General features: G+C 42.1%; 2 protein-coding genes and 1 non-coding gene across 3 annotated transcripts; 2 read left to right on the forward strand and 1 right to left on the reverse strand.

Annotated features, from left to right (window-relative positions):
• Positions 1-17149: 17149 nt before the first annotated feature.
• On the reverse strand, positions 17150-21204 carry LOC123648191. Its single transcript, XM_045565893.1, has 3 exons — positions 20899-21204; positions 20592-20789; positions 17150-19966 (listed from the first exon to the last, which is right to left on the reverse strand). The coding sequence occupies exons 1-3, from the start codon at positions 21202-21204 to the stop codon at positions 19427-19429; spliced, it is 1044 nt and encodes a 347-aa protein (XP_045421849.1). The 3' UTR covers positions 17150-19426.
• PRDM6 (PR/SET domain 6) lies at positions 21203-117711 on the forward strand. Its single transcript, XM_045566278.1, has 7 exons — positions 21203-21797; positions 30906-31213; positions 85820-85947; positions 89440-89564; positions 101037-101379; positions 109850-110026; positions 116760-117711. Exons 1-7 carry the CDS (start codon positions 21203-21205, stop codon positions 116872-116874), a joined length of 1791 nt encoding a protein of 596 aa, XP_045422234.1. The 3' UTR covers positions 116875-117711.
• LOC123648719 lies at positions 69086-69147 on the forward strand. Its single transcript, XR_006738739.1, has one exon. It is a non-coding gene; the product is annotated as a U7 small nuclear RNA (small nuclear RNA).
• Positions 117712-144179: the final 26468 nt, after the last annotated feature.

Here is a 144179-nt window from a genome sequence, read left to right on the forward strand (position 1 = left end):
CTGTGTCTTCAAGTCCAGCCAGGCTCCCCACATTGAAGAGATCTCCAAACCAATTTTAGAATAATCAATGAAATCTTTAACAAATACTTGTGATCTTTCAACGGAAATACAGCTTTCTCTTAGGAGATGCCTGTATGTATGAAACAGGAAGCTCATGAAATATTGGAATGTCTTACGAAAAGGAGGGCTCAGCCTGGTGCCTTGCACTTAGTTGGTGCCCTGTCAATTCCTGCCAAATCAAAGGCCTCTTGTTAACCTTATCATATTTGCCACTGTTACAAGATTTATTTTCACCTTTCTCCCCCTCATCTTGAGAGCTTGCTTGGGAGCCAGCAGGTCCTTCTCCTGTGGCATGTTCCTACCACCACTTCCATAGGTCTTTAGAGCTCGTTGGTCACTGGCTTGATGTCTTCACCAACCATTAGTGCATGAGCTCTGTGAAGGCAGAGACCAAGTCTAAATCATGCACATCTCATAAGGCAAGGTTCATAGCAGGTGCTTAGAGGATGCTTGTGAGAGGAGTATTCATCAACCCTGAAATCCAGGGTTGGCACTGGTTTTCTATTCTAAACATCCAGGAGGTTTGCTTCATGTTGGGATTTAGGTTCCTCAGTTAACACGCTAAGTTGGGTTTTTAAGCCTTGGCCTCAGAGTCAAAAGGTCCTAGGTTTGAGCCCCAATTTGATGTTAGCTATGATTTACCTAAACTCTGTGAGCTTCGGTGTCTTCATCTCTCAAAAGGAGCTGAAGATAACATCTTGTTCACAAGATTTTGGTGAGAGTTCAATAAAATTTTATATTTATATATATGCCAAAATCATATACAGTGTCTAACACAGAATCTAGCACATCATAAGTATCAATAATCTTGGATCTTTTCTGTTTACAGCCCAAGCAACTGATGCATAGAATTCCTTGGATGTAGTAACAAGGGGGCTGCAAACTATTTTTAATAGTTCAAAAAGACTAATAGAATTATTATATTTACTTGTAATAATATTAACTAAAATGTAAAATTCTTTTGGGAAATGTATCAACTTATGCTCATCAGCAATCTTTCTTGGTACATACACATGTCACATTAATTAAAAATGAGAAAATGAACTATTCGTATATGTAACTTGACATATAAAAGCTCACATATGGAGTTTATGAGGTGTCCTCGGTTACTTGGAATCCAGGGAGTCCTTGGTTATTTCCAAACCACCTGTTTTGGGTCTGGCTTCCAACTTCAGAGTCATGATGGGCTTACAGAATTGGAGAGACTGAAGTGTTTGCTGCTGGACACACAGTCTGTTTAGTAATGAAACTAAACCAGCATCACAGCAGTGACAACACGTATTCTGGCTACACTGAGCTACTTACTATACTTTTGTCTGGAACTCATGTTTCATTTGTGTTAGAGGATTTTATTGCTAATTACTAAATGGTGTAAAATCAATAATTTTAACCACAGGCTTTTATTAATAGACAGTCAGACTCTCACAGTGGCATGAAAGGACTATGGCATTCTAGAGAAAAACAGAGTTATATTTAAATAGTCCAGATTATTTGTGAAATCCTATAAAACCCTCAACTCTCTTGTATTTTACCCTAAAAAATGTTTCAAGAAATTATCAACTAGCATACTTTGGGGAGATAAAGTCAGAGAAGAGTAACTACTTACCAGTCTCATAAATATGCTATAAAAATCCTAATTATTTCATCAGACTTTGTTTATTACTAAATTATTTTGGGACTACTTATGGCATTCAAGAAAGAAAGAGAAAGAGAGAGACAGAAACTTGATCTTTTGGTAGTATTTCCTAACTCTTTTAATACGTGGATAATTTTTATTTTGTATTTTTAAGTCAAATTTCCCATTATCCTGATTGAACTAGACTGAAACTAGGTTAAAATTTGGGGGAGGGCCTGTTTTATTAACAGGGCAACTAAACATTAAGCCATTGCAACCAAGAAGTAAGTCCTATTTATATTTTCTTAAACTAAAGATGTTTTTAATGTCCCCTCATATTTTTATCATTATTGTTTTGAAAATATTGTGGAAACCTGCTTTAAGGAAGATCGACACACCACAAATGCCCATGTGTCACTTGTGCCTGTTGGGCACAGAAAATGACTCAAATTTCGTTCACGTGCCCATAAAGAATTTGTGACGTGTGTTTTGCCTTCCTTCCCTAAGTCACTTCTACAACGAGACTTGATATCCAAGAGTAAATTTTCAAAATGCTACCTACTTATTTGAATAAAACATGGTCTATTGAAATCCTTCACTTACAATATATAAATGAAAAATAAAAAGTTGTGGCCGGGGGCAGTGGCTCACACCTGTAATCCTAGCACTCTGCGAGGCCGAGGTAGGAGGATTGCTTGAGGTCAGGAGTTCTGGACCAGCCTGAGCAAGAGTGAGACTCCATCTTTATAAAATATAGAAAAAATAGCCGGGCGTGGTGGCACGTGCTTGTAGTCCCAGTTACTCAGGAGGCTGAGGCAGGAGGATTGCTTGAGCCCAGGAGTTTGAAGTTACAGCGAGCTATGATGATGCCACTGCACTCTAGCCTGGGTGAGAGAATAAGACTTTATCTCAAAAAAGTAAATAAATTAAAAAAAATAAAAAGTTGTGAGTACATTTATCACAACTTGGATCTTGTAAAAGGACTGAGCGCAGTTCCACGTTCTCACCAGAAGTGGATGAGAATTCCAGTTCCTCCAGGTCCTAACCAATACTTGTTGTTGCAATGTGGTGTGTTTTTTTTGTTTTTTTTTTTTTAAGCTGTAGCTATCCTAGTGGGTGTAAAGTTGTATCTCTCTGTAGTTTCGATTTGCACTTCCCTAATTAATGTTGAGCATTTTTCATGTGCTCATTGGCCATGTGTATATCTTCTTTGGGGAAGTGTCTGTTCAAGCCCTTTGCCCATTTGTTAATTGGGTTGCTTCTGTATTTCTTTTTAAAAATTAAATGACATTTTCTCTCCTAAAATGTCACAGTTGTGCCTTTTGAAAACTTACCTTCCTGCTCCATAACTGTGTAGTTGAGTTGGGAAAATACAGTTACCACGTTCTTGAGATGCTTTGCTGGTGTAGAGCTGTGTGTACGCGGTGGGCAGTCGGCCTTGCCGGTGAGTAAGACGCAAAGCGTTCCCCGGGTGGTGGCGTTCCGCAGGTGGACTGGCGACCTGTGACGCGAAGGGCGAGCTCAGCCATCTGTCCCCGGAGGTGCAGCTTAGGCCCGGTGGGGTCAGTGGGGGGGACGGTCCTCTGAGAGAGTCGTCACACTTTTTGTCAGTTGTATTTTGGATCTGTCTTGACACCAAGTAAGTACATCTCTTCGTGAAGATGCCAGCCCGTCCCAGGTGTGCTGGGGGCACAGACAAGGGTTTGTGCGGATTCCGGGCAGGAGTGTGAAGGGGAAGCAGCGGCTACGGTGAAAATGAGGCTAAGAAGACGCGGAGGAAGGATGGGCTCAGCCGGATTTCAGGGCTGGTTTCCTCTGGGACCCCCCCACCTCCCCGACATATTTAGCCCACAGGAGCTGCCATGTTCTTTTGCACATGTGACCGGACAATTCTTTGAGATATTAATTTACAGACTTTTCTCTTGCCATATTTTCCTCCTTCGCCTCCTTCCTCGCAATCAGATGGTTGGCCCTGGCCCATAATCTCAACAAAAGAAGGGAAATGGCCAAACGGCAGAAGGAAATGGTAAGTTACTGACTTTTGTGCTCCAAAAGCCTAAATATTTAGGGGTGCTAAGTAGATGATGAGTTTGAACCAAACGTTTGAGAGGGAAGGAGCTTTACTTTCACCTCCAAATTTGAAAAAAGATTCTCCGGGCCTGGTGGGGAAGGCCAAGGAGGGCGTGTGGGCGAGGCTGCAGGGAGCAGTGGGGGTCTCAGAGCAGAGGGGCCTGTGCCCTGCTTCCAGCATAGCCTGGAGGCAGCGGCTCCAGGGAGGGGATGGATTTGTGGGATGTACAAAGTGGATGCATGGTTCCCCCCTAAATGGCCACGTTCTAATTCTCAGAACCTGCGAATGTTACTTCACATAGCAAAAGAGACTTTACAGATGTGATTGAGTGAGGGATCTTGGGGTGGGGAAAGTAGTCTGGGGTACCCAGGTGGACCCAATGTAATCCCAGGGCTCCTTGTTAGAGGGAAGTAGGAGAGTGGAGTCAGTGAGGGAGTTGTGATGCTGCCACACTGCTGGCTTTGAAGATGGAGGAAGGGGCCACGAGCCAAGGAATGCAGGCAGCCTCTAGAAGGTGGCAACAGCATGAAAACATATTCTCCTCTAGAGCTTCCAGAAGGAGCCAGCCGTACTGCCACGTTGATTTGGGCCCATAGGACTCATTTTGGACTTCTGACCTCCAGAACTGTACGATAATATGTTTGTGTTGTTTTTTGCAGCTGAGTTTGTGGTAATTTGTTAGAGCAGCAACAGAAAACTAACACAGCAGGGATGGAGGGAGGAAGGCCATGGGAGGCTGGGCAGTGCCTCTCCTGTGCCCCAAATGCAGTCCAGCAGCAGGGAGCCAGCAGGAGACCTGAAGGAACACACACAGGGACAAGGGAAGCCTTGCAGTGACATGTGTGGACTGGTGACCGAGGACCCAGTGGGCTCCACAACCACTACCCTGGTATGACAGGCACACCCCAGAATTTCCTGTCTCAACCCTAAGGAAGGCTAGAAGCTCCCTTCAAGTGAGATTAAATTTCTGTCACCCAGGCTAAATGGGCACTTAAAATATAAATACAGGAAGTGATCTTTCTTGCATACTGAGCTTGGGGGCTGAAATTCCTGCTATCTACACAATGTTTTCATTTCCATTTCCGGGGGAGGCATCCACAGTGAGCCGCATGCTTTATATGTGCTTATTCTAGTTCATTTTTGCAGTCCAGTGAGGTTAAGTGCCCCTCATTATCAATTTAATTTGTTCCTGAAAATGTGCCAGAGGATTATTGGGATGAGAAAGATTATATGCCATTATTTTAAATATAAAAAAATTATAGTGAGTTCCAGGCTTATCCAAAAACTGTAATAAATTTGCTCACATTCCACCAAACATCTTCAGCATCTATGTGGCAATCCACCAAGGATTTCTGCATCATATTAAAGCATTAAGAACACCAATCATTAATTATTAAACACATCAGTGGATATTTTGTGTTGGAAACACAAAATGTACAGTATTATATACCAACTACATTTTCCTTCTACACTGAAATGAACTGTAATGAAAATAAGCAACATGCATGTGTGTTAAAGATACACAATAAATGCAGATAACACAAAATGCAATCCCTTTAGGGAAAATGGATGAGCTGCCACTGTGATGTTCTCTGCATCCTCTAGCCTATGCTCAGCATGCAACATAAACTTTTTCTGAGTCATGTCCATGAGAATTTATCAAAATTTGGGTGACCATATGATTCACGGTCAAGTTGGAACAGGTTTTGTGAGTGAAAGGGGAGCTGTTACTATTACGCTGGGAAAATAGCTGAAACTGGAACTACCTGGGGCAAAGTGGGATACGTGGAGCAGTATCCCATTTTACTGGGAGCAGTTCTGCAATGTGGACAAGGAATTCCGAGTAAAACTCTTTGCAAATTTCATGGCAAATATTTAGATAGTGAGAGTTTAGTATTTTCTTATTCCTGTTTTCCAGACAAAAGAAACCAAGACCCAAAGAGAATAAGCATTTGCCCAAGATCACACAGTAATTTCTGCAGTAGAGTGGAATTCAAATCCAGGTCTGTGTGCTCCGTGCTGCGGTTTTTGTGAGAGATTTCAAAGACTCTGGACTTGGACCTCTTTTCTGAGACTCTAGAGAACTTGTTCCAGCCCCACAACAGGAAATGGAGAGGCCCCGGGCAACTCCTCTGTCCTGTCCCTGAACTCACAACCCCCAGTCTGATTTTAAGGGTCCTTCATTTCTTGGAGGGTGCCCAGCTCTACTTTGAGGGCTGCACCGTGGCAGGGGAGGTAGAACAACTCCAGGGCCTATTCCTGAGGCCAACAGAAGGGAAGTTGCAAGTGCCAGACCTCCCTTCAGCCTTCTGGAATTGTAAGTCACAGCTATTGACTCTTTCAGGGAGGCCACTTGTGCCACAGTGAACTCACCTGGGCAGCCAGAGCCAGGCTCCTGCACAGTTATTCACTGACGAGCAGCCGTTCATCCATCCATTCTTCCTTTCCCCTGATCTTTGTTGCTTTTGTCTGTGACCGTGATTCTTTTCAAGACTCCTGTATTAGTTTCCTCTGCCTGCTATAACAAAAGTACCACAAACTGGGTGACTTAAAACAACAGAAATTTATTCTCTCAAGTTCAGGGGGGCCAGACATCTGAAACTGAGGTGTCAGCAGGGTCATGCTCACTGCTAAGGTTCTAGGGGAGAATCCTTCCCTGTTTCTTCTAGTTTCTGGTGGCTCCTCAGCCTGTGACAGCAGAACTTCAATCTCTGCCTCCATCTTCATGTGGCTGTCTTCCCTCTGTGTCTCCACGTGGCCTTCTGGAAAGGACATCAGTCCTGGCTTGGGGCCCAGCCTGATCCAATATGACCTTATCACAACTTAAATACTTACATCAGCACAAAGACCCTATTTCCAAATAAGATCACATTCTGAAGTTCTAGTAGACATGAGTTTGGGGGAGATACTGTACAGCCCAGCACAACCCCCTTTTACTGCTCACAAAATCACCACTTCTGTGCTTTTGTCAGGGCATGATCAAGATTGAACATCACCAGAATCACCATATTAAGAGAGACTTGGGTGCCACAGTCTGGTGGTAAAACGTGGGAGGGGGACTTGGCTGAAGTTATGTTTGCATGGCGCTTTCTATGATATTGGAGAAATATCCATTTCCTTTATGATGAATAAGGGGTGGGAGGTACTGATGGACATTTGAGAGTGCTAAGTCTGTTCAGATTCCTTCTTGCCATGATGGTGGAGAGGTCTTTGGAAAGAAGAAGAAATTCCCCAAAGACACCTTAAAAAAATTGATCTTTAAACAAATAGGCTAGATGGAATAGATATGACTTGAGCAATTTTATTTCTCCAGTTAAGGACTTTGAAAGGTGAATGTTTCTTTATGTATTTTGCTCTCACTTTATTTATGTCACATCCTAAACTGTGAAGTCTTGTCTTATTCTTTTTCCTTCACTTTTTAAAATTTCACATTTTTTAAAATGTGGTATACTCTTATCATTTAGAAAAGCCACATCTTTGTTCTCACCACACACACACAAACAGATAACTATGTGAGACAATGGAGGTGTTTGTATATATATCAAATCATCCCTCCATCTAATAGCTGTTGCTACGCTGTGGACCTTATAACAAAGAGAGCGTGAGCTTCAAGTTAAACGTGGTTTGAAGTGTCTAGTTCTCAGGTGCATATTCAGATGTGGAAGCACCTCGTGAACATGGATGGAGAGGCCTTGACACGAGCCACGTGAGATCACTGCTCAGAGTTCACGCAGGACCGATGCACTGCCCTGCTGTCTTGTGAAACTGCCCTGGTTTTCATGGTAAGAAAGTAGTCTAATAAAGCTCTTGGTCCATGAAGAGAAATCGTGAGTAATTCATGACCCCAGTCTAGGACAAAATATGGATCATTAAAACCAGCATGCCTCAAGCTAAGCTTTCAACACTCACAACTTTGGAACCACAAATACTGGATTGTTATCATTTTCAAACAGGCACACTTCCAGTATTTCAAGTTCTAGTTCCTTGGGGGAATTGTTCATAGAAAACTCCCACCTAACTTTGCTAGGTGTCTAGTCTGGAGAAACTCTAATTCTCCTTCTTCAAATCTCTCTCACTTTGCCCACCATTAATTTAATTTCAATAGTAGAGGGTTACCCTGAACATTACATAACAGGTACTGCATTTCAATTAAGACAAAGAGGATGAAGGATTTCAGCCCATTTCTTTTTTTATCTGAGGCTGAAATAAGCACAAGAGAATATTGCATGAACAATTAAAGACTTTCTGTTAAGTTGCAGATGCCTGAATGGCCTCTGTACCACAAAGACCTAGGTAATTATGCAGTCTGTTTGTTGGTACTTTGAGTGGAAAAGGAGGACATTCATTCAGGATGCCTTCGTTAGGGAGCTCTGCCCCACTGCAATGTCCTTAAGAAATAACACAACTCGAGACAATGGGCCATCCTGTTGTTTCTTTAATAGTCGGCTTCTTTCTATTTTTTTGCTTCTCTACTATGCTACTGTGGGGTGACTCAGCTTTTCTCTCTCTTCTTCCAAAGAACCTGCTCTTATAGACCCAGAGACCCTATCCCAAAATCACACTACTCAAGAGAAAAAGTCATCCAGTTGCCACCACCACCCAGCACAGAGTTTGCCTCTAGGCAGAAATCTGGGACAAGGCCACCTAGTCAGGTAGAGACAGCTGTGATGGGGTCAGACCCCGCTCCTGGCCAAATGAGCTGTGGCCAGTGCACGGGTTTCACATGATGGCACCTATATGTTATGTCTGCTGGTGATGGACCCCTCATGGAAATTGCAGGCACAATGAAGTGTCCCAGCCCCTGGTATTCTGTTCCTTGAGAGAAGTGAGAGTTCTCTAATCTTCATCACCACCCTTTTCTTTCCTCATTAGACTCCCATCTGCCCTGGCCTCCCGCATTCGCCACCCCACCCTGATCCCGTAACTGCCGTCTGTGAAGGGTTTCCTTTCTGAGTGTGTACACTTGTTCACTTTTGACTCAGAAATCTGGAAACTGAGTGCATTTAATAAATGAAAGTTTCCTTTACTTTTCCAAGAGCTGACATAGCTTATGTTATGTCCAAACTCTGCATTCCATGTATTAATAGAATTCATGAAGCATGGAGTTCAAAATTAATTTGATTGTTCTCTCAGATTATTTGGGGCTCTGCTAGGACCAGCCAAGTTCCTGGTTCTTCCCTCTGTGTCGATTAGATCACATGATGTTTTATACTGAGGTTTCGCAGCCCGTGATTACACTCTGTGGAGCTCATTTAGAATGTCTCGGCGTGGCTCCCGTGTGAGATATGAGTGCATTCTGCCAGTCCACAGACGTGTGCTGGCATTTCCCATTAAAGAGAAAATGGACCACACACCTCTGGCTCATGCTTACAAGGTCTTAATGGAAATTATTAGACCGCAGGGAAGACTTGTAAGAGATAATGATAATGTGGTAATTTTATCAGGTCATTCCATTTGAGAGGAAGAATCTCTTAATTTTCCTTCCTTCATTGGAAGAACTGTTTATGAAGGTATAGTTCAACAAATCCAAAGGGCTGCATGAGGCCTACATGGGGGTCTCAGGGGCACAGACCCTCTGCTTCTGGAAGGATTCAAGAGGATAAACAGGTGAAAATGGGGAAATAATTCAGTGTGTAGCTATTTATGACTGGCATCATGACAGGGAGTGAGCCCTGTATACACAGGCAGGGAGAAAGAAATCACTCTCCCAAACAGGGAGGGCGGCATACTCAAGCCTCCAGGTTGCCAGCCTCACCCTCTACCCTGCCATGGTCTCTGAGCACCTTGAGCCACCGCTAGCTTTGACTCTGGGTTTTGTCTCTGACAATCCTCCATGTGGTAGGAATTTGGGACCAATTCATTCTTTCATTTGTACATTAATTTATGTACACTCTTGGTCATTTATTCATGCACTCACTAACACATTCATTCATTTAACAATGATTCAACAAGTATTTGATGGAGAACCTCTATGTTCCTAGTGGCATGTCAGGTACTGAGTTGTATTTGAAAATAAAGGACAGTTACAATGCCTGTCTCCAGAAATTTATGATTTTACTTGAGAGGCCAATCTAGCACATATTTTAGAGTTTAGTATGACTAAATTGTGTTCATAATGTCAGTGCCAAAAAAGTGACCCAGATTGTATGAGTTGTAGGAGTTCCCGGAAAGACCAACATGAGCAGTAGAGGCTACCTGGAGAAAGTGGGATTTGAGCAGGATCCTGAAAGATGGGGGCTGTTAGCGGGTATGGAACAGAGAGAAGGAACCTCAAAGCAGAAAGCATGGAATAAGCAAGGGCTGAAGGTCATAAATGATAACAGCATTTATAGAAGAGAGGGGGTAGACCATTCTGGCAAGAGAGAAGGAGTTATGAAAGATGAATGTCAGATTACAGCCAGACATTTTTGAAAAGAAAATATACAAACAGCCAACAAACATAGAAAAAATGCTCAACATCACTAGTCATCAGAGAAATGCAAGTTAAAACCACAACGAGATACCATCTTACTCCAATTAGAACGGCCATTATTAAAAAGTCAAAAAACAATAGATGTTGGCTCAGGATGCAGTGAAAAGGGAACACTTATACACTGTTGGTGGGAATGTAAATTAGTACAATCTCTATGGAAATCAGTATTGAGATTTCTCAAAGAGCTAAAAGTAGATCTACCATTCTATCCTGCAATCCCCTTACTGTGTATCTACCTAGAGGAAAAGAAATCATTATATTGAAAAGATACCTGCATTCATATGTTTATCACAGCCCAATTCATAATCAGAAAGATATGGTACCAACCTACATGCCCATCAACCAATGAGTGGATAAAGAAAATGTGATACACACACACACATACACACACACACACAGAGTAACACTCAGCCATAAGAAAGAATGAAATAGTGTCTTTTGCAGCAACTTGGATGGAACTGGAGACCATTATCCTAAATGAAGTAATTCAGGAACAGAAAAGTAAATGCAGCATGTTCTCACTTTTAAGTGGGAGCTTAACTATGGCTATACAAGGGCACACATAGTGGTATAATGGACAATGAAGACTCACAAATGGGGAGCGTGGGAGGGGGTGAGGGATAAAAGTTACCTATTGGGTACAATGTACACTATTTGGGTGATGGGTACACCAAAAGCCTGGAATTTACCACTATGTAATATATACGTGTAACAATTCAACCTGTATTCCCTAAATCTATTAAAAAAGCAAAAAATTAGAGCCAGAATAATAAAGGAATTTGAATAAGAGAAATGGTATATTTTGATATTATTCAATATGGGTCTTGAGAACCTCTGACACTCTTGAATAGAAATGTGATGCTGTTGCAAAGACCTTAAGATAGTTCAAGGGTTCCACCATTACCCAAATAATCAAGTGGTATTCCTGGATGTATGGGGGGAAGTGAGTCCTGACACAGGCAACCCCCTTAATAAGTAGTGGGAGGGGGGGTGGGGAAAGGGCTCAAAGAAGGGTGATGTTTTTTCCTGACCCTATGTGAAACGTTGGAGGCCACAATAAGATGTTTGCATGGGTAAACCTGAATCAGAAAGGGTTTGCCGGTGAGAGAGAGCCTTGTGTGCAGTGGCTTATTTAGAAAAGGGAATGTATTGGCTCACAAAGCTAAACTGTGGGAAAGGTTTAATGGTTAATGTAGCTCAGGGCAAAAGGGATGGTTTTATTAATATATGCAACTCCAGCAATTTTAACTAAAGTTGAAGACAATCACTTTTACTTGATCTTTATTAAGTTTCAGATAATTCACATGTCTAACAAATTATACTTTCCTTAAACATTAGCATCACTTAATTTCAAACAAGAACAAATTATATATAGATATAATAACATACATAATACTTATGTAGTACTATATGCTAGGCACTATTGTAAGCACTGTGTATATACCATTCATGTAATCCTCACAATAGCCTTATTGGATAGGTTCTGTTATTGTCAACCCCATTTTAAAAATGGGAAAACTTAGACCCAGACTCTCTTCCTTTGTTTTGTGTTGCTTTAAAGAAATACCTGTTTGGCTCACAGTTCTTCAGGCTCTTCAAGAAGCACAGCATTAGCATCTGCTCGGCTTCTGGTGAGGGCCCCAGGCTGCTTCCACTCATGGCAGAAGGCCAAGTGGAGCTGGTGTGTGCAGAGATCACATGGCAAGAAAGGAAGCAAGAGGGAGAGGGAAGAAGTGCCAGGCTCTTTTTAACAACCAGCTCTCTCGGGAACTAATAGAGTGAGAACTCTCTCACCCCCACCCAACGAAGGGCATTTATCTACTCATGAAGAGTTCACACCTATGACCCAAACACCTTCCATTAGGCCCCACTTCCAACATTGGGGCTCAAATTTCAACATGAGGTTTGGGGGGACTAATGTCCAAACTATAGCACAGAAAGTTGTATACATTTTTAGTAAGTTGTCCAAATTGGATTCAGACCCAGTCATTCAGACTTCAGAGTTCATGCTCTTAACCACTACATGTTTATCTCTCAGTCTATACAGAACTTTTTAAAAAGTATATTCCAAAACCAGCATCATGATTAATGGGGAAGCATTACTAGTGTTATTATTTAACAATACTCTGCTGTTACTGGACAATGCAACTCCATATGAAAAATAAATTAGAAACATGAAACATTGAAAAGTAGGAGATAAAATGATGATTATTTGTAGATGGCATAATTATACACCTGGAAAACAACAAGAGAATCAATAGAAAAACTCATGTAAGTAATCAATAAGAGAATTCAGTCTATCAACTCATTTTTATAATAATATAATTTATATAATATAAATCATACATAAAATTTAGTAAGCTTCATGTATAAAAACTACCTAGATAGAAGATATAATGAAAGAAGTGCCCCATTCACAACAGTAAGAATAGAGCTAAAACTCCTCAAGATAAACTAAACAAAATTTGTGAGACACACAAATGAAATGGAACATTGCCAAATGTGAATGTACTTCCAACTCATTCTTGCCAAAAAAAATAATAATAATAATTCTGAAAATGCTTGCACTCATCTTACAAAAGCATTTTGGGGGGACTAGCTCTGTAATGCAACCCATGGAAATCTGTGAGTGAATGTGACCAATAGAAAATCTTAAAGGTGACAGAATAGTAGTAGTGTCAGTCCTATGTAAGAAGTTTACTGGAATGCTTGGCCTTCTCTGCTGGCTCCAAGACAAACATTTGTTTTGAGGAAACAATTGTGAGAAATGCTTCTGTTTGAAAACATTAGCTTATGGAGCAAACATTTGATTTTGAAATCTATACTTAAACTATTAGGTTTCTGCCAAATAAAATACTTGTCCACCCAAACATATGTTTCAGTGGAAAATGTTTGCCAATGTAGACAGACAAGAAGGAAATGACCCAAATATGGTCAAACTTAGCAATATTTTTAAAAGTCAAATTGTTAATCACTGAATTTTCAAAATGTTAATTTTCTAATCAATGAGCCAGTGCCACTTGTCAATTACTATATTATATAAATGGACTAAGAATGTATTACACATCTTTTTAAATTCTATTTAAGAATCTGGCAGTCTTATCAAGGCAGAGATTTTTCTTTTCTTTGAGTTTTGGGACTCTTAAGTCATTTTTCTGCAATTCTTTTTTTCTTTTGAAAGGAAATTAGCCGTAGTTAGTCTGTAAGGATTTTTGGCAATTGTATTGGCTCATTTTAAAACATTTTCCTACATGGTGTTTTCCCTCAGAAGGATCTGGATCACTAGTCTTTTAAACTTTTTAGCTTTATTCCTTTTTAAAAAATAGTTCTTTACAGTTAAAAAAAAGTCAGAGAATCATAGCTTGTTCCATCCAGAGCCAGGAAATGGCATTTCCAAGCTCACCAAATCATAGTTCAATGCAATTTCTGCTGCACCAATGGCTTCATCCTGGGCCCTCAACTGTTTTTCAGTTGCCTTAATTGTGAATTGATTCTCAGACTTAAACTTGAGTGTATTTTAGGTCAGGGCATTCTCATAGAAGCATCTCTCTGAATCTGGGGAATATGACTTCAGGGACTCCAAAGCTATGGAGCCCTGGCCCTTAGAGAGTGCAGCCAGCTATCTAATTGTTACCCTCACTGATGGAGGAAGAAAAGTCACCTGCGCCTCCAAGATAATTTGTGCTGGGTCCAGTCTTTGGATCTTTGCTCAGGAAGTTCCCCTCTCCTAAAACATCTTCCCTCTCTACCCACCTGAACTCGGGAAATCTGCATAGCCCATCTCACTTGCAAAGCTTTGCTTGATCATCTCCTAGAGTAAAGTGATGGCTTCCTCTTTTGAACCCTCATGCCACTCACTGGCTCCAGAACCAGGGCACTGGAGGAGGAAAGCCGGTCTCTGAAAGATTTCCACAGCATAAGGATCATTGAAGGCAGGGGCACCATAATTTACATCCTTTTGGTTTTTCCTACAGCAACCTGCACAGTGTCTTTATTTTGGTCTAAAGTCATGTTTTCCAGTTTCAAAAAGGAAACTGAGGGTAGTTTCTCTTTTCCTTTAACTGCGAATCCCTCCAGAGGGAACATATATTCACTGGAAATAATCCAATAAAAAAAAGCCTTAGGCTCACCCTCTGACACCCCAGCTCAGAGGAGGACACCTGTCTAGCCAGGAGCGTGTATAATGAGAGAGGCAGACAGGCTTCCTGCAGGTATGTGTACGAGCCCCCGTGAAAGTATGTGTCCTTTTTCCTCAGGCTGCCGTGGTGGGAAAGCCCAGGGCCCCTTCATTTATGCGGTGACTGGAAGCTGTCCTGGCTCCCACAGACTGTTGCTGGGCACTGAGGAGAAGCAACCGTGCACTAGGAACTGCCAGCCCTCAGACCGTGGATCACCCATAGCATATGTTCCTAATTGCAAACAGACACCCTGTAACATGGTTGCTCATCCTTCTTACAACCAAAGGCCTACAGGCTTCGACTAATTTAGAGAAAAATCTGGGGACCAAAAGAAGACTGTGCTAGAACTGGGTAGCATTCGCTAGAAGAGCTTCAGAGGAGATTGTCCCAAAGATCTCTATCAATAGTCCCTTGCACACAGTAGGTGTCTGTTAGATATGGATAGCTGTTAAATTGCAGGTAACGTTGGCTGGGCTTGTCTATTGTTACAGACTCTTTGTAAAATGTAAGATTAAATTCCTGGGGAAAGGGTTGATGGGAAGGAGATAATGAAGGGAATATGTGAGTTTCTGAAGGGACAGTTCTCCTTGTCAAGACTTAAAAAAAGAAAAAAGAGCAGCTGTTTTTCACCCAATGGCTATTCATTAAATCTTTATGGGACTGAACTGCCGCCAATATATTTTAAACTCACAAGACCTTTGTAAATTATAATAGCTGATTTCCCTGCAAAAGGGAGGGATATATTTAGAGGCTTCTTGGGAGAATGAACTGGCCCCAGGGATTGGTAATGGACTGTACAGCCTTTCACCTCAAGGTCAGTAGGTCAAATCCAAATCAGGCCTGAGTGGCTGAGAGGCATTGTTTGAGTGGCAGCTGTTGGGTGACCAGGGTGAAACGAGCTGGAAGGTTCTGCTGCATTTCAAGTGAAGTGAACAGGTGCTGTCTGCACGGTCCTGGCAGAGGATGAAAGAGAGTGGTTAGAAATCGCCTGAGCGTGGTCTCTTGGCCCCAGAGGCCATCTTTGACCTGGCAACATGAGGAGCTGGCCTTTCAAGCACTGCTGGGAGAGGAGGGAAGCTCAGGGAAGGACATGTGTCTAAACTGCCCAGGCCTCCGAAGAGGAGGAGGGTGTGTCAGCTGAGTGGAGGCTCATGCAGCGTCATGTGAGCTGAGCTTCCCACTGCCTCCCACCTCATGGCCTCACTCCTCACACCCTTTCTTTTCAATGGTAGCAGCACTGTTTTTTGTTACTGAGTAAGGACAAACAAGTGAAGACGCAAAGGGATCAGTGGGAAGACTGCAGTGATTAACGCTGTGGGTTTTCTTGTTTTCAGTTTCTCAGTAGGTTTTATACCTGATACACATTAGACTTACAGCATCCAGGAGGTGGGGTATCAAGTGTGTAATAGAGAGGGAGGTCAGAATCTGGTAGCTGCTTCCTAAAAGCTTAGAATAGAAAGCTGCATTCGTCCCACCTCTTCGTTTGGCTGCTGAAGAAATTGAAGCCCAGGCAGTCTGAGGTGGGTCACTGTGTCAGGGTCTAAGTCACCAGCAACAGAGGCAACTCCAAGTGATGTGAATAGCGCTTGGATGTACTGAAAGGATGTGGAGTAGCTCACAGCATCTTAAGGGCAGCATGTGTGGCCAGTAGCTGAGAGGGCAGAATCCTTACCCAGGGCTTTAACAGTTCCTCAAGGGAGGCCCTTTCCATTGCTTTAGCCGCTGGTTATAGGTGAGGGCAGGGAATAACCTACTCCAGACACAAAACTGGCATATTCTTGCTTTGAAAGTCTCTATTCAAATTTCACCCTCTAAGAGAAGCCTTCCCTGACCACTATACGTAATATAGTAACGCTGTCCACCAATGTTCACTCTCTTCATTTTATCCTTTCTTTATTGTTTTCCATAGCACTTATTATCATCTTACAATTTACTCCTCTATTGATTATGTTCAGTCTCCACAGCCCTAGAATGTAAGCTGGAGGAACCAGCTGTTTGGTCTGTTTCATAATGCCCCCATGGTCCTATTTCCTAGGGGTGGAGTGTCCACCAGAAGTTGCCTGTGCCCTTAGGAGAGGAAGTTCCTTTAGATTCCAGGTCTGGGCAAGTTTCAAAGCTCTACTTTGGGACCCTCACAGGAACGGGTGTGGGGTGCTCTTTTTCCAGAGTTTTCCTTCTTTGGCTGCATTCCAAGGTCCTCAGATGCCTCTTCCCAGATCCTAAAACATTGAGGAAAGGAGCTTTCTGAAGACATGAATGACCAGGTATAGAAGCAGGGGAAAGGGCCACCAGAGGTCAGAGTCCCTGTGCTGTTCGGATGCCACATTTTCAACCAAGTTTTTGATTGCAGGCTAAAAGGACCTGTCTGCTAATACGGCTAAGCAAAGATTCCTCCTAGCTGTATCTAGCCTCTCCTCCATTTTTTTCTCCTTCCCCCTCCTTTCACCTGCAGCCTGACACCCCCTCCATCCATTTCACAGGAAAATAAATCTTTGGGAGGAGGCAGGGAGAGTGGATCTCAGAGAACCCTTCTGAATAAATGTCTATATTAATGAATTATTAACTCAGCCACCCGTGACCTTAAACCTAGAAGTGGAGCACCCAGGGCAGAGAGGAGAGCTGCTGAATCCTTTATTGGAGTCCTGTCAAAGGCAGCCTACCATTTGTTCCCCTCCCCCACCAGGAAAAAATAATTAATATGAAAGGCAAACTTTTTAATTGTATGTCAAACGAAATCAGATAGAGGGAGAATTCCCTTCTGTTTTCCTGCCCATTCCCGCCTCTCCCGCCCTACTTGGGCCTCTGGCTGCATTCTTCCCTTCCCCGTTAAGGTTACAATGGGCTTCCTAAGGATAATTTTCGGGCGAAAAAAATGTTAGAGAAAATGATGAATTTGGGCAGTTAATTTATCGATCTTTACTCCTCTTCCCACTTGTTTTATTTTAGAGGTCATTAATCAATGAAGAAAAACACCACTGTGTCCCCCCGTTTGCATTTAATACACTCACGCTCCTTATTTATTCCTCTGGAACAAATTCCCAGCAAATATTCACCCATCGATTTGGGAGCGATGGATTTTTATAAAGGTTTGATTGCTTCCTAAGTGGTCGAAGTGATTTGTTTCCGCTCTGAGTAACGAGGAGGAGGGGAGTGAATTTGAGGGGTGCATGTCTCTGAGTTCTGTGGGATCACTTTCTAAAAACCCCGGGGCGCGCGAGGGTGACCGTGACCGAGCCGACCCAGGGTCAGTTGTGTGAGGGGGAAGCAACCCCTGCAGCGCGCGTAGGGCTGGCGTCCCGCCTGTGCCCGGCTCTCGGTGGCGCTCGCTCGGTGGGAGGGCTCCGCTGCCCTCTGCCCCGCCGGCCCCGCCGTCCTCCCGCAAGCAGCGGTGGGAGCAGGGGCCCCGCCCGCGCCGCGGGCCTGCTGGTGAGGCGCAGGGGATGTCCAGACTGCGGATACATTTCCCTGGAGACGTTCTGGTTCGCTCCCGGGCTTTCTGAGCGCCGCTGCAGACTTTTCCCGGCCTCCTTCAAGCGAGGTTCCTGTGCCGTCGGGGCCCTAGAGTTCCGTTGCCTTGCGACTGACACGTGCCCGGCCCTGCGGGGCCCTGCGGGGGAGCTCGAATCAGACAGGTCAGGTATACCACTAGCAGGCACAGTGGGAGGGGGCCTTCGTTACTTACGCTTCTCCCTCTGGCCCCTACAGCAGGGGAGCCAAATCTCTCCCAAGGTACCCTCAACCCAATCTGGCCGCAGTCTGGATAGAGTGGGTAGAGGTTTGACCAGAGTGGACAGGACATGCACTTGGCAGATCACTGACCAGTGTTTGGAATCCGCCTCCATTACTCACGAATGACATGACCTTATGCAACTCACTTAACCTTTCTAAGCCTCAGTGGTCCGCATCTGTAATATGGGGGTAATAATAAAGCCTTCTCCGCACAACTGCTAGGTGGACTAAATATACATGAATCGCCTACCCGCGTTTGGCATATCATTAACGGGTCAAATCTTATTACAATGGGAATCCTCCCTCCCCTGCTTCCCAGAGTGTAGGAGACAGAGGGCTCTGAAGCAGTTGCTACAGCTAGCATCTTAAAATCTTGAGACTTTCTAGTGTGGGGAGGGTGGGAAGTAGGTAGGGATTCTTTGGGACCTGGAGTCCTGGGGACCAAGCGCTTGGGAATAGCAATCTTTGGACGGAAACAAGAAGCTGGGCGGCGGGGCTGCTGTCACAGTGTCCGGACCTCCATCCCCAGAGCTCCCAGGGCACAGAGGAGTGTCCTGTTTTCTCAGCAATGAACCCGGGAGAGTGTGAGAGCGTTTTCTTCTTTCTTAGCCCGACAGGCACTCCTCGGCATTTTTGCGAGCAGATTAATTGAAACGGGCCTGGAACTTCATTCTCTCCTCCTGATGAGGTTGTTCAAAGTCTGCGGAGACTGCCTGGTTAGCCTCTGGGTCCACAGAGCCGTGTGGGTTTTCCCTCGTGGTGTTTGCATTAAACTTGGTTGCTATCAATCTATCCAAGCATGACGGATTGCCTTGTCATAATGAGCCAGTCAAAACATTTTTGGTCCAACTCTGTTCCAACCAGCATCGAGGTATCCTGCGTGAAACTCGGACAAAGTCTTAACAGCGCGTTTCCCAGGCTCGGACAAAATGAGTGATGGGAAGACAAAAAGAAACAAGCAGAAATCAGGAAAAAATGGTTATTAATTGTTCAGAGTGACAAGTGCTAAATAAATTGGGTTGTTTGGGGAAAGATAAATGCCATTTCTTTGCGGTATGGACAGAACTCCTGCGACGGGAAAATGCCTGAGTCGGTCAGTTTTGCACACCCTGTCGGTGCCCTCTACCACCGAGTCCCACAAATGCCAGAAAGAGCTGGGGGCAAGTGCCTCATTCATGAATGAGAGACTGCCTACGAAGAGCGAGTGTGCGCCACAGCCCGGGGAGAAAGCACGGTGGAGGCAGGGCTGAGCTCCTACCCTGCACCTCAGGTTTTGGGGAGAGAAACCTATACGTGACCTCCTAGGGCAGCCCCGGGCAGCGGAAGTCAAGCAGCCTCGCCAGTGTCCAGGAGCAGTCGTGCCACCAGATGTAGCTCTGGATACTTGCCTTGGGAAGCCAACAAGGAGAGGGAGGGAGCCCTCCAGGAACACAACCCGAGAGAGGGTCGGCTGAGCGCTTGGCACTGTGGAGACTCCATTGCAGCCGCCCCCTAGCCCCTTCACCAGGCTTGAGTCCCACCAGAACCAGCTGCTCTTGAGACCCTCGTTCCCAAGTCTCCCTGCACCAAGCCCGCCTCCTTGGCTGCAGACTGAGGGTCTCTTTCCAGTGCGTAACGCCCCCCGCCCCACCCCAAACTTTTCTCCCCGGAGGATTCATCTTAGAGGTTGCGTGGCAGGCGAGGCACTCAGACACCCAGCAGCACTCCCGGAAAAACCGAGCTGGGCAAAAGCGCAAACCGGTCCTGGCGGCGCGCGCTTGCTGTGGCGCGGACACTCGAGCGCGTGCGAAGATGCGTTCCGGTTTCTGTGTTTCCACTGCTTTCAGGATCAGGGCATTGAGCTGGCACCGAGAAAAGACATATCACAGACAGAAACAGACAACAGGCGGGCAGGACACGTCACGCCAAAAACTGAGGGGTGGGAGGGTGGAGGAGGTATTTGTGCGGGAGAGGCGCGCGGGCTGTGTGGGTCGGCCCGAGTTAGAACTTCCTTCTTCCCTCTCCCCTCCCCTTCGTTCTTCTGGTCTGCCTCCCGTCCCGCTCCCTCCCCCCTTTCTCTCTCTCTCTCTCTTCTCCCCACCCTGCAACCTCACACACACACACACACACACACACACACACACACACACACAGACACACACACAGACACACACACTTGTGTTTTGTGCTGTCGTAAAACCCACGTGTCCAGCCGGGAGGCTGCCAGAGCGCGGAGCCAAGGAGCCGGGGCGCGGTGGCGACCTAGCACAGCAGCCCACAGCGGCTCGGTTCGGCGCTCAGGTCCGCCGTTGCTCCCGCGCCCTTGGCCGGGCTGCTCTCGCGCCCTCCGCGGGCCTCCACGTCCCTCGCTCGCAGGCCACGAGGGTTCCCGATCTCCAGGGTTCTCCTCCCGCGCTGCCCATAGGCATGTAGCGCACTCGGGGCGCACTCTCCCGCACGCTCGCCGAAACTCACGCACGTACTCACCAGCAGCTCCGAGTTTTCCAGTAAGGTGAGGCTCGTCTCGGGCTGAGGGTCTAGGGCAGGGTGCGTAGGGAGGCTGGAGGTCCTAGGCTGGGGGCGGGGGGCGAGACTGTCCCGCCTCCAGGCGCCTGAGGCCAACGCGGCTCGGGCGCTGCGCCACTCAGGCTCGGGTCGGCTCCCGACGCTGGCCGAGGGCGGGGGCTACGTCCTGCAGCTGAGTTCTGTGGGGAAGCGCCCTCCGGCTGGGTTCCAGCCTTGCAGGGTGGGAGCTGGGAGCCGCGGGCTGGGGTCAGAGGCGGGTGCACCTGGCCTGCGAGCGAGGGACGTGGAGGCCGGCGGAGGGAGCGAGAGCAGCCCCGCCGCGAGCGCGGGAGCGCGGGCAGACTTGGGCAGAGCCCCCTCTGCGTGGCGCCGCGGCTTCGGAGAAACTTTGTGCCCTGGAGGAGTTGGGAAGAGGGAGCTGCCGAACCAGGCTGCAGCTGGCAGAGCCACTGGCTCCGGCGCCCGCTCCAGGGTCCCAGCGGCCCTCCTCCCCGCCCTTCTCGCCCAGGCCCTGAGTCCAGCTCACGCGCACCCTCCTCCCTGCCCTCTGCCCCCAGCTCGAGGCATCAGACATGCTGAAGCCGGGAGACCCTGGTGGCTCGGCCTTCCTCAAAGTGGACCCAGCCTACCTGCAGCACTGGCAGCAACTCTTCCCGCACGGCGGCGGCGGCCCGCTTAAGGGCGGCGGCGCCGCGGGTCCCCTGGGCGCGCCGCAGCCCCTTCAGCCGCCGCCGCCGCCACCACCGCCGCCGCCACCGGAGCGCGCCGAGCCTCCACCCGACAGCCTGCGCCCGCGGCCCGCCTCTCTCTCCTCCGCCTCGTCCACCCCAGCTTCCTCCTCCACCTCGGCCTCTTCTGCCTCCTCCTGCGCTGCTGCGGCCGCTGCAGCCGCCCTGGCAGGTCTCTCGGCTCTGCCAGTGTCGCAGCTGCCGGTGTTCGCGCCTCTAGCCGCCGCTGCCGTCGCCGCCGAGCCGCTGCCCCCCAAGGAACTGTGCCTCGGCGCCTCCTCGGGCCCGGGGCCCGCCAAATGCGGCGGCGGCGGTGGCGGGGATGGCCGGGGCGCCCCGCGCTTCCGCTGCAGCGCGGAGGAGCTGGACTATTACCTGTACGGCCAGCAGCGCATGGAGATCATCCCGCTCAACCAGCACACCAGCGACCCCAACAACCGTACGTAGCCGCAGCCCGCGCGCTCACTCCCAGGGCTCTGGCGCCGGCGAGCGAGCGCGGGCGCCTGTCGGGGAGGCGGGTCGGATGAGGGTGACACCCGGGCGGGGGGAGCAACTGGTCCAGGCCGCTGGCCTGCGCCTCCCAGACCACTGTGGCAAAAGTTTTCTGGCGTTGGAGAGGAAAGGAGAACATATGGGATGGCCCGGTGGCACTTTGGGATTGCCTCCCTTTTCCTTCCCTCATCTTCTTGCTTCACAGCCCCAAGTATTTGGGACTGGAGTTGCCCGTCAACCGGGCAATACAGACTTCCGCCCTCCCGCTGGACACTGCCCGGGGCCGGGTGGGTACTGGATCGCGCGACAAGGAGTTGACAGTTTGCGGGCCTTAGCGGGGACAAGGGAGGGACTCTCGGTGTTTTGGGGAACGTGGAGACCAGGGCTTACTTATACTGTCTACTCCGACTCTGAAGTTAACTGCAACCAGGTCATTTTCGGGCCATGAGTTGTGGGGGGCCGGGCGGGAGCTGCTGCCTGTAGGGGCCTCGCTGGAGTAGTTTTGGATGACACTGAGTCTGTCTCTCCCTTAAAGCAGGCATTATTCTTAGGTCTACTCTTTATTTTAAAAAGAAGGAAAAGAAACAGCTGCCCCTACTTACTGTGAAGAAAATTTCCGACTTAGGTCAGGGTTGTTCGCTACGGATCCCGCATTCTCCGCGCACCCTTGACCAACCTGCAAACGTATGCAATCCGTGTTGGTTTATTTAGTTTTAGAAATTCGGGTGACGGTAATTTAGTAAAAGAACCTTACTTCCTTCTTCTCTCAAGTAAATAGCAAATGCCTATAAACGTCAGGACTCTCTAGCTTCGTTCCTATGTTCACAATTTCAAACGCTTATCACAAATACAGTTCCATTTTGAGGTTTTAAAGCAAAACTCTAAGTGAAGATCAAGAATGTGTATTGCTTTATATCTGCTTCTTTTTGCTAGTTTCAGAAGTTCTAATATGTTTACACCTAACGTTTGGGGTAAGTGTAAATTAGACTGTCAGAGACTTCTGGAGATAGCATCAAAACAAGTTAAGGGAGTCAGATTGAAAGCAATACAGGATTTGAAAGATTAGCATTCATTTAGCTATTTTCTTCATCTTGTTCCTTCATCTGGCTTCTGTATGAGAAAAGTTGATTGTAAACATTTCTTTTTATTCTATTTTGAATGAGTTGCTCCTGGCAGAATGTCTACCACTCCGTGAACTTCTTAATTCATTGTAAAAGCAAAATAACTTCAGTTATAGCCATTTAAAGAATTCTCAAAGTCATTGCTTTGATGAAAAAACACTGGGCATCAGCCTAGTGATTGAGGTGTTATTAATATTTTCTTAATGTTGGAGATAATTTTCATGGAGGTAATTACAAACAAAAAGCAGTTGTATTTACTTTTTTCCTTTCTAGAGTCTGAGGGTAAAGTGCTGGTTTAAAATGGGGGTTTTGATTTTTGCTGTGCAGTTAAGAAGACTATCGTATTTCAGAGTTTCAGAAAATTTCACAAAATTATATTGTCTTAATGGATTTTTAAAAAACACTTATTTCCTACTGATTTTCTTGAATGTGTAGTTTTCAAAGCAGTTCTTTTTTAAAATGTGAAATAAAAACATAGAAAAAACTTTGGAAAAGGCATTTCTTACTGCTTAGTAAACTATAGTTATTGCAGGCTGAGGGTGCTTCATTAACTTGCAGTTTCTCTTCTGAATCAAATTTGTGCTGGGAAAGACACCAGCAACACACCCCAAAGCCCTGGCTGTATGCTGAGCTCCCTAAACTCTTTACAATGCAGTATTGAGATTTAACACATTTTAACTAGAGAAAACTTAGACTAATCAGAAAAAGAATTAGGCTAGATTCCTAATTAACATATGGCTATTGAACCAGTTTATTGCCTAGGTAACTTTTTTCTCTAGTTGGAGGAAATGAATTATGAATTTATTTAAATTATTCCTATTTGTGTTAATCTCCTGGTATCTCCTTTTGAGTCAACCGGACTGCTTCAGTGTACAGGGAAGAAGACAGAGGGAAAGGAAGTTAGGTTATCCTATTAGAGTTACACTCCGCTGCTCACTAATTAAAGGGCAATTGAGAAAGAAAATAGAAAGCTGAGGTAGCTCTGTGTAATGCTGGTGGACCAGGTCTCCCATTCTTCCAGGAACTTCTCCCGGCAAGCAAGGCTTAGGCACTCCTTTGAAACCATGGGATGTGTTTTATAAAGATGAAAAATGATTACATTTACTATAACTAGGGGCTTAGAACAATTCAGAAATGCAAAGGTTGGGAAACTTTTCTCCCTTCACAGGAGAGGTTGGTACAGTGGTTAACTTGAAAGACTGAAAAACAGAAGCTTCTCCTCATTCCTGAGTTGTATGTGAGTGGGGGTGAGGTTAGAGGAAGGGTGGAGACAGAAGGGAGACTCCTATTAATCTATCACGTGTAGATTTCCCTAGTTTTCCTTTTGGTTTTTTTGGCCATCTACCTCTAAAAGAAACACTGTGAAGTGAACTCAACATTGCTTCTTTTTTGTCACTTTGTACTTAAAAGGGTATTGAGTCATTTTCTCTTTTTCTTACAAGGCAAAAAAAGCGGAGGTGGGGGGGTGGGGCTTCCTTACCTCTCCCTTCCCTTTGACAAAGTTACTTTTTGCCTAGGATCAGCAAGACATGACATCATTGCTCTGTAAGAAAAGAACTTAGTAACACTAGTTTCACCTTGAAACTTTATTGGCATCTATGGCAAATACCACAGAAGGGGCTTTAGCTCTCTTAAACACAAAAGGATTTTAAAACAGCAGAAACTGCAAGCTAGCCCCAGGGAGCGCTTCCAGTATATGTGTTATCTAAGTCTGTATCAGTTTATTCTGTGACTGAAGTACACTTTCCACTGAAGCTCTGAATGCTTAGCTGCTGCTGCTTTCTTCTCTTAAAAGTCAAGTGGTGCGAGGTGTAATATAAATGAGGGATGGGGGCCTTCCTTCCCCTTCTTGTGTTGCTGCCCATATTTGCTGCTTGGTTGCCTGAAGCCATTGATTTGGTCAGGCTCCCTGGCAGGGACCTCACCTCAGGTTTTCTGAGACCGTGTCACTACTCTTGCAAGGTAGGGAGAGGCAGTGGCTAGGCGCCCCTGGAGTTTGTATGGAGAATTCCCGGGTCTGCTCTTGGCAGAGCCAATTGGTTTTTCATACCCTTTTGTGAAGATGTTCTTCCATAGTACCTGGTAGGGAGGTGGGAGTTGAACAATTTGGGTGTCTCAGCGGAGAGTTGGGCCACCTTGTAACTTTCCCAGCTAGGAGGGTGGATCCCTGTCTCCTTTGGACTTACAGAAGCCCTCCTGCAGGGAACAGCGCGAACTGCCCTGGTGCGTATTTGGGTTTAGGAGTTGGACCTGAGGCTCCCTTATTGGTAGCGCCAAGCTTTTCAAGGGTTTGGGGAGACGGGCTGGGGAGAGAGAAGGAAATCTGGGTCCAACACTGATTTGTCTGGTTGTGGGGTACGTGCTATGGGGTTAGGGAAAGAGATAAAGGAGGGTGAGTGTTTCCTGACTGCCCTGATCTCTTCCCACCCAGTTGGAAGACACAAATCCTGTTTGGGGAGCTTCGAGTCCAGTGGCCCACCAGCGGGCTGTTTGTGCCACTGAGGCACATCCGCTGCGCCCCTGCCCCTACCGCCCAGCGTCCCAGCTGTCAGTGACCAGCCAGCGACTTAGATTTCAGGCCTGGTCCGGGGGGCAGGGAGCCTCGGCGTCGGTGTGTGGGTTTTTGTATTGTTCTGTTTCTTTTTCTCTTTTCGCTCTTTTTGTGTGCAGACCCCGCCCCATCCAGTAACACACATGATTTAGCTATTTTACATCTTTCGTTATCTAGCGCCCTGAAACTGAACATACAGCCATATATTAGATTGAGGTTAGAAGAGGTGGCGACTGTTTATTTAAGGTGATAAAATGGTCCATCAGCAGTAATCTCCATCGATATGTGCCACCAGGAGATGAAGGATGAGGGGACAAGCCACAATTAATTGCCCTATAGTTTTGTAGGAGAGAGTGGAGCCAGCCCAGACCAGCTTCGATCTCCTCTCGCGGCTCCTATTCATCATCTCCGCATTGTATATGGCGGCCTCGCAGGGGCAGGGGCCGGCGAGGTTTATCTCCGCGCAATATTCTCTCACCCTCACACACTGGCGCTCCCATTTAATTTATTAATACAGTCATCGGGAGACAAATAAAACCCACGTTTTCTCCCTCCCTCCTCGTCCTCCCCCTTTTGTCTCTCCCTCTGGGTCCCAGGGCCAAGCCGGCAGCCAGGCCGGGCAGAGAAAGCCCAGCGCTTCTGGGGCTCTCGGAGAGCTTTACACTCGGGTAGAGGGAAGGGCTCCGAGAAGATTCCCCGCGAGCTGCGCACGACCACCATCTGCTCCCCTTGCCGGCGGCCGGGCTAAACCGCCTGGCCTTTGGATCTGCCTCTAGACCAGCTCTGGGATCTGGGAAGACCTCTTCCTGGCGGGGACTGAGGAGGGCCGGGTGGGTGGCGGGGCCCAGAAGGGGCTTCGGAGTGCGGGTGGCGTCGGCGGCCACGCCTGGTGCTGGGAGAGAGCCCTTCGCGGGCGGAAGCGAGATGAGGCCTTCAAAATGCAGCCGTAGGTGCGGAGGCCGCCTGCCGGCCGGGGCCAGGGTGCCCCACACCGCGCACCACCGCTTCTGCCCGCGCTCCACCTGGCGCGGGAGGGAGCCCCTGGGGGCTTGAACTCCGGGGCAGAGGCTGCGGGCGGGTGCTCTGCCCGTCCTCTGCCCGTCAGCCCGGCCCCCTGCCCAGGGCGCTCGCCGCGCTGCCAGCAGGCGGCACTCGGGTGGCCGCAGAGCTGGGCTGGAATCGATGGGCGCCGGCCCCGCAGGGCTTGACCCGCGGGTCTGAGGGCGGCGACCTCGGCAGCGGTCGAGGAGGATTTACAGCCTGAGCGGGTCTCGCTGTCCGGCCAGGAAGGAGGCTTTTCAGCCACTCCCTGGTTCCCTTAACAGAGGCGGGCGAGGGCCGGCGAAGGCGCCGGAGAAGCCATGCGGAGTGAGGACCCGGCGTGGCGGGCACTCCCCACGCGCACACGCGCCTGTCGGCCTTTCCAGACACCAAAGCCCTGAAGCGTTTTATATTTCACCTTTCCTAGAATGACATTCCAGAAAAGGAAACCTTGGCCTGCTTTGCCCCCTGTACCTTAAAATAGATGCATTTAAAATTATAAAAGTAGCACATTACTTGTAAAGACGTTCAAACAATACAGAAGGATATGAAATAAAGAGTGAGAGTCTGCTTTTCACTTCACTTGGCCAGACCTTCTGCAGGCAGTAGGTGAGGAAGTCTGGAACCTTCTGACAGCCCTTTCCCTTACTCAGGGACCCATAGACAGGAGCACTAACAAATCTGTTCAAGTTAGGAAAGGAACCATAATCTCTTATATTCTCTAATGCTAAAATGGTATTTCGAAGTATCTTTCTTAGAAAATATGAGACTATCTCTCAGAAATATAGAAAATTCTTTATGAATAATAATTATGAACATGTACAAAAATTCTTTCCTTGATTTTAAGAGAAAGGAACATTTATTTGTTTCCTCTTTACAAATACAAATAGACTCATATATTGCTTGGCCTGGAATGCTGTGTGTATGTGTGCATGTATAAGATATGATGACGTACATTGTATATTATATGTATTTGTAGGTAGTTTGGGCATGTAGCCGGCTTCTCTCCCAAACCTTTTCATGTAGGTGTTCATATCTAGAAAATACTTTGCTTAGAACGTTTGTCTACTTGCACCATGTTTGTCAACCCCAAGAAATGTTATTTGTTTTTAATATCCTCAAGCTCCCCTTGGTCTCTGAGGCACAGGTTAGCACCCAAATGTTTTCAGTTGGGGAGATTTTGTGTATTAAAAAAATAGAATGGAATGTGTATTTTGATGGCAGTTGGTCAACTTTTCTGTCAGAATATTTTGATATAACATGAGGTGGTTCACAAATTAAGAAGATTCATGTTGGGTAGAATAATTAAAATGGATTGGCCTTCCCTACTCTGCTGTGGACCTAACATACACACAGTCTTGTAGGTAGTGGGGAAGCCTCAGTTTTTCACTCTGCCAAATGCTACCGTTAAGTTTTTGCAACACTTTGTGGAGACCAATGAAACAATAAGTTAAAAAGGGCTTTAGAGGATTTCTTGGAGAAAGAACTTGGCCATAGTTTTATTATCAGGTATGACAAATATCAGCTGTGTGCTTCTTGTCTGTGGGGTAGTGGCTGGAGTTGCTACTTTTGCTCTTTATTTTATTACTGATGTAGTTGATGTGACATTACGTGTGGTGATGTTGGAAGTTAACAGGATCTCTGATACAGGCTGTTGGGGGAATGAATACCAAACACTCTTGCTTCTCACTCTTTGCTTCATTGAGTCAACCAGAAAGGAAAAATCTTGGTTAAGCAACTTCCTGAAGTGATTTATTTTTATTTTCCTGGGCATATTGCCTTTGCTTATTGTCATTTGTTTTTAGCTATTTTTGCTAAGGTGCTGAAAGGCCATCTCTGAAGTCAGACACTAACATTCAAAATTATGGACATTATCTATTTATTTTCCTTTTCATTCTCTTACTTTAATGTCCCCAGACCCAAGAGTGTGGGAAGCAGAGAAACCCCTGTAACGCAATCCTGTTACAGCAATTTTTGTGGCCCCAAAATAGTTATTTCAGTGAAATATTTCAACTCTGTTGATTGAGTCATGAGTTTGGATATAAATGTCTCCCAGCTTTCATTAATCTTCCCAAATCTCTGGGTTTGGAGGCTTTGGAATGAGACAGACCTGATTGAATCCTTTCTCTGCCAGCCACCTTCTTGCTTCTGATCCTTGATCAAGTTAAGGGCTGCGAATCCTCAGTTGCCTCATCTGCAAAGTGAGAATGATGATTCTTAGATAATATGGTGGTTGTTTGGTTCAAGACAGGTGCCTGGAACATAGTTAGGCATTTGGTAAATATGAGTGTTTATTGACTTTTTTCCCATTCCCCAAATGTCTTGAAGTGTTTTAATTTTCACAATCAAAAGCTCTAGAGGGTGTGCACAGTGTGTGTGCTTCAGAGGGATTGACATATGGATAAGCATGAGACTACGCCCATCTAGGCCCTGGGTTAGAAAATGGAGCCTTGAATAATTTGAACATTTGTGTTGCTGGCAGAGGGAGGCAGAGGAGGACCTTTGTGTGAGAGAGGCTCAGAAGCACGGACATTTCTCTAGCTGTGAAAACAGGTTGTTGCTTTTCACCTGAAAGGACTGGGGACACCTCTAAGAAGGGGCAGTCAGAAGGTCCCCTCATTCCCTGGGCTCTCTTGGGAGGAGTGGAGGAGTAACTACTGACTGAGGGGAAGGCACAGCTGGCCGGATCCGGATTCCACTGTGATAGGATGCTCAGATGTCAACCTTCCCTTGCTGTGAGGCAAATGGCAAAACGAGGGTTCCCTCGCCATGCTGGGTTCTGTGTTCCTCAAAAGTTTCTCACTGACTCACAAGTTCCTTGGGCGTTTAGGCTATTTCAGCACAGATAATGCACATCCAGGGTGACCACCAGGCCTAGTTGCTATCAAGGCCAGGCGCAGGTGCCCAGAGGCCCCTAGGGCGACCGATCTCCCAGCGCCGGCCCGTACGCTGGTGCCTGGCTTTCACCGTCTTCGCCAGGCAGACTCGCCAGGTGTCAGGCCCAGTGCCATAGGCCTGACACTTGCGCGGAGCTGCGGTGGCTCCCCAGGGAAGCTGGGCCAGGGAGGCCGGGTCGCGCCGGCGGGCGCCGAGGCCACCTCCTCGGGCAGGCTCTCCGCGCCAGGGCGCAGACACGGCGGCTCCGCCAGGCCCATTAATAACCCGGAGGGCGCTGTGATCCGACAGCACGGTCGCCACAGGCCCTGCTTCCCGCTGCCGTCCGGCCCCTTCCCACCCAGTTCCATTCGAGGGACACTGGGCGCCCACTACTGCCCGGCCCGAAGGGTGGGGGTCCCCTCGGCGCCCGCTGCTCTGGGAAGTGTCGGAGAGAGACAGCTTCACCAACAGCTTCGCTCAGTTTACAGCACAGGATAATCGCATGAAGGCTCGGGATCAACCGTGGGGCAGTAGTTGGGGCCCTCCCCATTGAACCATTACCCTGATCATTAGAGGCCCATTACCCCGATCGTTTAAATTGCTATTCGTTTCTTTTCCGAGTCTGGGAAAAGCTTGCACACAAACCCTCCGGAACAGCCCCGGGTCTCCGCTTGTCCCCGCCTGGCTGGAGTGCCTAGAGTGGGCGCTGTCAGGGCGCTCCAAGGACCCCAGCATGGGCGCGCCCGGCTTCCTGGGGCTGCGCCTCGGGCTCCACGGAACCCCAGGCTTGCTCTGATCCATCCCGCGGGCGCCTGGGAGGCGGTGGAGGAAGCCTGTGAGTTCCCGGGTCGAGGGGAGTGCGACTGGCGCCCCACGCCAGACTGGCAGCCCACGTGCCCTGGTGACTGTAAAAACGTCTCCTGTGTAATTGTAAAACGAGGAAAATTAAATGCGTAGGCGACCAGTGTAGAATTTCTCCAAGATATCAGAGTGGGGAAAAGATGGGCTTTTTTCGTGGTACAGGGAAATATACACCCTGCAGCGCAGGATAGAGAGAAACTGCCAGAATGACCAGAGGGTCAGAAGGAACAGAGAGACGGAAGGGAAGGGGGAGAGAGACAGAGGGAGGTGCAGAGAGACGGAAACCAGGAGGAGAAGCCGCCAAGAGCCGTCAGTTGCGGGGAGAGGACAAGGCAATCCGCATAGCTCCGAAGGCGTTTTAGGGAGCCCAGGGTCTGTACCCGGTACCAGGCAGATTTGGGTGCAGTAAATTCCAACGGGGCGGCGCGGGTTGGCCTCTCTCCTACTCTGAGTAGCCTGGGCGCCCCAACGGCGTCACCTCCTTCCAGGATGGCTTACCCTGGCGGGCAGGGATACTGTTGTCTGGGGGATTTACCCTAGGATGGGCCGTTCTGAGCGGCCAGGTTAACCCTTTCCCTTCCCTCTTTCTGCATGTCTCCCGCAGGTTGCGACATGTGCGCAGACAACCGCAACGGCGAGTGCCCCATGCACGGGCCCCTGCACTCGCTGCGCCGGCTCGTGGGCACCAGCAGCGCCGCAGCCGCTGCGCCCCCGCCGGAGCTGCCGGAGTGGCTGCGGGACCTGCCGCGGGAGGTGTGCCTGTGCACCAGCACCGTGCCTGGCCTGGCTTACGGCATCTGCGCGGCGCAGAGGATCCAGCAGGGCACCTGGATTGGGCCCTTCCAGGGCGTGCTCCTGCCCCCAGAGAAGGTGCAGGCGGGGGCCGTGAGGAACACGCAGCATCTCTGGGAGGTAAGTGGCCGGTGCCCAGTACCTCACCACCCAGCCTTGGCCGGCACAGAGCCTGGCCCTTGGCGGGTGGCAACTTCAGAGAGAGCCTCCCTTGGTCCCCAGAGGGTATCGGAGAATAGATTTCCCTGGCATCCCTGTAAATGCCTGGTGTCTGAAGCACCTGCTGTAAGGAGGCGGCAGAGATGGAGTCTGGCACAATAGCAACGTGGCCAAGAGGACAGGGCCTACAGGTTTCTGAAGACAGAGTCTCCTTAACCTGCCTGTGTTCCAGCTGGAATGGATTTGCCTTTGGTCTTTCCAAATCTTAAGAAAAAGAAAACAGCTGAGGAGATGGACAGAGGCGGTTAGGCATTAGGGTGAGAGCTGGGTGACCGTTATGTCCCATTCTAAGCTTTTCCAATGTGTTTCAGTGCACTGGGCAGGTGGGTACAGAAGCATAGAGGGGAGGAAGGAGAGTCAGGCTTATTTTCACAGATCAAAAACAATTTTGTAAATGCTGAATGTGAGAGACTGCAACATGTTTCACAACTTGCAAAGTGCCCAAACTAAGCAAATTTTATTGGGAGTCAGAAATTACAAATTTTGCTTCTTCTCTGACAATGTGAAATTATGTAATCTTCCTCAAGATAGAAAATCAAAACATGGGAAACCTCAGCACTTTGGCATAACCCAATTGATGATAATACTTTATGGCACAATAATACCTGATGCTATTATTTAAAAATAACCTATTTGAAAAAATGTCAACCTGAGATTTCTCCAGAAGCTTCCTGGTTGATCATGGAGGTTCACTCCTGAAGGGACAGACACTTATCAGTAGATAATCCTCCCACCTGTTTTAGCCACCTCCACCTATGGAGAGTTATATATAAAATACAAGATGCTAGAAGTCATACCCTTAGGCAATATGTAAATCTGACTACCTGTGGCAGGTGATTAAGTGTGAATAGCCGGGAAAGAAAGTTTCTTAAATGCCAGGGGCCAAGTTGACATGGACCTCTGGGCTCCATTAATGGGTTGTTTCTGCCAAAGTTTGCCCCTCACACTTTGATGACTGGCCTGTCAAAATGATCATTTTCACTGTGAGTTGCCTCATATTCACTAAATAAAACTCACCGGGACTCAATAAACCACTTAAATTTTTGCTGAGCCCCCACTCTGGCCCTGGAGATACAGGGTTGTGAAAAACAAAACTGGTATCCAGAACCCTCACATGACTATTGGGGGTTGGGTGCTGAGGCCTGGGGCTGCAAAGCCTCCTTTGATGGAGGGGGAGGTAAATGTATGAGCCCACAGCCCAGCAGCCCGAGATGAGAACATGGCAGCCAATGGGCTGTCCATTCCAGAGTAACCTGCTGGAGTGCTGTGCACAGGCTCAAAGCATCTGGTTTTGAGACATTTCCTAGTTGGTTTTTGTTTCTGAATAATTAGTTGTAACCTCCAATGTGGTTTAAAGTTTATAAAACACTTATAGACACTTTTCATGTTCCAGTGTGTTATTAGGAACTCTGATATCATATAGTTAAAGGTCTGCCAATACTTTTCCAAGGAAATTATACGGCAGTTACTCATCGTACAGATTTGCTCTATCTGAAAATGTTAAAACTGAACACTATTATATTGCCTTCTGATGCCTGTCTACTTTTAGAATGCCAGGAGAAAAAGCCATAAACATGAAAAGATTCCTGTCATTTATTGTGTGTGTGTGTGTGTGTGTGTGTGTGTGTGTGTGTGTGTGTGTGTGTGTTTCCTGGAAGGCTTTTATGATTGGAACGTTGGCAGGAGGCCACTACATATATAGAACGTAATATATAAACACTAAAAATGATGCAACCTTTCTTTTATACCTTTACTTGTACTTGACGAAGTTAAAATTCTGTTGTAGTAAAGAGACTGGGGGATTTAATTGGTGTTTTTCTTTTTCTTGCTACTTCAGTAGATGTAAAGTGAATGTTATCTGTTGTTTGGGGCATGTGAGTTGAGAGTGCGTGTGGGGTACATAGAGCTGGTTCTGTGTTATAAAAAAGACCTGCTGGGTGTATGCTTGGATGATCTACAGGTCCCCTACTCCTAAATTTAAGACATAATGATTCTATTTATTTTTATCATCTGTAACAAGAGTTAGAATAACATACATTTGGGGAATTGAAGGGATATTAAAACTTCAGCCATGTAGAATGTATCAGTCTTCAGGGAGATCATATAAAATGTGACTTATTGGGGCCAGGTAACTTAGTGCTGATGTCCACTTCTAAGATAAAATACTTTACAAAGTAGGTTTTAAATTTTTAAATTTTTAAGCTTTATTATTTTTATGAAACATGACTATTTGAATTAAGTTACATTTATAACAGAAGAGTCTAAGTGTTAGAAGTTTCCTTAAATTTTAGTTCTTCCTTTCAAACCTAAATTGTATTATGAGATTTTTTTAAATCATTATGTTATTTATATGCGAAAGAATCAGTGATTAGTATACACTGTAGGTCTATAGGAAACATTTGGCAATAATTGTTTAATGACTCATATAATAATTATCCATTTCAAAAACATATTCTTTTTAAATGTCTTCCAAAATATCAGGTCAACATAAAGCAAATTTTAAAAAAGTTAAAAGCAGTTGAATCATGACTATTTCATTTTAAAAGTCAACTGTAATCATTTCTCTTTCTCACATTTTTTAAGTCATTTGCTGATGAAGAAATGTCTTTATATTTAGAGTTCAATACTCAGGTCCTGATGGATCTTACTGGGTTACTTATCTTTATTTCAGTACAATAAATGGATTGCTAATCTTTTCCCGTCACTGTTTCCAAGTAGATGATGGATTTTTGTTTCAGTTTACAGTTCATTGTTTTTAGTATGGCTGTACTTTATTATACACAAGAAGGCTTATTACAGAAACAATCAGATTCACCTTAGTTATTCCTTTTCTTTAATCCTTAAAAGCTCTATTTTCTTTGTAGAAAAATGATTTTTTAATATTTAATATACATCAGCCTTGGAGAGCTTGTTTGGTTTATAAGCATATTATCATCTTTTAGTTAATATTCTCTTTGTGTATAATCTCAGTTCTTCAAAATACAGCAATTTAAAGAAAGTTAAATATTCCATTCCATTCAATATGTTTTGACTATTTTGAGTGTTTATGGGAAATGCCAAGTATTTTTCTTTTTTAAGCAATAAGCCAAGGTAATTTTTTTTGTAGTTTAAGGAGATTAGCAAACTGAAAACCAAATCGTTAGTCATATTTTTTGCCAGTTGCCTTTAGAATCAGAATTTTAATATGTTTTTTTAAAAAATAATAAATTCAGATACTTTCAAACAAAACATTACATATAGGGTACATTAGACAATCACTTGCCTTGGCTATATACATTTATTCAAACAAGACTTGGATGCATGATACATTTCTAGCTATTTAATGTAATGGGAAAAAAATCTTTCTGAATGTTTTGCAAAGAAAACAGAATCTTTCTCAGCAATTAGGTCTTATTGATGAGAGTGAGATAATTTTATCCTAATATGTTTTCTAATAAAGAAGTGAAAAGGCACATTTGATTCCAACATTTATGAAAACATTATCTCAATTATTAATGTGCCATTTTTCCCTTGAGATAAATTAATCTAGTTGCACATGGTTTCCCCTTTCTGCTTAACATCAGAATTTAATATGACTGGACCTGAGGAATGTAAGCAGTGTATACTTAAAACTCTACTGGAATAAAATACGGAAGTTTAAAATAAAGCTATGGTTTAAGATAGGCTAATATTACTCAGGCCTTTCAACTCAAAGTCTGATTTGACAAGAAATTTTAGCAACAATGACAAAATAAATTGTACTTATTTTCACCCTAGAAAAATTATCCTGCTAATTGAAATAATGTAGTGACTTGTTAGGATTACAGTCAAGGTACTAGAAAGAGATTTAATTTTACAGAACCTGTCTTCTCTTTGCCTGAGTAAATTTGAGTGTCTCATTTTCATTTGCCCTATGTGGAAACCGTCATTTTTCTTTAGAAAATCAAGGGGGATACATAATGTGGACCTTTTTGTAGTTTGATTTTGTGCCATAATATTTTAGATTTAATAAGAGTTTTGCTTTTAAGCAAATGGTCTATTTTTCATCATTACGATTTAGCTTAGGTCAAAAGATATTAATGAAAACCAATATTAAAAATATATTACACATTGCTAAATGCTTATATTTCAAAACCATCATAGGTAATTGGTACTAGAAGAAAGTGAATTGATTTCATATTTTAAATGTTGTATGTATGTTTCTATAATGACCCAATTCCATATATATAGTACCGTACCTATTTGTATGTATTTGGATGTTGAAAAAACCATTTTAAATTAATCATTTTAGATTACGTTAAAATAATTTAAAAGTTGTTCCAATGATAATCCTGTAATTATATACTCCATATTTTGACTTTGACTCATTTTGGCCTGATTCACCAAAACACCAGGGGATGGAATTATGTGGCTGTCACAGTTACATTGAAGTAAAAAATGTGTTTCTCAGCAATGTATCATTTAACATACGAGTCTGCCTGTCAGCTTGGTTTTGAATATGTCAATTTTGTGAAATTCAAATAATTTCTCCTTAAAAATAAACCATAGTAATGCTACTATTATGTTTTAAATTATGCAGAGTAACAGCTGGTGTATCTCTCTGGCTTTGCCTCATTTGATTTGAAGATGTCTTTTATCGTGGTGCCCATTTGATAGAGTGTGAGCATTTTGTAGTTTTACATAAACTGTAAAACCATCTGCCACCTCTTGGAATGGTTTCCAGCATTGTGTTAAAAATCAAAACTTGGTACTTTAAGTTGGCTTTGAAGGTCCATTTAAAGTCCCGGTCCTTTTGCTTTATGTGTCACACTACACAGTGCCACCCTTGGTTTTCTAAGTCTAGAAATGATTCTGCTTAAAAAAAATTACAACGGCCATTTGGAAATTCTCACATCAGTGAGGTTTAATCCAAACATGCATTTGACACTACATTGCTTTAGCTGCAAATACTTTAAAAAGACTGATGTATTCTGTATCCACAGGACTATTTTTCTCATTAGTTCGGTTTATCTATTGTTTACAAATTGCTTCTTTTATTGATAGCATTTTGTCTGTGTGAAGAAGTAATTCACAAGTCCATAAAGGCATGTTTTCTTACATCATGTAATGTTTTTCTTCTTCCACATTGACTTAAAAGTAGGGCATAGAAAGTAAAATCAGAATCTCAGAGGCTAGCGGATAGATGAAATCCGCCCTCCTCAATCACTGCAGCAAGTGATCTGATATGATAATATTGGTACTGAGAAACCCGCGGGGAGCCTTCTTATTTCATTGCGTAAATTAAAGCAGTTTTAATTATTTGAGAAAATGACGTTACCCAGGGATCACTTACATCTGTGGTGTAATATTACAGATTTAAACATTTTTTTGATTGACTATGAAAAACTGCAAATTACTTAGCTGGGGAATCATGCCCACAGTATCAAAGTCCTCTCTTCTCGGCAGAGGGATGTAATATGCTGGTAATGTGGGGAAAACCTTTTGCCTTTCTAAAGAACGCTGTGTGTAGAATGACTATGAGCCACCCCCCCCTTTTTCTTTTTCTTTCTTTCTTTTATAGAATCATATATACTCCAAGATTTCATGAGTTCAGACATTCCTTGTGTATTTACACAAGAAGTACAGGCTTTGGTATAAGTACTTAGCATAAAAGCCAGAGAAGCCAGAGCAGAATATACTTTTCCTTGTAAGCATTTGCCACCTCACTCAGATAAGTTACAGAATTCCATTATCCAAATTGTTACACATGTGTGACAGAGGTTGACCTTTCGTCATGTCAATCCTTTTTGTGTAGGCCCCAGGCTCCAGCCTAATGGCTCAAACCCTGATTTACTCACTATAATAAGGGCAGGAGGTCGAGCAATTGTCAGGCTGCCTGTTCGTACTCTTCTTGGAGCCTGGTTGAAGGCTGTTAACACAAAGCTTTTCAAAGTGAATTTACAACCAGCACCACTGACAGAGGCCAATCAGTGCACCATAAATGTCAGGTTAGTGAGATTGAGCAGTAAGTAAAGCACTGACAGCACACTATTGGCTGGAATCAATTGGCCAGGGTTTAACTGAGAAGAGCAATCTATGTGTGGCAGACTTAGGGAGAGAGCTAAGTGTGCAGCCTGGCTTTCCAGGTGGACTTTGTAGATTTACCTGTTAGTGGGAGCGTAAGGGTTGGGACATCACACATTTGCTTCAGCGCATCCAGCGTCATCCGTGTTGATGTGATTCACGATCTGGGAGTTCAGAGTGGCTGAGCCTGCTGCCTCCGAGGCTTGGTGGTGAAAAATGGTGCAGCGGCAGACAAAAAGGAGAGAGAAAAACTATTGCAATATGGGGCTGTCAGAACTGGGGAACACATCCAGTGCACTGCGGTCCAGTAAAAGGAAATTTGTTCAAATTCCAAAACTGTAACAGGGATCTCCACAAAGGTGCAGACACAAACACACCTGCTCTCTTGCTCTTCCTGAGGCTCAGCAGTGCGAAACTTTCATGGAAGTCACTAATGAGTGATTATGGGGTGAGGGTCTGAATATCCATGAGATGTGGTTTCCCCACCAGCCGGAATGTTTTTATCATTTTGTGTAATGACAGCCTGGACAACAATTCATTTAGCTCTGAAGGCATCAGCATTAAAATGGAGGAATCCATTAAAATGCTGTATGCAAGGATTTATAAATTAGGCAATTTCCTTGATTATTGCAATCATTTACAAAATTGATTGTTCCAGTGTGGTATAGACAGATTTCAGCAATGATCATTGACAACAAGCACATTCTCTGATATCTATAGCTACTGGTCACTAAACCAGGTCACTATTTCCCCCACCCTGCTGTTCTTGGTCTCAAGGTCAAAGAGACTTTCAAAGAAGCTTACAATTATGAAGTTTCATTTGCCTTCAGAGGAGACCCATCTAGGCTGTGAGAGTAGGTGCAGGTTGTTCGAAAGGTTATAGCACTGTTCTTAGAGTTTAATTCTATTAATAATTTTGAGGGAGGGTATTGATTATACTGATATGCTTCAGATCAGTGGCACAGATTTTGATATGATGCCAATTTAAAAGGAAATAATTTTTGCAAATTGCGTCTGTAAATATTTGTTTGAAGGAACATCTAAAGGTCAATAATGTGTTCTATTTGTTGGTCCTTAGAGTTCTAATTATCCAATAGATACATCGTAGAGTCACTGGATTTTAGGTCAATTAATTCTGGAAGGCATAATGAAGACATTGTTACAAATGTGAAATACTCAAAATGCTGTAGATTTGCCTATACAAGAACACACACGAGTTCACTGTGTGCTTAATCACTAACCACAAACCACAAAGTTGCCTTTATTCTTGAAGTATCAGAGATGGGCATGCCAAATGTATCTGCAGGGCTCTGTCCAGGGAAAGCTAGCCATGCCGTTTGTGTTTAGTGCAAAATAACTAACTTTAGGACATTTGTTTTCAATCATCATTTTTTTAATCATCATTTTCCCGCTTTGAAACTTTAACACCAACTGGGGCTTGTAAAATAATAACACTTTAGAAAATTGTTTAACACAGTGTTGGGAAGACAAAAAATTTTTGTCCTGATTGTGTATGTATAATAATTTGATCTCAAGGTGGTTCTTTGTTTAAAACGGGAAATGTTATATTCCAGGAAGTCAAGTGACTTGGTGGTACCTTGCATTTATCTGGCTATTGTTGCCTAATAACTGGGAAGTTCATTTTCATTTTTAGCTAGTTCTAAAACTCACTGCTTAAAAATTCAGTAAAAAGGCAGTATTTTCACCAGTACCCTGATATAATCTCATTTTTATTTAAATAATTTTTTTAACAGCATTTCTGGTTTCTGTTAAGACTTAAAAGCCATGTGACTAGTTCTTTCTTGGGTGAACTGTGAACGAGGTGCTCAGTGTTACAAATGCTTTTCCCAGTGCCCCTGTACATTTATTTAACAAACCAAAATCCATGGTATGCAATTGTGAAATAATGATATGGGATTAAGCCCATTTTATTAAAATGAAGAGTGTTTTTCACTCCCTGTGATCATTTCAGATTAAAGCTGCCTAAGATAATGAAGTGTCTTCTATAGAAACATTCAGTGTAATCTAATTCAGTAGAAACTTCTTAAGTGCTTTTTAATTGGAATCAAATTAAATGTAATCAAGTCATGTTTTCAGTGTCTTGTAAAGCACCAAGAGCTAAGTGTTGTTAGCACACTTGGGAATATTAATGTTTATCACAAAAGTAACAGCACTAAATTCTCAGATTTCCATGCACACTTCAAAATGGCAGATAGCTCCTAAATAAATTCTACATTAGAATACAGTGCTTTTGGAACCTGTTGTGTTTGTCCCAAACTAATATTGAAATTCATTTGTCATATAAAAAATACACATAATTCCTGGGGGAGTCTTGAAAAATATTGGGCTGCTAAGGAAAACATTTAATTTCAATTTATTGAATTAATTGCAATTTAATTTTGACCCAGATAATCTACAAAATGGAAAATATCATTATTAAGCTTTAAAATAATAGAAATGAATTTTTATATTAAAAGTAATTAATGCATAGGCCAGGCACAGTGGCTCACACCTGTAATCCTAGTACTTTCTGAGGCCAAGGCAGGATGATCGCTTGAAGCCAGAAGTTCAAGACTAGCTTGGGCAATGCAGGCAACACAGGGAGACCTGGTCTCTACAAAAAATAGAAAAATCAGCCGGGTTTGGTGGCTCATGCCTGTAGTCCCAGCTACTCTGGAGGCTGAGGCAGGAGGATCGCTTAAGCCCAGGAGTTTGAGGTTGCAGTGAGCTATTATGACACCACTGCACTCTAGCCTGGGCAAGAGAATGAGACCCTGTCTCAAACAGAAACAAAAACAAAAACAAAAAGCAAGTAATTGATATATATCATAAGAAATTCAAATTATATAAAAGTATAAACCAATGGTAACCATTTTTAATGGTTTTCATAATGGCTTTTAAGAGATGATTATATAATACACATTTATTTCATTGAGTCACGGGTTTTGGTAAAAGGTATTTGCACTATCTCCTTGATATGTTTTTTTGAGACAGGGTTTCACTCTGTTTCCGCATGAGCCACCGCATGAGCCACCGCACCCAGCCTTGTAAAACACATTTTTAAAGCAGCAGCTGATGGCACTGTTTCCATAGGGTCTCCTGCAAATGTTTAAATTTGGCTCATCCATGAATAGATTTTGATTTTGTGTCTAGTCTCGTCCTCCCCTCTTTGTTTCTTTCCTTGTGGAAACTTTCATTAACAGTCTGCGGACCCTACTGATAGATTCTAGATATATCTGCTGATATTTTCATGTTTTATAGCACGTCTTTAATAAAACCGGAGTCTTCCTGGGGGTCTATAAGGAGATTGTAATGGTCCTCAGAGAAGGATGGAGAAATTTCTGTTTTCTTTTTTATACATAAAGATGTTAACAATAAAGGATTATGTCTCTTGGAAATGCTTTTAAAGTAGGAAGATATTAATTTATCTAGCTGTGAGTGAGACTTTAGGGAAACTACTTCATTTCTTTGTACCTCTTTTCTCCACGTGTGAAGAAGAGTAATGTTGGACTGTTATGCAAATTAGAGAGAAATTATTTATGACTTTCTTGTAATCAGTGAGATTTCCCCCCCTTATCCAGTGGGATTTTAATAGTAAATTTTAAGTCTCTATTGGACTCTGTACACAAATATTAAAAAAAATCACTATTTACTTATCTGATTAAAGATTGTACATAGTATACCATGATATGGTTTGGATTTAATTACTATTAATACAAAATCAAGTTTAAATAATATTTCGATGCCAATTTATTTAGCACTCCTTACTAGTAAGGGATGATGTATTAAAGGGATACTATTCAAAATGGATACAAAAAAAATCACTAGATGGTTTTAATTTTTAAAACTGTGTTTTTAATGGAGAGCAACAAGAATAACTACAAATGTTGGTCAAAGAAAGAAGATTTCCTAGATGTGCATGATTTCAGTAAGTCAAATGCTAACTCAAAACCCTCACAACAAAGAACTGACTTACAATATGAAAATGTAAAGAGAATTACTTAGTAACATCTAGAAAAATCATACGGAAGCCTTTTGTCCACAGACCTCAAATCAGCAGCAATTTATTAGGTGGGTTTGACACTGGATATTGAATTCTGGGTAGAAAAACATCTCAATGTCCAGCATATTGTGACTTGTCAATAAATATTACATGACAACAACTCAACATAGTGGCATATTTGCCACTGTCCATAAAAATGTGTGTGCAGCTGTGTCTGTACAGTGAATACAGACAAAACAGGACATCGTACAAATTCTGCATATGTGTCAGTGAGGCCCCTATGAAAAGCAAGAATTCCAAGTGACAGTCTGTGGTTAGAAATTTTAGATGAAAAACTACACATAAATGCTAAAGCATGCCGTAAAGAACAAAATTTTAGACTAAAATCAATTTTTCCTAATATATATTCATTTCATGTTAAGCATTTCCATTATGGCACCTGGAGTTTTTACTTTTATGGCAACCTAAGCAGGGTGATATCCAGATATATCACCACCACTCCAGCTTAGACCCTGACCCATAGTCCCAGATGCCAGCAGTGGTATCTGTGCTCCATGGCCTGCATTTCAGCTCGGAATCCAGAATAGCTGGCCAAGCTTTAGCAAAGCTATTAAAGAGTAAGAATAATAATCTATATTATGTGTAGTTTCAGTTTTGCAAGAGGAAAATGTTCTGGAGATTGGTTGCACAACAATGAGAACATACTTAATGTTACTAAACTGTACACTTAAATGGTTACAATGGAAAGTTTTATGATAGGTGTATTTTGCCACAATTTAAAAAAAAAAAATCTACCTTTTTAGTGACTTTTCACAGCTCAGTAGTTCTCAGGCTCTAGTGTATATAAGAATCTCCAGGAGCAGGGAATGAAGCACAATGCAATCTAGGGACCTTCCCCTAAATGATTCTGACTCAGTAACCCTGGATTGGTGCTCAGGAATCTACTTTTTTAACAAATGCCCTGAGTGGTCTCGGAACTCCCTTTAAGAAACAAAATGCCAGGCTTTACTTTTCTTTGCCCTGTGTTAGCCTCCCTTCTTGCCTCTCCGTTGTCTTTGCTACTCTTGAGCTCACCTGTCCTCATCTGCTTCAGTCCCACACCTGGTCTAGTCCTGTTCCTGTGTTAATTCTAGTCTCCACCTTGCTTTCACCCTGCTCCACCTTGGCTTATCTCCTTTGGACATTTCCAATCTCCTCCCTTATCACCCCTCCCCTCTTCCCCAGGTATAAATAAATAGATGATAGATAGATACAGATAGATAAAGATACATATAAATATTAAAGAACTACTAACAGCAACATGAACTCCCATGACTTCCATCTTTCTGTATTTTGAAACTCCACCTGGCTAGGCATAAGGAAGCAGCCACAATGGCAGAAAGCTTTATACTTTGTGTAAACTGCAGTATGTAATTGGTGCCTGAGCAATCCAGGTGTACTTCAGGAGGAGGTGGCCCACTGGAAGGCCTTTGGTGGTGTACAAAGGGCCTGAGATCCAGCTCTCATGGTGTCTGAGCTATGTGACCACTTGCAGGACATCTTAAGGCCCTAAGCTCTCCCAGTGCCGCATCCAGCAACACTGTCCTTTCTGCTTCTCCTGCCAGCCCCTTCTGTGCAGTTCTGTGTCATATGGAGAGGCCATATGTTCCTCGCATGACATTTGTGATTTGCAGTCTGTAAATTTTCCATATGCCAACTGCAACTGCTGATTTGCTGATCTTTTTCTGTCTCCCTCCTCAGCTTCCCATTGCTGCCTGTTGGTGGAAGTAGTCTGAGCATGCAGCCTGCTTTCTGATCCTACCTTCTCACACCCAGAGAGCTCACCTGTTCTTCTTGTCTCAATTACTCCCTCTGAGGGATGGCTCTCAGATTCCATATCCTGCATTGATAGCTCCTAAATCCTGTATCCTCACTTGTCTGTGTGACATCTCAATTTGGAAGTCTGGACATGGTTTCAAATTGAGTTCACTAACTGACCCTACCTCACATCTCTCCGAATAGTTGTCTCCTTACCTTTAACTTGCAGTTCTCTCATGGCCCTTTTTAACCTATGAGCCCAACATTTTGGAGTTAACTGTAATGGCTTTTTTAATGTTTGTATTCCCAGCAGCTAAGAGAATCCTGCATACAGAAGGCACTTAATAAATACCTTTGCTCTGATAGCAATAATAAGAGCTAACATGCTTGTGCTGAGACTATGTGCCAGACACACTAAAGCCTTTACAGGAATCATTTTAATTTATCCTCGGAATAACCCAATAAGGTAAGGGCTCCACTCATGTTTCAGATGAGGAGTCTCTTCAGATGAAGGCACAGAGAGGTTAAGTTACTTGCCCAGGGCTGTGTGTAGTGAAGGTCGGATTTCCATGGAGGTGCGGTGGACCACAGAGTCCTTCCTCTTCACCGGTCTGCGCTTTGCTGCCTGCCCTTCCTGCCGTCTGGCCTGCGCTCCCATTAAACTGTGGCCCCAGTCTGTGCCGCAGGTGTCTGCGTCCAGCTGCCCCTGGCCTCTGGACCCGCCTCTGGGCTTTCCGTCCTGGGTGGACACTGCATTGCCCTCTCAGACCGTCCAGCCGCGGCTGCAGGGAGACCCTGGGGCTCAGGCTCTTCGCCTGGTTGTCCTCCTTGTGTTCCAGAACCATGGGCTCCATATTTACTTTTCCTGAAAGTTTAAACTCCCTCCAGAGAAACACATTTGTGGAGAACCTGCGCGCATGAGACATTGAGCAGCTCACAAAGATGGAGAAAACCAATTCTGCCTTCAAGAACTGTGAAGTGGTAGGACCATGAGTGATGCCAGTTGAAAGCAGGGTGTAAAAAGTGCTTTTTGGGGTGCACAGAGGAGGTAGTGGTGCCCTCCTGCTGGAAGGTCGGAGAAGGAGGGAGAATTTGGCCTCGAGGGCAGAGATGGCTAATTCACAGAGAGCGAGAGATTGGGAGGAAAGATGCTCCTGGGAGAATGAATGTCGGCTGCTCCTCGCTGGGGCTCCACCGTCTTCCCAAGCCCGCTCTGCTTCCTCTGCCAGCCGCTTCTCTCGCACTAATCAAACTGCTTGGTTCTTTACCAGGGTCTTGCTGTGATCTTGCCTGTGTTGTTTCTTTACCTAGGAGGCTCTCCCTTCCTATTCTGGTCAACCCATATAGTTTACTATTTTAGAGCCACGTCTCTCAAGAATTCCTGGATCTCCATCACCCTTTCCACTTTCTCCCTCCTTCATTCATTCCCCTGAGAGTTGTTGAGGTTTTGGTTTTTCTCCTGATACTGCTTGTTGCCTCAGTAAGTTTGAGAAGCTCATATTTGGGAAATAGTCGTACTAAAAAATTATTTGTTGTTTATTTATAATTCAACGTTGACTGGGTGTTCTGCATTTTTATTTGCTGAACCTGACCATCCTGATTTAAGATTAAGGTGACAGTTGAGGGGAGACCTGATGGAAAAAGGAAAGAATCTAGTGATTGTCTGAGGAGGCCAGTGTGCCAGAAGCCAGGTGAGTTTGGAGGAGCGTAGTGGGAGATAAGGACAAGGTAGCCGGGGTCAGATGAATTAGACCCCAGAGAGACTTTGCATTTTATTGTGAGTGAAGTAGGTTTGGAGCCAGCAGTAGTACAAGCTGACTTACGTTTTAAAAGGACCTCTCTGGGTACTGTGTGGAAAACAGTCTGTAGTGGGGCAAGGGTGGATGCTGTTAGGAGGTGCTCAGTGGACAGGATGTGGCTGGAGAGATAAATCAGCAGCTGCAAGCCTATAGCTGCTGTTACAATCCACAGGGCTGCTTCAGGTGTGCTGGAGAGTGAGGGTAGGCAGAGCTTGGACTAGAGGAGGACCAAGTGTCGGTAGTTCTATAAACTTGTGTGTTTTGGATCTGCAGGTTGAATGTGAGCTAATAACCATGTGGTTAGATATACTTGTGGGTGCTTCATCTTATTCCCCTCCTCTGCCAACAATGGGAAGAGCCCTTACTTTTGCCTCCATGGTTGACAACACAGTGAGGCAGCAGTACAGTGACTTCAGAATGATATTGTCACTCCTGAATGTGCTGGACTCTGTGACACGGGGCCATTGTGTGTTCCAGCTAAGGCCTATACCAAAATCCTTCCCCAAATGGAGGGCTGCTTAATCTGACTTAGCTAAATGTTGTACCAAAAATCTTATCTCTCTCTCTAGTCTAGAGAGGAGTGCTAGCCCCACATGTATGTATTATGTGGATATACATGGACACACACACGCACACACACTGTCCTCGTGAACTTTTCATAATATTTCTTGTTGTCACTTTGGTTATGTTTTATGATTATAAAGGCTGAAAATACTTTTAAAACGGGATTTGGAAAATGCTGAAAAAGATTTTAAAAAGAAAGAAAAATGAGAAAAATTAATTTGGTATAATTCTTATTGTAGTTAGTATTTTCTTTAAATATATACATGAATACATGCTGTCTGTCTCTTATAAAATCATGATAATATTTCCCCCATACTGAAAATTTTTTGTGAACGTAATTTTTATTGGCTTTATACTCTTAATATGGTTGAATCCAATTGCTGAACATTTGTGTTGGTTCTTCCCCCTTCCCTCTTTTCCTCCTTTTCTCCCATCCTTCCTTTTTTCCTCCTTTCTCTGTCTGCTCTCTCTCTTTCTCCTCACTTTGAAAATGTCACCAATCATTTGTTATCTTGAGTGTGTTGCAGTGTGCTTGCCAAAATACCTGCAGGAAAAAACACAGAGAAACTCCCTCTGTACTAACAGCAATAATGCTAAGAACAACAGTGAACATTTGTCCATTGTTTTTTAATTTACAAGAGATTTCATAACCGGGTGGCTGGTCTTGCTGCTGCACCCTCTCGAATGCAGGGAGCGCCCGGCCCTGCGGGTGCCAGTGAGATGGGGAAGCTGTGGGTCCGGGAGGCTGCCTGCTCTGCCCCGTTCCTCGGAAGGTTGGGTGGAGCTGGCTCCTTTGACCTGCGTGCTCCAGGGGAGCTTTCCATCTGCCCAAATGTGAGCCTGGAACTAAACGCCTCCACACAGTGATGAAATCCCTAACAAATGTAGTGACAACACTGAACATAAGGCCTTAATTTTTTTCAAATTGCTTGCATTTACAGTTAATTCAATTTGAATTATAAGTCACCTCCATGTGAATGACTCATACACTCATTATTATGAGCTTTGCTTTCTAAAATGTACAAAACAGAGGGAAGTTGGTTTGCAAACTGTATATAGCCAAGGTGATATTGAACTGGTTTCAAATTAAGAAAGTCGTTTCATATCATTATACATCTCGTGTTCCAGATCTGGAGTTATCAAAGAAAACTGAAACATCTTTTAAAAACACATTTGATCAATGTCCACAGTGGTTATTGGAGGGGATAAACATGGCAATCAAACTCGATTATGTAGTACAAGTGAAAAAAAATTTTTTCTGTTACAGGGCATTTTGCACTGCGCCAGCTGAAAACCCTTTCCAAGTCCAGACCTTTTGGAACCTAGAGGGGCAGAGAGACTAGGCTCTGCAGGCTGTGATGAAAGTGCAAAAATGATTTCAAAAGCAAATCATTTTGCACTGTATAAAAGACTGGAGAGAAACAGTAAGGAAATGTGCAGAAAACAACCATATAAATAGATAATTGCTGAAATATTTGGATAATTTTGAGAATAAATGCAGGCTAAATTTTTGGGCAGTGAAATCAGTTTTCCATAATAATTCTGTTTCCCAGCCAGTAATTTCCTTGTTCTTCCTAATTTACTTCACTTCTCTGTAGCTGGCAAATTCCTGTGATCCGGACCTCAAATAAACTGGCTCTCCAGCTACCAAGTTCTGTTGTGAGACTTTAGTCTCGTCTCCTGCTTACTGGTCCCTGACAGTGAGCTCCGGAGCCCTGAAAGGGCTTTGGGCTTTCTGATGACTTTTCCCAGGGGGCCTCCAGGGCTGCCCAACAACCCAACAGTTCATTTAAATTTGGAGCCAGGTCCAGAGTAACTCTGAGTTATGCAATTTTAACAGTTTAGAGCTCCCAGCAAGGAGGGGCTTGGGTCTGGGGAGAAGGCAGTAAATATACCATACCCAGGCCATCTCTGCTAGGGCCCTCGTGGCTAAAAGCGTTAGAGCCACAGTTGGCCTGGCCTAGAAGGCAGCAGGTCATTCGAATTACCTTTGGTTTCTGGCATTTTTTTTCCCTAGCCAAGGGAGAGGAGTGGCAGTGACTTCTACTTCTGAAAACTGTTTAGTGGCCTGGCATGATGGAAATTTTCATGCTCTTGACTTTGGATCACAGCAGGTTTGTGTCTGGAAAGTTTAAAACGAGCGTTTTAGTGGCACAGTAGAAAGGACTAGATAACCAGCAGGAAGTACGGTGGATTTCCTTTTGGTGTCCCCGTCACCCTTCCTGTTTGGTGAGAGTCACTGATGGGTTTTCCTCAGATTCACCCTGCTGGCATAAGGTCTCTAATGATGGAAATTCTGTTTAATCTTCCTGAAGTTGCCAGAGCAGGGAGTTTCATTCAAAGCAACTGTGGAGTGTGTCACACAGGGTGAATGTGAAGTTCTAAAGAGCATTTGCTCATCTGTTTGCATGCACAGTGACTATCATACCAAGAGCTGACCAGAAATTGTGAAGGTGAGTAAGGTGTTAACAGAGGCGCTTCTTACTTTGAACAAGCTGACAGTGTGACTGGGGTATGTCATTCAGTTGTTCAACATATGTTTGACAAGCTTCTCTATGTGCCAGCCACGGTACAGGGTTGTGGGGGATAGTGTTGTATTAAACACAGTCGATGCCCAGGAATAGCTTGCAGTCTGTGGGGAAGACATGAGATCCCCGAGGAAGATATTTAAGTGAAATAAATAAGTCAAAGTGAGCATAGTAAAGCACCTGATTGTGAAAATCCAGCAGGATAACTGAGGCGGTGAATGAAGGACCCCTTGGGGAGGTGAGTCGTCTAAAGCCTCCTCTGGAGGTTAGTTTGCAGTCAGGCTTTTCAGGATTAGTGTACATGGAATCGTAGCCAAGAAGAGAGATGGAATTGAAGATGGGACGAATAGCAAGTGCGAAAGCCAAGAGGAGTAAGCAGGTTGTTCTGTTGACTTGGCGAGTGGGTCTCTCTCAACAGGTTGATAATAAAAAATCAGAGTGACGACTCAGAAAACCACATCAATGGACTTCCTCTTGAAAGCTGGTTAGAGAGTTGAGATTTGAGGTGTACATAGGAAACTACAGCGTAATTTTTAGGAGGGAAACTTGAAGAGGGTGGGTTACAGATGGAGAGGACACGGTTTGACAGATAAGGTTTCATCTGGTAAAACTGCAGGTAGTGGAAGTTTCACTGACACCTGAGCTCTCCCCTTCATTTGGCCCAGTAAAGATCATGATAAAGCTAGGGACATCCTGAGCCCCCGCGAACTTCAACGACCAAAGCACAGTCTGTCTTACACGGGAGCTGTAAGTCAGAGTTTGTGGCGCTTTTAGGGCACTTTTGAATGTTGTAGTGTCTTGGATTGGGTATGTAACTCAAACTGGCATTCTAATTAGATGGACAAGGAGTAGAGGGGAAACAAGGATGAGTAGAATTGTGCTTGAATGGGGAAAAGGAGTCTCTCTAAGAGCAATTTTCTGCATTGGAAGTTTTTTTTTTCTGATGGTGACTGTGCTAGAGTCACACACAAGTATATGATCTTTTGCTGGAACAGGGAGGAATGTCTTATGTTTTGTGACAAATGAATGCATCTTGCTAGATTCAGGATCTAAGTGTCTCTGCCCTTATGCATTCCTTCCATAAACGACATTGAGCTGTGCTCAAAAATGGAGGAAACAAACAAACAAAAAACAAGGATCCCACCCTGTATAGGAGCTCAGAGTTGAAAGATGGGGGTGGTGGCGTTCATATAGTACTTCTAGAAAAAGTCTGATAATGCACTGGAGTGGCTAATGTGTGGCAAGTAGCATCAACTATTGTTATTTCCTACATACTGAGAAACACAAAAGAGAGAAACTAACCTAAACCAACTTCCAAACTAACAAGGAAACCAGGAATGCAATTTTTTAAGTGAATAGAGATTAGACTGAGAGATTTAAAACCTGAGGGAACAAGAACAAAATGGGTGGTAAAGATTAGGACTTGAGAGGAAGAGGAGGACGTGGGCAAAAGGATGGGAGTCTCTGAGAAGGTGAAGAAGTTCAGGGGGCAGACAGAGGTGCTGAGAGCAGCTGGCACTCAGGTGCCTGTTAGAGATGGGGTTTGCAATTCTGCCACCTTCAGGGCCCTGCGCTGCTTCCTAGCTGTAACATCTACACTCCTGCTACAGTGACCAGAAGCTTCTGCTGGTGATGCCTGGCCCTGCCCCCGCTTGGAATTAGAGGAATGCATCTGTTTGTGGGCTGGAGATTAGAGCCCAGGGTCAGGACTATGAGGAAAGCTGTCTTTTTGGGTGGCCTCACAAGACATGCTTCAGACCCTAAGCTGATACTTCTAAACTTCCTTCTCTGATAATCTATAATTTTCTGTTTTTAGAACTACATTGTCAGTGGTGTCAGAGAGACCCTTCTCAGATGATTCAGCCATTTAAGACTAGCAGTAATATCTCTTGTTTGGAAATTAAGCAACAGAAAGGAATTCAAGCAGGCAAGCTAAGTGGAGACAATTTCAATTAAAATATATTGATGGTTATACTACCAAGTTAAGCCAAGTCAGTTTTATTCCAGTGCTTCAAATAAGGTTAAAAAATTATATTTTTATTTCTATTTCAACTTCTTTTTAACTCAAAAATTTTAAGTTGAGTTTAAAAAAATTTTTTTAAAGGTTTTTTCCCCTTATTATCTCTCCTACAATGCCCAATATACCTTAGATATCTTGTAAAGAGTTACTGGTCAATTTTGAATATTTTTCATTTTATTAAGGGTGTTTATTTATCCTCAATTCACCTTGTTCCAGAATAAGATGTAAAAGTGGATCTTAGAAAGTTGAAATTCAGAGATGGGTAAATGTTTTGAGAAGTTGAAAATGGAAAATTTAAAATGGAAACAAATGTGCATAATTTAAAAATATTGTAGATGCTGTGTTGATGGTAACTGTGTTGGATCCAAATAGTGTTGTTTCGAGCAGTTACCTGATGTAGTCCTCCTCCAGGAATTCTCTTGTTTGTTTGTTTGCTGAATGGCAATGGCGTGACCGTGCTGTCATGTTCTGCCCCATCCTCTGGAGGCAACGTCACACAGTGGACGAGGTGGAAGGTGTGGGATTGGGCAGGCTTGTTCTGTGGGGTGTAGTTAACTAGCTGATGCTGGATTTCTTTATTAAGGACTTTTTCATTATTAAAAAAATAATTGATGTTCATTACCAGAATTCAAAAAATACAGGAAAAAATTTAAATTCTCATGGCTCACCACCTGGGACAAACTCTAAAATTTTAAATGTATTTATTTTCTAGAAAATTTTATATGTGCCTATGGCTTTGTATTATACTGAAAAACCTTTTTACTTAAAATTATTACCTAAACATGCCCTAGTGTTATTAATATTCTTTGTAATCATTATATTTAAAATATTTTTTTTCAAATGAGTGAGTCAGAATATGCTTAACTGTTTCTTTATCGTTAATCATTTAGCATCCAGGTTGTTAGTAGTTTTTCATTATTTTAGTGTATATATTTAGACATGTTACTTAATCTTTTGGAGCCATAGATTTGACTTCTTTATATTGGGAATTATTTCTCTCTTACAGGGTTCTTGGCAGTACCGAATAAAGTAATATGTGATCAATAGTGGGTGCTTAGTAAATATGAACCCTGTTTCCTTACCCTTGGGCTTAATAGGGCTGTTTTAAGGATCTGTGAGTTGATGTTTTGAAAATGATAACTCACTGATGTTTTGAAAATGATCATTCCAAAAATATAAAATTTCTTACTTTATACAAAAGTCCTGAAAAGTTGCTTCAGGTCCAGTTTTGCAGACTGGAAAATGAATACCTTTAAACCACTAGGGCAGTGGTTCCCAAGCCACTGGGAAGAATTTTTTTCTCTTAAGTTTTTATAGAAATTTCAAACATGCCCAAAAGCAGAGAGAAATAGCATAATAAATCCCCTTGCACCCAGTATCCATTTTGAATAATTTTTCTTTCCATGCTTGTCTCCACTGTTTGCTCCAGCTTTTTATACTTTGTGTTTATTTTGTTTTATATTTTTTTGTTGGAATATTTTAATGGAATCCCAATCACCATAACATTTTACCTACAAATATTTTAGTAAATTATCTTTTTAGCATCTAAAAGACATGTATTCTAAAAACACCACATAACCACAATACCAGCCTCACACCTGATGATATTAGCAATAATGTCTTAATATCATCTAATTTCCAGGTACCTTCGTTTTCTCCCAAATACCTTTTTATAGTTGGTTTTTTTGAATAACAATCAAAACAAAGTCTTCACATTGCATTTTGTTGAAATATTTCTTGTATATCTTTTAATCTGTAACAGTTGGGGAGTTTTTTATTTTTTAATAACTATTCTTTTTTTTTTTTTTTTTTTGAGACAGAGTCTCGCTCTGTTGCCTAGGCTAGAGTGAGTGCCGTGGCGTCAGCCTAGCTCACAGCAACCTCAGCCTCCTGGGCTCAAGCGATCCTACTGCCTCAGTCCCCCGAGTAGCTGGGACTACAGGCATGCGCCACCATGCCCGGCTAATTTTTTCTATATATATATTTTAGTTGGCCAGATAATTTCTTTCTATTTTTTAGTAGAGACGGGGTCTCGCTCTTGCTCAGGCTGGTCTCGAACTCCTGACCTCGAGCGATCCACCCGCCTCGGCCTCCCAGAGTGCTAGGATTACAGGCGTGAGCCTTTTAATAACAATTCTTGAGTCTCACCTATAACCTACTGGATTGGAATAATCAGGGATGTGGTGTGATGATTTGCATTTTATAAAAGCTCGAGTGGGGATTGTGATGAACAAATAGCTTTGAGAACCTCTGTATAAAGGAGCAAATTTAAGACACCTTTGGAATGAACTTTTTAGTAAAGTAGTAAACTTTTTGAAATATAATTACCCTCTCGTTCCCTAGCCTAAATGCAAACCCTTTATTTATTGGATTTCCCCAAAGTGGGACTCACTTATATGGATGATGATTGAGATGACTTACGGCTTCTTTCTGTGATTACTTCTTTTCTCCTGGTGATCATTTCTTGTTAAGAGTGTTTTTACTGCTTTCTCCTGAGCACTCTTTACTTAAATTCCCCAATCTGTTTGCATCATATCTATAGTTATCTGTCTTTTCTTTGCAAAAAATTTTTTTCTGACTACAGAGGATAATTGTTTTAGAAAACTAGGAATATGTAGGGAAGTAAGAAGAAAATAAAAATGACCTATAAAGTCTCCACTTAGAGGTAATCACTGTTAGTATTTTCACTGTATTTCATTGTAGTTTTTTCCTGTGACAACAAACTTTTTAAAAACCAAAGTTTAAAATCCTACTACAAACATTTTTGTAACTTTTAAAACATATATTATACAAAATTTTAAATGACTAAATATTCTTTACTAAAAGTTTAATGGCTGGCTCGTATTTCAGCATATGGATACAGACTAATTTTGGATATTTGATTGGCTTAAATTTTTTCCCCCGGTATGGAAGTCCTTATTTGAATCCTTATGGTTTTTTTTTTTTTTTTTGCTTATCTATGACTGTTTTCTTGGTATACGTTTTTATATTTCTGAATTAAAATATTTCTGTGTCTTAAAAGCTTTTAATTTTGCCCAATTTGCCTTTGGAAGTGTTGTATCAGTTTACACTCCCCTGATTGGGTGGGAAAGTATTTGTTTCCCTGATCCCTTGTCTACACTGTGGCCTTTTTCTATTAAAAACCATTCATATGTCTTTCATATTAGTGGTTTTTGATAGAGGACCTCAATTAGGTGATTTCGAGGCACATCACACCTGAGGATTTAGTATTTGGCTCTTTTGACTCTTGAGTATTAGGAAAACACATTTTGGAGTTCTGGGAAACCACCTGTGGTCAGTTCAAAGCCTTCAGCTCTTATTACAGGGATTACGGATGCTTGGAACCATGTGGCTGGCTATGGAGTTTTTTCATTTAGTTGATCACTTTTAGATACCACATTGTGGCAGAAAGAATGAAATGCCCTGGTTCTGGAGGTGACTGCATTTCAGCAGTAGGCTTTAAAATGAATCCAAAATAAATGCACCTTCTCAATTATCTTTGGCATCTTTGGCATCCAAGTTTGCAGGAAAAATATTTTAGAATTGGTTGTATTATTGTCATTTGTATTGCCCTTCATTCTCTTCTTACATTTATACTGATTCTCTAAATAGGCTTGATGTCTCCTCTCATGCACACTCTATACCACTCTGATAACATTTGAAACTTTAGGCCTGTTTAATATAAACCCTTAGATGTGCCCTGATTTCTTATCTGGCTTTTCTAGCTGCCTCAGTCTGGTCTCTTATATCAGATGGAGCCCTATGGGCTCTCATTAGAGGGTGACTGAAAAAGGAAAACGAGAAGAAAAGTAGAGAGCTAAAGTTTGAGTAGAGAAAGGGAGAGCTCGGATATTTGAAATTTTGAAAAACTGGAGAAATCCACGGCTTGGAGTGGGTTACAGCCTTTAAACAAAGCTCACCAGAGGAACATGAGCAGGGCCGGGAAGACAGGATCCCTGCCAAACTCTGACCTGGTCCAGGGCAGGCCAGCCTTAGCGACTGACCTGCCAGGCTGAGCAGCTGCTCCCCTTGTGCAGAAGTCGAGTCGTGCATCTCTATTTCGTGCTGCAACTGTCCTGCAACAGGGCAACCACACCAAAATTCTTTGCATTTGTAACTGTTTATGCAGTGCAACAGGAAAAACCAATCTGGTGGTTTTCTAAATAATTATTTCAGTGTAGATGGCCAGCCAGATAATTCAGACTCCAGTGGAAATGATTTTATCTCAAATTGTCGAATTTAGCCACTCACATTGGTAGAATGAATGTTGTTGCCAAATTGCAGTTTACTCTTGTGCTGTTTAGACACACTTCATATGGTGCCTTGTTTTAAAAGACCTCAAAGTATTTTTATGGAAAACACACAGGAAGTTTGGTTCTCAAGGCCTAAGACAAAAATATTATTGCTCCATTGGTAAATGTGTTTACCCAAATCTGCTCTTTAAGACAATAGCCTAACTTAGAGCTGGCATTAAATGAGATTATTCTGGTCTTTTACAGATATATAGTATCTAATTCAGAAACTTTGCTATTTTTGGCAATCACGTTGCCTTGATTTAGATGGGACAGGGATCAGGGATTAAAATGGTTCTACCCAGGAGGAAAGTAGACAAGTTTGACAGCAGTGAAAACCAAGATATTGTTGCATCCACAAAATTTATGGTTAAGACCAGAGAAGTCTGGAAAGTTGGACAGCTCTGCCATTTATTAATTTATTGGCCTATGTAAGTTGTTTTTACTTTGGAAGACTGATCTATGACCTCTGAAAGGACATGTCTTCGAGCTCTGTATTTTTTTTCTACATGTAAAATAAAGATTCTACATAGTTTTCTAAAATAACAAAGTAAACTAAAGGAAAGAATAGTCCATGATGTTGCATCCAGATATGTGAAAAAAATTTTACTTTTTCTCTATTTCCATTTTGTATATCCCAAAGGTTTGATGCCAGGACTTCATCATTACCCTGGAGACTGACTGTTGGCAAGTTGGATTTTTTTGAAATCTTGTGTTACATTTTCCTGAAAATTCTCCCAGTACCCTGTTCATTCCATATAATTACACATGCGCGCACGCGTGCGCGCGCACACACACACACACACACACACACACACACACACACACACGTGGCAAAAGCCCCACAGAGCCTAGGGACTCTTCAGCTGTGGGTGCCTTTTGCACTGCTAACAGCTGGGCTTATAGCACATTTTAAGTCTTGGTGACTCATAGTCTATTTGTTATGTTGCCTCATTTAAATTGTGGTATCATAAATCACTCCATTTTTTAAAATCATTTGAGTAGCAAACACCCCAAAGCATTAAAGTTAAACAATGTTAATGGAGATTTACTTTGGATGCCATTGTTTTAATATGACAAATGGCCATGCATCAAGCTGCGTAGCACAGTTTATTTATGCAGACATAATTAGGCCTTTGAAATGAAATATACAGTGAGCCATTTGCCAGAAATTCAAAGTCTACTTGACATGCCCCTCCTCCAATCTTACTCCTCCTATGTGCTTAATAGGTTCAAGGCAAAAATATAAGCAAGATGAGTATTCTTGGTTGGGGGAAATTATAATTAGGCTTGGGAAGAAGTTCCCTGGTATTCGGAATGGCACTTCCTCCTCCATTTCTTTGGCCTTTTTTGTGACTTCCAATAGGAGAGACTTGAAAGTTGGGGAAAAAAAATTATTTTTGGTTTCAGAAATCTGCAGAAGAGATAGTTTCCCTGAGTGGTATCACTGAAGACAGGGTTAGTTTCATGCTCTTGAAAGATGAATCCCAGTGTGCAGGTGCCAGAGAGAAACCGTAGAAAGTTCTTTCTTAGAGATCTTAGAGAACAACTATATGCTAACTGTCAGAACTTTACAGGGTCTTTGTCCCTGTCTGTCTGTGTTTACTCTGTTGTGCCTGTGCGTGAGTGTGGGATGGGAGAGTAGAAGGTGGAGTAGTTCATCTACAGCTGGACAGAGGCTGCTTTAAGGTCTTAATTACTTACATTTTAATAGCCAGGAAGTAGGAACCAAGTTGGTATAACAAACAAGTTCTGGGAATGAGGAAACAACCTGCAAGGTGTTCTTATGCATTCATTTCAGCTTGTCGCTCTTGTTCATGTATAACTAGGCCCAATCTTCCTCATTCATCTGAGAAGAGTGCAGGACAGTATCAGCGAGGTCAGAAAGAGGAACCAGGGGCTGCCATGATTTATGTCACACTTGTGGTGATCACTATATCTCTTTTGCTTTGCATGAAATGTCAGAGGAGGTGGTGAGTACTTAAAAGTCTGAAAGCAGGGAGCTATTGATCCTAATTGATCATGATTTTTCTGGTGAAATTAGTGTAGCATCTCCATCATAATAGAGGGCCAGGACCCCGGCAATGACCATCAGACCAGTACTATTTGGGATGAACCTTTTCTCTGGGCTTAGCTAATTAGTTATGGGATACTCTTGTGCCAGCCACCTACAAACCTGGATTCTGAAATGCTCTTGGAACCAGCCCAGTCCTTTTTAAGATGCCACTAGTTTCTTGGAATCCAAGTTTTGTCTGTTTAAGCAAGATATGTCTCCTGCAGAACAGATAATATATATTCCTACATTTTCTTAGAATGTAGGTAATAAGATTAATTTTAAGGAGACTGTTCCTAGCCAATAAGAATTTCCAGCCCGGCATGGTGGCTCACACCTGTAAATCCTAGCACTCTGGGAAGCTGAGGTGGGGGGATAGCTTGAGGTCAGGAGTTTGAGACCAGCCTGAGCAAGAGCGAAACCCTGTACCTACAAAAAAAAAAAAAAAAAAAACAATAGGAAAAATTAGCTGGGCGTGATGGCGCATGCCTCTAGTCCCAGCTGCTTAGGAGGCTGAGGCAGGAGGATCCCTTGAGCCCAGGAGTTTGAGGTTGCAGTCAACTATCACGACACCACTGCACTCTAGCCAGGCCAGGGCAACAGAGCAAGACTTTGTCTCAAAAAAAAAAAAAAATTTCTAAAGGTTTTATACCTGTCTCTACCTTCGTTTCCAAGAAAGAAACTTTCAAGCTATTCACCTGGTCCTAGCACCTTAATAAACTTTTTGTGCTTTATAATGTGACACAAAATAATTTCTTCTTTTGGGGTAAGGAAGATTTGATAAATGTTCACTATTGTTGTTTTGGTGCAAATGGTTTAGCAGTAAATGTAACTGAAAATCCTGACTCCGAAAATTTAGGCAAAGACCCACCCCACTCCCAACACTTTCTTTTCCTCCTATTCTCCAGAAGCATTGGGAAAATCTGACAGTTGAGGAAGAAAAAAAATCAAGAGGTTGGAGAGTTCTCAGTTCTAATCCTTAGACCTATGACTTCAGTCTTTGTATGCATCAATGTCAAGGGAAGTAAATGGAGAAGTGAGTACTTATTTGGGGTTGAAAAAATTAAAGCATTGTTATGAGACTTAATCCTTTTCAAGGATTGTTAACTTTTAAATCTATGCCTGGAACTATCTATGGATGAAAATAAAGCAAAAGATGATTTTGATCCTAAAACAGAGCTTTTAGAAAAATGCTATTCTAAGGGATTCCTCATACGGAAGGGCAAGAAGAAAGGGAAGGGGTAGTATGTAACTATGAAACAATACCAAATCCAAGACTTAATGTATAGATTATCATTAACAAAGAGCATCTTCAAATCTAAGTCCAGTAAAAATCTCCTGGGGTACTCACCAACCTGTAGGACTACCCTAAAACCCACTGAATTAAGGTGTATGTGAAACATCTTGCAATGTAAATAAGCACAAAGTCTGAGGACATTAAATAAAGGTTGCTTGTGATCTTCCCAAGCATCCTTCTTCCTTCCAGTGTCATACAAGGAGTGAACCTTTATGTTAAAGGAGCTGGATGGGATAATACAATGAATAGGCCTTAGAATCATGCAGGCTGGTTCAACTCCTGACTCTTCTTTGTGTGACTTTGGGCAAGTCACTTTTTACTTTTCTTAACTTCAGTTTTCTCATTTGTAAAATGGGGGATTATCAATCTCACCTAACTTAGATAAGAATTAAATAAAATTAAATTATATAAATTTCATAGCACACTGCTTATTATATAATCACATCTCTAAATGAGTATGAAGTTCTTTCCAGTTAGTATCTAAGCCAGGGAGAATCAGAAAATCTAGTATTTCATACCTAAATGGTTCCTGTTTATAAAAATAGCATCTGAACTGGCTCCTGCCTGCTTGCCTGCCTTCCTCCCTTCCTCCCTCTCTCCCTTCCTCCCTCCCTCTCTTCCTTCCTTCCTTCTTCCTCCCCTCCTCCGTTTTTCCTCCCCTCCTCCTTCTCTCTTTATCTCTTTCTCAATAGTAGTTAAGTCTGAAACGCATCTTAAAGTATCAAGAAATCCTCAAGCATGAGGAGTAACTAATTTCTTAATATGCGCAGCAGTGCACATATTTTTTTTATTAGAATCAGGCACTGAGGATCTCTTTTTGTAGTGACTTTACTTAAATTCTGTCATTTATTTAGGAATTCTTTTCAAACAATAAAGGCCATCTGTCATTAATGTGTTTATGGTATTAAGAGATTAAAAATTGCATTTGAGCCAAATGATAGCCAATAAGCAGTTACTAATTCTCTCAAGAGATGATCTGAGAATTTGGTGCAGCTGCAATTCTGCTTGTATTTCTTTATTCTTAATAGCACACAGTATTCTCTGCTACTATACTCCTTTCATTATGTTAAAAAATTGTGTCACATGTTCTCACTCATATGTGCGAGCTAAAAAATATTGATCTTATAGAGGTAGTGAATAGAATGACGGTTACCAGAGGCTGGGAAGAGTAGTGGTGGGGGCATAAAGAGGGAATGGTTAATGGGGGAGAATAGAGCTAGAGAGAAGGAATAATCTCCAGTGTTTGGTAGCACAATAAGGTGACTATAGTTAACAACAATTTATTGTATATTTCAAAATAGCTAGAATAGATTTGGAATGTTCCCAACACAAAGAAATGATAAATGTTTGGGGTCATGGATATCCCAATTGCCCAGATTTGATCATTACACATTGTATAATTGTATCAAAATATCACATGTACCCCATAAATATGTACAACTGTTATGTATCTATAAAAATTAAAAAAATTTAAAGTTATTATTAATATTAACAGCATTTACCATGTGTCAGGCATTGTTCTGTGCACTTTGCACACATTATCCACCTTGAATCATCCTTTTGAGGGTGGTTTAATTATTCCCTTTTAATACATCAAAAGCTGAAGCCTGAAAACTATGTCTATCTTAACATCATGATGCATTATAGTCATAAATTTTAATATCTGTTTTAGTAGATTGAATAAAAACAACTTGAGGTCAAAGGTCCTGTCTGACTCAAATGTATATCCTCAAGTTTTGATATTTGCTGAATGAACAATGATGATAAGAGTTATTTATTCATATTGAATGCTTATTATATATGTAGTACAGTGCCAGATGTTTTGCATCTAAGACAGGGTTGCATCTCAGCTGTTCTCTACTAGAAGTGAGTCCTTGATTTAGTTGTTTAGCCTTTCTGTGCCTTGAGTACCGCAAAGATAAAATGGACAATAATAGTATCTTTTCCATAAGGCAGTTTGAGGCTGAGATGAGTTAACCATGTATAATGCATTTAGAACAGTGTTTTGCAGAGTGAGCAGCCTATGACTATTAACTGTCATTATTTCTAACCTGGGCATTTCTCATTCTGAAGTATGTGCCTTTCTTATAACACTTATCCTTCTTGATGTCATACTTAAATATGTTTATGTAGAGAGATCCAAACTTCCTTTACTATTACTAGCTACATTTCTAGTTTTTTTAGTGCTAAGAATCCCATCCGTTGACACATGGGTGCATAAATGTGGAGAAACATCTAAGGCCTTTCAAAATTAGAATTATTGCTAATTCCAATTAAATTAGAATGATCACTTTTCACATAAAAAGGGTAAACAATTTCCTCCAAGTAACAGTGAGTTATGTGGAGATTTGTGTGCGCGTGTGTGTATGTATGTGTGTGTGTGTGTGTGTGTGTGTACCTGTGCGCGTTTCCTCTTTCTAACTTATCACAGAGAAGTTTTCAAATCTTGGATTTTCTGCAAGTACCTTCTAATGGGTTTCCTTGTTTAGTTTTTCACAAGAGTAGGTATATCATCCCCATATCACTGGTGAAGCACTCTCAAAGTGTGTTGACATTTCAGGAAGCTTTGAATGTTTTCTAAATACATCTGTGTTTTCTGCTGAGTGGTTGGCACAGACTCAAAGAAATTGTGCCTATACAAGGTAGTTTCCAAGTATGATTTCTGAAATGATAGAATTACAGTTGTACACGTGTGTGTAGATGTAGTCAATATCTTTTAGAGGCCCTGTCTTTTTCTTAATATTGTTATTTTAGAGGTCTTAATTATAAAAAAATTTTCTTTCCCAGATATACTAGCTTTCTGATATATTTTTTTTCTATTTTATCAGCATGTAGATAATATATCTTTACAGTTGTTGAAGTTTGATAAACTTTTTTTTTTTTTGAGCAGAGTCTCACTCTTTTACCCCAAGTAGAGTGCAGTGGCATCATCATAGCTCACTACAACCTCAAACTCCTGGGCTCAAGCGATTCTCCTGCCTCAGCCTCCAAAATAGCTGGGACTACAGGTGTGCGCTATGACGCCTGGCTAATTTTTCTATTTTTAGTAGAGACAAGGTCTTGCTCTTGCTCAGGCTGGTCTCCACCTACTGAGCTCAAGTGATCCTCCTGCCTTGGAGGAGGATTACAGGTGTGAACCTGTAATCCATGGTCTGTAAACTCTTACATGTTATGTTTAACGAATTTTATCTTGAAGGCTATTCCCTGTACATTTTGTCCATCCAATTCTCCTAGTCCACAAAGTATACAACATTCCTATAGTTATCTCTCTAGTCAAGGCATTGTAAGGAGAGAGGGCACATTAATATTGATAACACATTTTATGTTTTTAGAAGAAGATACAAAGTCAGCACACCCAGTGTGAGAGGGCTGTGAATACGAAAGTAAAAAGGAAATAATTAATTGATTGCAGAAATGGTGTTAGTCATCTTTGTTATCATCTCCTTTTCCATTTAAAATAAAGTCTTCTTATTATCCTAGGTTATGCATTTTGCAAGCTAGGGGGACAGTACTAGGAATCTCACATAAATTCTTCCTGTGCAAACGTGTGTTTCTCCTATAACTGAGAGAACAAAACCACCTTTGATAATACTAGTAATCTTAGCCTTTTGTAACTGAATGAGTAAAAGCTTCCTTCATAGAAAGAATAAAAAAAAGGTTGTAGTAGTGTACTACACTTTGCTGAAAAAAACAAAAGAAAAAACATAACCCAAATATCATTTTTTATTAAAAGTCAGAATTAGCATTGCAAATGCAATGCAGAACTTCAGAGCTGTCACTTAGGGTGAACCTTTTGATAAATTGGATCTTGATATTTACCAAAAATCTATTAAAATACAACCAATAGTGTGTTTGTTTATATGTTGACAAGATGATATACACCCTGAAGGTCAAGGGTGATGTGAACTGTTATGGTGTTCTTGTCAAAGTAGCTACAAAAGGGGGTGCTATTTTAAAAGTTTTGATGGAATAATGGCTTCACCACAAGTGTGACAGCAAATGCAAGGATCATCTTGAAAAAGTTCAATTGATTTGAAACAAAAATATGTGATGTTTATCAATCAAAAAAAAAAAAGGAAAATCGCCTCCTCCTTCTGTAGCATGTTAGAAAGTTGGCAGCTCAAATGGAAAAACAAATAGTGAAATTAAACAGAAAAGCATTGATTTAACTTCTTGGGTGGTTTATCAAATGCCACAATGAACTTTTCATTCTGTCTTGTCATTTATTAATTACCTTCTTTTAATCAAACCAGTTAAGGGTCAGTTTACAAACTTTTGGGTTACTTCTTTGTAAATAGTGCCAAAAACTCAAAGTCATATTCTTTTACTAAATATCTTTCTCTAATTGTTAGCCAAGTTGTACTTCTTTTCCCCTTATAAAAACACAAAATGTGTCTGGAAAATAAATGTGGGATTTAAATAATATTTTTCCCACCATGATTTTCCTACTACATTTGGGTTCCTTGTTGTCTTTTTCCTAATAATTGTAATGGCTTTAATTATTAGAGACTTTAACCCCAAAATGTAACATCGAAAAGAATGTGGATGCATGCAAAGTCAATTAAGCTTGTCAGTAGAGATCTTTATTTTAGTGCCTGAAACTAGCATCTAGAAAAAACTGAGTAAAAATTGTATATGTTAACTTCATGCACAATTAAAGTATATTAAATTTATTTTAGTGATGAGAATTGGTTTGGTCTGTTAACCAAATATGAATAGATATAAGAAGATAGATTCAGATATTAGATCCCCTTGATCTATTTAGAAAGCATTTAAATTTTTATGTATTTTAAATTACAGTAGCACACACAGAAAGCTAATTTATGGGCATATTTGATTTCATTTTTTAAAGGTACTGAGTTTTTTCATGTGTTTGTCATAAAATGGTTTAATTAAATGAAATTAAGCCAGAATAACTGTAAGCAAACACAAAAATTATTAACCTCATATCCCTACCAATCATTTTTAGCAGAGGATTTCTGCTAAATAGTGTGTGGTTTAGCTCCCAGGAATTAATTCTTTGAGTACGTTTCAATAAATTGGATCATCTCAAGTTACCACTCTGCAGGCAGAGATGTGCAGTGGAGTGTTATGTAAGACATCAGTATTTTAAGAAGCTAATCACATTGCAATGCGGGGACGTTTAACCTGCAGTGGTTGACACATTCAGCCTCCACAGGCAATAAGGACAACCAGATCTTATCAAAATAATGCATAAAAGGAGCAGAGGTATTCTTTGGAAAAAAACAAAAAAACAGAACAACTCACTGATCCCAGGCTCCTTAAGTAATTAAAACTTTTGTTGAAAACAAATGATCTGATTGTCTTGATTTAAAAGATCACGATCATCCCAGAGTTAGTAATTATTAGATGGTTTACACAGGCTGGAAACCATAACGAGGTAAAATATATGAAAATATTTTGAAAACAATAAAGTCCTACACAAGTGCGAAGTGTTGTCATATGAACGAAGCTACCTTTACCTATGTGCATTTAAAACATTTTACTCATCCTATCAGAGAGACGTTTAGAAATCAGCAACTCAGACAAAAGTGGTAGTGGAGAACCTTTAAGGCTACGTAAGACTTGTGAAATTCACTACTCCAAAATAATTAAGGCTGTTCCCCAAAACAAAAATAAAATAAAATAAAACAGAAAGGCATCACTGGCTACAAGAATGAATGCAGTAATTTCCCTACCGAGGTGGCTCCACTCTGTGCACATGTCCAAGGGCTAAGCTCAGCTTGGTATTAAAAACCTGTGGATTTAATAAAACTTGAGAGTGTGTCCATTAATGGTTGCTGTAGATAGGAAGTTGGTAATGCAGCATGACCTCCCCCGCAACTCCCTACCAGAACCCCAGGAACTATATCTAAGCCACTCAGCTATTACTAAAGCTGATTAATCAACCCTGACTGCTTTGAAATAAAACAAATGATTTAAGAATTAAAGTTTCTGTATCCTATTATCAAACTCATTAAGTCATCTCAAACTGCTGAATTTTGGATGAATTTCTAAATTCCTGAGAATCTATTCATACACACTTACCCCTCACCCCCACATATTTATCCATGATACACAAATATTAAAATAACCAGACCAATCCACTTGGACAGCAGAGTTCAACATAATTACTTTAAAGTTTCATTAGTTTGTTTTGTTAACTGTCACACTGCCTTGGGATATTTAAGAAAAAATTTTATTACTTTTTCACTCTCACTAAAGTAAAGGAAATTAAAGTATTAAAATTATATTTGCAGATGGTCTAAGATCTTACAGGAGAAATGAAACTTTCTTGCTAGGCCAACTCTCACTGTTCTGTTGGTTTTTGCAGAGGCCTCTCTGAAGTGAGAGTGACCAGATTTCTCGTGAGAGTTTCAAGGACGATTTCAATTATAAGATTATATTTTCAGCCCCATCCAACTCTGAAATTAGACCTTTATCTCCTTCTACAAATCATTCCATTTATGAGTTTTAAGACTATGATCATGACTATAACTTTGAATGTATTCTTCGGCATGTTCCATGGTGACCCACATCACTTCTATTTTATTTCTTCTCTGGCCATTTTAATGTGTTTGCAGGGTTCATGGTGGCTGAGAAACGCAGTGAGATACACAACATTATTCACCCAATAGACTGCTTTACAAAGTGAATACCCAAGAGGCCAGTTCAAGTGTTCTCATTGTTATTATTTCCTTTTCTTTTGTAGAAAGAATGAAAATATAAAAAGAAAAAAAAATAACCCAACTAGAAGTTGTTTTTATGTAGCCAGTAAATTTAAGAGATTTCATATATATTTTAGCACATTTGACTTTATTTTGGAGAGCCATTTGACCACAATTTTTCTTTTTGATTTTAATCATCCTTTTTTGGGCAAAAAGGGCTGGAGATGTAATGTTATCCGGATTTTTATTATTTGCTCTTTGTGCTAGAAAAAGGTTTTATGTTGCTGATTTTACTTATGCTGAATTTAATCAAAAGAATACATATTGCAGTGTATTTCTTCTCTGTTTCCATATCATCTTCCAACTGTCATTTACTTCCCATATTATTTTTGGTGTTTTTTCTCTCTGTCTCTCCCACTGCTGTCCTCATTCTAAAGTCCTGCTAGCAATGCCTGCATGGGGCCTCAGCGGCTGAGAGGTGCCCTAAATTTGTAGTGTTGTTTGGTGGCAAAAGGCCACACTGTAGCCAAGTTCCGAGGCCTTCAATTCCCAGCTACATCGCTTCCTAACCCCATAATCTTGTACAAAGTACTGCTCCTCTTCGTGCCTCAGTTTCCTATCTGTGAAATAGGTTATCAGATGGTTGTGAAGATGAAGTGAGATAATGTATGTTGCATTCTTGGAACTGTCCCTGACACAAGGTAAGCACTAGATACGTGCTTGCCATCATTTCCCAGGATTTCCAAATTCCGTGTGCATTTGTGTGCACATTAGGATGTGGAAGACGAAATTGAAGCATTAAATTGGGAATTAAGAATCCCAAGGCCTGTGTGTGACTCTGCTTTGATTTACTGTGCAAGGTGACTGTACAAATCACTCTCGGAGTCTTGGGATCATCGAATTTTAGGATTTAGAAACTTTTGAGGTTACCCTGGCATTTTACTTATGGATGAGCAAACCAGGAGATCCCCAGAGCTTAAAATGACTCACCCTATGGCACATGTAGCTAGGGCAGAGCTGGCCACGGAAGCCAGTGCAGTGTTCTTGCTTTTTAAGCCAGCATTTTCCAGTGTGTGGCATGTTGTGGTAGTCAAAGTAATTTTAGATAATATACAGAAAAATATTTTTGATATATCTTGTACATCAAATCCACTACTTTACAAATAGTATTGCTTAAGGTGAGTCTAAGTACCATGAACAAATTGATTTAAAGTCATTTCAGAAGAGTATTAAGTGCATAATGGTACAGGCAGTGTAAAGATATAGCACAAACCACGAATGCTGGTGCTGAGGTGTGAGAAATCCTGCCTACTCCAGGTTCACCCACCTCCCTTTCAGATATTGACAGAGGCCAGGATTATGTGACAGCCCACATGATTTCCTTTGGGGCAAGATTCTTTTTCATTCATGATTTTGTGCCCAAAGATAAGCAACTTGTTACGCCTGTGGAGTTTCTTATTCTAATAACTTAAAAAAAATAAGCACATGAGTGAATATTGGTTAACCATATGACATACTGTTCTGGAATCCTAAGTGCAAAGAGGAGCAGAAGCTGTTGGCAATTGCACCAAGCTGAGGAAAGTGTCAAATGTACTTTAGAAGGAAAAGGCAGATATGAAAACCAAAATGTCAGGAATGGTTCTGATAGCAGGTTATCTTATCACATGCATATGAGCATGTACCCATTTGCTTTCAGCAAAGATTGTTAAGTTCCTATGTCTTCTCTTTATCTGTGCGTATACACAGGTAAACCCTATTTCATGCAGCAGCTATATTTTTGAAATATTATGCTCTGAATTTTTTTTTTATTTGAGTCATACTTTAGGGCTCTGGACAAGTTGGATGTTCTAAGGAAAAGTTTTTTGTCAAGCAAAATTATTCCTTTATCTCTTTTGTAAATTTGAATTTTTATATGCCACATTTTTTAAAAGCAAAGCAGACATAATCATAGAACGTTCAGTATCTGAGTTATTAAGATGACAAGTGTTTGGTTTTGTTTCAGTTTGTGCTCTTTGCTGTTTGTTTTTGAAGCATGGAAAGAAGCTACTGGGGATGTCAGCTGGTCTAGTGGAGAGCAGCCGCCTGGCCTCCTAACCCTGGTTAAGCCGCGCTCCCCCCTCCATTTAAAGTGCACTAGGTCATTTTTTAAATGAATGAAAATTCTATTATTAAATTCACAGTTCTTTGGCAAATAAGAAAGAGGAGAAGTTTATTATCCCTCAAACTAGAGGTTTAACACATTGGCTGCCACACAGAAAAACCAGAAACTTTTCCTTGGCGCCACAGTGTTTTATTATGAAAATAGAATAAAAACTTCAAGTGTAATTTAAAGGTAAACAAAAATAGAAAAACAAAATTTATTGACTTCCATTCATTTAATCCATATTTTTAGAATTAAATTTTCGACGTTAATTGTAATAATGAGAACGTCAACATTATATATGCTTCACGTGGCCTCAGGATCCAAACTAGAGTGAGTTAAATACAACTCTAATGGCAGTTAATGTGTTAACCTGGCTGAAATGAGCTTTAAAGTATTAAATATAATACAGAATCTCTCAGTAAATTCCATAGTAGGAATTATGTCCTTTATGAGGTAGTATGTGAACTGATCTCCTCATGGGAACATTCAGAAGAGGCTCAGGTATAATTTACGGATGATACTCAGGGAAAGTTAGGTTTTGCATCCATGTTTTTAATAGATGTGTGTGTATGTATGTGTGTGTGTGTTTGTGTGTAGTTCAGCATGGTGAGCTCCAGAGAGCGGAGGATGTGGATGGTGTGGTTCGTAGGATTTTGCCATTCTTGCAAGGGTCTTTAGAGAATCATTTCTTTACTGTTGTATGCAGACCCAGTCCTCAGGGACACAGGCTTCACTTGCAGTGTACAGGTTGTGCTGGGCCCTCGTGACTTTATTTCTATAGAGTCACTGCATCTGCTGTTTAGATTCCTTTGACTGATCCAACCAGTGCTTAAAATGTGGGGACTTGGGGACTTTGGGTTTATTACAGGTGCAGAGTTGAATTGAAAGAAGCCAGAGATTCTGGAACCAAGATGAGGTTGAACTAAATAAGAGAGAGGAGCATGAGAGATGGGCTGGGTGATGTGGACGGAAAACCTGGAAGGGGCAAGGATGGGTGGCACAAAGGATGCTGCAGGAACACTCTCCATTTGATATAAATGTTTTTATAATTTGTGAAAAGATGCTGACATAGTTGTAGCCCTTATTCAAACTGCAGCAAACCTTGCATTTGATTTGTTTAAAAAAAGAAATTGTGTAATTGGTAGTCATAGTTTATATCAAACCATTCAAAAAACACACTCTAAGCACTATTGCCATCTTCTAGACTTCCTAAGTGATATCGTGATTATATCACAATTACTCCAGCTTATGAAAAAATGGGTTAGGTTCTAATATATAATAACATCTTTAATCTGAAATTAACTGTACTTGGCCAAATCAGCTTGCCTGTATTTTCTTTCACAAAACATTTGGTCTCAATTGTAGTTTTCTTTCTTAAAAAAAAAAAAAAAAGGTCAGCAAAAGTTCAAAATGACATGATGGAATATATATTTGTTTGGAAAAATGATCTGGTTATTGCCATGGCAGATATATTAAATTTTTAGGGTTATGTGATATAGTTTTTATATTAATACCATCTTTGAGATTTATTTACATGATGTAACAGCTCTGATGGTTACATTACATCTTTGAAAGTAAAAATGTACAAACTAGCCAAGATTTATGCAGCTTCTCAGCAGGACAAAATTATTCAATTTCAAGGAGAAAAAAAGATATTTGCTGGGTTTTAATTATACCATTTAGAAATTGACATGTATTTAATTTATGGCAAAAGAAATGCAAAGATGGCTTATAGAAAAAAAATATTACCTGATAAAAAAATGGCACATATCTTGGTAAGGCTATATATTTTTACTTCCTGATGAAATTATTACAAAGCGAAGTTCTGAGAAATATGTTTCATGAATAAGACAGAATCTTTGTATTCAGCCTTCTCTCTGGTACATGGAATTGTTTTACATATTTACTCTTGCTGAGACTTAGGTTTGTAAATGGCTTGATGATAAAGAGGATGCAAGTTGTTAATTCTTAAATAAATTATAATTATAGATATTATTGTTTTTAAAGTTGGTTATTAGCCTATTTTTTCATCAGACATGTCCCCCTTTTAAAATGAACCTCAGATTCTAAGTTAAATTTTTTTTTTAATGCAGTCAATTATTTTTAAGGGTCAATCCTGGTCATTGTTACAAGGCTGATTGTAGAAATTAAACTTAGAAAACCTTGGGCAGTTTATCATGATTATGATTTCTTGGTTTATAAACCCAGTTTTGAGTAATTCTATCTCATGTTCAAAATTGTTCTGTAAATGAATGCATCAAATTCTGATTGAGGATATGGGAGTAAAATTATTTTCCCTCTTTAAAATATTATTTTAACTTAAAAAATATGGCATGATCCAGTGAGAAAAATTTGAGATGATTTAGAAATTTGGAAAAGGATTTTCAAGTTTGAATATGTCTCAATTAATAAAACATTATTTGATACTTTGCTATTTATATTTTTAATTCATTGTACAATTGAAATGATTGTATTAAAGTTTTTCAGAATTTGTTATGACTTGTGAAAGGAACTTTTAGTCTATACAGTAATGGGAGTCACTGAATTATAGAAAAAGTAATTTTTTTTAGTGTTACAGTTCTTTTAGAATTTGTCTAGCAGGTTTTCCAGTCCTTACTGGAAAACCCCCTCCCAAAAAAAAAGAAAAAGTGATTTTTATTTTTCTAGGAATTCCCTTTTGTAGTTGTATAGCAGGCACTGTTCTCAGCATTTAATATGCCGTATTTCTCTTAATCCTTGCACACCCTGTAGAGTTGTTGTTACTCTGTTTTTATACATGAGAAAATGAGTGTGGAGAAACTAAGTAACGTGTCTAAAATCACATAGCTGAGGGCTGATTCCTGCTGTGCCCGATTCCACTTAACACACAATACTTGAGGGTCCAAAATTCTCTGACATTTTCTTTGATACTTAGTTTTTCAGAAATATTGAAGCAGAAGGAAATTTGTTTGGAAAGGAAAATTGAAACCCACCAGTAAAAAATAATGACAGTGGTGCTGTTTATTGAGCACTTACTATGTGTCAGGCACTCATATGGATTCTCTCATCTCATCCTCACAGAACCCTTTGAAGTTGATATTAAGATCTTCCTCATCTTCTAAATGAGTTACGTGTTTTACTGAATCTAAGATTCAGTAAAACTTTTTAACAGTAACTTTTTAACAGTTTATTCTTGAGCTAGTTATACTCTACAGCTTGGAAGGCATAAATTATGATTGAATTTATGTAGGCCTAATAAAAGATTATGTGACTTAGGGTTATGTTATCGTATTGAAATATTTTTTAAATATACTTGAAATGGTTACATTATGGCTTTTATCCTTCTAGGTGCCGGCAGTCAAGTACTTATATTTAAGGCACATTTACGTAGTCATCAATTCGTGGGATCATAGACGTTGGCTGGAAGAACCCAGAGATATCAGATTTAGTGCCCGTGCTTCACACTGGAGGATATGAAGAGTCAGGTTAAGTGACTTACTAGGTCACAAAGTTAGTACTGCCAGAATGAGAATTAGAACCCAGGATTCCTAGTTTGTAGTTCATCTACCAACTAATTAACTAGAAAATATGAGAGCATAAGCCAGAGGAAAATAAACAATGTCTTAATTTATAAAAACTTTACAGGCAAATGATTCTATTGGGTGGGCTAATTTAATGTGATTTTATGTTTTCTTTTTAATAGGAAAAATGGTGGCATCAGAGGATTTATCAAAGCTGAAAGGGACTGCTTTGGTGTTTTAATAACCATTGACTCACTAAATCCAGCAATAAGCTGCACTAAACGTTCACAGAGCTAAAACATAGAGCCGCCCAGTGTAATCTGGCCCATTCACATGATTTCTAACCTAAAAATATCTGTCTTATGAAATCAACCAACCAAAGGACTCTGTGCCAGTTTACTTTTTTAGTGGTCCTATAAATGCGGTCAGAGATTTAGGTAAAACCAGTACATCAAAACACAATTGCAATTAAATACAAAGCGAAAGTGCAGTGAAAGGAACACAGGAAGCCCAGGGTCTGCAGCTCAGGAAAGGAGGAAATGAGTGAGATTGAGTACTTCAGACCAAAGAAACCTGTCAGTCTTTGAAGAGAACCTCCTCGAAAGTACATAAAACACCCCAAGAATTCTAACTCATCCACAGATGTTCTCATTTCTATTTCTCCATTCAGTACTCTCCTTTTATCTGAAAGTGTGGGCTTTGGCAGTAGTTTTTAACATGTGTGTGTATACACACACCCTTTGAGAATCTAATAAAAACTATGAGCCTTCTTCCCAGAAGATTACTCATATGCACATACACTGTTTTGTTGCAGTTTCAAGGTGTTTGTAGTCTTGCTTGAAACCTCTCTATGGACCCCAAGGTAAGAGATTCCTTTTCATTCTTTCCTTTCAGCCCACAGATGCTTCCGGTGGAAAGAAGGGAATCTCAAGTTTTATCTAAAAATTAGGAAGCGTACAGTTATAACAATCCAGTAATTAGATGGCTGCTTTTCTTTGGGTGTTGACATTAGTCATAACTTCTGCTAACCCAAGCGTTGGTAAACCTTGTGTCCCAGGCATTCAGGTTTACTGGATCTCTTGGTCAGATTTCCGGGGAATCACACCGTGTGGACTCGAACACCTATCCAGAGACACAGGGCTGTCTCTCTGCGAGAAACCGAGGCGTCCCGGTGCCGGCGGCACGCTTGCCAGGCCTCTGGCCCAACCGTGCAAAGGAGCTTTATTAACAAGCCCCGACCAGGGCTGTCTAGAGGCCTGGGCCACTTCCATTTCTTGAGACTCCTGATCCATTGAAAAATGAAAAAATGCCAAACGAGGGTTACAAAAACAGTGGTGTACTTTAAATGTTTACCTTTAACAACTTATTGCTTTTAATACCAGAAACATAGACTTGTGCTATTCATCAATTAATTACAGGATTTATAAAATGTTAATTTGTGGTTTGCTGCAGGGAGTGTGGTCCCGTCCCAGGACCCAGGTGTGGAGCTGTGAAGGCCTCCTCCTCTCAACCCTGTCAGCCTGCCTCTGGGCTTGTGTGTAACCTCAGTTGGAAATGACTTCAAGGTCTAAATTCGAGGCTCTTGGTGAAAGGGGGGCTGAATGGCCCTACTGGTCCCCTGCAGAGGAAGTGCAGACAGCGTTTCTGAGGATGTGTGGGGCTGCCCCTGTCACCGGAATCCCTTCCCTTTTCCGGGAGCAGCCGCCCTGACACGAGCCTGTGCTCCTGTCCCGGGGTTGCAGCGGCAGAGCGCGTGGCCTTCCCCCGTGTCTTTGTAAGGAGCAGAACAGCCATCTGTGAGACAGGAAGGGTCCCGGGAATGGTCACTGGTCCTCCCCGATGACAGATAACCTCAGTCCTCACTGTGGTATTTCAAATTCCCTTAAAAGATCATTGTCCCCTTTGAAGCTTCACTTAAGGATAAAGCTCAACATGCAGTGTTCTCTTCAGGAGTAGCACCTTGACCCACCTGCACAACCAGGTGTAAGTCACAGCTGCCAGGACCCTTAGGAGAGCCCTGGGCCCAGAAAGGAGGCACTGGAACGTGACGAAGCATGAGGAAGCATGATGGAGGGTGAGAAAGAGTCACGGAAAGGCAAGGCTGGGGGTGGTAACAGTGATCCTCAGCATGGGACGTGTGGAGAGAGGCAGGTCCATGCTAGGCTCTGGGAGCCACTGGCCTGTCCACTGACTGAAGTCTTATCCAGCTGCCAGCTCTGCAGATACTGCTGGGTATTTTTTAAGGAAGTGTTAATTTTAGTCATAGAGGCAAGACACACTTTTAAAAACAACATTGCACCCCATAAAATTCTCCAGTTGGATATTCAACTCTGCCATAGCTGTTTTGGCCCTCCCAGAGAGTGGGGAGACATGGTCCGGCCCCTAGTACTTGGGTACCTAGAGACATCCTATCCTTTCATCCGTATCCACCTGACAGTCCATCCATTCATCCACCCACCCATCAATCCAAGCAACCAACCAACGGACAGACATTTACTGAACACCAGGCACTATGGTGTTCTAAGCACTATGTTAAAAACTAGGGACACCACAGCAAACAAGGCCGATTTTATCCTTGTCCTCATTGAGGTTATAGTCTGACAGATTTTAATTGACTGTTGGTTTAATGCTGCTTTCACAGTCCAGAATTGTTTTAAATCACTGGCTTTGACTCTCTCTTCTTAAGTCCTGATGTCCTTTCTGAAAGTTGTAAGGGATTACCCTTTCCATACTTTAAGAACTCCATTCTAGATAACAACTGTCCAAAGATTGGATGGGAAAATCTATATATTTTGGTGCCAGAATGAATATCTAATGATTTGTTTTGTGTGTCTCTCTCACTATTACATTGTAAATTACTTTAGAGCAGGGACTGGGTCTTATGTTTTTGTTGTTGTTGTTTTTGTTGTTGTTTTTTGTAGACAGAGTCTCACTCTTTTTCCCTGAGTAGAGTGCTGTGGCATCAGCCTAACTCACAGCAACCTCGAACTCCTGGGCTCAAGTGATTGTCCTGTCTCAGCCTCCCCAGTAGCTGTGACTATAGGTGTGCACCACGATGCCCAGCTAATTTTCTATTTTTAGTAGAGATGAGGTCTCACTCTTGCTCAGGCTGGTCTCAAACTCCTGAGTTCAAGTGAGCCACCCGCCTCAGCCTCCCAGAGCGCTAGATTACAGGCGTGAGCCACCTTGCTTGGCCAAAGACACTATTATGTTTTTAATGCCCTATACCAAGCACTGTGGCTGGCACAGTGGCTGCGCACTAAATGTTTGTTGAAAGAATGCTGTCTGGGAGGTCAAAAGTCTAAATCTGAGACTCATTCTTACTGTCATCACCTTCTATCCTTGGTGCCTCATCTCCTGGATCTTGATGCGGAGGAGACCTATGGCAAGCAAAGGTGTTTGATCTCGGCCAGTGGGGGCTCTCGAACTCTTTCTTGAGTGCCCTGAATCTGAGGGTTGGCTTCCTCCCTGCCACTGTCTTACGATCCAGGGCAGGATGGTAGACATTGGGAACTGAGTGCATGTTCAGCACTGTCCTGACTTGACATAAGGAATGTCCTCTAAATTATTTAAGATCTGCAAATATGTTTTCCATCCTCAGCAGATGGTCATTTGCCCCTTAATAAAGCATGCCTGACAATCACACTTCATTGGTGTGGTTAGGCAAAGAATGTCATAGACTTAGAAAAACATAATAATTTAAAGAGTGACACATCTCAGCAAAGAAATAAAGCTGTAGACGGCTCCGAATAGAAGTAAAACCATAGGAAACCATTACTTCATTGGGACAAACATTCTGTGTCCTTAGAAAGTTCCTTACTAAAAACAGCGGGTGAGCTCTAGGGCATGATGTGTGAGTGTCTACACATACATGGAAGTAGTCTCTCTGATTTTTAAAGGACATTCCTTTTACAAACATTTCCCACTTAGTACAATGTAAGTATTTAATATGATTGCTGGCTAACAATAGGAGTTTGCGCCTAGGCTTTGGTTTAAGCTGCTTCTTGAAAATCATATTCTTCAGTAGCTACTGTGCTGAGGTATAAAATCAGTGACAGTTTCCACCAAGATCTATTCATTATTGCACCCGCTAGATTATATAAACTAAAAGTTTCCATTACAACGAAGAGTTAAATAGTTCTCCTGAAGATGTGTTGCACGGGCCATATGAAGACTTTAAGTGCGTCACAATGTGCATTAACTTTAATGCACAAGTGTGCATTAACTTTAGCGTGTTATTTCCTAGTTCTCAAGTGCAGAACTATGTGGCATACCATTACAGGTGACATACAAATCCCATCATTTCACATCACTGTTATTTCTAGGATTATTTTAAGAAAATAATGGTCCCCTTTTCTGTTTGGTAGAAAACGAAGGCTTTGTTTTTCCAAGAGGAGGAGGATGCAAATTAAAATTTCTCTGTGGTTTACTTTATAAAACTGATACTTTCTCACATATAGAATGTTTTTGTTGTTTATTTTTTCAAAATCTACCTTTCGCTTAGTGGAGAAAGGATGGTGAGTAGCTATTCACGTTTGCTAGTCATAGTCTGAGATCGGCTGCAAGCAGCGATCTCTGATGCCGGGGCTGAGATCTAGCTCACTGCTCCCATCTCAGCAAAAGTGAAAATGAGAGAAGCGCAAGAAAGGCCAGAATGGGAGGGGAGCTGGAAACTGTGGTGTTTCGCTCATTCATCTCAGTATATGGAGAAAAACGTGGTAATAATGAAAGCTGCCTTTTGTTTCCAGCACGCACAATGCATGGCAGCAATCTTTACAGCCCCCAATGGCATTTAATAAATACAAGATACAGGTTTTCTTGATTATTTAGAGTTAAATGTTTCCTCAAGCTTTCTTAAGAGTTTTTCTTCAATCACACAGAGTTCTCTGCACAGAAAGAATGATCAAATGTCCGTTTTTTTAATGTGGGCACAGTACGGGTGAACCAAGTTTTCACAGGAACGAAATTCATTTCATTTGTAAGTGTATTTAGTAGAGGCTAGGACTTGGTTGCTTTAATTTAAACCGGGTTTTTAAAAAACTGGATTTAAGCAATTTTTAAATGGGTAGATTGTGTCAAAGAATTTTACAGTTTGTGATATGCATTAACACTGATACTAAAGAAAGAGAAAGAAAAGAATAGAAATAAAAAAGAAATTGCTGCATGCAAATATTTCCAAGGTTGTTCTTAGCAATGCCAGTCTACCATTTTTTTCCTTTTTAGTGTTGATGTTTTGTGGACACTGGAGATAGTTGTGCACTGTGGATAGTATTGCTGCAATGAAGGAGAGGGGAAAAGATAGGTTTGCAGCAGTGCCTGTGGATGGCACCAAGCCAGTGCCCTGAAAAATGGCAAACATGTCACAGCTAACAGCTGGATGCAGAACTATTTCTCTTTAATTTGGATGGATAAAATTTTTTCACAGCAGGGCACTCTCAAAAGAGTACAACATCAAAGAGGGCGGGTCTCACCAGTCAGACATCAGCTGGCTCCAGGATGGAGCAAAATGAATGAACTGTCAGGACTTTTCCAGCGTATATGCTTTTGCCAAGTGAAAAGTTAAAGGTTCAGTGGCTTGTTCAGATCACAGACAAAATCCTGATAGTGGAAGCCTAATTCCCCAAAGTCTTCCTCTGATCAACAGACGGAGGATGTCTGAAGAAGACTCCAGATTGATGGATGGCAGGCCTCGTACAGACGGCCAGCGCCATCCCTCAGAGATAAGTGGGGTTCACCCCATGCTCAGCAGTTCCCAGGAGCTCCTGAATCCTGTCGTAATCCTCAGAGTCACCAGCTCTCCTCTGCTAACATGACACTTAGCAGCAGCTGACCCACAGTGGGACCAAAATACCCGTTTCCATTTCTTCACAAGGCCAGCTCTCTGATGAAGGCTCTGCAGACGCCACTATGGGTGTTTTACAGTTTATTGACACTTTTCAACTGTTTTTCTGATTACCATATTTCAGTCTTGACTTATATGGTAGTATTATCTGCAGACTCAACATAAACCTCTAATGATTTTCTAATATTTCTGGAACTTGATGAATGTGAATTGACTAAGTACAGTATATAGCTTTATATCAGCATTACTGAAAATACAGCAACGGTGTATATAACCATTACTCATTTATTTTATGGGGCATTTATTACTTGACCTTTGAAGCCTTGTTTTAGAATCTTCACATTCCAGACATTCCAAAATATTCCAAACCAGAGTGAGGAGAAAGGATTTTCTTACTAGAAGCAAAACCAGAAGAAGTTAATTCTAAAGAAGGAGGAGGAAGAAATTATCAAGATGAAAAAACCTATAGTATCATATATTTGCGAAAAAATTGAAAAACTGAACACAAATAATATGGGGACGCTAGCCACTGTTTGCTTTAACGAGAAAGCTTTTATTATAAAATAAGCATCTGCATCCACAGTCTTAGGCATTGCCTGTTTTATGACGTTCCTGGTCAGTATGGCCCATTGCCAGTGCGCGGAGAGAGGCTTTACCTAGAATGGGAGATTTGTGCCTTTATCCATTGCGTGGTTGCTGGTTGTGTGAATTTTATTAACAGATTAAGTAATTCACACTAAACTGACATTTGCTCTGAAAATAGGAATTTGTTTGATAAATGACATTATTAGTCATTATGAACATTTTTATGACTCTCCTTTGGAGAATTTCAGATGCTTTTAAAGCAAGAGCTCTGTTTCTCCCTGATAGGACAAATGGAATGTGATGAAAAAAAAGCAGTAACATGGTAGCCTGTGATTCCGGAGGATTTTACATTTACCAAATGTATGGCGGTAACTGCAGGCAAGTCACCTCACCTCTCTCAGCCCATGGGTTCTTATCTGTAAAACAGTAATATTCCCCGCCTCCCACAGAGGCAGTTATAAGACTCAGACAAGGCTATGAAAGCATTTTATAAACTCAAACGCCACATATGTGTGTATGACTTGCTTGTGAACAGCTGTTCTCTCTCTGTGTTCAGGTGGAGGCAGATGCTTTCGCTCATTTTGAAAGTTTTGCTTTGTGATCTCTCCCCTCAAGTCTTGATTTAGCTTGATTTGAAACTTTAAAAACAAAGAGGTTAGAAGGCCACACTGGATGTCCCCTGCCCTTCATCCGAGCACGTGGCGTGTTCATGTAGAAAGGGGGCACCGTACACGGGGACTTCCTTTGGCCAAAAATGTCAGTGACGTCAGAGGTCAAGCAATCCCGCATGGCAGGTGGTGTTCAGTGAGAGGGCGACTGGGGTCCTGAAGCCACAACTAACTGAAACACTTGTGACAAATGCTGTCAGTTTCCAGTGTGCCCCAGAGATGTTCTTAAAGGCGTGGCAGGTGCCTGTGCCTTTTGGATGACAAAGGGACACTGCATTAAACTGTAAACTGATTAAATTTAGGAATTGGAAATTGTAGGAAATTCCTTAGTGTTTTCTGGACAGTAGTTACATTTATATGGTGTTGTTTGTTTGTTATATTTTGTTTTTTAAAAAAGATTCATGTGGGAGATAAAAGTATAAACTACAACTGTTTTACTGTTTTACCCCCTTGATGTCTTCCCAAGTCTTTTTCTTTTCTCTCCCTCTTTCTCTTTCAACAAAAGCTTATTTCCTGGTGTGTACAAAGCCTTGTGTAAAGTGCCTATGGGTGAAATTTTAAAAAGGATTAAAATGTATTCCTGCCCTCCCTGAGCTTATGATGCAGCAACCTTAGCAATGATTTATTTGTATACACTATACATATTATATTGTGGCCAGTGTCCAGGAGCAGGCTGGTAGGATATGGCTGGGCTGACATTTCTCATCTACTAGGGATAGCTAATGTTCTTTGAGCTCTTACCGGTGCCTAGCATTATTTTAGGTCCTTTACCTGTACTTGCTTATTTGATTCTCAAATCAGCCCTTTGAGGTAGGGACTATCATTAGCACCATTTTTTTTTTAAAGAAGGTGTCTTCCTCAAGAGCTTAAATATCTTTCCAAAGCCACATTGCCACTCACCACTCATGGCAGAGCCACAGTTGTAACCCACGCACATTGAAACTGACCTTGTGCACTCTACCCCTATGGTATCCCATAATTGTGGTGGCTTATATTGTGTGTTTTCACTGATAATACTTAAGAAGTTTTCCTCTAATAATTACACTTTTCACACTTTTTTTTTTTTAAAGACACAGTGTCATGCTCTGTTGCCCAGGCTGGAGTGTAGTGGCATCATCATACACCACTACATCTTACATTTACTGCAGCCTTGAACTCCTGGGCTCAAGCAATCCTCCTGCCTTAGCCTCCCAAGTAGTTGGGACTACAGATGTACACCACCATGCCTGGCTAACTTTTTATTTTTTGTAGAGATGGGGGTCTCACTATGTTGCCCAGGCTGGTCTCAAACTCCTAATCTCAAGGGATCCTCCCACTTCAGCTTCCCAAAGTGCTGGAATTATAGGCATGATCCATTGTGCCCAGCAAGAATTGTTCTTTTAAGTAAATGGTTGTAGAGCTGTCCATGGACTACAAAATATTGTGCTTGTACCTCCTGACACACAGAGGAATCTCTTCTGGGCACACAGTAGGTTTTTCAGTTGTGTTTCTCAAATTACTAATATACTTGACTATTGAGCCTCAATTTTCTGAATTTTGTAGAACCATGGAGCTGCATAAAGGCAGTGTGTGGAAAATAGAGGAGCTCTGACAAACCGTTTTTTTATCTCTTCTTCCTTGGATCCTCCATGAGCTGTGCAAGGATTTTAGATAGTGCTGAGTTCACAGGTCTAAACTAGAAAACTTCAATGATCTGGCCCTTTTCTGTAGTAATTGTTTACTACATTTTTAATCATCAGGTGAAATTCACCTTTCATTTCATAGAATTGAAAGAGGTCGGCTTCAAGGAGGCTGTAATTTTTTCCTTTAAACCCTAGTTGTTAGTACTTAGAATCAAGGTTTAATTGCATTTAATGGTAATTTCTTCTAAGCTTTGAGTAAAGTCCAAGATCTTTAAGAACCTATAGAATTAGTGTGAGAATTCACTTCAGTTCACTTCAGCAAGTATTGAGTTCCTCCTCCATTCTGGGCCCTGTGTTAGATGTTTGGGCATAAAATATGCTCCTTCACCTCAGCTGCTTGGCAATAACCGAAGGAGGCTGGCATTTCAACACACAACCAAATGCTGGTGTCTGGAGCCTTGGCACAGGGGTGTGCCAAGACTGGGAACATAGGAGAGGGAGTCTGAAACGCCTCCCCACTCCCTATGAATTGGCCGATCGTTTTTACATGAAACCTTTGGATCTCCCTACCCTATCACCATGCCAAAATTTAGGGACCCACGTTCTGGGAGGAACAGATTCCGGTGTGAGTTGTAATTCAAGTTCCTTTTGTTTAAGGTCATTGGCTGTCTTCAGGGCATTCACAGGATTGAACTGGGAGAGGGAGGCCTCAGCACATTCCCAGGCCGGGAGGCAGAGAGGTGAGAGCAGGGGAGAAGGCCTGGAGACAGGGCCTGATGCTCTCATGGACTGGTGGTCTCACTTTGCTGAAGTCACTCTCTTTTGGAGACCCCAGTTTCCTTATGTGTAAACTAACTGGGTTGAAACAGATGGGCTCTGAGGTCCCTTCCAAATCTGATATTCCTGGGCTCTAAATTTAGCCACGGCACTCAGCGTTCTAGTAGAAGAATTAATGACTGAAATATTCATGGGGGCCTCATCTGCTGGAGGAAATGCTCTGCCTGTGGTTTTCACACAGGGTCCCCCAGTTCACTGCGGGCCCCTAGATACGTCCGGGAACTGTCTCAAAGAGCAGTTGTGCTGGTGAGGGACTTCCACCAACCCCTCCGTCTTTAACCAGGGCAAAGACTGTCATCTGTTTTTTCAGTGGAATTACATTTAAGACTTCTTTGTATTAAAAGGCGTCCTTTGCTAAGAAAGATCTTTGAAAGCCTGTGATGGTAAAAATGAAAAAAAAAAAAAAAAAAAAAAAAAAGAACTCTGCACTCCCCTTCACTGGAAAACTACAGAACAGAGAGCTTGGATCTTGGGTCAGATGATGTCTTCTGGGAAGCACAGGAGTGATGAATGTTTGCAGTGTTTCTAGACTGTTACTTCAAATAGTTTTCTTTGAAAGTGTCCCCAGCTGTAACAGACTGATTTTCAGTGGTTGCAGTAATTCCTTTGCAGCTGGGGTTACAGATGTAAATGCTTAACGAGGCCACGCGGGTAAGTAAGTTAGTGAAGTCAGTAGCACATAAGACGATAGGGGGTGGTGGGGACTAGAGAACCGGAAAGCACCTGCCCAGTCTAAAGGGGGCCACCTTTTCTCAGCTTCAGTGGATTATTGCCAAAGATTGGGTACTCATCTTTTGATTTTTCAGGAGAATTTAGAAATCTAAATTAGGTAAAATGGTAAATTCACACCTAACAGGTACAATGCACACTATCTGGGTGAAGGGCACACTTACAACTTTGACTCGTACGGTACAAAAGCAATTTATGTAACCAAAACGTTTGTACCCCTGTAATATTCTGGAATTAAAAAAAAATTTAAAACACTGTGAGGGAAAAACAAAGTTTTTCTATTGCCTGAATTTAGCCTGAGATCCACTAATTTGCAAATCTTGCTTTGGAGAAACCCTTTGCGCAGAATGACCAATACACACAAATTCTTATCCAGAATATGGTTTTCTTGCTATTATGTTAGAATGGGCTTAAATCAGTCACTGGCTTACATTGTTTCTAGGATTATTATTGTTAATATTGACTGGCGGCCTTCATAAATGACAAAGCCGGGGACAAGCCACTGACGACCAGTTGTTGTAACACACAACACTATTTTACTCCTGCTGTTCTCCTTTAAAGTAGATTTTGTTCAAGGGAAATAAGATCATGGGAGAGAGTGGTGCTTCCTCAAATCCAGGATCACAATAAAACTCCTTTCTTCTGGTGGTTTCTAGTGAGTTCCATGCATGGTTTGTAGTGAACGAGAATTTGTGTGGTATTATTTCAACCATAAGTGTGGTGTCCCAGTAAATATAACTGGATTGAGAATGGTTAAAATCTCCTTTACAACGTGCGAATTAGCTCTCCCCCTTGCCTATCCTTCTACTCCCACTGATAAAAGAGAAAGTACAGACCGAAAGCAATAGTTTGAAAATAGCAGCAACAACAATCACAGAATCAGAGGCTGATAATGTAGTGATACCTATTGCACATATTTTCCCAGGAAGATAACACAGATATAGATTCTAACCTTGTGTAACAGAGCTTCTCTGTTTTATCAATGCATATAAAACTGCATTACAAAAAGGGCGGGGGGCTGGGTTTTCTTTTCATTTATTTTTCTTTCATTTTTTTTGGGGGGGGGAATCAGAAAAGCGCAAAGTATAATATACAGGTACCCACATACAGGGCCCAGAAAAAGTGAATGAGTATTAGCACTTTGCCATGTTTGTGTGAGAATGTTTTTTTAAAGAAATGAAGCATTTCAGATAAAGTATAAGTTCCTTTGTTTTCTTTCCATTCCCTTGTTTTCAAAGGCTGCCACTCTGAGGAAATTGTCAGGAATCCTTCTAGTGTGTCTTCAAAATTTTGCGCTTTCTCTGTCTCTCTCTGTATATATATATTACAATATATGCTACTGTAAAATATACTATTTAGAATATTATTTTGTATATTTTGAAATTTTAACAAATGGCGTCATAATCAACAATCTACAACTTGATTTTCTCAATAAACATTATGTTTTGATATTTATATCAAGATATAATACAAATAGGTCTAGTTCATTAATTGTTTTATACTATTTTATTGAATAGATAAGTCACTGTTTACTCATTTGATAACGGATATTTCTGTTTCGTCTGATTGTTTACTGTCGCAAGCAGTGCTGCAGTGAGTGCCCTTGAACTTGTCTCCTTAAGCACATAAATCGGTTTCACTGGGGTAATTTCCTAGGAATGAAATTGCTGGGCCATAGGATATATGCATTATCAACTTTATTTAGGTATTGCCAAATTGTTCTCTCACACGGCCATGCCAAGTTATACTCTTTTTCAGCAATGCTGGAACTAGCTTTCTAAAACAAATATGCCAAGCATACTTTCTATAATTTTGAGGGTTTTGCATTGTGAAATTTAACCTTTTTCCCAACAAGTGTCCTGTATGTTTCTTCACATGTATTAATATTTCCCCCACCTCCAAAGGTTCATTTGTCTGGCTTTCTTAGAAAGAACAGAACAAATAGCAAAACTTTGTTGTTCACGTTCATTCAGAATAATGAACACAATTTTTAGCAAAATTTTGCTGGATTCAAGTGTTCTTTCAGAATCTTTTCCTTAATCTAAATTTAACTCTCTTTCCTTCATTCTCACTGTTTAAATGAATAGTATTTCTGACCTTTTCCACATTTTCATAGGTCCTGGGGGGGTTGTCTGAACACTTTGTGCATAATTTTTGCTATTTTTCTATTTTAAATCTTTTGAAAGGTAATAAAAACAAAATAACTCTTGATGTTGGCATTAGTTCATCTCCTTAAATTCCTTGAGTTTTTTAGACCTATCAGATATCTAACTTAAAATTTCATTTTAGTGTCACACAAATGTAGATGTTAATGCAACCTCCAAGAACAACTTCCTGAACCCAAAACTGTTGCTGCAAATCTAGACTGAAACCTGTTGAAACATTTCCCCCCTGTAGCTCCTTCCCTCCTACCAGGAAGAGTGTCTGGAAGTTCAGTTGTTTACAGAAATGTTTTTAAACTGAGCTCTTAAGTGGTAACAAAGTTGAGCTAATGATAGAGACTAATGATAGGGCCCCAATAAGTATCTGGAACTCTTTTGAGAAGTTGTTTTAGGTCCTGTTTAGCATTCACATTCAGGTATCCTGCTTTTTAAAATTTTATTCTCATTATACTAAAGGAATGAACAGAAACAGGCATCAGAGCCTCTGACCCATTGCTGCTCTTTCAAGAAACACTGAGTTTTAATATAAAACTCTTCACAAGGCAGACCAGAAAGAGCTGGGAATTGTCTTGAGCCCAATACAAAGGCACTGTGTTTCGGCCTCTCTAAATAACCTTGGTAGGAGGTGCTGGTCATATTAGCAAGCGGAGCCCCCTTGAGGAAACCCCACATACTATAAATATGTGTTGTTATGACTTGACATTTATAACATTTATGAAACTTTTGTTTTTTGTTTTTGGGGAAGTTGAGTGAAATGAATGTAATCAGATTTGTGTTTTGAAAGATCCCTCTGGCTACGGTTTAGAGAGTGGGTGGGAGGGGCCTGGAGAGGCTGCGGGAGATCAGTTAAGAGGCTCTTGCTATATTCCCGTGAGAGGGAAGCTCGTGGGCTAAGATGGTAACAGTGGAGAGGCTGAGATGGACGCACAGGAAAAGTATGTAGGAGGCAAATTCAACTGGATCTGGCGATGGCTGGGCTCAGGGGCCCAGGGAAAGAGCAGTATCGCGGTCGAATGAGTTTCCTCAACTCTGGATATGCAGTTACAGGATTTAAGTAGGTGCATGGGCTTCGTGTCACAGGTTCATGTGAAATATAATCATAGCACTATTAGCTGAAGCCAGGGAAGTCCATCCGCGTGCCGTTTGCTACATTGTGTGATAGCTGGGAAAAGCCCGACAAATGGCATTCTACTTTTTCCTCAAGGCAAGTAGCAATTTACATTAGGCAAGCAAAAATCGTAGTTTTCCTTGTAGTCACAGTATACTCAGTGAGGAAGGTTATTGCTGAAGCAAGAGTGTAGGAGGAAACATGTTTTATACTCATCTTCAAGATGGACTGGTTAGTGGCTGGTGTTCAAATGAGCTAACAGTTAAGATGGCCCCTACTACATGTAAATGTTAGAGCATTTTACTTGCAGTTGAGGACATTGGCTGGAAACACACAGGAGGATAATTACATGGACTTCTCAAAATGCTTCGTGGCACTTTTCACCAGCAGTCCTTAGGGAAGGTCTATTTATGGGGGAAGGGTAGGGCAGGGGTTTGGCCATCAACATTTTTTACTCCATTAAAGATGAATAGGGGCATTAAGGGACCGATGGCTTTGTTCAATATTGCATTGTCTGTCAACAGCAGACTCAGAGTTGAGATTTGAATTTTAACCAGCTTCTTAAAAAACAAAAATGAAAGAAAAAGAAAACAATAAAAACAGAAACAACTGCAGTATCATCTAACCTAAATATATTATCTGTAATTAGATTGCTCATGTAGCAGATGTATCTAACACATGAAATGTTTTCCATTGTCCAAAAACTAGGAAAAAGAAGTCATTAGCCTTAAATGTAATCCAAGAATCTCTTCATTCTCCTCAGGCTAAACTTACCATCAGCTGTGATCACTCTGGTGCATTTACCCAGTCATAACTTCTCAATTATTTTTATTAGATTAATGTTTGTCTTTTATTTGTGAGAGTTAGTGGAAAGGTTCGGTGTGGAGAGGAATGAGTTCAAGAAAAGAAAAAAAAACCCCACAAATCTCAGCTGTTTTAAAATGGTGATAGGAAAAAGAAACTGTCATCACTAAGCCCTTTGGTGCCCCCAGAATAGAAATACTGAGCTAAATTAATATGAATGATTATACTAATTTGGGGGCCTGAATGTAACCAGTGAGGCTCTCTGTAAGACTTATTCTCCATGTCTGTTTGGGAAGGAAAAGCAGAAGGGCTGACTAGCCAGCGTAAGAGACAGGATTTCTCAGGCTACTCTGGGGAACACCTCAATAGCTACCAGAAGAAGGATCCCACTGTTGATTTCGTTTGAAAAGGTCCAGTTGTACAATGGTCCTTCTGAGAACTGTACCCCTAAGAAACTCTTTTAACTGCCCCTTACTTCCTGGACGCCACTAGGACTGAAACGACTTTCTAGAACTGCTGTGGACATGTAACCTTCTCATCTCCTGCTCCCCTAGAAACCACATCCCCCCAAAGTGCCCTGGATCTGAAGTGGTTTCTGGAATAATGAGCTATTATCTCTGTGTCGGCACTAACTCCGTGATTGCTTGGCTAGCTAGTTGTTTTGCATAAGACGTTTCGTCCCATGCCTATTGCATGGTTTGAAGTGGATTTCATTTTCTTGAATGTGATCTTGAAATAAAATCTGCTTGAGTTGATCTAAGGCAATAATTATTAGACCAACTTCAGTTAAGAAATTTAAAATCCATAGGATAGGAAAGTTATTTTTTTCTTTTCCTTTTTGAGGGTCTCTCTTTTTTGATGACTCCTCTCCTAATAGTTTCAGGTCCTGACAGCAGAAGAAGTCCTACATCTTCTGCGAGGTGAGAGTCCATTTATTTCATCTGAATCAGGTTCTGATTTACCAGTTCCTTACAGCCGTGTCTGCCTTCTGCTCGGTGTCACCCAGCTTGTTGAACAGTTACTGCCTCCTAAATGCCTTCCAGCAGTTGTGTGTTGGAGACTGGGGGCCTCTTAATGTGGATGTTCCAACCGTGTCAGTGTGGCCTCTTCCTTCAGCTTGCTTTGTTTATCCGGCAGCTCATTACTTAAGACTAGCCTGTCAAAATAGGTTAAATATTCTTTGGGAAATATGGTCACATCCTGGAGATACCGCAAATATGTTTAATACAGGGAAGATTGGCTTGATAAGAAAAACATGATCGACTTGCTTCACCAAAAAATATTTTCCTGTTATTCTGGTTGAGTTTCTACAAGCATCAATAAGCACCAGCAAACCTAAGGGCAATAAATTTGTGCAGCTGACACATAAAGACACCAAGGGAAGCAGGGAAAATGATTGCTGATGATTCGTTCTAACTACTTGACCTTCTGACCTCTTCTCCAGATATATGACCAGGATGGGACACTACAGCACTTTATTGATGGTGGGGAACCTAGTAAGTCGAGCTGGATGAGGTATATCCGATGTGCAAGGCACTGCGGAGAGCAGAATCTAACAGTAGTTCAGTACAGGTAACGTATATCTTGATTTACCACCTATAGAGCTGAAGCCGTCTGGCTTGCATATGCAAATTCAGGCTTGCTGCTAGTGGTTGGAAAAATCCTGCAGACCTCTGCAGGGCCGGGCAGACACTGTTTGGTAGGTTCTTATGACAGTGCTTTCATGAGCATTCGTATTAAAGGTGCTAGTAGACAACTTCCTTCACTCAGTGCACATGGTAACGTTACTTCCACATCATTGTCTGAACTTGCACAGTGGCCTAAAGGAGTCCAGCAAACCCACTGGCGTGGGGTGGCTTCCCCCAGCAGATGTGTACGCAGATAAGTGGGAATTCAGAGATTCCGCTCCAGGCCCCTTGCTTTCAGTCTCCTGCAGGCCGTCTCCGCAAGGGGAACAGTTTCATTTGCACAAAGGCATGGGAAAGCAAGTACTCTCTACCTTCCCAAGGCCACCCTTCCCAAACCGTTATGCCTAGCGGCCATGGCGGAGCCGGGGTAACTCTCCTGCTCTCCCTAAAAGGTGCCAGAGCTTTGGGTTTGGCCCTTTGATGATGTAGGGTACGTTGCAGATGATAAGGTGCTTCCGGAGTGTAGAGAAGCCCCGGTTTCCTGAGATGTGTGGGCAAAGCCCCGAGGGTGATGGAGGTGAGGCGGAGCATCCCCATTTTCTGCAGGGAGTTCCGCGGGGCCTGGGGCGCTGGGAGCCAGGCGCGCTCTCCCCGGCTAAGCGCTCCCCGCGCACCTGCGCCCAGGCGCCTGCGTAGTGCTGGAGAGGGCTGCGGTAGAACGAGAGGGCAGAAACAAATCAAATAGGAAAAAATCCCTACCACTAAGCCTTCTTTTCTCAAAATCCCTCGAAAACATGTGCCGTATAAATATATGACCTCAGTTATAAACAGCCGTGTTCCCTTTAGAATCAGAAGCAACTGTTTAGCTTTATTAGGCACCACGGACACATCAAAGCGGAGGGCTCTGCGCTCGGCAACTTGGAGTCCTGCCTATGGCTATTTATTTTCCTTTCCTTTTTTTTTTTTAAAAAAAAAAAAAGAAAATGAAGCTTTTTTTTTTTTTTTTTTAACCGTCTTCCCCTTATAGGTTAAAGGCTACACAAATCTGGCTTGCGCTCTGAAGGTCTCCGGTTCAAAAGAAACGTATTTGGGCAGCATGCGACTCACTGCCTTGGTTTCCATTGCAGTTTTATTTCATTAAATGATGGTTTAAATGAAACAGTGCAAGACAGTATTTGGTTACACTGTTGTGTACGGGCTTTGCCCACCTTTATTACAGCTGCATTTCTGTCCTGAGGTTTTTATAAAACTCTGAGCTAGACAGTTAGTAGAGATTTGTACTTGTCCATTCAGCCAGAGATAGTTTGGCTGGTTCTGTCGTGAGTACCCAGGGAACACTTGGGGCAAACTCCGAATTTGGGAAAACCAGAAACCCCTTGGAGGAAGGTGGGCACCAGTAAGTCATCGCCTATCTGTCAATATTAAGTGGATTTTACAACTCCCCTTTCATGATGGTGCTTAAACTACGAGCTCTCTCTGCCAATCTGTTTTCGATTACTTCAGATCTTTATAAAACGAACTACAAAAACACAATTTTAAAAACTGGCATCCATCACCAGTGACCAGGTCCAAGAGTAAGAAAATAGAAAAGTTGGACCCTGAAGAGCCAGCCTAATTTTTATTGTACATGAATGTCCTCTTCACAAAAAGTCAGCTGGTTTAAATTCATTCTGTTATGATTTGTAATATCTAAATGGAATTTTCTTCAAAGCACCCTTGATTGATTGACCCTTAGCTGAACGTTTTGTTTTTATTTTGAGGCTGACAATAATGTTTGTTGGCATGTGTTCTGCTTCAACTGCGTTGGGACGCCATGAAGCTATCTTTATGAGTCATCCAACCACAATACTAAATACATGTCAGCAAAGGAAATATTATCTGAAAAGGGAAAAATCCCTTTGATGTGCTTCAACATGCAGAGATTTCTGCGAGTTTTGGAAGCTCTGCCCGCTTGTAAGGAACGGTGTATGCTTACACATTTTTTTCCCCCTTTCGGCCTACTCTGTGTCTCAGAAGACCACCCATTGCTCGAAAACAGTTCTGCTCTTTCAGCGGCAAAGTGTGTCATTTGGTTTTAGCACATTCATTTGCCGGGCGCTGTGTTTATATTAAGGGAAGCCAAACCGAGAGATGAAATGTTACAAGGGTGAAGTACAAAGTAGACTCAATTTTTCTCAAGTTAGGAGATGCCAGTGATTTATAGCCCGGCTCCAATTTTGATTTTTTTATGTAGCAGTGGAAAGAATTAATAAAATGCACAGCTCTTCGAGATGCAGAGGGAGGAAGGGTAGCGGGGTCGGACAACTGGCTGGAGTTTTTGTCAGATATTCATAGAATGTTGGGAAAAACATTCTGCTTAGCTAGCAGTGCCCTCATGAGACAGAATGGCAGCAAGTAAGGAAAATAACAAGATAAATGAAATTTTTGCAGCTGCAAGTAAAATATTGAGAATCTGCACTTTTTTATTGATCTTTATGATCCTATTGCCAAGAGCCACTTTGTGGTGACAAAATATGTTGACAAGTGCATATCTCACTGCCATGAAAAATGTGGAGAAGGATTCGCCTTATGTCTGCACTGTTATACAAGGAACAAATTGCCCTGCTACAGCCAATTCCTTACAGAAAGGAGAAATTTAAGGCCCACCAACCCTACACACTTTTATCTTGAACTTGAGGCTAATATTTGTAGCAATTCTTCATTGAGAAAACCAGTCGCACTCTCCTCATTTTTTTTTTAATCTGAAGATTTTTTCTTTACAGTACCAAAGCTGTTATAAAAAATGTTTATTTCTTGGTTCCTTCACTGTATCATTTCAGAGTGTAATCTTTCAGCCAGAGTAAAGTGCTCTTCTTGTATTTATTGAATTTCCATTCATTTCAAATAAGAGAGTTTTTCTCTTCTCCTGTATCAAACTTTACAAGAAAGGCAGTGAAGACGATTTTTATTTCTCTTAGTCCTTATATCACAAAGCTGCTTAATTTTATTACAAATTCAGGAACTCCCCATGCCAAATTGCAAGAATACAATTAATGCTTTTCCTTCAAATAAGAAATCAATAGTATTTATTTATATATGGGGTTGGGGCACCAGTGTCTTTGCATTTTGCCAAGAGAGAGAATTTTCTCATTAGTGTGAGATGGAATTTTTTTTAAAAAATGAACTCTTCCTTTCTGCTGTCTCTTGGGCCAAATATCTGTCTCTTTAGCCAAGACGTGCTATGGAGGGACACTGTGGATATAAACTGTGCACTGTTTACCATACCGAGTTATGGGCTCTAATTGGTTGATGGGGACAAAAAGGTAGGTGTAGATTTATCACAAACAGAAACTGTTTAGGTGGAGCTGGGCAGAACTTTTGGGGGGCAATAAAAATGTGGATGGGGACGCATGAGTCCTATGTATCACTAAGCTGGGTTTTCTTTTGTTTTGAATAGGTCGAATATATTCTACAGAGCCTGTATAGATATCCCCAGGGGCACCGAGCTTCTGGTGTGGTACAATGACAGCTATACGTCTTTCTTTGGGATCCCCTTACAATGCATTGCCCAGGATGAAAACTGTAAGAATTTATTTTAGCTCTGAATTCACATCTCAAAATACCTATTTCAAAGCTAACTTTTTAAGAGTGTTTTTTGAAACTCCTGAAACATGGTTGGCTATGATGTGTAACGTAAACGTGCGCAAGTCTGTTCCATCGTTTTCTTTTCCCTGTATGTCGTTTGCTTTCTCACCGGGCACCTTAGTCTGCGCAGGCCGATTCTTCTTCCCTGTTCACAATTTCAAAGACTGCCAGAGTTTTAAATAATAGCTGGTGGCAAAGTTAAGCCTCTGAGCACCTACTGTGTGCCTGGTTCTATGCTTGCCACCTTAGAAGTTTAGAAGAGCAGTGAAAGATATGACTTCTGCTCTAAAGGGATCCACAGTTCTCTTGGAGCTATACTGTATGCAAAAATGAAATAATAAGAAAACAATGCCGTTTAATCAGGGGTAAGAACCCCCCCAGTCAATTGGGTACATGCTTCCTCCTGTGAAGTCATTAGAATGAGAAGTGATAGTAAAAACTGTAGATATGTGACTGAGGAATTTGTGCCTTTCTAAATTTTTTGTCTAAAATCGTGTCTAGAACCAGGTAATTTTCTTAACATCTTTATAATCATGCTAACCATTATCTTTAAAAAATAATTTAACATCTAGACAAATGTGAGCTTGCAGCAGCTTTCACTTAAACTTCATATTTCTGTTTTATCAATTCTTTGGAAAGTATTATTAAATAATCTCCAGTTTTGGGAACAGAATTATGTCATTCTAATGTGCTTCAGTGAGAAACACTGGTTTCAGTGATGCTGTGTTTTCTTGTCACCAAATTGACTAATTTGTGAACTGATAATTTGATATTATGCTACCAAAAGAAACAAAGATAACAGATATATTTTGTTATTGGATAAGAAACTTCATTATGGAAAAAAGTGTAATTTTCCTTTTTTCTTCTCCACTTTCTCTCTCTCTCTCTCTCTCTCTCTCACTCACACACACACACACCCACACACGAACTTGATTTAAAAATGTTCATATTACTTCTGATCAGATATTTTTTTCCATATTGGCTTAAATTTCTTTGTCAAAAGTAAAATCCTCGAAAAGCCTATTACTATCAACTTTCCTTTTCTATTTTACCCTAACCCCAAACCAATCGCAAATCAAAAAATGAATCTTTGGACCTATAGTACATTCCTCTTCCTTCCCAAGTTTCCACTGGAAAGTTTCTTTTCTGCAGGGATACTGCTGTTTGAGGGAGTGACTGTTTTCATAGGAGAAAATCTCAGTGTTGGACACGAGTATGTGGTTGGAGTCAGAGGCAGATGTGGACATGGAGGCCACTGTGCTCTGGTTTGCCCTGAATTGCTCCATTCCTGAAACTCTCCTGAAACTGGACCTAGGTCCACACACAGGAAAACACCAACATCAGCCCCCCAATCTGCTGACATGGGCTTGTCTGTGTGTTGGAAACTTGACATAACCTCACCTTCTAAAGTGTGGAATTTGCTCCAAAAGGATTCCAGAAATCCTTTGAGGTCCTCTGTCTCTTCCTTTAATACAACCTGCTATATGCCCTGAAGGTGTGTGGTGTGTGTGTGTTGAGGAATGTCTAGGAGTAAACACATCAAGGCCTAGAGTTCCAAAGTACATAGCACATAGTCCAAATAGTCACCCATTCATTCATTCAGTCATTGCTCAGATATTTATGGAACAGTGTCTTTGCTAGGTGCTGCAAACACAGCAGTGGACAAAGCAGGCAAGAATTCCTACCCTCATGGAGCTTACGTTCTAGTGGACAAAGGCAGATTATCAACAAGTATATAAGTGAATGCATAGTTTGTCAGAGGGAGATAAGTGTAGTAGGACTGGATAAAGCAGAAAGCGGGTCAGGGTGCCAGGAGTTGGGAGTTACCGTTTCAGAGAGTGATCGGGCTAAGCCCCGTGGCAAGGTGGCCTTTGGGCAGAGACTTAGGGAGGTAGAGGGACAAACCGTGTGTTAACGGGGGGGAAGAGCATTCCCGGCAGCCAGACCAGAAGTGCAAAGGCCCCAAGACTGGAATGTCCCTGGCGTGTTGGAAGAGCATCGCAGAGGTCGGCATGGTGAGGCAGAGTGCTCAGGGTAGGGAGAAGTTAACTTAGACGTGGGTGGGGGCAGGGCAGGGACCTTGGAGGACGCTGGAGGCCGTCGTCAGGACCCTGGCTTTGCCTCTGTGTAAGCCCGGTGGCGAAGCGGCCTGTTGCAGAGTTCTGAGCAGCAGAGTGACCTGACGGAGTTTAACAGGGTCGCCCTGTCTGCTGAGTGGAGACTGGACACTAGGGTGCGGGGGGAGCGGGAGTCCGGCTAGAGGCCCTCGCAGGAATCCAGGGGAAGGTGACGGCGGTTTGGAGCAGTGTGGTGGTGGTGGAGGTGCTGAGAAGTAGCTGGATTCCAGATATATTTTGAAAGCTAAACCAGCAGCATTTTCTGACACATTAGATGCCGAGTGAGAAAGAAAGAGGAGTCGAGGATTGACTCTGAGGCTTTTGGTCTGAGGATCTCAGGCAGAAATGGAAACCGTGGCTTGACCGCTTAGGGAATGCATTTCTCACCTTTGACACGGACCTGTGAGTGGGACACTCACCTCCACATGTTGCTTCTCCCTCGCGATGCTGTTACACAGATAGGAGGTTACTGAGGGGTCGGGGTGCAGCATTTTGGGGTCACAACTCCTGACAGTGGGTGTCAAAGAGTGTCCCACCTGGTCTTCGGGTTCAGTGCAATAGTGCCAGACATGTACTTCCTGGAAACAATACATGGTTTGCTTTCAGGCCTTTTTTCTGTTACAGTCCAACCTGTGTGAAGCATTCTTGAGGGTGAATATACCAGGGTGTATGTTATATCATTTGACACCTGAAATCCTTGAAAGAAAATTTGCGAAGCCACAGGAACTTGAAGTGTCATGGACTCAGTAGGAAAACCAGCCAGCTCTTTTTGGGTTCAGTTCAGAGCACTAAGAAAGCGTGGAGGGAAGTTTAAAGGGAATTAAGCCACTGACTAAAGTGCTCAGCAGTGACAATCCTCCTTTCCCCTAAGAGTATTACGGGAATTTTATTTCAGTTCCTGTTTCAAATTCATGTATCTGTCATGTGATTGGCCACCCAAGAAACCAGCAGAAGCCTTCATCAGATAGTGTGGGGGAGATATATGACTCTGCCTCTGCCCCTGAGATGGATTCTCATTCCATATGATGAACGGAGAGACCTGGGAATGCTGTATAATGAGGATTCCTTATTCCGTGCTGAGAAAATACTCTGTGATTTAAAAGCACAGATGTGTGAAAGGGCATGGACAGAATAATTTAACAGATAGCCTTCCACAGGCCTGAGTAATTTAAATCATCTCCACCAGATTAGCAATTCTAAGACAATTTTTATCCCACTGAGATAAACACAGAATAAATTAGGTACCTTAAAAAGAAGCTTGGGATCAAAGACTTGTTAGATAGAATACCTCCACAGAGCCTCCTTATAGTTCTAGGCACACAGTAAACAATTAATCAATGCTCACTGGATAAATATTGAGAATTTTCATTGCCATTATTAGAAGGGATTAAATGTTTTAACTGGATTTTTCTTTGTTAGCGAAATTGATACCTGGACCAAGATATTCAGGGAAATATGATTTTACTTAGTGAATAATACTTATTAAGCACTTTCATTTATGAAAATATAATTTTCTTCCCGTGGTTCTTTCAACACTGGAAGCACACATCCCACGGAGCGTGTGCGGGGCCAGGCTCAGCAAGGCCCCCTGTCGCGGCCGGAGCGGGGCTGGCTGTGGCACGCTCACTGCCCGACAGGCCATTGAAAGCCGCCGTGCCTCAAAGAGAAGAGAGCATTTCACACAGGCATTTGGGTTCTGGAAGCAATTCGTATGTTATTTTCTTTTGAAAAAAGTCATGGTTATAAGTGTAATAGAGCCCCAAAGACAGAGCCGCTCCGTCCACTGCGGGCTTTCAAGAAAGCCCGGAGGCCGGCCTGTGTCGACAGATGGCATCCGCGAGGAGGAATGAGGCTCCCCAACGCTTCCAGTGGGGGATTAGCTCCTGCAGAGTCCAAAGACCATAGTGTATTCATATTCGTTTCAGAGGAAATTTAAAAAAAACCTGGGAATAAATGTTAAACAAGTCTTCCTGCTGCTTTTTCTGCCCGGGCACATGAAGCTGAGGTAGCAGAATGTGAAACTCCACGGCGACGCGGGAGTTGCCGCACTGGATAAACCCTGCCTGGAGGAGGCCAGCCTGGTTCCTTTGATTTTAAAGAGCAGAAAGTAAAAAGGGAGCCCTCTGCACAGTGCCCCTCTCCTCCCACCCCCAGTCAACCAACAGTGAGAGCCGGGCCGGGGCAAAGGAGGCCCTGCTCAAGCCCTTGCCCGTGGCCTTTAGAAGATCACAGTGTAGGTCAGCCCGTGAGACGAGCTGTGTGCAGGGCCCTGCGGGAGGTATTGTGATGGGTGCAAAAGCCCAGGCCCTGTCCTAGAGGAGCTCCGTGTAGAAGAAGGCGCATGAGCACACAGCTACAACAGAAAACACAACAGGGCGTGAGATGGCCACAGCGCCAAGCCTGAGCCAGGCCGACTGTTAACGCAGTTGGGAGGAGTCAAGGTTCCCAGCCCCTTGTGTAGTGTTTGAAGTGGAAATTGGACTCCTTGCGTAAACCAGGAACCAGAAGGTAGTATCCTGTCCCTTAATGGGGACTGGAAATCTGTTGCCCTCAAGCCAACGTACTGTCCATCTTGGGCCATTGGTGAAAACAGGCACACTAGAAAAATTAGCCCTGGCTGTAGGACGGTGTGAGGCTTGATTTTGCACCACCTGCCAGGTATGGCAACCCTGGGCCAAGAAACCAGTATACAATTTGGTCTAGAACTGTTGAAACCTGTAGGTTCCCAGATGAAGCAAAGGAGGACTCAGAGGGTAGGGATGCCTTTGTGTCCACACAGGATGCCAACAAGAGGCAACACACACTGAAAATGTGATCACAGAGAAACATGGCAAAGGACTCAGGGACGTCACTGTCATGAGAGGTTTGACTTTCTGGGACTGTAGGATGCTGTGGTTTGCTGTCTCCGTCCTTGCTACAGGATAGAGGTGCTCATTCCCCATGTTCATGGCTGACGTGTCTGAGAGGAGTTTGTCTCTAGGAATCACCTTCAGCCCAAGAGAGCCACCTGGCCCTTGGCCATCCTTCCTCCCAATGGTAGCCCATGTCCCATGACTGGTCACTGTGGGACTAGCCCCCTTGCCTCAAGGCGGGACAACTCTGGAGGATGTTCCCAGCCCCGAGCTGTTAAGCTCCTCTCTCAGCCCAGTCCTCCCCAACAGGTGTCGATGCCAAGTGCAATCCCCAAACCCCAAATCTCCATTTCAGAGTCTGCCTCCCAGGTGACCCGACTTAAGACAGGTACTCCCAGATTTATGTCTTCCATCCTGACCTCTTTACTGGGCCCCCAGCTCCTGTCCAACTGTGTTTGCAACATCTTCGCTTGCATGTCTCACAGGCACCTCAAACGGAACCTATGTGACACTGACCCCATTCTGTTCACTCCCACAGACTGCCTCACCCCAGCCCAGCACTTCTCACTCTCGCTCATCTGGGTGCTCTTGCTGGAGGCCTCGGCACCCCACTCATGCCGGCCCTTCTGTCCATTCATTCGCCAGGTCCTGCTGACTGTGCATTCTTAATGCGTTTCTCCTCATCTCTGCTACAACCGCGTGATCTGTGTCACCGTCCACTCTGGCTTGTCCCCTGCGGCAGACTCCTCCCAAGGTCTCCACACTTTGCCTCTTTAGTATCATAGCAGCCAGAGTGAAATTTCATTGATTTGCTTATTTCATTGTTTCAGTTTATTTGCTTGTTCCATGGGTAGCTGGGTCCCATAGATCAAAGACCAGAAAGTGCTGTGGACACACAGGTCTCCTTCCAAACGGCGATTCATAATCTTGACAGGTTCTCAGGCATTCTTTCCAGAGATAATTTCTGCCAGTTCAAGCATCCAAGTATATTCTCCCTTTCCTCTTCTGGCTCTCACTCCCCCGCTCCCCTTTTTATGCAGATAAGAGCATACTTTGTATACATTGTTCTGCACTTTGCTTTTTTGTTTATCAGTATAGAGTGGTGATGCATTTAAAGCCTAAGTCTGATCATCTCACACCGTAGCTTAAAACCCTTTTTTGGTTTGCTATTACTCTTGTGCTAAATGCCCAGTTCCTTGATGTGGTAGCTTGTGGACCACATGCGGTCTCCAGAGACATTTTGCGTGGCCCACATAGTGTTTCACAGGGTCGGAGTCCAAGTGTCTTCGGACTGGCCCTGCCCTGTTTGCTTTGCTGCAGCCCTTGCCGTCCTCTGTTGTGCTCCCTGCCTCCCCTCACCCCGTCACGTAGTTCCATGGCCTGTCCGGCTCCCACGGGCACTGGCGCCTGCCTTCCTCTCCAGCCTCAGCTGCAGCCCATCGCCCCTTCTCTGTCGGGCGCCATTGGCTTTCCTTCAGCTCCTTCCCACCTCAGCATGGCACACGGACCCCACGGCGGAGCTGCTGATACTCCATCTCCCTGCATAGCCTTTGCCTCCCTGTCTGGCGCCCGTCCACCCTTCAGGACTCAGGGACCCTCCGACACCAAGTTTAGCCATCTCTGAGTTACCATTTCCTGCCATCCCTTTCTTCTCTCTCCTAGCACTTGCCACACTTGTGGTACTATATTTTGTCGATTCTAAAATTTGTGCATTTTTCACATCTTAATCTTTCTGAAACTGGTAGGTGTCTTGTAATTTAATGGTGACTTACAATTATAATGGTGAAATTACTGGAATGATAGATTTGACGGAAGTGCGTAAATATTTATTTGTAAAAACATCAGCTTATGTCTGTGTTTCCCACTAGAGTTTATGGCCACGAGGGCAGGACTGTGGCTTTCTTGATCCCCGATATCCATGGACCTAGCACAGTGCCAGGCATGTCACATGTGCTCAATAAGCATTTGTGGACTGACCGAATGGACAGAGGAGTAAAGCAGGACTTGGTTTTATGGATCCTGAATTCGCCTCCCTTGGTGTTTTTGTTGTTGTTGTTTGTTTGTTTGTTTGTTTTGAGACAGAGTCTCACTTTGTCACCCAGGCTAGAGTGCAGTGGCCTCATCATAGCTCACTTCAACCTCAAACTCCTGGGCTCAAGTGATCCTCCTGCCTCAGCCTCCTGAATAGCTGGACTACAGGTGTGTGCCACCACGCCCAGCTGATTTTTTCTATTTTTAGTAGACATGGGGTCTTGCTCTTGCCCAGACTGGCCTCGAACTCCTGACCTCAAGTGATCTTCCTGCCTCGGCCTCTCAGAGTGTTAGGATTACAGGGGTGAGCCACTATGCCCAGCTTCGATATTTTATTAATGAATTCATGTTCTTCCTTGACTGTATCCTTCAAAGCTTTGAGAGTTGTCCTCTTTCTCTTAATGTTTGCCTTTGTAGCCTGAAAGGATTTGCTAGCTCAATGTTGCTTCATGCAGAAACCACTTCATCTTCCTGGTCATTTTAGCTAGCCATCTCTGCACCTTTCTCAGTTGTCTGTATTATCTTTCTTTAGTTGGGATGAGATAGTGTTTTCTGCTTCATGTCCTGTCTTTTTCGGATAATTTCCTATGTTAAACTTTTGCTTGTCATAGCCAGTGAGGCTGACATTTAAGAAGAATAATTTTCTGTGTCTTCAAAAAAGTTCTGCTTTAAAAAGAATTATACCTTTTAGACCTCTAGGGTCCTGTGGAAGTGTACAGTAACCCTGTGGGACAGCTTAAGATCAAATATAGTTGATTCTGTGAAATTATTGATTCCTATCCTTATTTTTTCTTTTCTTTAAATTATATGCTCACTTTCGTTCTGTGGGTTTGAATTTATTCATAAGTACAGTAAAGGACCATGTCAAAAGTAGAGTGCAAGTGTTGCCACCTATAGCTGGAAAACATATTATATTTGTTTTGGGGTGTCCTGGAAAAGGAAATAATAAAATGGAGAATAATTTCATTCCAGCCATTTCTACTCTTTTTTCTTAAATGCTATTTTCATTCACTCAGATCCCATACATCTTAGATTATTATGCAAAGTTGTAGATATATAAATATTAATTTTTCATTATTATCATTTGACATTGATCAGTAAACTTACAAAACTTACAAAAATTCATTAGCCCACAAATTCTTTTGTTTTAATGTAAAGGTTATGTGACCTTAAGGATTTTAAGAAATTGTTCGATTAGGTTACTTTCTAGGAGTATGAGTGAGAAGCCGGCATCCATCATCGATACTTAGAGTACTATTTGTATTATTTCTCCCCAAAGGCATTATATTCCTCTTTCCAACAGGGACACTTCTGGCCAATTTTTCCCGCTCTCCTGCATGTTGATGACATCTTTATTCCACAGTCTTCCCGCCATGCGTCCCTTCCTGTTAGTCTAAAATTTCCTGGCCTGCAAGAGCTTGGTGTTGCCTGAAACCTTGTGGGTTTCCCTGTGTTTTGCCTCCTTTAGATTAGTAATGAATGGGCTAAACAAGATGGTTTACCCTGATCTCTGGCAGTGCTGATGTTTTTATTTTTTGTTAAAAAAGTACCAAAACATGGCAAAACATACCTTCTTATTTTTCAATGCCTGCTTACAAAGTAACAATCTGTGTGCCAAAAACGATTTTTTGAAAGCATAAAAAAGGTCCATAAATTCCTTATGGATTATACTCCTTTGCCCCAGAAGTTCAAATGATAGATAAATATTTATATATGGAATATAGACATATATGCATACATATGTATGTGTATATAGATATATATATAACTTACTTGTATATATAACATATATGTTTATGTATATGATACACACACAAAACATTGTACTAGCTGTAAAATGTCCTTTTGATTTTTGAAACACAGCTAATGAGCAGAGATAGTATGGGTATACAGTCAGAAAAAACATTTCCTGAAAGTCAGAAAGCTAAAGCTTGCAGCCTAGATGTGTCCTTAGCTGAATGTGTGACTCTGGGCAAGTTACTGGACCTCCTTGGGACTCAGCTTTTGTCATTTGTAACAGGAGAGGTCGGATTAGATCAGTGATTCTCGGCCCTGATTTCACATTAGAACCACTGAGAAAACTTTAAAAATGTAGCCTGAGCCCTATTGAGATAGTCTGATTTATGGATTTATTTAGAGACAAGGTCTCACTCTTTCACCCAGGCAAGAGTTCAGTGGCACGATCATAGCTCACTAGAGCCTTGAACTCCTGGGCTCTAGCAAGCCTCCCTCCTTGGCCTCCTAAATTGCTAGGATTACAGGCATGAGCCACTGCACTTGCCTGATTTGATTTTTAAAGTTTCTCTTCTTTGAGTCTAATGTGAAGTAGCCAGGGGTAAGAACTGCCAATTAGACAAACTCTAGGCTCTTTCCAGGTCTGCAAGTCTCTTGCTTTATTTTTGCTTCCTAAGACAGGATGGGCCATGCTGACCAGAGCCCTGCAGACAGAGGTATTCCTCTTGTCGGATTTGTTTAACATGTGATTCTGTGGAACACTCTGAGCTGAAGAATCCTTAGGCAGCTCACCTCCCCCTTTCTGTCCTCACACACGGTGTCTACTTGTCCACGCAAGCACAAAGCCTCATGGCAGCCATGGTCCTCTACCACTGAGGACGCTTGAGTCCTTCTGCCACGCAGGACTCTCAGTGGCAGTCTGTGGCAGGGTGCAGTGAAAGCTCTCCGTTCACGTGTTTCCTTCCCTGTGGCCTTGAACCAGTGGCCAATGGCCATAGTTGGCGTGATTTTGTTACTTGCCATCACCAATCTTTTTGCTAATCATCCTTTTCAAATATTTTTGGTCTCTAATTTCACTCTCTTGACTACCCTGTAATTTTTAATCTCTTTGACCCCCTGAAAGGACCAATAAATGCAGTAGTTACTTTAAAAAAGAATAATTTTTTAAGCCTATTAAATTCTAATCACCTCTGGACCTATGACAATCCTTGATAAATATTAACACAATAAAATTTTTTTAAACAGAAAAGTGAATTTTGAATATGTTAGATTTCCTTCCTCAAAAGTGTTTCTTACTTCTAGTTCTTTCCCCATGCCCCTGCCCCCAGCGCTGTTGAAGCCATCGCCCTCATGCCAGTCTCTTCCCCTTCCGGGATAAGAGGAGTGGCGGCTGCTGTTGGTGGGGGCCTGTGATGAGGACTTTCATTGTCACATCTGGACCTCAGGAAAGGGGACTCAAAGAGGAGGAAACAGGGCTCATAGAGCTTAACACCCATTGCCTGTCAGCCTCAGGTCAAGCTCTTTACTAGATGCTATCTCTGCATTGTCTCATTCAGTCCTTAGAGTGACTATTTTACATTTTACCAGGGACCAAATCGTGGATTTAGATGTTCCATCCTTGCCCAAGGCTAGTAAATAGTGGAGTTAAAATCGAGGCCATCTCAACCACCATGCACCATGCTGCTGTTATTTTTAGGAGTATTAATTACTACCACTGTCCTCATTTACAGATGGGGAAACTGAGGCACAGAGCAATTTCATAATTTTCCTAAGATCGCCAAGCTAATAAAAGGCAAAGTCAAGATTTGAACCTAGGGCTGTCTGATTCCAAAGCTTGAGTTGCACGCACCACACTCTGTTGCCTCCCACTCTTACCTTATCCCTGTGCACCTGTCTGTAAGTCAGGCCTCCCTCAAGCCCTCCCTGCACACTGGTACTTTTTCTCTTGCTATTCCTCTGCTCAGAAGCAGCCTGTGTCTATTTCCTAGGTATGAAGTCTTTCTTTATTTATTTGGACTTTTGAGGCCTTCTGAGGTCTCTCCCAACCCCCAACCTTTGTTCCTGCAGTGCCCAGAACCCGTGCCCTGCTCAGTCAGCCTGTCCTCCTTGCCATCCCATCAGCGCGCCAGGAGTCTCCTGACCCCAGCTTCTTTCATCGTGTTCCCTTCATCTCTTCAGTCAGCTTTTTCCAGGATGCCTGTCCTGTGCTGGCAAGGTCTGGTGGAAGGCCTGAAATTCTCCACCAGTCAAGCTGAATCCGCTTTCTCTGCACTGGCCAAGGCTACCCTTTCTGGGCAGCACCGCCCCACCCCCTTCCCTCTCCCTTGCTGAGCCTCCTGTCTGAACTCCATCTAAATGTGGGGTGCAATGTGGAGCCTCATTACGGAGTCTTGTATGTGTCAAGTCATAAGTGAAACCCGTGAGGGCAAAGACCATGTAAGAACAGTCCTGAGCATATATAATAGTAGTTGCTTGATAAATAGACATTGGATGAGTTATCAGTCTGTAATAAGAGTGCCTTCCCCCTCAAATCGAATTGTTTGCTATGATCTTAATTCTGAGTCCAGAAAAACAAAATTTTAAAATGTTGATTTACAGGACTTTTTAAAAGTACGTGTTGTGCTTATTTTAAGAGCTAGTAAAAGTGACCTTCTAAACTGTTGCTATTCTCCTAGTAAACGTCCCTTCGACGGTAATGGAAGCCATGTGCAGACAGGACGCCCTGCAGCCCTTCAACAAGAGCAGCAAACTTGGCCCGGCCACCCAGCAGCGCTCGGTGGTGTTCCCGCAGACCCCGTGCAGCAGGAACTTCGCTCTCCTGGATAAGTCTGGGCCCATGGAGTCAGGATTTAATCAAATCAACGTGAAAAACCAGCGAGTCCTTGCCAGCCCGACTTCCACGAGCCAGCTCCACTCGGAGTTCAGTGACTGGCATCTCTGGAAATGTGGGCAGTGCTTTAAGACTTTCACCCAGCGGATCCTCCTACAGATGCACGTGTGCACGCAGAACCCCGACAGGTAACCCCGACTCTCGCTGCTCACGGTGTGTTTGCCTAGTGAGACCCACTGCCTGCCTTCCTGCCAGCTGCCGATCGCCTGCGCGGGGCAAGCCCTGCCGTGTAAGAGGCGTCTGCGTTCTGGAAGGTCGGAGAGTAATGTTAGGCCACTGCTTGACTGTATTGCTTCTAGGGGCTGCACAGACAGGCTGGTGGCTGCCGAGAGGAGTCTGCACTTGCTTTCCAGACAATTCTGTCTCAGTCTAAAAGGGAGCAAAATGGAAGGAACATTTGTGAATATCATAGATAGAAAAATGAGGTCAGGATAATTAGAATCCTCTCTGTCTTCCAAAGATAATATAGCTGGCTGCTGTGCTGCTGTCGCAGTCATTTCAGGGTTCACCTCCAGTGTGCAGTGGGTATGAACTTAATTAAGTACTAAGAGGTAATGAATTGGAATTTTTTGCTTAGTACTATTTTTCTTCAGAGCATGCAAACCTATAAATCCTGCAAAGCTGTCAAAAGGAAATACCTACTCTGCTAGTGATGTGGAGGAAAACAGATGCCACTTATTCAATAAACTAATATCCACACAGAAGAAAAATGTTGACTAGATACCTCAGAGTCAAAGTTGGTTTGAAAGTTTGTCAATAAAGAATTTTATGGCCATGAACTGAGGATGAAATTTAGCTGAACAAGTGAATTAAAATTTCAGGTACTCTGACGAGTGGCACAGTAGATATAATGGAACTATTATTTATGAATCAAAACTGGTTTATCTGACAGTCTTGATAGCCGGGAGCGCAAAAGACAAAAATCAAATTAATTCAATAAGAAAGCATTGCTGGTATTTTATCTCTCCTTCATGTCCTATGAAAACTTGATTAAAACCAAAATATCTAAGAAGACCATTAAAATGCACTTTGAATATAAAAGCAGAAAATAATTTTTGAAACTAGGATAAGAGACTTAAAAGCAAGACTCTAGAATTCTTCTTTTAATTTTGCCACTTCCTAACCTTAAGCAAGCCATTTGGCTTTTCTTGCCTAATAATATACACCCAGTTCTTCCCTCCCAGATCTGCAGGATACAACAGTGTGCCTAGAAAACTCAAGCAAGTGCAGGGAAGATGCAGTTGTGGTGGACGGGGGACAGATATTTTCTAAGATAATAATCATCAGTTATAGGGTACATGTGCACATTTACATGTGTATACATTTTTATTTGTGCTTTTCTAGAAACCACTTGCTTAGCATCAAGCACTGCTGTAATTAATTAATGTTGAAACATTTACGTTAGGGCTCGTAAGGCATCTGTGTCTTCACAATCTTTTATTTTTAATAGGAGAGCCCCTTTGGTAAAACTATCAGCAAACTTCTACACATCTTAGTACTGTTGGTTGTAGAGGTGATACAAAAGTTTGAAAACGTTTTCCTCATTCAGAAAGGATTTTTTTTTAAGTTTGCCTTCCTTGCAAGTATGCATATAACCTCAAGATATATCTACTTCAAGTTTGCGATGCATTTTAGTAGTTTTTTTAAATATAAAAGATGGTATTAAAAGCTTATCATTATAAACTTGCTTTTTAAATTGAGTGAGTTCAGATTTACAGATCTATTATTTGCAAAGGCTCATTGTAGTCATAATAACTAATCGTGCCAGGTAAAATGAAATAATAAAGTTTCTGGATACTGGAACTCAAAGCCTAGCTTTGAGGATATGAGTTCATGCTGAATGTCATATAAAGCAATGAAACTATTTCATGGTAAACAGAAAGATACTGAGACAGACTGTTTTGTCTGATCATAGTTAAACTTAGAAAATCATATATGTGTAGTATGTCCCTGTGAAGTCTGTCTTGTAAAATAATAGTGTCGTGATTTATAATCCATCAATGTATACTATCAGAAAAATACCTAAAAAGAACCCTTACATGTACAAAATACATTTGCGGGAGAAATTAGTTAGATCAGCGCTGGTTTCAAGCTAATTTAGAGTCATTGGCAAAAATCTAGGTGGCCTGAGACTCCTGTCCTGTGCTAGACCCCGGTGGGCTTAGTTGACTCAGACACCTGGGTGCGGCGTGGCCGGCATTCCCAGAGGAGGGGAAGCAGTGGGTGCTTGGTGTCTGGGAAACAGCCAGAGTGGGATCGAGTTCCTCAAGCAGTGGGTTCCTGCTTCTCCCTTCCCTGCACTTTGTTGGTGAAGACTGGAGAGGTGGCCACCATCATTCATGAATAAGTTAAAATTAAAAATTATGATTTAAAACAAATCAGTCCCTTTATAGGCAAAGTAATAAAGTACAATGTTTCATAGTAACCATGGGGAGTCGCTTGAATTACACCATCATGTCTGGGTTGATTACTGGAGATAAGGGGAATAGAGGGAGATGCCTTGCCACTTTGGCTCACTAGTTTTATTCTAGATACATAATTTGCTTTTAGCATGTAGGACTGGAATAACTCTTTCCTGTCCCAGAGCTCAGGATGCTCTCTTTGTACCAGAAAATTTGGAAATAAAAGATATTCTCTATAATTCTTAACCACATAGGTGAATTGCTAAATGGAAGAAACATACAGAACTACAGTGGAATGTCAAATTCGTTCAAGGTAGTTGCTAAATTTGGAATCTTTTTTGTTATCTATGCGGAGACTTACAACTGCTGACTACAGGTTGAGTGTCCCTTATCTAAAATGTTTGGAACCAGAAGTGTTTTGCATTTTGGATTTTTTTTAGATTTTGGAATATTTGCATTAGACTCATGGGTTTAGCATGTCAAATCCAAAAACCTGAAATCTGAAATGCTCCAATGGCCATGTCCTTTGAGTGTCATGTTGGTGCTCAAAAGTTTTGGATTTTGGATTTTTTGATTTTTGCATTTGTGATGTTCAACCTGTATACATATACTCTTTAGTGACTGATTCCATAAATCAGTTAGTTTTTAGTCTTTGGCAGTGTATACCCATTCAGCCATGTACAGTGAAAAAGCTTAAAAGTCAGAAAGCATTTCCCTTGTTTGAAAAACTCAAATGCTTATATTTTGATAGAAAAATCTGGCTAGAACCAGAGGCAAGAAAGGGAGACATACAAGACAAAGTCAGAAGTTAAACAGGTTGGAGTTTCCACCAGGTCCAAATTTGAAACAGGCCCCTGAATCTGAGGTCCAAAAGATTTTTCATTCAATGGGCTGAATATTTGACCATGAATCCCCAGATAGTTGAACCTTCATCAGAGAGACTGTGGCTATAATCATGAGCTTTTTCATGCGAGGTACCATGAAAAGGCTGTGCCCCAATATGAAGGAACGGGATCGTGGATGCCGTGGGCCTCCGGCATCTCCGTTTTCCACCACCGCGTTACTCAGTTGAACACAGAAAGGACTTCTGTCTGACCTCTCAAAGTAGAAATAAGCACTGAAGATAAAAACACACCCATGAGGGTCCAAGAGCCACGGAATTGTTATTTCTTGATTTTGTTCTGTTACTATTAAACAAACAAAACCAAAAATCTCTTCTTCCTTTTTCCCAGGTTACTGACTTTTTCTGAGTGATTTCAAAGGAAAGAAACGTTAGAATCTAGACCAACCGAGATTTTATGTAGGGACCTTGTTAACATTTTGGTTTTTGCATAAACTTATGGCTTAGGCCAGGGCAGCTTGACTCACTTTTGCTTTGAATGAGGAGTTAGGAATCCCTTTTCTCTTCTGTTTTTCTGCTGCAGAAACTCTCAACACTCCTGGGCGAGGGTGGGGGCTCCAGAAAGGGGTCAGCGAAGCCTTCAATCACAGTGGATGATTTTCTGATGAATACGTTCTCTTTTATTTTCTGCAGAAAGTGTCTTTATAATGCCTATCTTTATTTGGCATCTTTTTTCTTTTCCTTTCTCCTTTTTGAGTGTGCCACATAGGGAGGGTCTGCCTTCAGCCTCCAGGGCACACTGTCCGTCCACATGGGTGTTTTCAGTATCATTGTTTGCAGTGGGCTGTGTTGAGACCAGAGGGAAAAGTGACTTTAGGAAGGTGCTATTTGGTGGGAAGAGCCTGGAGACAGTCCATCAGCACAGTAGTTTCTTAGAATGCAGCAGCGTCCTTGTGTTGCGCTGTTTCTTCCCCCTACCCCCAAGTGTGAAGGTTATCTTCTTTCTAGCTCTGATGTTCTCCAGGCCCTTTGGTCCTGCGCTTTTGTCACTGTCCTAAAATATTTTCCTCCTTACATAGGGCTAAGTTCTTTTCTCACTCCACACGGCCAGCAGTGACCTAAGTCGTCTCCCTTTGAAGTCTTGGGAGATTTGAACTTGGGCTGGCTGACGCGGAGCAAGGAGAGAACGTGGCCCCAGCTGAACAGCTTTCATCCTGGAGGCCACGAGAGAAAAATCAAAGAAGGATTAATAATTTTAAACCAAACCACACTTAATTTTTTTAAATGTTTCCTCCTTTTCCTGTGTTTACACCAAACCAATTGTAGATTCAAAGCAAATGAATTGCACATTTTACTGGAGTAATCTTTGGCAGAGCGGCTGCCGGTGACGAGCATGCCAGGGTCTGCACACAGTCGTCTCTCTGCCTGTTTCCGCTGGAACACGTGCCAGCGCTGATACACGCTAACCCGGTCGACCCCGGGTCTGTCTGTTCTTCCCTAACTCCCTTGCTCAGTAAGGAGTACCTTCTAGTTTTCCATGAAGCCAGACATTTCTGTGTTGGAACTAGCCACACGAGGCTCTTTAAAATTAAATTAATCAAAATTAAGTAAAATAGGACTTCACTTTCTCAGGTGCTCTAGCCACATTTCAAGTGCTCCACAGCTATTTGTGGCCGGTGGCTGCTCGTGTTGGGTAGCTGAGGTACAGGACACCTCCATCGCGGGACAACGCTGCTTGTTAGAGGTCTCAAGTGGCAAAAAGCCACGAGATGCTTGTGATTGTGAGATGTCATCCCATTGGGAGGTATGCTCATTGCCTTTGCTTTGAGAAGCATGAAATGCTGTATGTCTGTGATGATTTGGGGAGAAGAAAGCGCTTTGGAAAGGGGATTGCCGTTCAGTTGCGCAGTGACATGCTGTGTTTAGCTTTGCTCCTGGAAAGAGTAAAGCCAAACAGCACTCCTGGAGGTCGATCCTTATGAGCTCCTTCTGATATGACGCATCAAAAAGAGGCAGAAACGTTGGAGTTGAAATTGATGGTATGCAAAAGTTTAATACATTTTTACTTTTCAGCCAGACCCCTTGAAATATTAATGGGAATGTTGGGTGTCAGAACAAAAAGCTGAGTAATGACAACTAATTCTGTGCCCCAAGGGCCCTTCGGCTATAAATCGAGAGGTGTGGAGTTAGAGTGCGCCAGATGAAACACTCACACATACTCCGAACTCCTGTGGCCGGCTGCTCCAAAAGGAGTTGTGATGCCTGAGATTCCAAAGTGGTGATAATGCTTTCTAAGCTCTGCTCCTGGGCTTGAAGAGTTAATTCTGTCTTGAAGGTTTTCCTTTGTCCTTAGATGAAACTCTAGACACACAGTCAATTTTAAAATTACTTTTTGATCATTTCTTTTTATCAGTTTTTTAAGGAAATATTGAAAATACAGGAAAAGAAGATTTAAATCTTGTCTACTTGCTGTGTAACTTCTGTACTTGCTGAGGGCTAACTTTCTACACGTTTCTAGGCTGAGAGAGACACTGTTGTTACAGTGGCAGGTGAGGTACATAGTTTAGTTCTAAATTCTGCATAAATTTGGCCTCTGCAAAGACGGATGTGACTAGATGGTCTAAGATCTTATTTTTCAAGGTACCTAAGAATGAAGGAATATCACTTTGCTTGTTGAGATTAACTAAAATAAGGTTTGGTCCTACGTTTTGGTGCTAGAATTTCTTGTTGCTCTGAATTCTCAGCTTTTTACCAATAGGTTTAAATTTTCCATAGTCTGTCGAGCGTGTACACACACACACACAACCACAGAAAGCTCCAGGTACAGGGCGCTGGCCAGTACACGTGACGGAAGATTGAAATCACATTGATGATGCTGTCTCTTGTAAGCTATGTGTCAGACAGATACTCGGGTGACGTACATTTGTCTGTGACCTGAAAGCAGGAACAAAGCATGACGAGGTGCAAGCGAGTATCTTGTTCATGCCATCCTCCTTATCTGATAGATGAGAAAACAGAGGTCAGGGAAGCTGAGTGGCTTGTCTGAGTCCCACAGCTGATCGGGGTCAGGGGCTGAAGTAGGACTCACCTCTCTTATGTCTCCTGTTCCAGGCCCTTCCATTCAGTCAAGCTGAATTCTGCAAAGTTTTAAAAACTGTGCCATGTAGGTCACTGGGTTCCTAGCACATGCCTCCCAGGCTGATGCTGGGCAGAGATGATGATGATGTTTTAGAATCCTATTTTCCTTTCTTTGGTTTTACCTTGTTATAAGAGTTCAACATAAGCCTCTCTGTGGTCATTTCTGCTCTTCTGTGCATAAATCTTTGCCACTGTGACTACTAACATAAAAAGGATGGATTGACTTCTGACTGTAAGAAATAAATCTCCCCAACTTTTGACAGCAGAGTTAGAAAAAAAAAGAAAAGATTAATTGGTTTTATTTAGTGGCTTATTGTTTATTGTGATAGCTATTAAAAATAGATAACCAGAGGCTAATAAATGTTAATGGTCCCTTCACTATTAGAAAAATCGATTGTCAGTGGATATAGCATATATTAATAGATTATTTTGTTTATAATCTTCAGTAACATGTTTAAAAACTCACCCCTGAGAGAATTATTTTTTGAAGAATGCTTTAAGGTTAATGTTTACTACAAAGAACATATTTGGCAAAAGGACATTTTCATCTACATATAATTTTAATGGCTTAAAAGTGTTATTTTATAATTGTAATAAAATGCATGTGTAATTTGTCAAGATTGATAAACTCCTTACCAGAGACTTTTATGTATTTCTTTGAAACTTGTTTGAGAGCAGTTAGATAGATTTCTAAATGTAAGTAATTAAAATTGTATAGTATTGAGTTATTGACCAATCCTGGACTATTAATCAAGCTAAAAAATTCTACAATCAGAACTCAGTGTACTGAAGCCTGGTAAAATAATAGTATTTGTGTTCAGTGAGGCAAATAGCCGCAATTAAGCAGTTCACTTGACAAATGAGAGGGTACACTTTATTTTGCACTTAATTGAATTGTTGTACACGCTCGGCCACTGTTGTCTCCTGGCCCTTCATTTTGGTTTCTGGTTATTGGAGCTTATACATTTGTTAAAGGTTGAGCAGTTCAGTCCGTTTTCACCATTGGTTTCTAAATGCCAAAAACGTCTGGCCCACAAACCAGGGTTTAGTGGATGCTGTTAATATCCCTCATGACAGATTAGTAATTGTCTGAACAAAATTTTTGATAAACAAATTAGAGCCCTGTCAAGGAATGATATGAAATAGCTTCGAATAGGGAAAACTCCCCAGGTTTTATATCACTCACCAGATTCTGCTTAAGTAAGCAGAAGAACTTCTGTAGGGAAGACAGAATTTTAATCTATTTTATGAAAATCAAAAATTGATTTACTTCTCATGAGCTGGAAAGAATGTGCTCTGATAATCTTGCTAATTATCAGGTATTTGTCACAACTTCCTTCCATTTGCTTTTGCATCACAGTCATCCTTCTGCAAGCATAGTGACATCCCGTCATTTCTGTGCCGCTGTAAATCATTCCGTGCTACTAGATTAAACTAGAGAGCTGAGATTCAAGAAAAAGACCCAGTGGATAAATATCTGGAGGAGGAATAGTAAGTGGAAGTCAGGATTTCTTTTACAAAGAGACACATCTGGGTGCACATCTGTGTTCATCTGTGCAAAGCCAGTGGTTGTGCTACAGACTCTAAGGCAGTTTAAGTTTAGTATTTATAGAATATATGTGTAACTTGCTCACTTGCCTGCTGGCTTACCTGGTACTTAGAATGAGGTCCAGACACCCTGGAATGACCTTGACATTAAGAGCTTATGTCCTGTGAGGACAGTTTATCCTCAGTTTTCTGAACTGACAGAGATAATAACAACTGCTTTCCCTGTCCCAGAGGATTATTGTGAAGATTAAGCTAGATAATTGATTTTGAAGCACTTTGAAAAGTTAAAGGGGCCATGGAAGTGTAAGAGACAATTATATATTTTTTCTTGTAACATTCTGCTTAATCAAGTCTGTGCTTGTCAGCGCTCATGAAAGTACACTAATATTTGCCTGGGGGGAGAGAAAAACAGGAAAGCAGGGGTTCCCGAAGCAGCGTGATTAATGCTAGAAAGGAATATTCTTTTGGGAACTGGCATGTCTCAGCAGCTCTGTAAATTTTGTTCCTATGGCAACAAGGAAAGTAGTGGGAACCCAGTGGCCAAAGCCCTATGCTCTGTCTTAAAAACTGAGAAAATGTCACCAAGAAGTTCTGGCCCCTTGTCATGATTCTGACTTCCACTGACCAACGTAGGAAATAATGACCAGGCAGTCTCTTTATTTGTTTCAGACCCTACCAATGCGGTCACTGCTCCCAGTCCTTTTCCCAACCTTCAGAACTGAGGAACCACGTGGTCACTCACTCCAGTGACCGGCCTTTCAAGTGCGGCTACTGTGGTCGTGCCTTTGCCGGGGCCACCACCCTCAACAACCACATCCGAACCCACACTGGAGAAAAGCCCTTCAAGTAAGTAGTGGCCAGCCCTCCACCCTCTCCTTCTCTCGGCCTTGCCCGAGAGCCGGCAGGTGCGTCGGCACAGCGCTGCCTGGCTCAGCCAGGTGGTGGAGAAGGCTGCTTAGAAGCTCAATGTGCAGGCTGCAAAAGGGTCTCCTTGTTTAGTGGCTGACATTTGGAAAATGACATCAGGAAACCTATATACTGGTCCTGGCTCAAGTCTCACAACCTTGGACATGAGATGAATTTTCTGGGTCTATTTTCTCATTATTAAAATAAAGAGATAGGAGTAAATAATTTTGATATTCTTTCCAGTTCCTGAAGATCTGTGCTTCTAGAATGTTATCTAGGAGCCACACAGAGCTCTTTTGGCCACCAGCAAGCCCAAGTACCATCATAATAAAAGTGGCCACAAGTTTAGGACATCTGAGTAATCCCCTCTTGGAGACCTTTAAACACTTTGGGATTCTGGGGAACCATTTCCTTCTTTTGCCTATGTGTTAGTTTGAACCTATTATAGCAGCCAGCTTGTGACTTTTCAGCACATACTTTGGACATCAGATTTACCATGTTGGGGAAAAAAGAAAAACAAAACCAAACACAGGGACATCGACTTTTTGAGAATTCAGGGAATGTGGAAAGAGGTGGAACTGAATTCTGAGGGCTTTGGCAAGGTAAGGACATCTGAGCGAGAGGATGTGTTTCTACATTCAGCGCAGTCATCAAAACAGTGGACATCGGAATCATGCAAGGTGGCCTATTCATTCATCTGTTCATTTGTTCATTCATTTACTCATCCAATTATGTATGTGTTCATTCATTCAGTAACTTACTGAGCACCTACTTTTGTATTAGGCACTAGGTACAAGAGATACAAGTGAGAATGAGACTTAGCTCCTCCTCCCCTGCCCCATCTTTGAAGATCTCATAGTCTAAGGGGAAGCCCAATTAATAAGCATTACAGGCTGAAAAGTACAACAATAAGACATGTACATACAAGGTGTCAGAGTAGCACAGAAATGGATTAATCAATGCTAACTGGGGGAGATGATGTTTAAGATATGTTTTGAAGGATGAGTAGTAGTTTTCCAGACATACCAGGGGAAAGGGTATTTCTGGCAGTCCAAACAGCATATGGAAAGGCTTGGGAGTGTGAACCAGCATGCATGACTGGTCGGTGGTCTCAGAGCAGTTTTTACCGTCTGCGTGATGAACTCTTTTCTGTTCAATCCTCGTAAATCTCCCTTCACTCATTTGCCATCCTGGCTTTCCCTGTTTGAGAAGGAAAATTAAAAGAGCATAGAAGTATGGCCTTTTTTACCTTCTATAGGACAAGATCAAGCAAGAGAAGAAATGATTCAGGCTATAGGAGACTGATTCCCATGCTCAGTCTCAGCCAAGAAGTCTTCCGAGAGTCTCACTGCCCAGGGCTTCCCTCTGGCCCCGCCGCGGTGGCAGAGTCCTGCGGTCTGGTCTTGCCTGCCTCTGTGTCTGGCAGTGAAGGGAGGAGCTCAGAAAAGGCCACCCTCTTCCCTCGCTTCCCCAGGGGTTAGTTACCTGTATTCATCATTCTTTACTATTCTCCATCATGGTTTAACTTATGATATTTATAATCAAAATAGTGATAATTTCTGCCTGTGTACATAGGCACAGCTTGTTCACTGCATAAAGGCATCTGGCTGTGGGGGTAGCGTGGGGTCTAAAATTGCGTCTGCACTCACCAACCAGGCTGTGCCCCTGGAGGCTGCAATAGCCCAGAGAGGGCACCTTGTCCTCATCCACCCTAAGGACCAGCTGGGGTACCACGGTCCTAGGAGTTCCCTGTCACCAGTGTCTGTGTCCTGCCTGGTGGACTTTGTCATCGCCCTCAGGCCTGACCCCTGGGAGCTCACCACTGCTCTGGAGGTGGAAGGTGACCATGGCACAGTGCCCTGCCTCTGAGCAAGAGAGCTTTTCAAAAGCAGAGGTTCAGGAGGGTTGAGGATCTGTCTGGCCCCTTACATTAGAAAGGGCAGCCAGCTGGATACGGTGCCAGGAATCAGATTGATTTTTATCTTGTTGCTGTGTAAATAGATTTTAGTAATTAATTGAAGAGGTTTCAGGGTCAAAATGGGAAATAGATTTCTATTAATGTTAAGGTGTTACTTATGTGTAACCTCGTTGACTTCACCCAATTTTTTTTCTTTAACATCCTGTTTTTGGCATGTTTCCAATAGAGATGCCACTTTAACTTAATTTTAATTCATCAGGGCTTTAGTGATTACATTTTTTCCTTTCAAAAGTGTTTTTTTGTGACCATACCTAATTTCATCTGGGAAAAAAAAAATAAGGAAACAACCAGGGTTGTTGGACTAGATTCAACGTGCATGTTTTAGTTCCTTCTGCTCCTACTCTTATCAAGATAGCCACATGCTACAGTTTTTTTTAATTTATCAGATATATATTCCCAGGGGAGAGCTGAGTGTATGCTTATTTTAAAGTGCAAGATTTAAACATCTTCTAGAAAATGGAAAGTTAAATTCTTTAGTATATACAACCAGGTCTTTCAGAATTGATCTGTCCCAAGGGAATTTTGGGAATCTTCCAACCATAGCTCATGGATATCCATCCCAGGGACATTTGTAAATATTATGACGATCTCCTTTTACAAGCTTATAAAACAAACATTCAAAAAAACTTTTGTTGCAGATTAGTCAATAAAATGAGTCTCACCACAACAGTTAATTTTACTACTTCAACTAATGGGTGTTGGCTTAAACAATGTTACAAAGAAGGAGAAGAATCTCATAAAGATGCAAAACCCTAAACTGTATGTCTTGGACAGCTTCCAAATAGATGCCCCAGATGGCTCAGTCCCCAAATTGTCCCACACGCCCAGAGCTCAGGAAGCCTTCACCGGATTCTTAGGGGTGACATGAGATTGATCCTGCCATGTCAAGGGAAAGCCCTTTTTAACTTCTAAGATCTTTTGCTGAGAAGAGGTTGGTGAAGGCAGATCGAGATTATTGCCATTCAAAGCAGGCTGGAGAAAATTTGGTAGTAAGAGGTCGGAGTTTCAATCTAGGCTTTGCCTCGTAATCTGCTTGGCTGAAATCCCACTGAAAGAATGCATCCCCCAAGCTCTAGGTGGGCCTGTCAGCAGCCAACCTAGGCGGTAGACTTGGAATTTCTAAGGTAAAGGAGCACACAGGAAAAATAAGAATCAGAGGGATCATATTGAAGGTCTTGGCTTTTAGTTTGTTCTATGATACTGGAAGTCATGGAGGACAATGAGCAAAAGCAAGAGACGTCATTTCACTTCACAGCAATGTCTGAGCGCCTTATTACAGGAAGGAAGGAAGGGAGGGAGGGAGGAAGGAAGGAAGGAAAGAAGGAAGCAATCCAAAAAATTATTCTTTGCAGTGTAGACTCCTTTCTCCTTCTCTGTTGCTGAACGCAGTCTCTCAAGCTTTCAGGTGGGCTTCTCTGCTCTGCCTGGGAGGCTCTGTGTGGGCTGCCGGCTGCCTGGCGTCTGAGCCTGAGAGACTGCAGGAATGGGCCAGGACTTTCGTAGGAGGGATTCTTCATCTTTGTCAGAAGCGGGGAGGGGGGGGCGGCGCCAGAATTTATCACCATGTTTTTCCTTCCAAGAAAAGGAAGTTTGGCTCAGTATTTAAAAATCAAAGGAGATTCCAGAGGACATCTAATATTTGCACAAGATCTAGGCAAAAATCAAAGCAAATCCAAAGAGCCGATCTGCACTGAGCATATCATGCCTACGAAGCCCTGTGCAGTTCGGTCCAATTCAAACAGCATCTTAGGACGTGTCGTAGAAGCACAGAAAGCTTTTCGCAGGTTTTCTGTGTAACAGAACTTTACATCGTTTTGTTAAGCTCCCTGTGCATATAATCTAGTCAACCACCACAGTAAGTGAAGAATGATCTCAAACCTAAAAAGAAATCAAGTCTAAGACTCTCAGAATGTTGGGGACCTTCTCTTTGCTGAAACATTTGGAAGGCTTTCCACTTTGGCGTTCCTGAGAGCTCCTTCCCTTCAAGGCTGAGACTGAGCACCCATGCTGGGAAGACACAGTGAAGGCCTGTGTGCAAGAGCGTTTCGTTCCTCCTGGCTCAGTCCCTGCTTCTTTCTCTCCTTCTTTTATTCTGTTACACTTTGTAAAGTCTAGGCTCAGAGATGCCTGTGCCCAGTCACTTGCCTGGAATTGTAATTCAGGGTTAATTAAATCCCAACCCAGGTGAAGTCTTGCTCTGACCTCAGGAACCTAGGTACTTGGATTGAGTTTGTTCTTCTGATGAGTTTCATCAAGCGACACAAAAATATTTTGTGGAGATTTCCCTAAAGTTTAAGAAGATGAACATAAAACTGAGGCATTTCCTTTATTTTAAAAAAGTGTTTTTATATCTAGCTCTCTTCCTCAGATATATAAATTATATTCTTACAATTCCCAAACCACACAGATATAATTTCTAGTAGCCCACTTCCCTCAAGAAAGGGAAATTTCTGGGGAAAGGATTTAGGTGAAGGTAATTTCCACACATCTGCATGTATTTTTATTCACACTTGGTGGGCAGATGGAACTAGAGATGATTTTCCAGGAATAATCTCTTGTGCCCTATATACTGGACAAAGTTCCTGACTATTACAACAAACTGTTCCGTGCATGTAAGTACCTGTGAGGCATTTAGGCAAACACTTGAGAACAATGTAACTCTCCTCGTAATGTCTTTGTCCAATCTGGATGTTCGAACATTACATATGGACATTCACTTTTGCCTTATATGAAGCACTAAACTTCCCACTCATGAGTTCCTCATATTCTAAGACACAAGACTAGAAATGCAAAGGCGTGACCCAGGTAAACTGTCATTCCTCACAATTGGTCCAGCTATTCTGCTGTCTTTGAAATTGATCCTAGCACTTCAAAATAAAAAAAAAAGGAATATAATAATTTGAAAGTTTGTCAAGCAGTGAAAGGTAGTATATTTTGACACACTAATCCAGTAACTAATCAGTTTTCTAATAAACAATCAGCAGTTCGCTAACGTGTCATCAGCACCCCGGGAGCTCGGAGAGGGGAAGAGCTGCCCGTGGACGTTAATGAATACTCCAGAAATCATTAGGTGGTCAATACTTCTGAGTTATTTCCATTGAGCTGATAGGTCTGATACATTAAAGCTGACATTATACATTTGTCAAGATCACAGTGCAGTTTTTAACAGTGGAACAGGCTGCTAAAAATATTCCCGGAAAGACAATCAGAGAAACACGACTTCTTCCCTGACACACTCAGCCGGCGCGGGAGCCCTGAAAACCCAAGCTCGAAGCCAAACTGCTGCCTCCCAGTGCCCAAACATGTAGGAATCCCCACGGTGCATGGATGCGGCCTATTTTTATAGGTCATTATTTCCATGACAGGGAACTTTCTGTAATTTACTAGAGAGGAGAAAGAGAGGAATGCCTGGCGGATGCCAGGGCAGGCGGCTTCCTCGCCTGTGACAGGGCAGTGGGGACTTGCCGCAGCGGTTTTTGCCTTAGTGTAGTGCAGGGGCCCACGCCCTGGGGTTGCATTGTTTAACAGAGGGACAGTTGCCTGCAGCTCCTCCTGAATATCTTCTCCTTCAGTGGCTCAAGGGAAGGACGTTCGGCGGCGGCTGAGGAGGCTGCTGGGCCCTAACATGTGCCAGGCCGGTGCCCTCAGCAGCCCAGACGAGGAAGTGCAGACACAGCCGCTGTCTGCCCGCTTGCTACCACAGTTCACCTGTGTGTGCACGTGTGTCACACACAGTCACACACAGTCACACACAATCAGCCGGGAATGACAACCCCAGAAGAGTTGCAGGCACCACTAGATTTTGAGTGTGTGTGTTTTCTGCAGACTGGCTACCTGCTGAGCTAGTAAGTGAGGGCTGCATGGGAGATAGGGACATGGGAGATAGGGACGGGCCCAGGGTCTCTAGATTACAATCTTTTTGCTCTTTCTATTTTAACTTAAGAAGAAGAGATAATGTTGAACTGTGAAGCCAGTTTTGTCCTCATCAGACACACTGGCCCGTAGCTATGGCCCAATGTCTGTTATTTCTACTGTACTTTCTAGAGAGGTGAACCTCTTCAACCACACAAATATCCATTGATTTCTGCTCTTTCTGAGCCCCCTACCCTACCGCAAGCCCCTAGTTACGTAAATTGTTAGGCTGTGACGCTGTAACCAGCTTTTGCAACAAATGCAGCCACCACCCCCACCCCCACCCCCACGGTCACTGCAGACTCATGTCCTGCTCCCTCCAGTTTCCAAATTCCGAGATGACCGCTCTTGGGCTGCTGTGCTGAGGGGAGTAGAATTCCCCATTGTAAATTAGCAGCAGGTGAAATTCTATTTGTCATCAATTTCTCTTTGGGGTTACAGAGCAGAAAACTGCAGACAAGCTGCTGCTTTGATGGCTCACTCCTAAAAATCTCTTTTTGTTCTTTATCTATTTGAACTGACAGTGATCAGAGCTGCAGCAGGACAGGGCTCTCTGGAGAAATCACCTCCCCTGCCTATTGACAGATCCCTCTGTTCTGCATCAGACGGGCTTTGTCCCATCACAGGCGTCCAGGCCTTGGAAGGAGCCACCAATTAAACCTCTTGAGCCGGGAAAATCTGAAGCCACTTTGGAGTGTCTGTTCTGATTAGGCAGGATGAGAGGAAGCCCATCACCCTGCAGGCCCGCTCCCTGGTCTCAATTTTCTCTCTTGCCTCCACCAGGTGCGAGAGGTGTGAGAGGAGCTTCACGCAGGCCACTCAGCTGAGCCGACACCAGCGGATGCCCAATGAGTGCAAGCCAATAACCGAGAGCCCAGAATCAATCGAAGTGGATTAACTGATTGACTGGTTGGAATTAAACTGCAAGGAAAGTCATGATTAAATGTCACGGACACTTAAGCAAAACCAAAGATTTCCTCTGAGCAACTTTCAATCAGTCCCAGAAAACCAAAAGCAGTAATAAAATAAGTAAGATGTTAAGAGATATTGATCCTGGCGTGGAAGTCAGACCAGGAAAGAGATTATTTATTTATGACTAGGGATGAGACTTATTTCGGTGGACAGCTAACCTGGGATGGCTAACATTTCCAGTTCCACCATGTCTTTGCTTTGTTTCTAAAAAGCTTTTTAAAAACTGTTATTTAATACCAAAGGGAGGAATCATAGGGGTTCTTCTGCCCACAGTCGTGACTAAGAATGCACAGGGACTTGGTTCTCGTTGCACCTTTTTCTAGTAGCATGTTTCATGGGGACCCGCTGTACAGCCCTTCTTCCCGCTGTTTCGGCTTGGCCTGGCCAGAGGCCGCCCGGGGGACCTCGAGGCAGAAGCAAGAGCCTTCGCTGAGGCGGTGCCACCCTGGGCCCGAGGCGTCCCGGGGTCCTGTTCTCCACGCTCACTTCTCGTGCACTTTTCACGCGGCTCCTTCCGCCCAGCAACCTGGCCTTGATGCAGGGGAGCCTGGAAAAGGAAGACGGTGGTTTCGGTTTCAAAATTCAAAGGGAAAAGTGGGGGACTTATTTCGTCCTGTCAGGATTGCAAAAGCATTTAAAATGTACGGAGCTTCATAATACAGTATATTGTTCCGAAGCAGCTAGTTGAGAAAATTTTGTTTTCAGTAACATTTTAGCTTAAAAAAATGAAAATGAAAATAAAGTTCTTCGGTCTGAGGCTGGATATAAGGTATCAGGCTTAAAGTGATTTTTTGTTGTTTCTGTGGAAGTGTCGAATATGTGAACAAAGGCAGCGCCAAGCCCCGCCGTCAAGGCCCTTGTAGCAGTTTTATCCTCCTCAGCCAGGTGAAGCCTGGGAGGCCCTTTTACTCACTCCTGAGAGTGGAAGGAGCATTTCTGCAAAAATAGGTAAAAGGAGCTCTTCCAAGAAAACATTGAGAGGAGGAGCCACATACAGGGTTGTGCTTGGAACAGATTTCACAGGAGCAAATAATTTCATCCACAGGAATTACCTTATCTTCTTTCAAGATTGATTAATTTCACTTTTCTTTGATCAAGTGCTTGGAAAATGAGTTTAATTGCAGCTAGCCTTTCGGGGTCCAACCATGGTGCTCAATGAAACTGGTCCCACTTCCTGAAATGATCCAGTGTTGGTCCCTTAGCTCCCAACAGCATCTCAGAGACTGAATACCTCGATGGCCAGTTTGGATAAAACTGAACGGTTTTATCTAGCGTGTTTAATAACAGCAATTTCTGATTTGTAAATTTCTTTGCCACCTGATAGCAGGACATAGCTTTTAAAGAAACTCCTTGTCTTTGGGCTCTCCTGTTTTCTTCCCTCCATAAAAATAGGAGACACGTAAATAAACTCACTACTGAAAAGCAGGGATACTGGGTGGTTCAGTTTAATCTATTGTTACGTATTTGGTTATCAGAAAATCTTCCTTTCCTTTTAATTTTGCTTCTCTATCCCTTAGTACCCAACTGCCACGTTTAAAATGAAATAAAGTGGGGCCTCATTCATTGTGCTTGTAGTTACTATTTACACACACATATATTTGAAAATAATTGCTAGAATCGTGGGCTCCAAAGAGAAACTTGGCTGATTCACACTTTCGTTGCCCAATCTCAAGTCATTTGCCTAGAATTTTCCCCGGTTTCTTGCTTTTTGTCATGGAAATGTGAGCAATCTGTGCTGCTATGCAACTGTTGCTCACTGAAACTCTTCTGTCTGGTGGGTAGCAGTGTTCTGATTATACAGTTCCCTGCCCTAAGTGATGGAGACCTTTGCCAACAATGATGTGTCATTGGGAAGGGTGGGAAGAATATGTAACTATATTAACCTGAAACCTGCGAGAAAATGACAGATAAGTTACATAGACGAACAAGCTACTTCATTTATTAAGGCTGAACCATTTGCTTGAACTTTTTGAAAATGATAATAAGAGACTCACCTATATGCTTCTAATATATTTTTTTTTTTTTGGTAAGAAAAATCAGCTCAGCCATTTGCCTCATTTCACAATTGAACACAAAGTACCCTGCTCCGTTCTCATGAGCGCCACACGTGAGCGCGAGAAGCCCTCACTGCTACCTTGATACTGGCGTGGGAAGACTTTTCCTGACAATGATCTCTGCTACTGGGACGGCTTTGCTGGCTGCTTCCAAACTCCCACGGGATGTGGCAGTAACCTCCACACCAAAAGACCTGTTCCATTTAAATCTATTTTTCTCCTATATTATTAAGAGAGATTTTTGGCATATATATTCCATTAAATTTGGTCAGAAGATATTGTCTCCTTAACAGATAGAAAATTGGATACTCCCATTTCTGGGGGCATTTGGGGACATTCACAGTTTTCGCATTGCTGACCTGTCGCCAGCTTCTAGCAGCCCAGCAGAGACCGTCTGTCCGAGAGACAGGCCTAGCCCTGGAGATAGACTTGGAACCCTGAAGCAAGTACTGAGATCGTTTGGGTCCCAAATGCTTTGCATCAAAGTATGTGCTGGAGAGGGGGTTCTCCTTGAAACCTCCCAACAATTGCTTTAGCCTTTTCTGTTTAAAGTGGACACATAATCCCTTGGGACCTAGCGAGTGGGTGGTAGAAACTGCAGTCATAAAGATTTCCCAGTGTCCCTTACTAGCAACTTCCTAATTAACAGTGGTGTAAAGAGAATAAAAGCTCTGAATCACTGAGGAAAGAGGATATCTTAGATGATGATGGTAGACTGTCAGAGCTGAATCAGGGTTTGGCCCTCAGAGCTGTCCTTCCTTACCTTTTCTGTCAGTGGGGACAGAGGAATTTTTTTTTTCCCGGAATAAGACTTTCCATCCTAGCATAAGCTCATTTATCTACCAGTCTAAGCGAAAGGGTAATTCCAGGTACAAGTTAAGGCACAGGAGGATGAAGGGTGTAGCTGCAGACCGTCACATTTCTAGAACAATCTCAGTAACCTGAGGCAAAGCTGAATATTTTCCCCAGGAAATGTGCTTGAATTTTTTTTTTTTTCCTGATGAGCTTTTCATTTTGGTTTTGTCTTTAAAAATGACTTTTTTTCAGAAGAGATATGCTTTCGCAAAGGTATTGTGTGGGTAATTAAAGCTGTAAAACTTAATCTTGAATAATTTATATAATTTGATTCAATTAGTACATTTTTAATGAGTGTCCATTCAAGTGTAGCCTTGTTGGGAAACTAGAACAGCAAAAGATGATGATACCGCCCTGTCCTAACAGAGCTTATAATTTATTAGACTATACCCTGGAAAAACTTCATTCTAGTCCAGAAATATAAAGATTTATAAACATTTATCAACTCATCAATTTTTTAATCAATTGATTGGTTCATTGTTTCATTCATTTATTCTACAAATATTTATTGAATGTTTGTTTTATATAAAGACCCCATTTTAAGTGTTCCCCATAAACAGCACTACTTAAGTGACTATTGGTGAGAAAATAATATTCTCCTCCTAAGTGGCTGGCTTAGTAACATGAGTATTTTAGTTCTTTGGGCCATTGTCTCAGTGAGGTTAAAGAGATTGCTGCGACTTGGAGAATCTGGGAGATGTAAACCCAGCTGGGGGCCAGAAGACAGGCGTATTTCAAAACAAATTGAGATGCACGACATGTTGTCTTTGCTTAACGCACTGGGCTATTGGTTGTTAGCAGCAATATCAAGAGACCAGGATTAGGGCCAGGGTCTTGGGTTTTTATGACCCCCTTCCAATGATAAGGCAACAAATGGAACAGGGCTGGAGTTGCTGGGGGGTGGGGGGAAGGCACTCTGCAGACCCTGGCTGGGTCTGAGCGGCCTCCTGTGTGACAAGCCTTGGCAACGCAGGTCCTGTGCCCAGTGTGTAAAAGTAGCATCATTACTCTGTTTGTTTTGCACTTGTTTAAAATATCAAATGCAGGTATCTCTTGAGTTGTTTAAAGTGGGAAACATGGCACATCTCACAAGGAGAGCATTTCCAGGAAAGCAGGGTCAATAGGTCACTCCGAGCATACCCGCAGTCTCATGTTTGGGAGCAAATTCATTGCTCTCATATTAAGGCTCCACATGCCTACAGAAACCAGATCAGGAATAACAAGTAAACTAAATAAACACATTTTGTAAAAAGTTAGTTTCTGGTTTTCTTCCTTGATGGGAATGTAACTTTATTTCCCACAACCTTTACCAGTTCCTGACATGAAATCCTTAAAGATACCATGAAATTTGCTTCTTTAAGTGATAATAGTAAGTTCCAGAAATGTCATTCATATGTCAGGATCCTTTCAAGGTAAAGAGCTCTGGAGACTTTTTACAAAGTGACTAGATACATGGTGCTTATCCACCCAAGAGTTTGAGGTTTTCCCATCACTAGCATTTATCTCAACTACCACAAAATAACAGAGAGTCCTGGGAAGAGGCACATATTTCAGCCCTCCTCAAGATTAAATTCTGCAAAACTAAAGATCAGCTGTCAGGTGCAGCCGGTTAGAGACAGCCAAACAGAAAAGAGCATTGCTTTATGTGAGGAAGCCTTGCCACAGATGCTCAGCCTGTAATCCATGGCTGTGTTGAACACTTAAAATATTTATTTAGTTTCTTCTCTAAGTAATAAGTGTCAGAAGTTTCCTCAGATCAATATGTAAAATGATAAAAAATATGTATATCAGAAAACAGGGCAAAAACATGAAACTATTGCGTTTTCTTCTCTGTATACTGAACGTGCTACCCTTATACTTAGAAAAGAATCTGTTGAGTAAATTTTAATGGAATAAGGAAATTCTGAGTTTATTCCCACAGATGTTCATGGGATGATAATGATAGTAACTTATATTGTGCAATTACTGTCAGGCACTGTTCTAATTGCTTAATGTGGATTATCTCATTTAATGCTCAGTAACTCGATAACAGAGATACTATCATTATCCCTGTCTCATATATACTTAATCTTACCCTTACAGCTTTTTTACTTTTATCCCCCTCCAAAACCATAAATAGGTAATTGATGAAAAGGGAAAATACTTCTCTATGCAAAGCTTCCTTTTGAGAACAAGACCTTCTTAAAATTAACTAACAAACCCAAGTATAATCTATTTATAAAATGTGTTTGTGGAAGCAATGCTAAAATACTCTTAGAATATGCATAATTGTGGTTGCTGATTTTGTTACCTCCAAATCTGTGTTGCTGGAAAGCAGAATTTCAAATATCCGATTGCTGGCAGACATTGTTTTTGTTTTTTTTAATATGCAACTACAATTGCACATTAAAAGAAAAAAAAAGTGATTCACATTAGGACAAATGGCAACATGCAGGAAGGGCGGTTTATATTGGATAGTGGCCAAAAGAGAAGAACTAGGCTCAAACACTATTGACAAGTGAATACACATCCTAAATGGGGCTAAATGAAATCTACTTTCCTTTCTTTGTTCTGAGTGCTAAGTGAGGTGCTTTTCAGGCATCAGTGGAGTAGTTATGCAGTATGTGCGTCAGGCACATGGCACATGTGTTTAGCATGTTGGTTTAAAGCACTGAGGTAGAAAGACTGAAGTCGTTATAGGTTTGGTTTGTCAAAGGCACAAATGATATAGTTATGTGCATGAAGTACTCAAGGAACCAGTTCAAGTTCTGGAGCACAGTCTAGATGGAACTGTTTGTGACGTTTGTTTGGAAAGTAAGTTTACAGAACTTTTCCTGAGCTGGCTTTATTGCAAGGCACTTCTTTACTGTGGTTCTGAAGCCACCACGTATGCTGTTTCCGTCCAGATTCTGATTCCAGTGGGCACGTTTGTTTGTTAAAATGACAAATACGTTTTCCTTGTCAGTCAAACATAATGGGCTTCTCGTTGGTATTTCCAGTTTCCTGTCTGGCAAAATGTCCCTCTTGCTGCCTTTCTCCCCCAAAGCGTGGCACATCATTTCTGACTGAAAGCAATCTTGATATAAACTTTACCAAGTTGGAGATCTATTTCTACAGCAGAACCCTTTCATGTTTAAAAACAATTGTGCCGTAGCAGGGGTCGCCACTCGTAGGGGAGAGCAGCCACTTTAGAACAGTGTCCACAGCTCACAGTCCTGTTGACCCACACTCGAGCGTCGTCGAATGCTAACAAACTCAACCCTGGGAGACTCGATTTCTCTGAATGGTCTAGACACATCCCCAAGTGTCTCTCAACCTGGAAAGAAAGAAATAGCAAAAGCAGAGGCAAAATTCTTCTCCTTGGAAGTTCCAAGTACTTTATGAAAGAGGCTTCCCCAGGTTCAAATGAGAAGGCCAAAGTGGTGACTAAGGTATTAAGGAAAACTTTGGCTCAGATCAGCAAAGTTATTTTGGAAGCCTAATGTTCCCAAGTTAATTTGTTATATCAAGGGGAAGGCATCCAGCTTTGTAGGATGCTAATAGAAGTAAGCTATTTAGATGCTATCAGGACATTGTGTAAATTTCCTTAATGTTACTAATATTTTAAATTTACTGTACATGTTCCCCCATTGGAATAGAAATAAGTCTCTCTGCAACTTCCCACCAAATAAAATGGTTAGGGTGAGTGTTTCATGTCAGTGCTGCTTTTCAGGGATCGGAAAGTTTAAACAAGTCAGTTAAGAGAATGAAGCTTACTGTGAGGAGTGTGTGGACGGTTTGCTGTTAGAACCACTGGCATGACAGGAATGATTATCCTGGGTTAGAATGATAAACAATTAGCTTACATTTTGTTAAACTTCAATAAACTCACATCTTAAAAAAAAATAAAATGATGTTACAAAGGACCAATGAGATCATGCATGCTGCTGTATTCTTGTGATAGAATCTACCAGGATTATGTTGTATTTAAATGAAAAACAGGCACACATTTAGAGATAAATGGCCAAGAAATGTAAATATATTTGATTAATAAAATATTTCTATGATGACTTGATCTGCCCTCAGGTTTTGTCTTTCCGATTCCACAGTGGTCATTTCTCAAACATAAACTGTTTGATTCTAGTGTGCAGCTTAGGTAGCAGGCAGTCAACAAACTCTTGTAGGGAAGCATAAACCACAAAATAGACCTAGCTGGCAGAAAGATTGTTAAAATTCGGGCCTGTGGTTTATCCAGATGTATTCGAGATTACTATCTTCCTCACTCACGCGCTCACATGCTCATTTGCTCAACCAAGTTGGGTCCAGTCTCCAGGACACTCACGGACAGAGGCCCAGCCACAAATCAGTGGCAGGGTTGACTTGATATTTGATCTCCAGCCCCATGAGCCTTGGAGAAGAGCAGAAAGCTCTTGCTCTGAGAGTGACCTGGGCCTGTGATCCTTCTGGATGTATGTCACCACAGGGCACTCAGTCAGAAAGCCAAAACCAGCTGTTTTTGTTTCTTTTTTTTTTTTATTTCAGCTCATCATGGGGGTACATAAGTTCAGGTTATATACATTGTCCATGTCCTGCCCATCCCCCTGAGTCAGAGCTTCAAGCGTGTCCATTCTCCAGACAGTGCACCTGGCACTCACCATGTAGTCATACCTCCATCCCCTCCCCCCACCTCCCCGAGTCAGCACCTTCAAGCATGACCATTCCCCAGACGGTGCACAAAACCAGCTGTTTGATCTCTTTCTTATTCTGTTGGAAAATAAAATTCCATTTGACTAGAAAAAAATATGTGAGCTTCAAGGAACAGCAAAGAGGATGACATCGAGACTGGTGCAGATTGAAAGGGGTGGAGACTGTGGGAGGTAAGGTCAGAGAGAGAAGGTAGGTGGACCATATGGAACCATGTAAGAACTTGGCATTTCCCCTGAGTGAGGTGGGAAATCCTCTTTAGAGTGGAAGCAGGATGTGATCCGGTTTAAAATGCTCATTCTGGCTGCTGTGTTGAGAATAGACTGCAGGGGGACACGGACTGAAGGCAGGAGATGGGTGGAAGAGATCTCAACACAGGCGAGAGATGGTGGTGCTTCCTGCCAGGGTGGTGATGGTGAAGGTGGCAGGAAGTAGTTAAAATCTGGGCACATTCTGAAGTTTGAACAGGATTTGCTGATGGATTGGATGTTGGATATTAGGTAAAGAGAAGAATTAAGGATGACTCCACGGTGTTTTGGTCTAAACAACTGGAAAGATAGAGATTTCAGGTTTGGGGGTTTACACTCAGTTTTTAGGTTACTTGTCCTTTTCCATAAGTACCAGGACAATTCCAGTATAACAAACGTGAAAGTGATTGTGCACAGCAGGCAGCTATCTGGCTTTCCCAGAGTGGCCAAGCTCAGCACTCAGTCTCGCCTGCAAACACAAAGTTGAATTTTATCTTGCTGCTCCTGTTGTACTATGTGGATATTCCATTGCCCAGGAATGACATGCAAATGTTTCTTGAGAAAAATATTACATCAGAGTGAAGATACACTTTTGAAATTGTAGCACTCTGCAGCCACGGGGTACCTGAGTCTCCCTCTGGATAGGGAAAGCATCTTTAAGGACAGGGTGCTCTGGGAACATACATGACCTCTTTTCCTTGTGTAGCTTGTTTCTCTGGTCAGGCTGTAGGCTCAGGTCAGCACCTCTTGATGGGGGCAAGGCAGGGCCAGCCAAGGGGGCGGTTGGTGGTTTTCAGCCTCCTGGTTGGAACAGTTCTGAGCAGCTTTGATGAGACATCTAGCCCATAGACAACTAGAGTTTGTCGTTCATCCATTCATTCATACATCCTCGTAACAAACATGTTTTTAAAATCTACTGTGTGCTAAGATGCTTACATACAAAAGTGAATAGAGCATGGTGGGTAATAAAACCTGGAAGTGAAGAAAAGACATGTAATCAATCAAAATATAGAGGTCATAGAAGACTATACAGGAACTAGGGGGACAGAGTTGAGGGAGTGGTCAGTTCTCCCTGGAGGGAGGAATTTGGGCAAATCCAAGGAGTTGCCATCTGGGATGTGAGTTGAAATGAACAGAGACAAGTGTTTGACTCCCCTGCTAAGTGGCCACCATAAGGAACTGTCCACGTGGGCTCATGTGGAAGATCTGCCACCTATGTCGAAGGCTACCTGGTGTGCCCTTCCCTGAGATGTTTGTCTCATATTTGAATCAAAGTTTTTTCTCATATTTAAAAAAATGTTTATCATTGCTGTTATCCCTGTATGGATGATAATTTTGTGCATAGAAACTAAAGAACTTGTCAAAAGTCAACAGCAAACTAATGGTTCGTGGCATTGAGCCAACCTGTGAATATTCCTACCTTTTTGAGAGAATGCACTTCTCTGGGAATGTGATAGAAAAATAGACTGCTGCACAGAAAAATTCATAAACATACCGAACTTTACATTGAATTTCAGGGAGGGGGGCCTGCAGTCCAAGTTAAGAACCCTGACTCTAAGATCTTACATTTGTAACAGTACCATTCAGTCAGTAGTCAATTATAGCTTCAAAAGATGGAGTGGAGGTGAAAATAAAAGACTCCTAGTAGGTAATAAAAGCAGATGTATTTCTTCATTTCCTTACGTGAAAACTCTAACGAGGAAAAACAAAGAGGGTTGATCGGCCCACTCTCACAGTAAGAGAGGCAAGGGGCTTAGGCAGCAGGAACTTCTCTCCTTGTTTATGACTTGGTACGAGGCCCACAGATACCCAGAAAGGAAACCAGGCCAAATCCACAAGGCAGAGAGATCAGTTTGTTATCACTTAAAGGGGTAACTCATGGCCAGGCAGAGATTTTTCCCACTTGTCATCCCAGATTATTCCCGCTTTCCAACCCCAAGTTAAAAGCAAAACTGTATATATAGAAATTACATATGACGTGTGCAATGGCAAGGAAATACTAATTATTTGGAATCCCAGTCAGAGCCAAAATAAATTATTTCCCACCTATTAGGTAAAACAGAATTTTTAGTCCAAAACTTGCCAGGATAATGAAGTGAGGACTAATCTTACACGATCTTTCTGTCAGTTTTCCCTGCTCTTAGATAGCCAGTGCACACGCATTTTATAAGAGATAATCTATTTTTAATATTCTTAATAAAAGACTTCCAAGATCCCATTATGTATATTCTCTTCTGAGTTTTTATTGTCTTTACCATTTACAGTGGGTTGAATGGCACCCCATCCCGACAAAAAAGTTATGTCCACTTAGAACCTGTGAATGTGATCTTATTTTGAAAAAGGGTCTTTGCAGATGTAACTAAGTTAAGGATCTTGAAATCACCCTGGTTTACCCAGGTGGGTCCTAAATCCAACAGGGGTCCTTGTGAGAGCCAGAAGAGAAGGCACACAGAAGGGAAGCATGTGCAGATGGAGGCGGAGATCGAAGTTACGCATCCATGAGCCAAGGAATGTTTGGAGCCGCCAGAGACTGAAAGAGGCAAGGAAAGAGTCTTCCTAGAGCCTTTGGAGGGAGTGTGATCCTGCTGACACCTTGATTTCAGACCCCTGGAGCCTTCAGAATTGTGAGAGAACAAATTTCTGTTGTTTTAGGCTGATAATTTGTTATGGCAGCCCTAGAAAACTCATATACCGTTGTAGTTCATAACCCAGCATCTTGCAATAGTGGGCAATAGTGGACAATAGTTTTTAATATTAACAAATTGCAATCAAATTTACTTTTAGGAAATTCTCTTCATTAAGATAATTTTATTTCATTTGACTTACATTGGTCAATGAGGCTTAGCATGTTGCTTTTGCAATGTTATGATCACATTCCCTAATGACAACTATTCTTAAACGTGATGGTAAGTACCTGCATCTATGCAGAATTTGTATACTGCTCACTCCTAGGGAAAAGCTCTTTTCCACACACTTGCTGACCTTAGTCAGCTCAGGCTGCTATAACAACGTATCACAGACTGGGTGGCTTAAACAACAGATTTGTTTTCTCACAGTTCTGGAGGCTAAGAAGTCCGAGATCAAGGTGCCGACAGAGTTGGTTTCTGGAGAGGGCCCGCTCTCTAGCTTATAGATAACTGCCTTCTTGCCCCACCTCTATATTGGGGTTGGGGCTTCAACATGAATTTTGGGAGCACAAAATATTCTGTCCATAACACTGGCAATTACTTGTTTTTCAAACTTTTATTGTCTTCAGAGCATACAATGGCAAAGAGCATATATGTAGCTCACCAATTTTAGTTGTATTTTTAAAAGAGTTATGTATTTTAAAGTAACAAATAAAAATTTTTTAAATTAATTGTATCTTTTTCATATAAACTATAGGAATGAAAGTGTCTGTAAACTTCCCCAAATTATCTTCCTGAAAAGTAATGTGGTTATCTGGCTCCATGATGGATAGCGTGAGCTGTAGATCTGTTTCTTCATCTTGTCAGTTTCTCTTATTTTTCTTTATTTCTTTTAATTTAGAAATCCTTACTTCCCAATTGTAAGTTATTTGCAATGGCGCCAGGTATTTGATGGCTCTGTGAGAGTCCTTGACATTCAAGTTAAACATAGACCCAGGAATTAAGGAGAATTTTTGCACTGAAAATTACTTTCAGCACTCTGCTGGACTCTAACCTGAAGAACATATAGTGTTTCAAAGTTGGAAATTTGACATTTCAATTTGAGAGTTAAAGGCAAATCGTTTCCTAATCTACTCTATTTGCATATGGCTATAGAAGGTATTTCTTCCTGTTTTTTTTTTGTAGTATTTGTTTATGGTTTTAAAATTTGTCCAATAATACACCGTTTTTTTTTTCCTCTCCAACAAACAATAAAAATTATCAAGTACCAGAAAAGCTTGGCAGTTAGACATTTGGATTCCAGTTTGTTCTTCTTAAGAAATTGTGGTTTCAATTTAAAAGCCATGATATCTTAGCACCAATTATAAAATCAGAGTGTTCTCAACCTTTGGTAACCACAGAGCCCATTGTGAGCAATTCATATAAATAACAGCCCACCAATTTGAGTACATTTAAAAAATGTACTAAAGAAATGTGGGGTGAAGGCAGCATTTTGAGTCATTGAAATGTCCTTCTACTTTGTCTTGTGAGCTTGTGGTTTGGGTCAGTAAAGAGGTGGAGTCTATTTCCCCATGCCTTAAATATGGGCTGGCTTTTGACCTGTTTGGCCAATAGAATGTGGTGGAAGTGTTGGTGGGCTGGTTCTGGGCCTGGGCCTCAAGACGTTTTGTGTGTTTCTGCTTGTTCTCTTGCACCTCTTTCATTGCCATGAGAACATGGCTGGGGTAGTCTGCCGGGGGATGAGAGACACTTGGAACTGACTCAAGTTGCCCCAGTAGACCCAGCTGACTGCCAGCCAACCCTTAAATGTATGGGAGCCCGGCCAGATTCCACAGTGCCACCAAGTTAATCCCCAGGTGATTCCAGCCTCATGAGCAATATGTGGATTGTCGTGTGCCACAAAGATTTTGTGATTCTTTGTTGCCCACAATAACTATGGCGATAGACAATCAATGCCGTAGCTAACAGAGCTCAGCGTAGAGAATCAGAGTGTTTGTACTTCCCATTGCTTTTCCATATAGCCCATGGAAAAGACTTTCAGTGGCTGTGAGTTGATTATGTTTACAATTTTCAGTATTTCTTTCAACATTTGATTAAGTTTTGGAGGCATATTTTTGACTATCTACTGTTCTTTGTGAATGAAGCCTAGATATGGATTGACACTTCAGGACAAATTATTTTACTCTTATTCTTACTGCACACATAGCTAGCATCCCATCAATACCCAGACTAACTCATTTTTCTATTTATATCATAGCTCACAAAATAATTATCAACTTAACAAAAAATATCTTCTATAGTATTTGCTTTTACTGTTAGTTAGAACAAAAAGTGATCACATATTGGTCCTTCATATGTGGTGTGCATATGCTGAATTTGTACACTGTACATCAGGGGTTTTGTCCCCTGGCAGGGTGAAATATCTGTTCGCACATGTTTGGTTTACTTATCTGACAAACATTCCTGTGACAGGTATCCCGTGCTAAGCACCGTCCTAAGTGCTTTACAGTATTGATTTACTTCATCTGCTACTACCTTAGCAGCTCTGAGGTAGGTGCTGTTATTATCCCTATTATATATTAATATATGAGCAGATTGAGGCACAGAGAGGTTAAGTACCTTGCCCAAGATCACATTGCTAGAAAGTGACAGAGTTAGGGTGTGAATTTAGCACTCTGGCTCTGGGGTCCACATTCTTAATCACTACACATGATAGAAATTGCTCCTTTACACTTATGTCATCGTTACATGAAACCCACCATGCCGTCTGAAAAGGGGGCTTCTTTTCTGCTCTCTTCCCAAACATGGTATCAATCAGCAAACATATAGCTGGTTTACAGGCTTGTGGCAATGGTGTGACTTGTTTTGCCATAGAGAGGGACACTTTAAATGAAACCTCTATACTTTTGGTCTCACCTATGCCTTCCAGCACAATTTGTAAATGTCTTACTAGAAAGTAGTAGTATTACTTTGCACTTGTTCCAGAAAAACTCTGTTGGTTTATCAGGAAGGTTGTTATGCTGTTTTTAAAAATAAGGGAAAGGCTTGAGTTGCTTCATGACCCTATATGACAAAGTTTCCTAACATATAATGTACTAGAGACAAGGGGTGACTGGATAGATAATTTTATAAAATCTAGTTTTCAGATATCATGTAGTTGGATTTACATGTCCCAGCTTTTATACACACACACACACACACACACACACACAGACACACACACACACATATAAACACATACACATACACACACACACACACACACACACACACACATATATACACATACACACACACACATAGTAGAGCACCAACCTCTAGGCACTCAGGTCAACAGCCCCAGCTAAACTCCCAGCTGACATCCAGCACTACCTGTCAGCCTCACTGGAGTCACTATGGATGTTCATCCCAGTCAAGCTTTCAGAGGATCTAGCACCATCCAGCTGCTGGCTGCAATTTCGTGAACATTCCGAATAAGAACAGCAGAGTAAGCATCCCAAAAGGACCAGCCTCGGAAGTTACGTAGCATCACTCCCACTTTATTCTGTTAGTTGAAGCCTGCCCAGATTCAAGGGGGGGACACTGGCCCCACTTCTCAATGGGAGGAATGTCAAAGGATTCTGGGGCCATGTTTTTAAATTGCTACAGACCACTTAATGGAATTCCAGTAACTACGAAAGATCTGCTGAAACTTTCCTCTGGGATGTGTACACCTAGATTATTCAATTCTATCTTCTTTAATGTTTTCTTAAAAGTCTAATGTTTTAATCCTTGGGCCATTCATAGAGCTTTATTCTGAGCCCTTCGTAACAGAAATATCCCAGGGCCAGAACAAGGAGAACCCAGAAATCAGCTAAAATTTTGAAAGATTGAGGAGAATCCAGTGAAATTTCTTATAAACTATTGATAGCAACGTTCTTCTGTTTCTCTGGGAGCTTGGCAATCTCACTAGTGCCGTGGCCACAGGGTGTTTAGATAGCTCCCCTTGTGGACTGCCTCAGACTGACTCAGCCTTTCCTTAGACTTGGGAAATTCGTTGCTGTTCCCTGGCCCTGCTACTTCTACTAGTGAATTCCATACATGATCTGGAAAAAAATTCCTTCTTCACACTACACCCTGTTTGTATCCCCCTCATGCACTGTGCACCCCTCAGTGGGCATCTCCCGGGTGAAGAGTTTCCCTGGTGTGAGTCTTCAAGGCCTTCTTGACTGTTCTTCCTTCGTTAGGAGAAGCAGGAGACCTGACCCACTGGGTCCCAAATAGGAGGGCACCACCCACAAAACACAGGCCAAAAAGCAAGTGCTCTAAGAGAAATTGTTCTTACATGAATCCATATGGAAATAGGCCAAAATCCACAGCTGGATGAGATCTGTTTTCAGGTTTGGAAATAGTTTGCTTTCTAAAAGTTGACATTGTCGATGGGACAAATATATTTGGTATCTCCCATTGCTACTGACTAGGGGCAACTTTGATGCATACGCATTGGCCAAATAACAAAGAAGACCACTAGTGCCTCAAATGAGGCAGATAAGCTGGATCCAGTGTGCGGTTCCTTGAGTCTCACAGAGTAAGACTAGAAGATTCACAGACAGATTGGGTTCATCTTCTTTTAAAAGACCATCTTGCACAGTGAGGAGAACGCTCCTGCATCCTGCTCTCCCTCCTGCTTTCCAGAGTCTTTTTGCATTTAAGACGGCCTTCTGGAATGTGTTGTTTCCCTCCCCTGAACACTGGCCTGGTGAGGCACGTTACTGCCAGGCAGGCTGTGTCTCTGTGACCAAGGTGCCCATGAGGCAAGGCCTGGACTCAGCCTTCCTACCCTCCTGCCTTTTACAGGAGAAGTTTCGAGGAGCTACGGTTCCTCCCAGCTCACTTTCAGGTGCGCAGAGTTCTGCGACTTTCATTCTGCAGCGTTTTCTTGCAGCCCTCTTCCCCTGGGCCAAGTTTTGAAAGTGCTCAAACTCCACAGGCCTGAGCTTTGGAGATGAATCTGAGTCTTGCTGCTTTGTGGTCTTCTGGCCAATCACAGAGCCTCTTTGACTAAAAACAAAGGAGTCAAAAAGAGGCTAAGCTTTTCTTGCACATCAACCAGCTCTTCAAAGCAATGTTTCAAAAAGTGCTAATGACTCAGACCAGATGGAGTCCATTTCCCCGAAAAAGCCGAGTGTCCAAAGAAGCAGGAAGCGGAGCTCATGCAGACCAGTGTCTTTGGGTTTCCAACTCCAGCCTGGCTCCAGATACCACCGGGCTGCATCCTGCTTCCTGTCCTCCCCGGCTGCCTGAACTGCCATTGCTTTTCAGCCTTTAAAGACTTGACTTGGCCCATTTGGAAAACAGCTTCTGACTTCAAACCTGGGCTGGGATTCTTAGACTCCTTTCATGACCAAAATGCTTTTAGTTCAAAGTAATTCTCTTGTTTTTATTTTCTAATTGTGGAAAATATGCATAACATAAAATTTACCACTTTAACCATTTTTAAGTGCACAGTTCAATGGTATTAAATACATTCACATTGTTATGCAACCATCACCACCATCCATCTCCAGAAGTTTCTCATCTTCCCCAGCTGAAACTCTGTACACATTCCACAATAACTGCCCATTCCCCGCCCCCACTAGCCCCTAGAAACCACCATTCGACTTTCCATCTCTCTGATTTTATTCCTCATGGTACCTCATTAGATGGAATCATACATTATTTTTCCTTTTGTGACTGGCTTATTTCATTTAGCATAATGTCTTCAAATTTCATCCATGTTGTAGCGTGTGTCAGAATTTCCTTCCTTTTTAAGGTTAATAGTATTCCCCTGTATGTATGTGCTACATTTTATTTATCTATTCAATGAATCAATGAATATGCGAGTTGCTCCCACCTCTTCACTATTGTGAATAATGCTGCTATGAACATAGTTGTGTAAATATCTCATCAAGATTCTACTTTGAATTCTTTTGGGTGTATACTCAGAAATGGAATTACTGAATCATTTGATAATTCTATTTTTAATTTTTTGAGGAAGTACCATATTGGTTTCCATAGTGTCTATGCCATTTTATACTCCCATCAGCAGTGCACAAGAGTTCCAATTTTTTCACATCCTCGCCAAACTGTTATTTTCTGTTCTTTTGATATAGCCATCTTAATGGTGTGAAGGGATAGCTCATTGTGGTTTTGATTTGCATTTATTTCCCTAGTCTTTTCATCTGCTTTTTGGCCATTTGTTATATCTTCTTTGGAAAAATATCTATTCAAGTCTTTTGCCTATTTTTTAATCAAGTTGTTAGGTTTTTTGGTGCTGAATTGTTGGAGTTTCTAAAATTATATATTCTGGATATTAAACCTGTATCATATGCATAATTTGCAAATATTTTGTCTGATTTCATGGGTTGCCTTTTCACTCTGTTGGTGCTGTACTTTGATGCAAAAAACTTTTAAGTTTTGATGTAGTTTGATTTATTTTTCTTTTTGTTGCCTGTGCCTTTGGTGTCATATCCAAGAAATCATTGCCAAATCCAATGTCATGAAGCTTTTTCCATATGTGTTTGTAAGATTTTAAGATTTAGCTATTACATTTACGTCTTTGATCCATTTTGAGTTCATTTTTGTATATGATGTAAGGTAAAAGCCTAAGATCACTCTGTTATATGTAGATATATAGTTTTCCCAACACCATTTTATAGAAAAGACTGTCCGTTCCCCGTTGAATGGTCTTGGCACCATATCTGGGAGGATTTATTTCTGGACTGTCAGAGTAATTCTTGACTCATTGGATTGTATTGATGGTCACAGAATTGCTTTCTGCTCCTTTAGACCAAAGGCTAGACACTGAAGCTGCCACCGTGTCCTAGAATACTTGGTTCACCTCAATCAGTTCATTCACCCATGAACAGCTTTTGGGGTGTATCAGTTCTTTCTGGATAAAAGACCTATGCTGTGTTTTCCAAGTGAGGGGGTAACACAGCTCTGAAAATGCTAGTGGGCTGAGATGGGAGGGAGTATAATGAACAAGCCATTGTAGACGTGATGAGTGTTAGAAAATGGGAAATTTGGGGTGTCTTTGAGGTGTATAACAGTTTGGGACCAAATGAGGTCCAATCTGAAAGTTAAAGGATCAGTGGGAGTTAGTTTGGCAAAGAGTTGGAGGAAGATGTCTCAGGCAAGGGAACAGCATATTATTCAGTCTTCCCTGGTCCTCTGAATATGCTTTGACAATGTTAAGAGCCACGCAGAATTAAAACGGTGTGTTTCCTTATGTCTCCCTCCTTAGACTTGATGTTCCTTGGGGACAGGATTGTGTGATGGTCACCTTTGTATCTTCAGTGCCTAGCACGGAAGTGCCTGCCCACCATGAGTTCAGCGTGTGCTGATTTTATCAGCCCAGTGAACCCTGAGCATCCATCTTTGGTTTCTGTCAGCTTTCAAGGAAGATGTCATATCAAATGAAACATGTTTTTATTCAGAATCTCTGATTTTGTCTTCATAGCTACCCTGTGAGATAGGCATCGTGATCTAGTTTAGAGATGAAAGATAAACAGCTAAGGCTCCTAGAAAGTAATTTGTCCAAGGTCACATAGCTAGTGAGTGGAAAAGTCAGGACTTGAACCCAGGTCTGATTGGAGTAACAAGTCATGTTCTTGTAATTATTTCATGCTGCTTCATTGTGCACTTTCCCAGATAATTCAGAATTGTGAGTAGGGAAACTAGCTTTCACCAGAGGTATAGATCCCATGCTAGGCGCTTGTATATAATAATAGCTTTTATTGAGCACTTAGTATATGCTAACTATTCTAAGCACATTCTGTGTCCTTTCTCACAAAATTCTCACAACAACCCTATAAGGCAGGAGCTGTAATTATGACCACTTTACAGATGAGAAAAGTAGAGGCACAAAGAGCCAGGATCTGACAGGGCAGACTGGCTGGGCGGGCATCACACCATGCTAGGCTTCTGCTCCCGGATCCTCTCCGGGCTGCTAGGAAGCAGTTATTACTATCTCTATTTTAAAGAGGAGGGAACTGGGTCAGAGGGGTGACATTTACTGACTTTGCTCTTGCCTTTAAATCATTTGTATTGTTTGGAACGATCTCTTCTTTCTCCTGACAGTCTCTCACCTGCCTCCAAAGAATCAGAAAAATCACTTCCAGTGGGGCAGAATCTAAGAAATTCTTCCTCCCAAGCAGAAGTTGAGGCATTTGACCCACCAGGCCTTCTCCGTGGTCTTGGCTGTTTGATGTTCTTTCTGTCTCGGGAGGGTTGATTAAGAGCCCCGCAAAGAGAGAAGCTTCAGAGCTCCTAAGTTCTGAAAGGGTTCCTTGACCCCAGGCCCCCGAGCAGCTGGGTCAGACGTGGTGACCGTGATTTATAGATCCATAAACAGCCTTTCCAAACCACAGTTCCCCTCCTTCAAGGGAGCGAGCAATCAACTTTCTGAGTGTAAAAGCCTACTTTTCATAAAATATTTTTGTTTGTTATTGAGAAAAGCCTTAGAATTTGGGGTGGAGTGATGAGAGTGGGAATGAGAAGCAGGAATAGCATGCAGAAATTAGACAACAAAGAGAGACTTAAGCCAAATACTTGTGGGCACGATCACCACACATTCGGACTCAGGAGGTTGTAGCCAGTCAAACGCTGTCTGTTCATGTCTGCTCTGTTCCACGACGGACCATGTTTGCAGACAGTGACTGTTGGCTCACGTATTCTCCTAGGGAGAAAATTTACACATGTGGGAAATGAGATTCTCCTCCCCTTCCACCTCCTCCCCACCCCCACTCCCCCAAAACACCCACGCTTTTTTTGAGCTACATGATGCAATGTGTGATGATTTTTTTTTTCTGGACAGAGGAGCAGCAGTTGTTTCTTTCTCAACTAATTTTTGTTCCAAGACCTCACAAGGCGTGAGGAGAATAATTTCCTGAGTAAAGAAAGCATGCGAGTGTCTGCATCTAAAGATACACAAATCCCAGAACTTAGTGGGAGCAGGGTGGAGACCAGAGGGAACGAAAACAGAAGAAAGTCATTCGTGCTACAGGGAAATGAGAAACCAAGACCTCTGCTCACTCGTTCTCTCTCTCTCTCTCTCTCCTTCTTCTTTCACCATTCCCTATGGCTATAAAGAACCCTATAGGCTTTAAATAAGTTCAATTTCCTTTAGCTTGAAAAAAACACTAAGGCATTCTTTTAAAGATCTAGGTCACTGATTATGGAAGTTGGGGTATGGAAGGTTCTTAGGAGATGTTATTGTAATAAATTCTAGTCTGACTTATTGGGTTGTTAAATTATAAATTCTATTAAGGCATATTTTCCCTCAGTTTCAACTCCAGCAAGTTTTCCCTATGTAAAATGCTCAGATTACACACAAGCGAGCACTGAAGTGGAGACGGCGGGGAGGAGGGTAGATAAGAGTCAGGCGTCACATCCACAAAATTCCTACAGCCATGAACCTTAGGGGTGCACAGTTAGCAGGCTTCTCGGGAAGGTCATACATCATGTCCAGGACTTTACATTAAAATGACTTTTTACTCGAGTCATTTGTTAGTCCATTACCGCTTCACATATCAGATTGCATTTCATCTTGTGTTAAATCAAGGTGACCTGGCATGTAAAAATAGGCTCCCCAGTGTCACTTCCAACGCTCGGCTAGAGTGGAGCTTCCTGCAGCATTTGGCCTCACGCTCCTCCACAAGGTCTGCAGGGTCACGACCTTTTGCTGAAAGTATTTGTTGCTGATTGACTCCCAGATTCTCCCACCAAGACATGCAATTGGCAAATACAGGCCAAACCATGTGCTAAATGCTGATTTTTCTCTTTAGGGTTCAACTCATTCTTCTTCAACTGCAGTCCTAAGAGGATCTGAAATTGTGCGATTCCTGTTGCTAATCCTGCAATCACTGCAGGCAGAAAATAGAGAAGAGAGACCGGGAACTGATGACGAAGGAGCAGAGGAAACCATGTGCATGAGAAAGCCATGTCCTCATGCCTTGAGGCCAACTGGATCTTCCATTATGAGGACTTGCTCCATTTCCAAGCAGTGTGTCCTTTTATGGGGAGCTGGGGTTATGACCACATGCTGGTTAAGGACCAAGAATTCCCTGGGAGAAAAACTGAGCCTCCATATAATTCACTGCGTTTACTGCATGAAGGTGCTGTTAGGTTTTTGTGCCACTGTGACAGGAATGGCTGCAGTGTTGGAGGGAAACCTTGGCCACCACAGCCAGGGCCACATGTGTCACATCCGTTACGTTCCTAATGCTCTTCTCGGGTCCCCCGTGTTTCCAAAGGCTTAATGCCCCTGTGAGTAAATGATTTCTTTCCACTACTGCTTAAAGCGCCAGAAGGCAAAAGAAATTTAAACAGACCTAAGATCAACATTGAGAGTTTACTTGGCCTCCCCATCTAGCAACACTGCCATAAATTTCTTCGGCTTCTTAGTTGGGAATTTAAAAGGCCTATAGTCTTGGCAAGGTTTATATAACAATGTTTCTTCTATATGGATTATAAACTTGCAAAATCCCAAGCAATGGTGGGGTATCATATTTGGTCAGTGGGTCAACCTGAGAAGCCAATAGAAAAACTCAACAGTGTGTCCAGCCAAACACTTTTTCTGCGTTTGGCGTGATGGGTGGAAACAGCTTGGTCAGCTCCGTTTCTGACAAGGTCAGGAGCCAGTTCTTGAGGAGTGTTGTGGGCCTTATTTTTAAATTTCCCTTTGGAGCTTTGCTGTATCAGAGGCCTGTCTTCTGTGGCCCTTGCAGAGCCAGGGGCCCTAAGCACTGTCGTAGCTGGCAGAGCCCTTGAGCAATCTCTGTTGGGCTATTACCAGCTCCAGTTTCACGAGGCTTTCTCAGACAGCTGCTCCTCGGGGTGCAGGAATGCTCAGAGAGCAGGAATCAGCGTGGTTTGTGCAGAGTTTGGCCGTGGGAGGCCTGGGGTTCATCAGCCAGGCGAGTATGCTTGGTTCTGTCAAAGGAGCCTTTGTGATAAGAAGGTGCCCCTCCTTCCCTGCCTGACCACATTTTCCTCTTCAGAATGACCTGCTGTTGAAGTTATATATGCCTCTTTTCCCAGGTGTGTGGCAGTTGGCACAGAACACTCTAGCACAGGACTGGTGGGTGGATCTTTTCAGTGGCTTAGCTTCAGTGAGAGCCCCAAAGTCCCTCACGAAGGCCAAAGAGCATTTCCTTACTGAAAGCTGGCATGCCCCATAGGAAGCTTTCCCCTCAAAGCAAGTGTCAAGTTTTCTGCCTCTCGTGGGGTCCCTCAGTGGAACAATGGGACTCAGAAGTGAACATGACTCTTCATGTGCAGAGAGCTGTGTGTTAGACCCTGAAGGCTGAATGTGGTCTGGAAACTGGCCAGCAATTGATTAGCCTCAGTATCCAAGTGTTGGGTTGATGCATGCATGCACAGAAAACCTGTCTTTTCCTGCTGCCAAGGGAAAGTACAAAACTGTGTGACTTTACTCTGACTCTAGAGACACATTTGGGTTTTACTCTTATCAAGAAAAATTGTGAAGATTGCTCTTACAGCTCTAATTCATCATCCAGGATGGGCTGAAAAGAAGTTTCCAACCAGCAAGAAGAGGAGCGAAGCCTATGAGGTTCATGGGTTGATGAGAAGAAGGAGGCTAACTTTTCATTTTACAAGGCTTATCTTATTATTAGAAGAAAACTAAAATATAAAGATAGAAAGATATTAAAGAAGAACAATTAGAAGACATCAATTTATAGTATTTAGCCAAATAAGACATGTCCGGGGAGGAATGACAGACACTGAAGTAATGTACTGTCACACAGGTGTTTCCAGTTTGTTCTCTCATAATTCAAGGCCCAGACCAGACTCAATTAAGTCAAAGCCTTCCACCGAAAACTGATTCAGGGATATACTCTTTAAGTCTATGAATAATCAACCTATGATACTTATTGCCTGGGAGTATTATTTAGGTAAAATGAAGTAGAAGACAATAAATGATTAGGACTGCAGTTTAGATCAGCAATTTTTAAACTTCTTTTTAAGTGGAATTTTAAAAAAATGAAATATTAAGCAAAATCACAATGTATAAAAGTGGAAATATTTTTTCGGGGTGGGGAAAACATTGTCTCCTCTTTGCCCCTTGAAGCACCTATGGCTTCATAGAACAGAATGTGGAAATTTGTGTTTTAGGTAATAACTTAAAAAGCTAGTCACTGTAAAAGCATTGGACCAGGTATTCTCAATAAACTGGTTCCCAAGGAGCCATCGCTGATGAAGCTTATAGCCTCAGCGTTTCCGGAGATAAAGCTTCTAGGCTTGATTTTTCCATGAATGATGCTGTTAGGAACAGAATTAATGCTACTGGCTGACATCATTTTCCAAGGCCTTCCTTGTAATGTGGAAGTGACTCTGTGTACCAACATCCCAAAGGAACGATGAACGTGGAGTGCCCGTTCTCTTAGGGTCTCTCCTGTGCTGGGATGCCCGTTACAATCACTCTCTAATTCCTCTAGTGTTTAGAGGTAACCAGTCTAAGAGGTCTCAGAAAAACAAATTTTATCACAATTTTGGCTATTCAAAATGTCAATAATAATTTCATATCATTGGACTTATAGAATTATTCTCAACAAAAATTCATTTGAGTCTCCAGAGACTGTTAGCAAAAGCAAAAGAGGACATTTAAGATTATTCTCTGACTTCCTGCATGCCCCTTCCTGAAGACTGCATGTTGATCTTCATAATTTGGGATGTGATTAAAATGGATTGGTTTTCAAATCAGATACCTTTGCCCCATGTCAGGCCTTGGTTGTACATGTGATGCATGACTCACCTTACCTTCTGTTCCACATGTGAAGCCAGTGCCTCTTGAAGCCAAGTTCCTATAGATTTTGAAAGTACAGTGTTAGTCCTGGAATTGGGTCATTTGTAAGTGAAATGAATAGGTTAGCAAAGGAGGTACAAATCTTATCTAAAGGTCTGTACATCTAGTATGGACATTCACTTCCAGATCAATTTGGAATCGAATTTATTTTGGATCTCAATCCCCAAAGGTACATAAATATGGATCAGATGACTCTGCCTTAGAGGGTTGAATGATTCTTTCATATTTAATATTCTGTTCAAGGCCAGGCATGGTTGCTCATGCCTGTAATCCTAGCACTCTGGGAGGCCAAGGCAGGAGGATCACTTGAGGTCAGGAGTTCGAGACCAGCCTGAGCAAGAGCTAGAACCTGTCTCTACTAAATATAGAAAAAAATTAGCTGGGCACAGTGGCATGTGTGTCTGTAGTCCCAGCTACTTGGGAGGCTGAGGCAGGAGGATCGCTTGAGCCCAGGAGTTTGAGGTTGCTGTGAGCTAGGCTTATGCCATGACACTCTAGCCCGGGCAACAGAGCAAGACTCTGTCTCAAAATAAAACAAAATAAAATTCTGTTCAACTTAGTGAGAAGTGATTATTAAGACATGTAGTGAAGTCCCATTTTATATGGAGACTTGATTCCAATGTCAGTATTTAAGGCAAGAAATGTGTGTAATCCAATTATCCTTGAAAACCCCTTGTAATGCATATAAAGTGTAATAGTATGTATGTATAAAAGTTTAATTATATGGCCAAACAATATATAATAAAGATTACATAGGCAAGAAACAATTTATAATATTTCTAATTGCACGTAAAGACATAGATTCTGTCCGGTGATGTGTGGCAGAGCTGTTGTAAGTTAAATGTATGCACATATGGCCCCTTCTCGCAGGCGTGTGTCTGTGTGGGCCACACAGGCGCTGGGGCCGGTGCTGAATAATTCCTCTATGTTCACATACCTTCACTCCCACAGTTTGTTTATCCATCCCCCAGTTCTGGTTTTTATGGTCCCATTTCTTTGCAGTATCTTGTAGTTTCTTGGCCTCTGATTGACTTTCCTTGAGAGGAAGCCCAAGAGGATTGGCATTTTTTATTTACTTAGTTGTCATCTATTTAATATATTCTTCTGTTATGAAGAACTAGTTTTATAGAGAGTCAGAAATCAGCCTTGTAAAATAAAGATGAACACATTGTTGGGAGCAAAGGTAGATAGGTTAATACCAATTTCTACTTGCTTCTTTACTGACATTTTTGGTGAAGGTGGGATGGCAGATGTCTTGCCTTCCACACTTACTGCATTTAGATGTGGTTAAAATCATAATGCGAAAAGTAGTCAGACTAACAACCATTCCTAATATTCCAGTTAAGGAGAATTACAGTAGTCCCCCCTTACCCGTGGTTTCTCTTTCCACAGCTTCAGTTACCCATGGTTAACCGCAGCCCAAAAATATTAAATGGAAAATTCCAGAAATAAACAATTCGTAAGTTTTAAATTATATTTCAGAAGCACAGTGACAAAAGGAATTCTACGGGGATTGGTTGCCTCTCAGTCCCCACGGTGGAAAACAGGCCCAGTTCTCTCCATCTGATTACCCTTCCTGCGTCCTGGGCAAAGCATCTGCCCCATCTTAGGGCCACTCGTGACTCTCGCAGCCAACTCTCCCCCTTAGCCAGCTCTAAGCATCACTATTTTGGGTTTGGGTGAAGGATGGAACCCCGGGGAGATTGGTTTGGTCTCATTCCCACCACTTCTTCTGTCATACTCCAGGATAAGCAGCTTTTGAATTTAAAAACTCATAATGTGTCCCTTTGTTCACCCATCCCCTCTGAAACTGCCCTCCAGTGGATGCCAGACGTCTGACGGTCCTAATGGGAGACGCTCACAGGGTCATAAGGCTAAAAAAATGTAAAAGAAAAAACCTCACATGACTAATATATCAAATTATTATCCCACCACGCTAAGAAGTATGTAGAGATTTGATACATGGCTATTAAATAGAAAACATATATGATCATATAACTTTAGCTCCCTTCTCTAAAAGCCAAAGACAAATGGTCCATCAAAAGGTCTATAAAGTTACAGCTGAAACAGTCTTGCAAATCATTGTGCCCAAGGAACCATTAAAACATGCATCATTTTAAAGGGGCAATGTAGACCGGGAGCCTTCGGATGTGAATTTCACATTTGGCGAAACCTCAGTATTAGAAGTTGAAAAGTGGGTAACTCCAAATGTTCAAACTTCAGGGGTAGCTGTGTTTAAAAATTGGTAGTAGCTTGTCAACCATTACAGTGTATTTTTGATGTTCTCTTTCCCAACACTTAGAGATGAAATTTATAATATATAGATCACTAAATAAAAACACAGAATGTCATCTTCGAGGTACATAGATTGATGCAAAGTTGACTCAGATAAATGCAATGTGTGGCTATCTTCCAGCAAGTGCTTCAGTGCTAGAGAGTTCCATACAATAGATTTCCATTTTCAAAATCACATCAATTTTTACTTAGAGCATTTCTGAAAACAGGTACAGCCACTTCCAATCAGCTGCCTGGCTATCATTTAAGATTCTCTTTCCATTAAGTTCTAAAAGTTTGACCACCGTGTGGCAGGATCTCATTGCTTTGGTGTCTTCATCTGGAAATCACTGTTTCGACTGTTGCCAAGGACTGTGCCGTCAGTTGCTGTGGGATGAAGGAAAAAAAACCACCCAGAACTTTTCCTGGAGTTTGGAGTCACATCATTTGGAAGCGGGAGATAGGTCCTGGGCCAAGCTCCCTTCCATAACTACGTGTTTGGAACAGGAAGCTTCTCTGTGGCTGGAGAATTGATTAATTGCTTGATATTTATTGAGCAGCCATGGTGGGTTTGGTTCTCAATATATATGAACACATCAATAGTTTTCTTTCCCGACCAGAAACATGATTGAAGATGCTGCCCTAAGTACTTTCCAAAACAGTTCTACCTGGAGTCATTCCTGTATCCTTTCAGGATGGGTATAAACCAAAAAAAAAAAATCAGTAAATGTGGCTTTATCAGAAGTTTCTTGTCCTTCACCTATGGACCCCAAGTACTTCCCAGCATTGAGTCTAACCTCTGACTGGAATTCGAATTGCCCTTTGTCATTAGTGAAGTCTGTGGGAGCCAAGCCCCCCCTCCCACCTGACCCCTATGGCAGCTATTGTTATATTTCAGAGCAAAGGTCATCTGGAATTGGGAGGAATCCTATAATTTCTATCACCAGCAGGAATAAAAGCCCTGGGCTTGGCAAACCTAATTTGGTCTGTGCTTCCAAAATGACTTTCTAGGAGGATTGCTCTCCTCTGGGCTAGATGATTTCATTAATTGGTGTCTAACTCATAAGTCTGAGTTATTTATTGTAAAACCAAATAGGGACCATATGACTTTGAAGATCTGATCAGACCAGGCTGTGTGGGCCAGATACTGAGTAGATCAAGCCTCCCAGCATTAATCTGTCACAGTTCATTTTTCACTTGCTAAATCAGCTTTATGCAAATCTTGCCCAGAGGGGCTCACCTATTCAAGAACCCCTCTCCCTCACCTCCAACATCTGTGGATGTTTTTGAGATATAGCCACATAAACTTAAGTCTTTAGATGTACACTTAGACTTTTAGAGTGGGAAGAAATCATAGCAGTCATCTTGTTTAAGTCCCAGTTTAACATATGGCAAAACTGAGGTGAAATGACTTGTCCAAGATCACAGAGCCAAAATGACACCAAAAGGAGGAGAAAATCATTATTATATAAGTTATGCATAAGCAGGTCTAGAAAGAGCCCACCATTTTATCCAGCCTTTGGAAAACAGCCTTCATTCCCAGAAGTTTGTCACATTTCCCCTTCTAACTCACCTTTTTAATAGATTATAAAAGCAAAACATAATGCAAACACACCAACAAGCAAAAAATGATATATATTTTGGAATATCTCAACTATTCTACT

This window comes from Lemur catta, chromosome 12 (assembly GCF_020740605.2).
Source record: "Lemur catta isolate mLemCat1 chromosome 12, mLemCat1.pri, whole genome shotgun sequence".
Classification (NCBI taxonomy): domain Eukaryota; kingdom Metazoa; phylum Chordata; class Mammalia; order Primates; family Lemuridae; genus Lemur; species Lemur catta.

Bases quoted from the DNA above. Each gene is read 5' to 3' on its own strand.
- LOC123648191 (XM_045565893.1), bottom strand. From the start codon at position 21,204: ATGTCTGATGCCTCGAGCTGGGGGCAGAGGGCAGGGAGGAGGGTGCGC. The intron at 20,790-20,898 runs GCCAGGTGCACC...TGCAGGACGTAG, and splicing joins TCCACGTCCCTCGCTCGCAG to CCCCCGCCCTCGGCCAGCGT. The intron at 19,967-20,591 runs GTGAGTACGTGC...TCTCGGTGCCAG, and splicing joins TGGAAAACTCGGAGCTGCTG to CTCAATGCCCTGATCCTGAA.
- PRDM6 (XM_045566278.1), top strand. From the start codon at position 21,203: ATGCTGAAGCCGGGAGACCCTGGTGGCTCGGCCTTCCTCAAAGTGGAC. The intron at 31,214-85,819 runs GTAAGTGGCCGG...CCTCTTCTCCAG, and splicing joins ACACGCAGCATCTCTGGGAG to ATATATGACCAGGATGGGAC. The intron at 101,380-109,849 runs GTAACCCCGACT...TATTTGTTTCAG, and splicing joins TGCACGCAGAACCCCGACAG to ACCCTACCAATGCGGTCACT.